Below are 144,179 nucleotides of genomic sequence, written 5' to 3'. Positions count from 1 at the left end.
CATGTCTTTCTGGTCACCTTACTGGCCATCAGGTCTTATTTCCAGCATAACTCTGTGGATCTAGGACTGCCATCCCTATTCTGAGGTTGATTATTTGGGGCTTTAAAAAGTTTCATGAAGAAGTATAAGTGACCCAAATAGAGTATACAATAAGAAATAAAATCCTAATTTCATTAATTTCTGTACTCATTCACTGAGCAAAAGGTTGTTAAATACTTAGCAATTTTACACTGCCAGGTGGTAGACATAGAATAAAGGGCAAAGGAGTTCATGTCTTATCCTCAAGGGGCTTGTATTTTGTAGGCAAACAGGGAAGGTTAATCTAATACATTGATGACTGTTCAATTGCAAATTTAGGGGACTTTCTAAAGGAAAGAAACATTCCTAGAAGAGCAGGTAACAAATGAAGATGATCTCTGCTGGACAGAGTGAAGACGGGATGGGTGGTCCTCAGGGGAGGCTTCACTGAATCTGAGAAGGGAGGGATGAACCTAAGCTAAGTGACATGTGTGTGTGCATTCGTGTGTGTGTATGTGTGTGGTGGTGAGGGGTGTTACAAAGGGTTAAAGGAAAGGATTGTCAAGATTATATAGAGAAATGGATATGAAAGATGGAACAGCTTTTCAGATCACAGGAAATTTGAAGTCAGCTATCAGGTAGTTCTAAAGAAAGAAATAATTATAACAATAATAATAATGTCTACAGAACATGTTTATGTGCCAGGCATCGCAGAGTATTTAATATTGAGTCTTAATTCTATTTTTAAGATTGGAAAGTGGAGCTAGGAGAGCAACTTACTCAAGTCCACACACTTAGAAGTAAAAACTACAGAACTTGGAGCTTAAACCAAGTCTCTGTGCTCGCATTTAACCCACTGATTTTCCCCATGTTTGGTAGATGAGCTGACAAGCCAGAGCACTATGGGACTCCTGCAAGGTTCCATGCAGCAGGGTGGAACTCTGAGCTCTATAATTTGTTGGCCCTAAATTTCAGACTGGTATGCAGAAATCATGATCGAGGCCAAGACTTTTCTCTGTTTCAGAATCCAGAGGCTTTTGTGAATTTTGCTAAAACTGACTTTATGTTTGAGATAAGGAAGAAAAAGATAGAGAGGCATCATTTGTATAGACATCTGTAAATTCTTTCAAGACTTTATTTTTTATGTTGGACTTCATAGTTTCTAGCTGGGCAAGATGAGATTATCACATATTAGACCTGGTCCACTTGCCCCCCACAACCCCTCCTCCTGCCTCTACTCTCTTACACACACACACACACACACACACACACACACTTTCATGACCCTATTTTTTCTGTTCTCTTTCAGTTCTAATCTTGAAGGTCAAGAAGTGCTATCATCAGCTTTTCAACCTGCTTCCCACACCTGTCATTTAGATTCAAGACCTCAGGTATAGGTTAGTTTAACCTAGTAAGTTTGGCACGGGATCTATGCAAGGTTATAAGAGGTCACTTACAGATCAAGCAAGTGAAATATAAATGCTGATTTTACTTTGGTATATTTTGGATTTATACATGGATCATTTAATCAGCTAATTTTATGATGGGAAATAGAAAGGTAAGAAAAACCCAATTTCTCCATTTCCTAGCAGAGCAAAGACCGTTCAGGTAAGCTATGATTACCTTCCTCACGTATGCAATCTGGCTATTTTATTACTGCTGTGGTTTTTTTTTGCCATGCTGACATGGTATGTTTTTCATGTATCCCTATTTTAAAAACTTTAAACATACAATGACCTCTTTTTAAACATTTCTACATGTTGTATTCATGTTAAATACCTCTTCAAGCGGGCCCTGATATATGTAGCTGAGAGAGTGCTAAAGGATATTGACAGGAATATCATAACCCTAGCGGGATTTTCAATTGAGGTCTAACTAGGGCTTAGTCCTAAAATTAACATTCTCATTTTACAAATTCTGTTGATATCCCCATTCCCGCCTGTCTGTCTCTAAAGAGAAAAATGAAAGTTCTTGCTTGCTGGAGTTTCAGTTATCACTGCTATGCTTGAAGGTCTGCAGGCACTGTATTTGCTCTACTGACTGGACATTTCTGAAATAGCACCACTATCAGGTAGATCAGATTGTTGGCAAAAACTCTGGCACCAAAGAGACTCAACAAATACATTTCATCACACTGACCCTGTACTAACAGCAACTTGCTGTGGATAACCTCATGGGAATGGAAATTGAGAAAGAACTATTTCAAGGCTGCCAGTGCCTTAATCTCTGTTCTGTTCAAAATGCAAACGTGCTGCTTTTTATGCTCACAGTAGTAAAACAAATTTGAGGGATGGCATAATCCTCAGCCTGGGAAGGTAGAGAGAAAAATGAGCAAGAGGAATCCCACAACAAAATGATCTACAGTCACAATCGAGAGGAGAAAATGAACAAACACCTTCTTTCAAAAAAGGGGGGAGAGGGGGAGGAATAGACATTGGAAATTCACCCAACCTCAACTATAGAAGGGCAAAAAATAACTTTCATTTGAAGCCCCAACACTCACTTCTTTGTTAAGGAAACTAGAACAACACCCTGCAGACTTGCAGGCTCCGAAGTTATCAGGGAACTATTTCCTGGGAATATGCTCACCAGTTCCATGCAGCTGGCTTAACAAAGTCAGAATGAGCAGTGCAAATAAATTCTGTAAAGCAGATGAGAGCTCCATGCTTTGTTCTGACAACTATAGTATTGATGGAATGGAAATTTCAGGATAGGTCTGATCAGCACTGCCCCAATAAAGTTGGCCGGCTTTGGTGATGGGATGGGGTGGGGATGGGGGACATTTACTAATCTTTCTCAAACAAAGGGATGTCTCAGTCTTCAAGGTCTCCCTGTGCTAACCCACCTGCTAGAATGATAGGCCCCTGGGGACACCCTCTCTCTACCCACCCCCCACTCAGACAGACAAAGAAGGATATCACGCTAAGATAGGGAGGTGGACTCGAGCCACAAGGACAGGGGGACTGAGCCTGGCTTATCTTGACACTGGTTCTCCCAAGCAGCAATGGGACGGATTCCATGGCCTTGGTCTCCTGCTATCTGCTGCAACTGTCTGTCTGTGACCCTGGGATCTTTCTGTCTCTTCTCATCCATCCTCACAACTGTTAGTGGGGGATCAGAAGAGAATGGGACTCCTGGTGATTTTCAGAACACTGGGAAAGAGGCCCTTAGTCCCCTTGCTCTGTTAGTCATTACCAAGTGGTTCTCAACAGGCGATTTAAGCAGCGTGGTAGCTTTGTTATGACTATACAGAGTGATGCCAAGCCTATTGAACAATTTTTTATTGTGATTTATTTGTGTTCCTTAATTGAAACAAAATGGTACAGCATTCTATAATAATGGTCCCAAGCCTTACAGCTCATAATCATGTGCAATGCTACTTTTTTTCTTTTATGAGGTCGGGCTATTTAAGTTCGTCCTAACTACTTGTAAGTCGGAGTGTGACATTCCAGATTGGATACAACCGAGAGAGCCCTGCAATGTTCATTTCTAAATCCAATCCTCACAGCCTTGTTATCTTTGTCAGAACAACCTAGTAACTGCTTCCTCAATGTTTTAATTTAGATTTCTGAGATACACGAGGAATTTAGATGTTATCCCCCCCACCCACCCCACCTTAAAAATGTGGCAGAGCCTCACTGTTTCTAGGACAAGCTAAAAAGAAACAGATCAAGCAGCAGTGAAGCCCTGAAATGTTATTCTAAGTCGTTTTCAGATTTCAGTCCTTCTGTACAGTAGTTGGTCCTGACTTAGGGATACACTGCTCTTGCAAACAGTCATGGCGTGGCCAAAGGAGTCTGATGATCCTGATCGAATGATAAACAGGAGGAAGTTCATTGTTCCAATTGTTTCAAGTTTCAGAAGGTTGTAAATGAAAAAGAAGCATGAGAACAAATTCTATGGCTTTTACTATAAATTTTGAATGCAAACATTTTTTTTTTCCAAGCCCCTTGCACAATACCTCTTTTTATAAGTCTCTTTTGTAGCGTCTATTGCTGTATGTATTGAGGTTAAAGGAGTCTTTGGGTAGGGCCGGAAGGGAAGACCAAGTCATCTTATGAGTGGAAGCCTGAAGTTTTCTGCATGAAAATTACTATCCTTGCTTGCCCAGATTTCTAAAGCAAAAAGTCATCTTAGCAAAAAGTCATCATACAACTGCTTGGAAGCTAAAATACCTTTGCATCTTTCCCCCCATTATGTCCTTGAGAAAATCAGGTGTCCATGTTTAGTGTATCTGGACACTAACCCAGATACCCAATCCAAATTCAGGAAAGACAAAGAACTATTGTGATAGGATAAATGCTTCCTTCTCAGGCAGCATGAGCAGTTTCACTCTCTTTGTTTCTCAGTTCACTGCTTTGGTGAGGCCTCTAGCAGCTGACAAACAGAGCCTAAAATTTAAGACAGTCTGCAAAGGTCAAGTCCGCTTTCCTTGCACTTTTTTGTGAAAGAAGGGCCTAGGCATCTTGCCTTGGAAAAGTTGCAAAACAGAACAAAAGGGGCTTAAGCATTTATCTAGTGGAATTCTTTTGCATTCTCGACAACATACTTCTATTGGTGCCTTTGTCACATTAGTGAGCTCCGCTGTCAATAGACTCTTCTACAGACTTTTGGATTCTGAGGCCCTGAGATATGATAAAGTAGTACATTTGAAATCTTCAAAAAGAAGAAGAGAAAAAAAAGTAGAAGTCCAAACAAGGGAGAGGCAAAGAGAATGGGTAACAAAAAGAAAAACATGATACTTGCTTACTAAGCCAACTTCTAACTGTAGGGCACTCCAAGTTAATTTCAAAAGCTGATTGCAAGGGTAACCATTGTGATCTTTGTAGGAAAATCCAATAAAGCTGTCAAAGGGCTTCAGTATTAAATGCTTTGTGGTTGAGGAGCTATCAGTTTATTTGCTTTTTTGTTGGTTTATACCTTCAGTTTTTGAGGTGTCTTTTTTTTTGCTGTGAGAATTTAGCTTTTAACATAAATATAGCTATTTTTCTATTATTTAAGCAGAGGAAATAGTTATAGTTTCTACACATTTCAACAGATAAGATCAGCTGGGAAGAAAATACCCATTATCTTCCTTTAATTCTCTCCTCAGTCTGTAACTGTATCCTTCTAATTTCCTCCCAAAAGTATTTCAGGTTGGGAACACAGCAATCAGTCTTTGTGTGTGTGTGTGTGTGTGTGTGTGTGTGTGTGTGTGTGTGTGTATAGCAATGGATACTTCTTAAAATAAACTATCTCCCCTTGGGCCAACTTAAGTCCCACCATACAGGTAGAATGTGTTTGCCTATGAGCTGTGGCTGGCACAGCAAAATGGGGCAAGATGCCAGCTCAGAATAGCAGGGATCAAATCCCATGACACCAACAACTAGGGTAAGGAGAGATCTCCAAATCAAAAGTCCTTATTTGGGGACAAGGTTGAAAGTTATAAAGAAAGAAGGGAGTCCTTCAGGTAAAGAACTTCTCTTTTTTCCTGCTTATAAGGACAGGAGTTATGCCAGATTCTTCTACTTAGATGGTCCAGGTGCCTGCATACACAGGCTTCTCAGAAAGGACGACACACCTTGCCCACTGACATTCTTATTCCACGTCAGCACTATATTTGTCTTTCCCTGAAATCCTTCAATAACTTTAAAGAGGAAAAAAAAATGGAATTCTGTTTTTCTATATTGTTTATATCCATTTCTGTCTGGACTACACTTTTAAGTCTTTGGCTTTACTTTTGTGGCATGGACACACCCTCCAAAACTGCTTCTAGTTATTATCATTATATACGCCCTGTACAGTCATTATATACTATACAAGTCATGTATGGTCAGATGTGGGAGAGTAAATAATTCCTTTAGTATATGAACTGGATTAGTATGAATTTGGATATTTACACACTTTGTGTGAGACTTAGATTTTACTAGAAGATGGAAATCAAAGCCATTGGTTTAGCCTAGCGAACACAATGTTACAAGTAACCAGGCATTAATGCTAATGCTAATACTGGTGAATGAGTGCCCAGGGCACGTAAAATAATTTTCATTTAAATTTAAACTCTTAGAAATGAAATGCCAATACCTAAAGAAAAAGCAATATTCAAGTACATTTCAAAAAGAAACTCTTCTCTTTTCATCATTCAGTGGTTTCTTGGTTTGCTACTCAAGTGGAAATCTCTTGTCTGCTTGCCCAGCATCCATTATCCTTCTTTCCATAAGACTTTACATCTCCTTAGGGGACTCTTGACCCCCACAATCCCTGCCCAATTGCTCTCCCCACAGCTCCTTCCAGACCTTGCCACTGTGTGGTTTGAGGGAAACTGTCTCTGGCTCTGCCTGCCAAGAAGGGTTTGTGACCCAGCATTGAGTGAAAAAGAGTGTTTATCTCACTTGGCCATAACCACTGGTTCATGGATGAACATGAAACCCAGTCCAAGCAAATCAAACCCAGCATGGGGCTTCTGTGGGAAAGACTAAGAGATGCTCAGAGCATGGACCATATTATGGGCTTTGAGCTGTTGAGAAGTCATCTGGCCATCAAGAAGAAAGTAGAAGGACTCAAAAGAAATAGAATGCTTCAGGGTAGTTTTTGTAAGTAGAGCCAACAAAACTTGCTGAATTAACAGGATATTCTTATGACTTGGATGTAGGTAATGAGAGAAGGGCGGACTCTTGTATGTGTCCTAGATTTTCTTGCTGAAAAATTGGGTAAATGGTGCTGCCATTTACTGAGCTGAGGGAAGATTGAAGGAGACATAAGATTAAGGGTGGTGGGGGGTGGGACGTGGGGTGCTGGGGGGGAATCGAGTGTTCTGATCCTGTCAAGCTAAGTTAGAAATGTCTTCTAAATATTCCAGTGGAGATGATAATTTGGAAATCTGGGGATGAGGCAGGTTTGACTAGATGGATTTGGAGATCATCAGCACATGGTCAGCATGTCAAGCCTTTGAGTTGGATGAGATATGGAAGCTGAGCTCTCAGGCACACCCACTTTTGTGTCCAGAATGTAAAGGAGGACCCGACAGACATATCAAGATGTGGTTCCTGCTGAGATACTTTAATGGTTCCTCCTGACTCTCAGAATAAAATCCAGGCTTCTTTACATATTAAACAATTCACAATCTTTCCCTGGCATCTTTCCAATCTCTCTTCTCTTACTCCCTTCCTGGACTCTGCATTCCAGGCACCTGGACTTCCTGTAAGCCCTCACCAGGCTGACTGAGTTTTCCCCTAGAACACTGAATGACCTGTCTGGTCTGTAACAAGAGTCCTTCCATTTCATTCCAGAGCACCCTTGGTTTTTCTTCCCTTAATTTGGAAGTCCCTCCTTTTTCTGATTCCCTCCCCTAGTTTGGATTGGGTCCCACTTAGGTGTTCCTCTTTCCAATGTGTTGTTCTTGTGAGACTATTTGTCTGGATGTTAAACTCCTTGGGATCAAGGGCTTGGCCTTGTTCACTTTTGTATTCCTAGAAGCCATAAATGTAACTAGCTCTTAATAAGTGTTGAAGCCACGTGCTCCAATATGGTGCATATCTGATCATTGTTTTGTGTTGTTTTTCCCTGAAGCCATCAAATGTTTTGAAAGATTCTATGACTCTATGTGGAGGATCCTATGGTTCTCAAATGTTAACATGTATCAGAGTTACCTGGAAGACTTGTTAAAAGGCAGATAGCTTTACTTCACCCCTAGAATTTCTAATTCAGTGGGTGTAGGATGGGAACTAAAATTTGCATTTTCAACAACTTCTCAGGCAGTGCTGAGACTGCTGGTCCCAGAACTACCCCTTCTCATCATCCGTTCACCTCTTTTTTATACCTATTAAGTCAATCCTAAAACTTGGAGATGTTTCAGATTTGGACTAAATGGAGCTGTGTAAAGGTTGCTTGATCCTACAGTGTGACATCAGATACCTATAAGGTAAAGGTCTTCTCTTGCCTTATGTGACACAGAGATACACCTAAGTGAAAGTTATCTACTTTACACAAGTGCCCTCTAAGCCTACTCCATGTTAAATGACATCGAAACACTCCTTTGGCCAAGCCTGGATAAATACACACTTTCCCTACCCGTCAGGGGGTGCTAAGAGGTACCCAGTGCCAAACTATGCATTGTTTGATTAATTAAGGGGAGCTGGGGCCTTTCCTGGTGGTGCAGCTGTTAAGACTTCTTGATTCCACTACAAGGGCCATGGGTTCAATCCTTGGTTGGGGAACTAACATCCTGCATGCCACACCACAGCCAAAAAAAATTTTTTTAAAGATTAAAAAAGAAAAAAAGGCAGGGTGAGGGGAGCTGGGTCAGCCTAGGAATCGGGAACCTCCAAAGAACAGTACTCAATGAATAAATGACAGTGTACAGCTTTACATGGGAGTTAATCTGTGTCAGATACCTCATGGATATGCCTTTAACTCTCTCAGGTCCACTTCTTCTTTTTTTTTTTTCCATTTATTTTTATTCGTTGGAGGCTAATTACTTTACAACATTGCAGTGGTTTTTGTCATACATTGAAATGAATTAGCCATGGATTTACATGTGTTCCCCATCCCGGTCCCCCCTCCCACCTCCCTCTCCACCCGATCCCTCTGGGTCTTCCCAATGCACCAGGCCCGAGCACTTGTCTCATGCATCCAACCTGGGCTGGTGATCTGTTTCACTCTAGATAATATACATGTTTCAATGCTGTTCAGGTCCACTTCTTAATCCAGCCATTGCTGCAGTGACCAGTTTTGTGCAAGCTTCAACCAGCTTTGCTAGGTACAATCTGATGAGACCAGGCACCCCTTGCCCTGGACCTTTGCTGACCATAGCAAGGGGGACCTGCAGGATCTTATTCTGGACTCAGACCTTTACAGCTCTGAAGTTTAGACATCCAACAGACAAAAGCTCTCACTCTTTGTCCTTGGACACCCCTTTGTAAGGCTCCTTAGAAGGTCCCCAGAACCTGAGCACTAGTCTCTGGAATCTGACTTGATCCTGTATCCCAGAGTTGAATTTCTTTTCCTCCATTACACTCTCCCCTCCTGCTCCCTGGGTTCATGTTCTCAAATCAAATACCATCAAACAAACTACTTGTCTCAGCTTTCAAGGGAATCCAGGCTAAGGTGTATTAATAACTCACAGGAAAATGTATGAGAGATGAGAGTTTTACTTCTGAGGTCTGAAAGACCCATGTGCATTGCCAACCCAAACCATTAAGACGTGTAGATAGAGACAGACATGACTGTTTGTCCCTTAATGGCATGATTGGTATCTTCTGATTGAAGTGGTTTGAAAGCTTTGTAAGTGACCCTCTGTACAAGTTTAGAGCACTGTTTACGAAATCCACTGTTGGTTTCAGAGGGCATGTAACAGATTGACTGGTCAGAGAGAAAATAAAATCTTTTTTATTCTTCCAAACTTCTGGAAATTTGGGAGCAATAAAAATACCCACATCTAGCTAAACATGAGTATTATTAATGATAATAAAATATTAGTATTTGGACTGAAACTTGAAGGATTTTCTCATTGACATCGTGAGTCATAATTTTGATTCCTTTCAATCGCAGAACAGTTTGTACAACCTCAACATTTTCAAAGCACTTTGGAATTTCAGTTGACCTTCTCAGGCTGGCTGGGAGATAGATAATGAGGGTATTAGTTTCTTCATCTGTGAAATGAAGTACATAAGCTGAACTAGGTTACCTCCCCGACCCCTGAAAAGGTTGCTTGTAGCTTTTACAATTCTACGATTTTATTTTAAAAGTAAAAAAATGGACAAGGTAAGTAGTTGACTTAAACTTTCAGAGCCAGTTAGTGTGAACAGGAGTGAGAATCTGTTTTCTGTCTCCCAGGTTAAGGTTGTGTGTACATGCTCAGTCGTGGCTGACTCTTGCCATCCCATGGACTGTAGCCTGCCAGGCTCCTCTGTCCATGGAATTTCCCAGCAAGAACACTGGAGTGGGTTGCTATTTCCTATTCCAGGGGATCTCCGCCCAGGGTTTGAACCTGCATCTCCTGCATCAGCTAGCAGATTCTTCACTACTGAGCCACCTGGGAAGCCCATAGGTTAAGGTTACCAAGATTTAAAAACTACCACACTAGGCTATAGGTCAACCACACTCACATTGCCCCTGGGCCAAAGTCGCAGTGCTAATTCCTGGAGCCCACTGCTCTTTCTGGGGCTTCAAGGGAACATGTCTTCCCTCTCCAAAATATTGCCATAGTAACTATAAACCTGCACAGCTGATTATCCAGAATTGGTAGATGAAAAACTACTAGATTAAGTTAATCATAAGAAAACTAGCAAGAAACATCTAGGAAATTTAGGTTGATTGCTTGCCTGTTTTGAAAATTATTTTATAGAGACTGATTGTTTGCCTGCAATTATTTCCTAAGGCCAACATAGCCCATGAAGGAGATTTACCACCCTGGTCTATTCTCGTTGCCTTTTCTTTGCCATGGCAGCCAGATCTACCATGCAAAGGACAGGCCCTCCTCCTTACACTGGAGGGCATGCAGAATCCAGTTCCCACATGGGGTGACCAGATGTCCTGGATTAACCAGACTGACATAGGAGTTGGAGCTACTGTCTGCCTGGTTGTGTGCAGACATTCGGGAGGGAGTCTCCTTCAGAGCAGGGATCTTGGAACTCTTTGAAGGGGAAACACTCGTGCTTTTCACCATTTTAGTCCCAGGAGAATGAGGAATAATTCTCTGGACTAGCCCCGGAGAGTACTTGATTGCCTTTGTTTGGAAGGAAATGTTTTCAGTTCTCCAAAGAGCTTTCCTTTCTTTTTGAGGAGAAGATGATACAAGCTTACACTTTTTGTCAGACTCTTAAAGGGGGCATTCCTGAAAGTTTGCCACTTTGGATAAATTACTAAGAGAATCCAGGGAGAGGAGGAGACAGAGAGGCAGGGACAATAGGTGCTGTCCAGAGGGGACTTTGCCTTCTGCTCATCAACACAAGACAGAGTTTGCAGAAAGAGGGGGGTTTGGGGATTGAGGCAGAGATTCCAGAGAATGGCTAAAGTATCCTCTGTTTACTAGGCTTCTCCAGGACCCAGAAGGCACTCTCCAAATCTTCATTAATCACTGCTTCTCCCTCCGAAGCAGAAATGTGTTTTCCATAAGCCAGTTCTTATGAATAGGGCTGATTACAAAGCTGTAAAAGCCAGACATGAATTAGCGTACAGAGTTCCCCAAGTCCTGAATGCCACACCAAGGCAGGACTTTTAAGTGCAATTATAACTTCTGGAACCAGCATAACACGATGTTCTGCATTTGAAAATCTGGGAAAGTATCTGCATGAATTTCTTATTCCATTTGCTATTTGCATACTTGCAAAATGTAAAAACCTGCTTTGGCATATGTCAGAAAAACTATAAAATCCCTTTCAGGATAATGGAAGTTAAAAAAAAAAAAACAACATGTAAAATGCAGTGTAAATATTTGTGTCAAAGCCTTGATAAGGGCAGTGACACTCTCCACTCTCTGCTTTTTTTAGTAATAGTTTCCTGCTCCTCTTAGCCCAGTAGTTTCAGTGGCTAAACGGGAGAGAAAGTGACAATTACTCTAACTTGATAGGAAGACTCTACTCTAATTAAATGGTAGAGTTGAAACTTTGCCTTAGCCAATCAGATGTTAGCACTGCTTAAACTCCTACTGGGTTCTGATGAGTTGTGGGTTATTACTAGGCTGAAATGCTAATAGAAACACTGGGCCTGATACTGCCCATCCCCCCATCCCACCCCAGCTTCTTTCTCCAGCACACTCTGACTTGCAGTTGGTGATTTTTTCTAGGTTTCATTTCAGGAAGGATAAGCAGACTCACTTTCTTTTTTTAACTTCGAGGTTTCAGCGTTGTAGATTTGCTATTGAGTTTACTATCCATGGACTTCCCCAGTGGCTCAGAGAGTAAAGAATATGCCTCCAATACAAGAGAACTTGGTTCGATCCCTGGATTAGGAAGATCTCCTGGAGGAAGGCGTGGCAACCCATTCCAGTAGTCTTTTGCCAGGAGATCCCATGGACAGAGGTGCCTGGCGGATTACAGTTTGTTGGATTTTGATCTTTCATTTTCCTTTTTTTTTTTTTTTTCCATTTATTTTTATTAGTTGGAGGCTAATTACTTTACATCATTACAGTAGTTTTTGTCATACATTGAAATGAATTAGCCATGGATTTACATGTATTCCCCATCCCAGTCCCCCCTCCCACCTCCCTCTCCACCCGATCCCTCTGGGTCTTCCCAGTCCACCAGGCCCGAGCACTTGTCTTATGCACCCAACCCAGGCATATAGACAACAAACCCCTTAAGAACAAAGTCCAAGAGTCTTGCACAAGCAGGAATGGGCACTAAGGTATGGCATTTGAAGGAATAACCAAGAATGGATGAGTCAAAGGATTGGAAAGTCAGAGTCAAAGGAAAGCCCACCTTGAGAAATGCCTCCTGGGACCTTGCATTTGATTCTACTGAACATGTGGGTGTTACTGTACCTCCTATCCACCAAGCTCTATTCTGAGCACTGTGGGTATAAATACAGGATCTGTCTTTGATTCAGCTGATGCTTTGAGAAACTAGTTACCACTAGTGGGCAAAATATATGTCAGTGGCTCCAATGCTGGATGTCAGGGGCCATAAAGGAAGAGAGGGTCAGAGCACAGAGCAAGTCCTGAGGCCCCAGCTCAGCACTGAGCAGTCCAGCCACAAGGAGGTTGTCCTCTATCAACTCACTCCTGCTCTCAGGAACCACTGCCCTTTTCTAGGGACAGAGAACATGACTCGTGAGGCTTCCCTCAGAGCTTTCATAACAGACAAGGTCATGGTCTACTCACACTATTTTTAAAATAACCTTTTCCCTTAATTACAAATAGAATGACATACAGGTTCCTTGTAGGAAATATGAGGTCATCCAGCTCATACTGTGTGACCTTGCCACTCTTGGGAGCATGCTTTAAAAATTTTATCAATTATTTTTAAGAATGCTGATTGGACAATAATTGTGCCCCATCTCTGGACTAGGGAGTCCTGTGAAAGTGGCCTGGTGTCCAAGCTCCATCCAGCAGAGATGGTAATGATTAACTTGATAGGAACTTGACCTGTAGAGAAAGTTGACTGTTGACAGAAAGGGAGAAGCAGAGGACAGAGATTAGCTGGGTCAGTAGGATCCAGTCAAAAAGAAGAGAACATGAAAAAAGGATCAAAAGTGAGCATAATGATAGCTGAAATGTACTGTTTATTATTTGCCAGGTATGATGCTAATTGCACTTCATATCAATTAGCTCACTTAAATCTCACAATATCTCTAAGGGGTAGAATTTGTTTCTCTATTTTCCAAATGAGAAAATGGAAGACCATTTACATTAAACCCAAAGAGTCTGGCTCTAGAGTCCAAGCACCTGCCATTATACCCCACCCTCCTACAATGGAATATATACATATGTATGTATGTATATATTGTACATGCATCTATAATGTACATGCATCTATAATGTACATGCATCTATATTGCACATGCATCTATAATGTACATGCATATTTTGATACTGATGTATCATCAGTAGAAACTGGCCGGGGATTGAGTGACCAGATTATCAGTCAGTAGATCCAGAAAACTCTGCAGGTCCCCCAGTCAGTTCTCATAGTCCGAGTAGTAGCTGCTATACCTACCAAAGTCCTGAGTAGATGATCAACCATCCTACAAAATCCTGAGTAGATGATCAATCATCATAGTTGCCCAGGGTATTCCCAGTTTTACCACTGAAAACCCCATTTGGTGGATTTTGGTCTTCCTCATTTTTCTCTACTTCTCGCAGTAGTGCTAATTAGAAAAGCCTGACTGTCTCTCTTCTTTGAACCTTAGAAAGTCTGATTAACATCTGTGCTTCTGGTCACTGGATTCCCTTAGCAAATCCTCTCTCCTCAGAATCTTATTGTTCATCCTGTCCTTCTGTATTGACCAGGGGAAAATAAAAATTCACTCTCCACCTCCTCCATCTTTGCAGGATTCCCTCAGGCTTCCTCCCCCTACTAGGTAACAACAAGGATAGACTGCACACTGACAAAGTCCTTTCCTTAGAGATCACCTCACCCTTTTGAGGTGATCTAAGTTAGGCAGGTAGGCCAGGGAGGGAACTCACTTGGAGAATGAACCTCAGGATACAGTAATCACATCTTTCCACCCATTGCAGAAATTCTCTCCTCTCCTGCTCTTCTTTCCCAAACCCTCTATGCTGAATCCTTCTTTTCATTTTCCACAGCTTTAATTTTTAGAAAGTCCTCCCTTCTGATAATGTAAAAAATGACAAATCCCAGTTCTGCTTTCTGAGGACACCAAGAATAAAGTTCGCACCAGTAGAATACTGGTCCCCTCTAAGGAATCTACAGAGATCACACAGACTGGAAGGAAGGATGACTCTAGAGGCTACTGTGATGCTCCAGGTGTATCCATGGAAAGGAAGGGTGTGGTTTTCAGGAGCAGTGTGAGAGCCTCAGGGAAATTTATAAGCAGCAAGAGAACACATTAGAGGTTGGAATGCTCCTTTAGTAGATAAGCTGTCTGAAGCCCAAGGAAAGGACAAGAATTGCATCTATTTAATGACGGCCTAAAGTGATGGATGGGGCTCGCACAACCTGGAGCAAAGGTAATGAATAAAGTGAGTAGGATATTGGAGTCCATCTGACAATCACAGAGAATCATTGGAAGGAACTTATGACCAGAAGGCAGCAGTGAAATGTATTTGTTTTATGAAACCAAACTGGAAGTGAACCCCAATCGTCAGCACTAGTAAGAAGATGTCCAGGCAGTGGGAGGGCATGAGACACAATGTCCCATAAAGAAGAGAGCAAGAAAACTTTTTCAAATTAAAGGTATTCTGTCATCCCTTCGTATCTGCAGGGAATTGGTTCCAGGACCACCTGCAGATACCAGAATCCATGTATGCTCAAATCCTTATATAGAAAATAACATAGTATGTGCATATAATCTACACACATCCTCCTATGTAATTTAAATCACCTCTATATTACTCATAACACCTAATACAGTGAAAATATTTTGTAAACAGTCTTTTAAATGCAATGTAAATGGCTAAGTAAGTAGTTGCTGCAAGTTCTAGTTTTGCTTTTGGAAGTTTCTGGAATTTATTTTTTGAACTAGTTCTGATTTTGACTAGTTGATTTCATGGATATAGTACCTGTGGATAAGGAGGGGCCAACCGTATTCGTTCATTATTTTTGTGCTTAAAATACTTTGAAATATATTAAAACTTTGAAAGTAACTTTTTTCACCTGCGAATAGTACTCTAAACATTTAAAATTTTTCCAAGTTTATTTTATGCTATGCACAGAGATCCTACTGTGTATACAATTTTCTGCCCTAATTTTATACTTAACATTGTATGTTCTTCTTTACTCATGTCATTGAAAACTCTTCATAAGCATAATTTAAAACCACCATAACATTGCTTAATATGGATAATCTATAATTCACTTCATTATTTCTGCATTAGGCATTTGAGTTGTTTCTAGTCATTAATGTAATGACACTGTGATGAAAATAATCATACATTGGTCTTTGTTATTTGTGGATAATTTACTTAGCATTTTTCTAAAAGTAAAATTACTTGGTCAGAGAATATGTTTTAAGATTTTTAATAAAATTACAAAAAATATTTTTCCCAGAAAAATGGCAAAAGTTAATACTGACACAGCACTGCATACAGCCCTTCATAGACATCCTTTTCAAACAATCTTCTTCTATAAAAGGCATTATCATGTCAAAAATTTGCTAATTTTGTGGATGTGTGCTGTAGTTTTCAATTTCATTTATCATTAGTGAAGTTGAAAATCACAATATACATGAGAACACAGGTCCTGCAGAAAGAAGTAGAAAGTCTGAGACCAAGCCCGTAAATATAAGTTTTAAGTTCTCTTAACTATTCAATTTTCCCTTCTGCTCTCAAAAAGTGATACCTTCAAATAAACTAGGATTTAAGCAAGACGGCTGGGGGATTTAATAATGAGAATTTGATTAATTTAGTTAATCATATTAGTCAATTGAGAAAAATCATATGGTTATCTTAGTTGATACTGAGGAGGCATTTGGTTAAACTTAACATCATTTTTTTTTTTAAATTGTCAACTAGGAATATAAGAATACATTTATAGCATGATAAAGGTTAAAAAAGAATGATATTTTGCTATTGGAAGGAACATGAATGGACTTGAAGGGTATTATGCTAGGTGAAATAAGTCAGAAAGACAGAGAAAAACAAATACTGTATGGTATCATTTGTTCGTGGAGTCTAAAAAATACAACAGACTAGTGAATATAACAGAAAAGAAGGAGGCTCACAGAGGTGGAGAACAAACTAGTGGTTACCAGTGTGGAGTGGAAGGTACAAACTATTGGATGTAAAATAGGCTACAAGACAAGGATGTATTGTACAACATGGGGAATATAGCCACTATATTGTCATAGCTGTAAATAGAGCATAACCTATGAAAACTATAGAAAAAATGAAAAATTAAAAAAAAATATATATATATATATCACACCAATATCCAACTTAAAAAATTAGTGATGAAATATTCAAGATGCTACCATTAAAGTCAGGGGAGAAAAGATGTTCATTTATCACACTTTGATTTGACAACATACCCAAACAAAAAGAAAGATAAATGTATTATTACTCCCAGATGGTATGTTGCCTATACAGAAAATACAGTAGAATAATATGAAAAACAAACAAACAAACCATTATCATGCATAAGATAGGCAGACAAGAAGGCCAGTCACTTCACTTGGTAGGTTCTTTGAGAAAAGAGACAGCCTCAGTGTACTTCAGTTCAGTTCAGTTCAGTTGCTCAGTCGTGTCCGACTCTTTGAGACCCCATGGACTGAAGCATGCCAGGCCTCCCTGTCCATCACCAACTCCCAAGATTACTCAAATTCATATCCATTGAGTCAGCAGTGCCATCCAACCATCTCATCCTCTGTCAGCCCCTTCTCCTCCGCCATCAATCTTTCCCAGCATCAGGGTCTTTTCAAATGAATTAGTTCTTTAAATCACATGGCCAAAGTATTGGAGTTTCAGCTTCAACATCAGTCCTTCCAGTGAATTGAATATTCACGACTGATCTCCTTTAGGATGGACTGGTTGGATCTCCTTGCAGTCCAAGGTACTCTCAAGAGTCTTCTCCAACACCACAGTTCAAAAGTATCGATTCTTCAGTGCTCAGCTTTCTTTACAGTCCAACTTTCATATCTATACATGACTAGCAATGGAAAAACCATACCTTTGACTAGATGAACCTTGTTGGCAACGTAATGTCTCTGCTTTTTAATATACTTCTAGGTTGGTTATAACTTTTCTTAACCCTGGTGGCTCAGAGGTTAAAGCGTCTGCCTGCAATGCAGGAGATCTGGGTTCAATCCCTGGGTCGGGAGGATCCCCTGGAGAAGGAAATGGTAACCCACTCCAGTATTCTTGCCTGGAGAATCCCATGGACAGAGGAGCCTGGTGGGCTGCAGTCCATGGGGTTGCAAAGAGTTGGACACAAACGAGCAACTTCACTTTCACTTCACTTTCATGTTCTTAAAAGGAGCAAGTGTCTTTTAATTTCATGGCTGCAGTCACCATCTGCAGTGATTTTGGAGCCCAAAAAAATAAAGTCTGTCACTGTTTCCATTGCTTCCCCATCTATTTGCCATGAAGTGATGGGACCCAGACAGAGACAGGGACAGAGACATTACTTTGCTAACAAAAGTCCATCTAGTCAAAGCTGTGGTTTTTCCAGTAGTCATATATGGATGTGAGAGTTGGACTATAAAGAAAGCTGAGCACTGAAGAATTGATGCTTTTGAACTGTGGGGTTGGAGAAGACTCTTGAGAGTCCCTTGGACTGCAAGGAGATCCAACCAGTCCATCCTAAAGGAGATCAGTCCTGAATATTCACTGGAAGGACTGATGTTGAAGCTGGAACTCCAATACTTTGGCCACCTGATGTGAAGAGCTGACTCATTTGAAAAGACCCTGATTCAGGGAAAGATTGAAGGCAGGAGGAGAAGGGGATGAAAGAGGATGAGATGGTTGAATGGCATCACCGACTCAATGGGCATGAGTTTGAGTAGACTCTGGGAGTTGGTGATGGACAGGGAGGCCTGGCGTGCTGCAGTCCATGGGGTTGTAAAGAGTCGGACATGACTGAGCAACTGAACTGAACTGAACTGAACTGATGGGACCCATGCCATGATCTTAGTTTTCTGAATGTTGAGTTTTAAGCCAACATTTTCACTCTCCTCTTTCACTTTCATCAAGAGGCTCTTTAGTTCTTCTTCACTTTCTGCCATAAATGTGGTGTCATCTACATCTGAGGTCACTGATATTTCTCCCAGCAATTTTGATTCCAGCTTGTGCTTCCTCCAGCCCAGGATTTTGCATGAAGTACACTGCATATAAGCAAAATAAACAGGGTGACATAAAATACATAGCCTTGATGTACTTCTTTCCCAATTTGAAGCCAGTCTGTTTTTTCATGTCCGGTTCTAACTGTTGCTTTTTGACCTGCATACAAATTTCTCAGGAGGCAGGTAAGGTGGTCTGGTATTCCCATCTCTTGAAGAATTTTCCACAGTCTGTTGTGATCCACACAGTCAAAGGCTTTGGTGTAGCCAATAAAGCAGACATTTCTGAAACTCTCTTGCTTTCTTGATGATCCAATGGATGTTGGCAATTTGATCTCTGGTTCCTCTGCCTTTTCGAAAACCAGCTTGAACATCTGGAAGTTCACATTCACATATTTTTGAAGCCTGACTTGAAGAATTTTGAGCATTACTTTGCTAACATGTGAGATGAGGGCAGTGCGGTAGTTCGAACATTCTTTGGTATCGCCTTTCTTGGGAAGGAATGGAAAGTAACCTTCTCCAGTCCTCTGGCCACTGCTGAGTTTTCCAAATTTGCTGGCATATTGAGTGCAGCACTTTCACAGCATCATCTTTCAGGATTTGAAATAGCTCAACTGGAATTCTACCACCTCCACTAGCTTTGTTCATAGTGATGTTTCCTAAGGCCCACTTGACTTCACATTCCAGGATGGCTGGCTCTAGGTGAGTGATCACACCATCGTGATTATCTGGGGAATGAAGATCTTTTTTGTGTAGTTCTTCTGTATATTTTTGCCTCCACTTCTTAACATCTTCTGCTTCTGTTAGGTCCATAACATTTCTGTCTTTTATTGTGCCCATCTTTGCATGAAATTTTCCCTTAGTACCTTTAATTTTCTTGAAGAGATCTCTAGTCTTTCCCATTCTGTTGTTTTCCTCTATCTCTTTGCATTGATCTCTGAGGAAGGTTTTCTTATCTCCCCTTGCTTTTCTTTGGAACTCCTCATTCAAACGTGCTTCAGCTCTAGGGTTTTCGTGATGTTGTATTTGAAAAGTAGTCAGTCCTCACTCAGCGCAATGGCCATTTTGCTTAGGAGATACAGCAATAGTTTACTGGTTCAAAAGCCCCGGTAATGACTCGGTAGCTCTTCCACTGACTGCCTCCTCTTAGGTTGATGGCCACCATTCTGTAGATTTCTTTCCAGTTCCTTAACCAGTGAAGAATATACTGGGGAAGATATAGTTATTTGCAGTTGTTAATAAAGCGTACAAAACACCAATGCCTAAACTTAAGAATACGAAGGACTTATATCTTTTAAACTTTAGTAAATAAAAAGAGACTTGTTTTAGTATCTACAGGAAACTCTCTTATTTTGAGAAAGCAAATGTTAAGGAAATACAGACAATTTTCTGAAGACCACAATGTAAGTGTGTTCTCTAGAGCTGAAATCAGTTTCTTTTTGGTTTGAGATCTTGATGATGGAACGCACAATGGAATTTCCAGTTCTGAAAGTGATATTAAGCTCACCCATTGTTCCAAGTGAGCTAGGGCCACACCAGAAAGCTATGTGGGTGGTAGAGAGAGGGCTAGATATAGTTCAGTGTGGGCAAATGGAAGGAAAGAAATTTAGAGAGAAGTCATCTAAACTCAATTTATAAAATAATGAATGCCAAACTATCAGCTAGAAACCAGAGAAAGAATGTTAAGAAAAATGAACTTTTCCCCTAAAGTCCTGTTCTTGTGTGTTGAAGCCTCACACAAAAGTCAGCATGACTTTGGACCTTACCAGGAAAGGCACAAGAAAATAAATGGAAATCCACACTCCACATGACATTCAGCAAATATCTAGTGAATGTCTACAGTGCACAAGGTGGCCCTCAATAAGGGCAGGTCACTGGAATAACAGGTGTAATAAAAGAGGCAAAGAATTATCTTGGGATACAAAAGACTGAAAAAAGTAAGGATTACCTGGGGGAGGAAGTCAGTACATAAACCAAATCCAGTGGTTTTTCAGTGTGTGGCCCCTGCAGATACCAAAATTCAAGATGCTCAAATCTCTTACATGAAATGACAGAGTGTTTGCATATAACTTATACACATCCTTCCATATACTTTAAATTTTCTCTAGATACTTGTGTGTGTGTGTGTGTGTGCGCGTGTGTGTTAGTCTCTCAGTTGTGTCTGACTATTTGCCATCTCAAGGACTATAGCCTGCCAGGCTCCTCTGTCCATGGAATTCTCCAGGCAAGAATACTGGAGTGGATGCTCAGGTCTCCTGTACTGCAGACAGATTCTTTATCATCTGAGCCACCAGAGATCCCGTAGATAATCCACTTTAGATGCTAGAAAATAGTTGCCAGTGTGTGGCAAACTCAAGTTTTTCTTTCGGGAACTTTCTGGCTTTTTTTCCAAATATTTTTGATCATTCAGGGTTTGAATCTGCAGGTGTGGAATCCATGGATACAGAGAGCTGACTGTAGGTTGTAAGGTCTATGATAAGGTAGTAAGTGCTTAGCAGAAAAAATAAAGCAATGGAAGAGAAAGGAGTGAAAGAAAGGACAGGGTACAAAGAAGTCAGATTCTGGGAATCCTTTTAAAAGAAGATTCAAAGGGGCATGCTGAGGTTTCTGATGTAGAGTGTGAAAGAAGAGAAGCATGAGAGATGAGTAAACTTTTTGAACTAAGCTACTGGGGAATGGGATGGAGAAAACTCAGGAAAAAAAAGGTTTGTTTTGGAGCATGGTGAACTTAAAATATCATTAAATAAGAGCAAAAGGAGATATTAAGCAAGTGGTTGCATATATGAGTCCATAATTGAAGGAAGAAGTCTGGGTTGATGGCCTAAAGTTTAGAGTTCTCGCCACAAGGATGCAGTTAGACATAGAGAAGTTCAAAACTTTGAGAACTCAACATGAAGATGTCAGAAAGAGGGAGGATCCAACAGAAGAGAATGGGGAGAAGGGATTGGAGAGGGAGAAAGAAAATTAAGCCAATAGACCATTCTGGAAGCCAAGCAGAGACAGAGCTTTAAGGATGAGACAGTTATCAACTGTGTCAATTTCTGCTTATAGGTCACCTAAGATGAGGATGTTTGAGGACAAGTGATTGAATTTAACAAGGTGGAACTTACTGGTTACCCAGACAAGAGAAGTTTCAGAGGAGTACTTGAGGTCAGAGCATCAACTAACTGGATCAGGTTCAAAAGAAAATGGAAGAGAAATTGGGCATAGCAAGAGACAAGTATCTCAGGAGTTTCTCTGTGAAAGGAAAGAAAGAAATAGGGCAGCAGATGGAGTGTGAGGCAGAGTCGAGAGAGTGTTTTAAGATGTGAAGAAATAACAGCCCGCTTATATCAGAGGGAGAGACTGCTGGTGGAGGAGAGACAGGAGGAAAAGTTGGAGGAATGTTTTTGAGCAAGAGAGAGTAGTATCTAGTGCACAAGTGGGGAGGTTACACATGGATGTAGCATGGATGGTTCATCCCTGGAAACAGAAGGGAAGTGGGCATGGGGAACAAGACTACAAGTAGCGGAGGTAAGTAGATGCAGAGAAGCTTATGAAAGTCCTCTCCTCATTGCTTCTATTTTCCTAGTAAAGCAGAAAGCAAGGTTGTCAGTGGAGAGTGAGGATGGAGGAGGAGAGGGTGGAATTTTGGAGTGAGAGAAAATACAAAATAATAATCTAGTAAGTGGGAGGGAAAGCATATTGGGAATAGTACGCTTAATGGTCAAGGATGATGGTCAAGGAGAATCAAGTCTTTCCTTGAGGTTCATCGTCATAAATTATAAATAGGGCACCATGGCAGTGTGTATAGCTCAACACACTCCAATGAGTCTATTGTCTTTAGAAAACTCTGAACGACTCATAATGTGACTGACAAGGGTCATTAAAACCTTGCTGGGGCAATCTTCTTCAGCATGGATCTGTCAGTACTTTCCTGCTTACCTTTTTCTCAGTTGTTTCCTCGAGAGCTGCTGCTTTGGCACTTTAGTCACCCTCGCCCTCAATTACTTTTCTTTCACTATCTAGCTCCTAAATTGCCTTCTCTAAAAAACCACCTAGGTAGTAGGTGTCCCTTGTTCCCTTATGTAACTTAATGATTGTTTCATCTTAACATTCATCATTTCACAACTTTATAAGGTAGGTTTCATACATCATCACCACTACTATCATCATCTTTACTTTACAAAAAACAAAGAGGAGAAATAGACATATTAACTAATTTGATATGTTCCTGTGAGTAGGGAGTAAAGGTCAAAGTCAGGAACTGAATAGCAGTGGATCAAGTCTAAATTTCATGCTCTTAACCATCAGGTCATGCTGACTCTCTTCTTTTGGGTCAAATAAAGGTGATATCATTGCAACAGAGGAAGACTAAGTTGCCTGAATCTATAATTTTATATAATGCAGATTATAAGATACATTAAGTATTATGATTTGTATGAGATTAAATACAACTCCAGTGAATCTGGGATTCTTCTTTTGTGTTTCTTCTCAGATTGTGAGCGTTAACTATTGTGTCCGAGAGGCAATTGGAGCCGTGGGATTTAATGTGTTTTGATATCATTCTATTTGAAAGCAGGAATTGTGTTGTTAACATTTTATTGTAAGGTCACTGAATAAATGTATATTCTTCCATAGGGTTTTGATTAAGAAATAAACATTCCAATCTTGAATTCTGAATACTGCCCCATGAAAATTCTAAGGGATGGATGTTCAAAATCCTGGCAACAGCTATCTAATTTTCTAAGCTTATGTAGAAAGAAAAGTTTTTAAGGGCAAAATATATTCTCTCATAGTTAAAATCAAAACTGCATACAAAAGAGCCAGCAGACTTGACACTAGTACTTACAGGATTTACTTCTTGGAAAGGAATAAGCTTTCCTTAAAAGCTTTATCCAATGGCATGTCTGACAATAGTGAATATAAACAATTTGGCTTCCTGAGGCAACTTCTTGACATATTGTCTGATGGCATTCAGCGCTGTCTGCTGGCCCTGTTGTATTCAGTGCAGCAAAAGCAGTAAGGAGCCTTGAGTTGCTGCTCACAGCTGTGTCCTATTAGTGTGTTCACCTACAGAGCTGTCATGCCTCCCCACAAGCCACAGGCCTGCCAGTGAGTGTGTCAGTGGGATCCCTGAGGTTTGAAACCAGTGGAATCAAAGAGCAGGCCTTCAGTAAGGCACCAGAAAGAGAAGAGCAAGATGCTTGGGTCACCATGCTTTTTATGTGGCATAGAAGGGGTAGGCAAGGGCCAATGTGGACTGTTTGTTAGATACCACTTATTGTTTACCCCTTGTTTTCCATTGGGCACAGTGCTTTACATAATCATGTATTATTTCATTCAATCTTCACATCAACACCCAACCTCAGATATTTCATTTAAGAAATATATATTGAGAGGAAATATATCATAAGAAATGGACTATTCCCTGCCATATCAGTAAGCAAGGATGTCACATATGTGCATAGCAAGTTACTTCAGTAATGTTTGACTCTTTGCGACCATATGGACCATGACCCACTAGGCTCCTCTGTCCATGGGATTCTCCAGGCAAGAACACTGGAGTGGGTTGCTATGTCCTCCTCCAGGGGATCTTCCCAACCCAGGGATGGAACCTGCCTCTCTTATGTCTCCTGAATTGGCAGGCAAGTTCTTTACCACTAGCACCACCTGAGAAGCCCAACAAAGATGTCACAGTCATCAGCAATTGCATGAATGGTGAGCCAGTGAGCCCTGAAGAAACTAAGGATGTGAAAACAGGATACTGGCCCTAGTTATCTTAGGTGCAAACATTCTGACTTAGTTGTTACAGATGATGAGACAATTATAGAAATAAATTTTATGAGGATAAACGTGAAAGTCTCCTAGGAGAGGTACAAAATGAAGGGACTGTACAGAGGACAGCAAGAGAATATTAGCTCAGAGGGAAAATGAAGGTCTTACAGATGAGGTGTCTTCTGAAGTAGGTAAAACCTGATGGCTACACTTTTGAGTAGTAGAAACAAGGGAAGAAGTTTTTGTTATTCTAACAGTAGAAGCAAAGGCACACCAGTAGGCAAGGACAAGTTCAGTGTGAATATGAGGAAGAAGACAATAAAATTCAGGGTTGGGGTCAGGCAAAAGAGGGCTGAAAGCCAGGTCATTGGTTGTAGTCTTAATTCAGTGGGCTGCTCTTATAGGAATGAGCTACCCAAAGCTTATGAGAAAGGGAAAAAAACAGGATTGGAGCTGCCTTTGGAAAGACTAACCTGGGGAGTATCATCATTGGAAAAGAGATGGAGTAACGTACACCAGTGGCAGGCAATGCATTGTTTAGATGGGAAGATTGAATGTTTGAATTAGGTTAGTGACAGTGAGAATGAAAAGGAAGCAATAGAGATGAAGAAATCGCAATGGTTTTGGCACTTGGCTGCCTGGTGGGAAAAGAGTCAAAGTTTAGAAGTTGGTAGACAGCTCTAAGTCAGAAAACAAATATGGAAGTATAATGTGAGCTCTGGCAATAGCCTTGGCTGGGAATTCAAGGTCTAGCATCTGCCTAGAAGATTCAATCAGTGACAGCCCCTGTCCAGGTATAAATATGGTGATGACAAGATGAGTAGAATGCAAGGATTCAAATCATTTCATTTTCAGGAAACCCAAATCACTATTTTTGCATATGAATAAGTAAAATGAGAAGAACCAAGCATTATATGAAGATTACATCACTATTTCTCAAGTTCTACACTTGTGAAGATCACCCAAGACGCTGGTGGAAATTCCAGACACTCAAAAACAACTCCTAAAGATTCTCGTTCAATAAGTCCTGAGTGGGTCCCAAGAATCAATAATGTTCTGACCTATATCCAGTGGTTATGGATTAAGTGATTAGAAAAAGAGACTTTGAGAAACATTGGATTTTCCATCATAAATAGTACCCTACTCATACATAAACTTCAGGTAATCACAATGTGTATTGTGTATTCTGACGTGGTCACAAATCTTCCCAAGAGAAGTGAAAAATTTCCCACCACAGACGGCCAGAGGAGAATTCTCTGACTCATTCTAATCTTTTGTTCTCTTTTAAAACCATATTTAAACCATCTTCTCCTTGCATTCCATTCGTTTATTAACTTTGGGAACTTTTATTCCCTTGAATGCTCTCTTTATAAGAATGTTGGCGGTATGCAAAGTTCAATCCATTTTAAAATAGACAATATATACAACTGACTCTGCTTCTGCTACCACTGGTAGTATTGGAATAATAGGAAAGGAACCTAACCTCACTAGGTTTTTCTCATCTTTAAAACCAGATCTAATTAGACCAGTTTTATTATCCCCTCTTTGATTCTATGGTCTGATGCCTTATAATCTAGATGCAAACCTATTTTAGGGTTAGGAAGAATATTAAGTGGGATCTTGCCACTTCCAAATGGCTCCTTTTAGCATAGGGGCTGCGGTTTCCCTGTTGGTAGTCTGTTCCCAGCAAGGGCACAGAACTTGCTTATGTGTGGCTGGGATGTGTCTGTGTGAACCCTCCCATTTCAGAGATGGCCCACTTGAGACATTCTTCTTGATCTTCAGGGCTTTATGATTTCAGCAAACTTTCCCCCCTAATTTTAAATGAAAACTAATAATTTCTGGACAAGTTCTCAGAAAACTGGCCCTGAGAGAGCAATAGGTTTCTCTTCTGAGGGAACAGGTTTAAGTTTTTCAGTGATGGACCACATGGACAGAAAGAAAACAGTAACAAATGGACCATGTCAATGTTTTATTGACAAAAGTGTAGTAAAGACATTTTGTACTTAGGGTCTGAATCTTGAATGAGCCGAGTCATAGCTTCCATTTTACTTTGCAGTCTTAAATAATGGCCTGATCCTTTGAGATAATTTTACATAGCTACTTATTATAAGGTAATAGAGTTTGATGGGAAAACTTCAGAAAAATATAAATTACTGAAAAGAAAATTCACCTGAATTCTTCAAAACAGAAAGAAATGATTACTTGGGTATATAGTCTTCTAGTCATTTCTTTCTTTTTGTCTCTGTCTTTCTCTGTGTCTCATCCTTTCTTTCTTTCTCTTTGCATTTTTATCTTTCTCTGTCTCTCTGTCTATCTCTCTTTGTGCATATATTGTGTGATTTTACTTAAGATGGGCCAGTACCCTAAATGCCAACCTGATTTTTTTTCTCCAGTAACTATTTTTTACTTTTTATTTCTTTTTAACAGAAGTCTTCTTTCCCATCTTATAAACATGTTGCAGTGTATTCATTCTATCCTCTTGATTTCAATGGAATTGATCTTAAGTAGTGCTTATGACATAATGATAAATCTTTGCCTTCGATTTCAGCTGTTTGATCAAACCTACCAGCAAAGGTTCTCAGTCTACCTAAGAGCAGTTAGTTCTTATTGATCAACCCTGTAGAATCAAGTGGTTGATTTCTTCATGTGTTGCTGGATTATTTCAGTTGGGCAGCAGTGGGCCCACATGCCTCACACTGTACCACCTCAAATCATGTATGCCTTTTCCCTTGGGAGCTAAGCAAGAATCTTGCCAACAGAGCTTGAAAATATAAGCTGTATCTTTATCTGAAGCGCCACTGTCCAGAGAGAAGTGACCTCTGGATATGCAATCCCAGGATATATAGGCTAGAGCAATTCTTTGGGCTCCTAGCATTACAAAGGCTTTATCCAAACCAAGAGGCTTAAACCTTACTTTTAGTTGCTGTGAGCCTTACTAACACATTTTTCAAAGTGCAGGAAGAAACCTCTGCATGAACAGTTCCAGTTGGAGCAGGAGGAAGTTGAGTTTTTTCTTTTTTTTTAATTCCAATAAACTATTGGCAGACTCCCGTGCATGTACATTTGTGCCTCCTGCCTCATCCAACTGAGCCAGAGATTCTAGATACAACTGTCTCACACGTTGTGAACATCTCAGGACCTGTGCGAGGCAGGGTCTGTTCAGAGATTCTCTTTGCATTTAACCTTTCAAAAGGCATGCCTATAAACCTTCCCATTACAGCCAGGCTAGGCTCCCTGTGGAGTAAGTACCTGGCTGAAACCCACTTGCAATAACTTTCAGCTAAAGTGTAAAAATATATACCTTGGCCAAGCGCAAGTACTATACCATGTGACCCAAGACACAGGCCAAGCGGAGCCATCTTGGCACCAGACAGGACCCAGCATCCCATCCCCCAACATCAGCATAGTGACCCCTTCCGATGGGTTCTCCCTCTAAATCATCTCAGACTCATTCTCCTCTGCATGCCTCTACGGCTACAACTTAGCCCAAGTTATTGCCTTATCTCATCTATAATATTTCTAGAGCTTTCTCTATTGGTCGCTCTCTGTTTTCTTCTGTCACTGGCCTATTCATTCCCTGCACAACAGACAGGGCAGTCTTTTGAAAGTGAAAGTCTAGTTATGTCTTTCCCAGTAGATCTAAAAATGTGACGGTGATCCAGCAGGCCTTCTCTGATTTGGCTTCTGCCAAATCTCCAGCCTTACTAGGTGCTCTAGTCCCAGATGCAAACAAGGTCTGCCTTATTGTTTTCAGCTTTTTATTTAACAGATATACACACTACTATACTTAAAGTAGGCAGCCAATAAGGACCTACTGTATAGCACAGGGAACTATACTCAATATCTTATAAAATAACCTATAATGGAAAAGAATCTGGAAAAGCATATATATAAAAATCTGACTACATATACATACACATACACACACATATATATATATTAATATATAGGCTGGTAAAGAATCTGCCTGCAATGCAGGAGATGCAGTTTTGATCCCTGGGTCAGGAAGATCCTTGAGAGATGGAAATGTCAACCCACTCCAGTATTCTTGCCTTGGAAATCTCATGGATAAAGGAACTGAATCACTTTGCTGTATGCCTGAAACTAACACAACATTTCAAATCAATTACATTTCTTTTAAAAAATAGACAAATACTGTTTTTTCATATTAATTTAAAAATAAAAAAAAAAAAAAAAAAAAAAACACATACTGAGTGAGGTATTCCTGAGTGAGAATTTTCTAAAGTAGCCACACTCCGCACTCCCATCATGCACTCAGGTCCTGCCCTCCCTTCCTGCTCTGTTCTTCTCCCTAGTATGTTTCACCTTCTGAAATACTTTACATTTTATTTCTTTGTCTTGTTCATTTTTTCTCTCTCCCCTCCCTGAATGTAAGCTCCATGGCACGTAAGGACTTTTGCCTATTTTGGTGGTGGTTTCATTCCTAATATCTAGAATAATTCCTGGCAAGCAGGAGATATTCAAAATATTTGTTGAATGAGTGATATTTGTTTAGCAAACTCCCTGTTTTGAGATCTACACAGCAGCAATACACATTTGTGAATAATCTATAGCATTTCTGAAAAACTGGTGGATTCATCACAAGATGTTTTATAACTAATGATTTAGAAGGGGGAGGATAGAAATAAACATTTTTTTTGATGCTCCTCTGCCACATCTTTTAAATTAAATCACGTTGCTTAAAATTCTTGCACTATGCTGTACTGTTCTTTGGCAGCTTTTATCATATTTATAATTTTAAAATATTTTTGGTTATTTGGGGTTGTTATCTGTTTTCCTAACAGGTTAGAAACATCATGGAGTGGAGACCATGTTTGTTTCACTCAGAGACAGTGAATAAAGAAGTGAATGCTTCTTTTCCAGCAGCCGTATATAATGGGGCAGGGAAATTTACCCTTAAGGCCGAAAAAAATCAGTTATTAAGTAAAGTCTAAAAATGGTCTTCCTGCCTGAGAGGCATTAGATCCCTGGCTTCTGAGAGAAACAACAGAATTATCTGCCTCCAGTCTTTCCCCAAATTGCTGGGTTCCAACATGCTAGGTCTTGCTTAGATGAAAAAGGAGATAACCTTGCAAGACAGAACTGCATCCCTGGGCAGCTGTCCTTTTGGGGGTTAGAAAACAAAACAGTTAAAGAGTCTTTGCTTGCATTTTCACAAAGTCTTTGGACTTGACTGAACAACAGTTAAAAATCTGATTTAAGAACTAGTATCTGAAACTGATCTGAAACCAAAGCAGAGTACCCTTGGCATGAGAATTAGTTTAATCCTTTGGAGGATGTTCTGCTGATCTTGGGGTGGGGGAGGAAGTTTTTTTTCTCTAATTATTCAATTTCTGCTCTAAAAACAGTTTTCATCCTACTTTACTGAATGCCAGATGGTAGAAACTTATGAAGAAGAAAGTATTTGTGAATAATCATGCAGCCTTTTGATCGCCAGCTTTCATAGTTATCAAGTCAAACGTCTTGCTTTTCCCTCCCCACCTAGAACAACATGGCAGATTTCTCGAGTGAGAGGGGAGTCGCTGGTGAACTCAGCTTTGGAAATCTCCCTTCTAGGTGGAAAGGTGCCCAGTCCAGGAAGGGTTCCAAAGTTAAGTGCAGGATACTTTTCAGGTGGTTAAAAATGCAAAAGAGAGGAGCGGGGGTGCCTATGCAATTTTCTCAGCAAGGATTTGCCACAAACTCCTCAAGCACTTTTAGCTAGAGTGAATTATGCTGACATTTTCCTTTTTCACTGTTTTCATGAGTTTTGAATATTGAAACAGATTTTGCTGGGGATAATGGAAAGCAGACTTGGGAAACACTTTTTTTTTTTTTTTAAATCTAGATCAGATCTAGCTTTTGATGTAGGACTAACAATAGGAATATAATGAAGCAGGCAAGTGGGATTATACAAGTTGGTTTTGTTGATAGTATCTAAAAACATTTTCACTTCAAACCATTTCCTTAAATATAATATTTGCCTTTTAAAGTTCTGGACTCTGCCAAATGTTTCCCAGTGAAAAGTTTGCCTGTTATTTACATTATGGTTGCATTTTGATTTTCTGGTCATTGGAAGAAGGCTCCACGGACATCCATCATGTGGTGATCTTCATTATTTCGACTGCTTATTGGAACAAAATGAACAAGAATCACTGCAATGATGGCCAGATCACAATGAAGAAAGGTCTTCAGTGTGCTTAAACCCAAGGAGAGTCCAAATTCAGAAAGAAAAACTGTGATGGCCCTGGTATTACTCCAAGCACTCTGTATCTACTAGCCAATTTAATTGGAGCAACACCCTTCTACAGTGGGATTATTATTATTAATCCCATTTTACAGATGAGGTAACTGGGGTCCAAGGATTAAGTAACTAGCCTTGGATTATATGACCACCAGGAAGTAGAGCTGGGTTTGAATCTGGTACCTGCAGCTGGAGTTCATATCCCTAACCATTGCCCCATAGCATCTGCTTGATCATGTGACCAAAACTTCACACCAGAAGATCTGTTTTCTTAAAAGGAATCAGTTGACATGATGTACCTTCCTTTCTTATAGCCTTCCCTAGATTTCTTACCTTGGAAAATTGAAAACACTGGTAACTCTCTGTGGGAGCCTGAAAAAATTCTTTAAGTCTAAATTCCTCCTTGCCCTGATGAACCTATTTGCAGATTATGAATAGAGATGCAGACATAAAGAATGGACTTGTGGACATGAGCGGGGAAGGAGAGCATGGAAATGGAGAGAGTAGCATTGACATGTATCCCTGCCAGGTGTAAAATAGACAGCTAGCCTAGCAGGGAGCTGCTATATAACACAGTTTAGTGCTCTGTGATGACCTGGAGGGGTGGAATGAGGGTGGTGCTTGGGAGGGAAGCTCAAGAGCGAGGGGACATATGTATACATATAGCTGATTCACATAGTTGTACAGCAGAAACTAACACAACAATGTAAAGCGATTATACTTCAATTTTTTTAAAAAATCTTAATTCCTCCATCTTCTCATTTGTGAAGTCATTGTAATCATAATTCCAATGGAACCTTCCATTTCTGGGGTTTGGTTTCTTCACTATACAAGGGAACTACATGCGGTTGGGAGGTGTGCTGTGAAGGGCAGGTGTGCACGGGATTAAGGAGATGTATGAAAAAAATATAGTTTTTAAAGAAGGAAAATATAGAATTAAATAACTCATTTGCATGAGTGTGAAAGCACATTGATTTCTCTTGCCAGCAGTGGGGCTTTCATTACTGACTGACTAAAAGCTTCATCGCTTGGAAGTTTTATGCCCTGTATTAACTGGTAGGGATTAGATGTTACACCCCCTGACCATTCACTAATGGTTCAGATACATAAATGGTTTGTTTTCACCTCATCACACCTACACATGGTAGTAATTAGATGCTTCCAATTACAAGGAAATCCTGTTTGATATCATCACCTAATGTTTTTCCCAAGACAGTAAGCAGAGGCTAATTTGTTTTCTATGGGAAATAAATATCTTGAGAAATGCAGATACCCACTCTCTTTGGGGATATTTAGAAATTCTTTTCATGTGATTTATAGGATTAGTAAATCACAATAACAACGACTAGAACAATACCAGCGCTATTTGGTGGGTGCCTGGTGGACATGAAAATCGATATATTCATCTCAACAGTCAAATAGTGATAAAATTGTTATCATCAGTAGATTAGAAAAATGAGAAACACTATACTGGAAATGGCAGAGACAGGATTCAATCCCAGGACTATATGCCTTTAACTACATAACATGTTACACAGACTCATTCCAAGAACATGTAACAAACTGCTAATTTAGTAAAACAAACTGTTATCATTTTGGGGGGTAATACTGAGATTTACATTCTCTGATCTTCTCATCTTTTTTCCCCCCTTTCCACTGTCTCTGTTAATTCAAGAGCATTCCAAACTCCTGACAAGATTCTGCAACAAAGGTCTAACTTAAGCCACTCAATGTGTCCTTGGACCAGTAGCAATAGGCCTTATCTGGGGGTTTCCTAGAAATGCACTCTGTTCTCTAACAAGACTTTCAGGTAATTCTCAAGCAAATGATAATTCAAATTATAGCAATCCTCAAGATTAACATGATTCAGAATTGAGTCATCTAGTCTGATCTCTCAGTTTTTACTATTCCCCAGTGTCAACTCAACCAGACAGTGGATTAACCCAATGTTCATGGGTCAGACTGCTTTTGCCTAAGTGGCTTTCTTCATGCTGTTCAACCTTGCCTGATGCTGTTCCCTGTACCTCTTTGTTACCTAATCAAATCCTGCTCTTCAAGGACTCCTTGCTTCATGATTTAAAAGGAATCCCAGCTCTGTGTTTTTTCTGATTTTTTTTTTTTTCCTTAATGGCTAGTGGCCTCCCTTTTGCAAACTTTGCATCACAGATAAAATTGATCCCAAGGAGAGAACAATTAAAACCTAAATCACACTTTGAAAATCAGGGATGAGTTCATTTCCATTGGTCCTTCTACCATTTAAAATTGAGAATTAACTAGGATTCTACCTTTGAAATCCTCACTCTTAGAGTTTTACATTTGAAAACCAGAAACCCTAGTCTGTTTGTATTGATCACTATCAATAATTCCCGGTGCCTAGTGCGTTGCAGAAAACAATCAAACTAGATGTGTGTCTAGTGCAGTTGCTAATTTAACTGGGGGAAAATAAAACTCAATTAAAAACATTTTGATTTTTGTTTTCTGCAAATCTGTAGCACTATTTCAAATGAACCGGTCTTAACTGAGGGTCAACAAGCAAATACAGGCAAACCTTGTAAAATTAGAGCATCTGGAAAGGCAGTTTAAAGGCAAGGAGTAGAAGGTGGGAGAGATTCAACTATGTTACTTTTTATCATTTTTAGGAATTTAATATACTCTAGACATTTCAACTTATTTCACTAGTTACTTGTTTATGAATTATAGCAATCAGATTCAAGTTCAGGAAAGAGTAGAGATGTAGGTTCAAGTAATTTGGTACTTTTGGTTTTCTTTGTTACACTATTTCACAGTTTTTCTTTGTTAAAAAGAATTAAAATGGCAATTCAACACATGCAGTTGAGGAAAGTGTTAACACACACACAGTTTTCTATTGTTTATATTATATAAGAGTACTGTTTAATTCCCAAGAAATCTCACAAGGCTGTTATGAAAGGTAAAAACCCAAGTTTGCCACAGAGCAAACAATTTCATATCAAGTGGGTTCTCAAGTTTTTCCTACCAATCCAGAAATTCTAAAATCATAATTTAGATATTGTATTATGCAGTTGGAATGCATTTGGAAGTGATCAATAGAATATTCAATTCGTCATGACATATGATGAATTGAAACTACATTCTCTTAGAATCCAAAGGCAGAGAGAGCCCAGCATCTGCACCAGGTCACTGTTGAAGAGCAAAGACAATGTTACTAGAAGTCTGTCCAGTAAAACACACTAGTTACTAGTAAGAGGAAAGATACTGACATCATTGTTTAGCCTAATAAATACCAACTCCTCACTCCACCTCCACTCCTGCCCAGCCTGAGAAGGAGATCCCCGGAACAGATGGCTTCCCAGTATCAGAATAGAACTGAGAATCAGTGAGGAAGAAAGAATGTAGACTGTTGGGTCGGCAATCAGCATAGTCTGCCCCAGATATCACTGGAGAAAGGCAGCTTTATGGTTATGTGACAAACAATATTTACACAAAAATCTTTCAAGAGCTCTTACTGAAAAGCACGTTGAAGGTCTGGGATGATCTCTGCGAATGAACTGAGGAGCACAGGGATTAAATTTCCCCTAAAATATACATGGGTTTAGATTGTGGGACGGGTGTTCTTGGGAAAACATGTTCTGAGTTTTACCAAACCCAGCGTTTTGGGCGGGGGAGGAAATAGTCTCTGACAATTGACAACCAAAAAACAGAGTGAGAGTCATCTACTGGGAACTCAATCCTAAGTGTGGTTTGTTGAAAGTTTTGAAACCCTGTGGGACGGTCCCTGAGGAGCTGGTGCCTTTGACCACCTACGGCTTCCTGAGATGGAAGCAACCTGCAGCAAAGCTCAGACAGGGAAATGCCAAGCTAAGTGAGTGCAGTTGATTAATTAATTCTTCCTTGGATACATTCCTCCATACCACAAGGACTTTTTTTTTCCCTCTGCTAATAGGCAGTAAGCACTGTATTGTGTTCTAGGAAGTCCAAGACAAAAAGTTAAGACTCCTTGTCTTTGAGAAGTCTGTCTCATGGAGAAAAACAGTCAGTTCTGAGTGGTGGTTGGTAATGGTCATAATACAGTGTCTCCAGATGTAATGGAAGCTGCTTGTCCCTGTCTGCTGGTTTCAAGCCTACTCTTCCTTCCCAGTGAATTTAAAAGTACAGTTCAAATACGTAAGACTGGATAAAACTCCAAACATAGGTTTCCAAAGCATTTCCCCCTTTACTGTTTGAATCCACATGTATGTGGAAGGAAATTTAGTCCATATGTTTCTGAATCACTCATACTTAAATCATCATAATTCATTTTGTAAGAGCTGTTAAGGTCCAAGAAGCCTTTGGGGCTTTATTTTTTGTCAACAGGAAGTTGATGGAACCAAGAGAAAATGACCTCCGATAGCAAAGTCAGTGAAGGCCCGATACTATGAATCCATGAAATTCAAATGGCCTGTGAGCTTGGCAGACCCTGCCATAAACTCAAACACAACGACTCTGGTGCAATCACAGGCCTCTTTTCCAGGTTATGACCCTTCATCAAAAATCCTTCCGGGAGGTATTTGGATTATAGGTGCCCCAATTACATCTTCTTTGTGTGCTCATATGATGCAACATTCCAAAGGCCAAGGGAACCAAAATGCTAGTTCGATCCTGAGCCATCAATGAGGCTTTTCTGAAAATTGAAAAACTGGTCTTTTCCCTGTTGCAAAAGCTACCCTTAATGCCCCCAGACAACTGTTACAAAGTTTTCTTTGGGATTTAACTAAGATTCCCAGGGATTTAAGACACCCGCTGCCAGATTGTTAAAATGCATTAATGTTTATAGTGATTATGATTACGAGAACTAATAACAAATACTTGCATATATCTGGAGCAAAGCCCAAATCCTACTGTTTTCAAAGAAAGACTCAATGTAAAGCCATAGGTCTCTGGAACTCTGCACACAGCAAAGTCTGAGACCCACACACAGCACTGCAGCTAAGTGTCAGAAGCAGGCTTACTGAATTCTCTAGAGACTCCCTTCCAAAGCTTTAGTAAGTGAAAAATGGCTATCTTCATTGTAACTTTTGATTACTACCCATTCGGATAGATTGCCAGTGTAAAAAAGAATCATTTCTGATTGCGTCAAGCACCAAAGAAAGAGTTGCGGTTGAAGTCTCTCCTAAGTGCTATACAATTAGTTCCCACGTGCTGTTTTGATGTGAAAGGCCAGTGTCATCAGTCAGTCTATGGATGATCCATTTCAGTACTGAAAGCATCTTGCTGGTGAATGAGGCTCAAGTCAGAGATTTCCCTGCTTCACCACGGGCCCATTCGCTCTCTTGAACCACACAGGTCACGCCCAGGATGGGGTCTCGGGTCCCCAGAAGCCAAGTTCTTCCTGCTGCTCAGCTTGGAGAGCGTTCTAATCTCGAGCCTGCAGCACTACTGGTACATGTGAGGGACAACCTGATCTCTGCTCTGATTCCAAAGTCCCTGTGTCCCTCTTAAATTGCATAACACACATTAATCCACTAGAGAAGCAATGACACAGGCTGCTGACTGCTTTGTTCCCAGAAGAGAAAAAAAAAAGTTTTCACACCTTTTGATAGTCATCTTAATACTTAGGTATCATTCAGAGTATCATTTTTTCTTTCACCATCATAGAAAAGGTTTTCATTGTAAAATAAATCTCAACAGAGAAGATGATAAGGAGAGCAACAATCACATGAAAAGAAGAAAATGTACTTTTCCGAGTCAACCGGGTAAAATTCACCCCAAAGAAATGTTCGTTGTATTTAAAAAAAAGAAAAAAGAAAAACTGAGAAACTGATGAACTTTTTCTTCCTCTCATTCTTTTTTAAATTATGAAAGTATGATAATACATTTACAAGAGGCTTGAAAAATACAGAGCAAAGTTACATATAGTTATTATAGTTATGCTATATACTACAATTATTTTTAAGTAGATAAATGAAGATCTTTAGTTGGCGTTTCCATATCAAACTCTCAAAAATTAACAGAATGAACATACTGAAAAATAGAAGAATCTAGTACACCTGAAAAGCACCATGAATCAATTCAACATAATTAAGATACATATAATTTTGACAAAACAGTAGGCTACAAATTCTATTCCAGTGAAACTGATGAACTTTCAAAGCTAATCTCAGGGGGCATTGTGCATCCTTTTTATAGGATAAAGTAACCTGTACCCCACGCATAATACCAGGGACTATATAGTGTTTACAAACTGTGCTGGATTGTTTAATCCAAAATGTTTCCCTCCAGCCTTAGGATTGTGTGTCTACATGAAGTTTAAAGGGCTTTGAAAGATAAGGAAGGCCAGCAAGCACTGGGGAGCAAATGGGGAGGCTCTTTGCTCGTTAACCTGATATGGACTGATGTACTGATAGCCAATCCAGGGCTGGAAAAGTGATGAAAGAAACTCCAGCAGAGAGAAAGTGTTAATGCAATCCCCAGAAAAGAGCATGGGCTTAAGCCAAAGGGTGAGACACAAGGAACAGTAGGAGAAAAGAGCGTATTTTACAGCTTCATAATTTAGCCACCATTTCTAAACAATTTTTTAGAGTGATAATCAGTCCCCAGACTTGAAGTTAGAGGGTCTCGCTGAAGGTCTGAGGGACAAGACTTACTTTCTCTGATTGTCATTTATTTAAGAGTCATCAATGGCTCACTAAGTGGCAGGGACAGGCAGCTGCTTTTAGCTAAGATTTCCTCACACATCCTTCTATTGTATTCACATTCTAAACTGATAGAATATTTTTGCCTTATTTTTATTTTCAACAACTTTATGATGGAGTAATTGACATACAAAGACTCACATTTAAAGTATTACTATGGGAAGTGTCCGGGCTTCCCCAGCGGCTCAGCAGGTAAAGAATCCACCTGCAATGCAGAAAACGCTGTGGATGTGTGTTTGATCCCTGGGTCAGAAAGTGTCCCTGGAGAAGCAAACGGCAAACCCACTCCAGTATTCTTGCCTGGGAAATCCCAGGGACAGAGGAGTGCAAAGAGCTGGACACTACTGAGCAACTAAATAGGCACACATATGGGAAGTCTGCGCACTTGTATATACCCATGAAAACTTCACCACTAACAAGAAAATGGACATGTCAATCAAGCCCTCCTCTGCAGATGTCTCAGGCTTCTTTAGAATCTCTTCTTCCTGCCCTTTTCTCATCACCTCTTCCCCCAGGCTGCTGATCTGGTTTCCATCACTATGGATTAGTTTGCATTTTCTAGAACTGTATAGAATTGGAATTATATGGCATAGCCTATGTTTTTTTTAGTATGGCATCTTTCACTGGATATGATTATTCTCAGATTCCTTCTTGCTGTTGTGTGTAATTCATTGCTTTGTAGTGCCAAGTCTTCCCTCATATGGATAGATCACACTTTATTTTTCCATTCACTTGTTAATTACCATTTGGTTTTCCGAGTTTGTTCTGTTTCAAAGAAAGCTTCCATAAGCATTCAGGTACAAGAGCTTCATTTCGCTTGGGTAAATATCTAAGAATGGAATAGCTTGCTCATATGGTGGGTTTAGGTTTAACTTTTTTTTAAAGAAATTGCTGAACTGTTTGCCAATGTGGTTGTACCATTTTACATTACCTTCTGTAGAATATGAAAGTTCCAGTTGCTCCATATCTTCATACTTTAGTATAATCAATTTTAAAATAATAGTCTTTTATTTTATTTTCATTTCTCTAAGGATAAACTATTTTGAGGATTTTTATGTGTTTATTCGCACCTGCATATCTTCCTTGGTGAAATGTCTACTCAAAATTTTTGCTTATTTTTTGGAGGGGGATTATTTGTTTCCTCAGCAGTGAGTTTTGAAAAATTTTTAAAATATATTCTGGATATAAGTCCTTTATCAGATAAATGATTTGTAAAAATATGTTCTCCTACACTGTGGCTTACCTTTTCACTTGCTTAATGGTGTCTTTAGCAGAGCAAAAATTTTTAATTTTGATGAAATCTAATTTGTCACTTTGTTCTTTCATGAATAGTGATTTGGCTACTGTATCTAAGGAATCTTTGTGTAACTCAAGGTCATAGAGATTTTTTCCTATGCTTTTGTCTATAAGTTTTATGGTTTGTGTTTTACATTTGTGTTTATAATCCAGTTTGAGTATATTATTTTATGCGATGAGGAAGTATACACTGAAGTTTTTTAAAATATGGAGATAAGCAGATAGAATTAACTAGATGAGTAAAGAGATATATAATAAGAAAAAAGAAAATTTTAGCCATATTCTGATAAGACTGAAGACAAAAGAAGAAGCAACTTATGTGATGTTCAGAATGGTAAAATCATAGTGTTTCTTTCTTCTGCTGAATCTACCAAATGTGTATGCTTTTGGAGTGGCTTTGGGATTTATAATTATTTTCATTAATTGGACATAATTTATAAAGGAAGTCAAGGACAAATAATAGCAATGATGAAAAATTCAGCAACTCAGAGAAATGTTTGCTCCCATTGAATCAGAGAGTGCACAACAAATGAAGCCATGGGAATTCTAGGAGGATAGGCTATTCCAACGGAGAAGGCAATGGCAACCCACTCCAGTACTCTTGCCTGGAAAATCCCATGGATGGAGGAGCCTGGTAGGCTGCAGTCCATGGGGTCGCGAAGAGCCAGACACAACTGAGCAACTTCATTTTCACCTTTCACTTTCATGCACTGGAGAAGGAAATGGCAACCCACTCTATTGTTCTTACTTGGAGAATCCCAGGGATGGGGGAACCTAGTGGGCTGCCATCTATGGGGTCGCACAGAGTTGGACACGACTGAAGTGACTTAGCAGCAACAGCAGCAGGCTATACCAAAGAAAGAAAGACGAAAGAAAAAGAAAGTGCTATGTTGGGGAGTGAAAGTGTCCAAATCCTGGGACAAGTCATCCCTTGATGACTGGACTAGTGTCTTTGGCTGCTGAGTTGTTATCAAAGGGACTGATCCAGGCTTGCAGAGAGTGAGATTTGAAAGAACAAGAGAGACTGTGGGAAACCAGTAAGATTCTTTACCAGGCAATACAATGCCTCCCATTCCTAGCATTTGAACACCACCTTGCGAATGGCTCTTGGAATCTGGCAGGAAGATAGAGCAATAACTTGGCTGAAACTAACCTAAAAGCACAACAAGTCAATATGGATTGATTAATATTAACCACTACAAGGCACTGTGTTAGGTGCTATTTGTGCTTTCCTGTCTGAAAACCTCCCAAAGTTCACCCCAATGCTGTCTGTTATATCATTTCTACAAGAGTAATGACAATTCTCTACTTTTAGCTCCAGAAAGAAAGGTGATTATTCATCTCTTGGATGGCATGTAGGAAAATATAAAAGAGCAGAGGAAAAAGGCCTCAGGTTGAACTATGCTGGTCTTCTCTCTCTTGTCCTTGCCCTGTTCCTGAGATGAGGGTTGTTTTAGTAGCTACTTGAAGACCTAGGGGAAAACCCTGTTCATTCTAAAGGTGAGGGGTGTGTGTGTGTGTGTGTGTGTGTCTGAGTATAGAAGTGCATGAGAGTAGCTAATATGTGATAAATTGATTATAGCTAAAAACTTTTCTGATAAATCTTGCCTTTTTTTTTGCAAGCTAATTACATAAGTCATTTCTACCAGTAATGGAAAGTCACCAACATTTATTGAGTACCTAAATACCCTGCATTTTCCTGGGTCTTTTATTTATGTCATCCCAATTATTCTTCATAATAGCCTGAGAGTCAGGTAGTATTAACATTGTCATTTTACAGTGAAAACCACAGAAAGTGAAAATTGAAAGTGTTAGTCACTCAGTTGTGTCTGACTCTTTGCAACACCCCCATGGACTGTAGCCCACCAGGCTTCTTTGTCAGTGGAACTCTCCAGACAAGAATACTGGAGTGGGTAACCATTCCCTTCTCCAAGGCATCTTCCCTGACCCAGGGATCAGCTTGGGTCTCCTGCATTGTAGGCAGATTCTTTACCATCTGAGCCATCTGGGAAGCCAGAAAACCACAGAAACTCCAAGCCATTAGATAACGCAATTGAGATCACATATTAAAAACTACAAGAGAGGCTTGAACCCAAGGTGACCTGACTCCAGAGCCTTGGCTTTCAAATATAAGCACTACTTTCCACAATCCAATGCAGGTAATATTCTGCAAAAACTCACATTGCAGGAAATTTAAATTACTTCAGTGTAATAGAATTCAATTTCTTTCAAAAATTATTCAAACTTTTTGACAACCGGAAGCATATTCATTATGAAAATTTTACCACTATTATTTCATTTTGTAAGGGTTAAATTTTGTTCTTAAAAAAATAAAAGTCAAAGGGAAAAAAAATACAAAAGATTATTTCTGACATCAACCTTTTACTGATGAAAAAATAAAATAAAATCATAGTTGGACCAAAGTAGCTTTATCTGAACCTGAAAATTCAATTGACCAATTGTGGATAAATGAATTAAAATTGAAATTAAAAAAATTTTTGTGTGTCTAGGTTATTGGAAAGAATACTGCAGTAGGAACCAAGAGAACAAGGTTCCATTTCTGCCCCTGCCCTGAACACTGTACAACTTCTTATAGGTTACTCCTCATCCTGGAATCCTGTTTCCCATCTCCATGAGCTTTAGGATTCCTTCCAGCTTGGGCATTCAGAGACAAGGGACAAACTCTTGTTGGTTTATTGTTTTATTTATTTGCAGGAGAGAGGGCAGATTTTTCACATCCTTCCCCAAATCTACCACTTCCAACAACTAAGATAAAATTTAGACTCTTTAAAGAAAGTAGAAATCTGTACCCAAAGTGCTCATTTATCCCCCATCAAGTGTCTAGGTTCCCAGGCTTCTCAGCTGACACTTCCAGGATGTATGACTTTGCCTCTTCACAGCAACACCGTTTTGCACACATGGAGCAGTGGGGAGAAGATGGATTGGCTGCTGAGACACATGTCTGGGCTATGGTCAGGAGACAGTGGTCCATACTTAGCTGGTTTCTGGCCAAACTGAATTTAAGAAATGGATAACTCGCCGGAGGCACAGTTCATCTTTCATTGTTCCTTTGACATCTTTGTTTAGCAATGGCATGTTCATTTCTCTGGGTACATTTTATTGAAAGAGTGTTGCGATTTTGTTTTTATTTCTTTTTCTGCCATTTGAGTGGTGATTTGATTATAAAGGCAATTCTGAGCAGACCTTCATAAGGAAAGTACAGAAAGCATGCCGAACTCTGCAGCATGCTTCAGGGCTGATGGCGCCACTTGCCTTTCTCACTCCCTAAGCACACGGGAGGTAAATAGATACTAACCCTCATCTCTCCTTCCACACTGGTTGTATGCTTTCCTTGGGAGCGAGATTTGGACACTTAGTTGTGTATGTCTATGTCTAACAAAGGGTTGGAGAGAAAACAGATATATTGGGAATTAAGCAATATGACATTTACATAACAACCATTTATGACTTTGGGGGATCTAAAACAATGGCTAAAACTCAGTGCAAGGCTGAGGTTTTCAGTGTGGGATTCCCAGGACCATTAATGAGAAGCGTGTGTCTGAGTCCTGTCACATCTGCTGAGGACTAAGTCCGAAGTGTTCTCATTACGCTAACCTGGGGGACTTCACAAACAGTGGCTTGAGCCTGGCAAGCTCTTCTCCGGATGCCAAATGCTTGCCCATTTCCTTTTTGTCCATTTTGTTGCAGCCCACAGCTTTCTTTCTATCTTGTTTGATTTTCTGTTGATTATTTCTGAGTCACAACTGGGAAGGGCAAAGGGCAGACAAATAAAACAAGTTCACGCTGAGTATCAGCTTCATCAGACCACTGCCCTGTGTACAATGTTGTCTAGAATGGGAAGACCCATTTAAATGGGGTCTTTATTATATTAAATGGGGTTTTTATTGTATTAAAGATATAAATTGCTATCATTTTCAACATCTAACCTAGATTTATCATGAGAACATAGCCCCCTGTTGGGGAGCTCCTTATAAGCAGGTATTAACATTAAGAGGAGTTCAAGGATGTGGCTTCACACACTGGATAAACCACAATGTCTACACTCCAGGAATGGAGCACTGAATCACTCTCCTCGCCCTCCTCTGCCAGGCTAGAGAGGCCCAAAGGATGGTGCGATGAGATGGCTTATCTAGGAACCATGTGCTTTGGAAACAAAGAGCACTATTTAGCAATTTCTCCTGCCCTTGAAGTCTGTATCTCTCATCGTTCTGATGCCTCAAGTTGCACTTTTCACGTGGGTACCCCTAGCCCAGCAACAATGGGAATGGCCCGTTCAATAGCACAGCAGGTTTCAGAGAATTTAATCGCATCACAAATGCTGGAACCTGGCTCAAAAACAAGGAGAAAATACCTTCTCAGGATCTGAAGAGCTTTTCTTTTCTCCATCGAGTTCACCTCAGTTTCAGAAGTTATAGCCAAGGTTTTTCTTTGGCTTGGTTTTGTTTGGAGTATAAGTGAGGCAATCATCAGACAACTCATTATTCAAATGCAAACCTGCTCAGTGATAGGGACCTTATTTGATTTGTTTCAAAACATCCTTTCAGATAGGAAGCATGAAATTCGGTTGAATGGTAAAAAGTCCACTTGCTCCTTTCTTTTTCCTTTAAAAAATGTCTTGATTTCATAATCTATCTCAAAGTGAAAAAAAACACAACACGTGGGAAAGATGCAACGTTCAGAAAAGGAACCAATGATAAGCCAAAACCTAAAAGAAAACCTTTTCAACTGCCCAGGAAACACAGAGATACTTTATGACCCATCCATGAATTGAATCTCTAAAGTGTCAGATCCAAGAACTGCATCTCTAACTTTCTGGGGGAATACAGTGTGGCTCTAAATATCCAAATGCTATTTCACAGTATGAAAACATAAAATATTCCCAATAAGTGGATCTACTAAACTTTTGGCAGCAAAGGTCCTTTCATTTTCAAGAACTTACAAGAAGCTATTTTCAAATATAGCTTCTTTGTGTTAGATTGCAATGGGAAAGAAGTGAATGTTGAAAATGGATATTCACCTTTAACACAAAAATATATGGGTATTCTCATTGTTCAATTTGATGACCTATAATAAAGAGTTTAGATTACCTGCCAGCATTACCATGTTCTTTAAAAATCAATACCACATCTGGTTGGTATGTACTGATCCCTGGGAGACTTAAGTCTGATTTACCTCGGTCTCCTAGCTGCTCAGCTGCCTACTGTCTCTTCCTCCTGTTTCATCCTTCGTGTTGTGTCTTTTTCTACTTTTTATTACATTTTTTTATTATTTTTTATTACTTTTTATTCTACTTTTTCTACTTTTACTATTTTATTCTAGAAAAGTCGTCACTTTTCTAGAATAAAAATCCTAATGATATCACTTTTCTGAATAGCGATCTCCACTCTTTCTTCTCCTAGTGTAGCAGACACTCATGTTTATGGTCAGGTCTGCCTTCAGAGCTCTCCTGTGGCCTTCTGCTCTAAAGAGGTGGATTCTTCCATGTTCCATGGAAACACCTACCTCATACACTTTTACCTACGCTCTTCCCTTGGACCAAAACCTTCATCTTTAATATGGCACCAGGAAATATGCCTTCTCACCTTCAAACTCAGCTCGGAGATCATTTCCTTCATGAACTGTTCTTGATTCTTCAAGCAGGATCAGCTGCTCTGTCCTCTAGCTTGTAGGGTGATTTTTTTCTTTTTTCCATATAAAATTTTACTATCTATTTGCTTTTCTAACATTTTCCTTCTGGAATATAAGCTTTTCAGTTCAGGGGACTGTGACCACATCTGGAATCTCTGGCCTAGCACACAGTAGGTGGAGTTCAATAAATTTTGTTGAAATGGGGAGTGAGTAAATGACCATCAGTCATTGGAATGTCATACGGAACCCTGAATATTGAGGGCAGAATTAGTTCTTTAAAAAAAAAAAAGTTTTTAAAGAATATTTATTTTTTCTCATTGCTGCACAGCATGTGGGATCTTAGTGCCTGACCAGAGATTGAACCTGTGCCCCATGCAGTGGAAGCATGGAGTCTTAACCACAGGGCCACTAGAGAAGTCTCCAGAATTAACCATCATGCTTTCATTTCTGTATCTCTGCTTTAATATACTCTTGTACATCATGGTTTTTAAAGGCTTTTTATAGGCGTGTTGCTACTCTGTCTTCCTTTTCACTTCAGTGGATCAGAGCCATTTTCTGAACGGAATGGAAGGTGACATTTAACCGATATCGTTATTGACTCTGGACCTAGCAACTGCTATCACCTTATTAATGATTAGTGGAATGGACTCTGGTACAAGAATATGCAAAAAGGGTTTGTCTCTGCCTGGTTTTGGAAAAACAAGACCATTGGAATGTGAGCCTTTCTGATGGTTTGATATACAAGAACTAAACTTTTTTTTTTCCCCCACTGATAAATGAACAGAGAAACATTGAGTAATAATTTGCAGAATTCTTAATAAATTTGTACTAAGGTATCTTTTAAAGACAGAAGCTACCTACCAGGCCTCAGCAAGGAGTGCAAGTTTGGAGACTCCAACGTGTTTGGTGTGGGAGGCGATGGAGGCCACCTCGCAGTGTGCAGCCGCCATCACTCCATGCTTCCTGCATGTCGCAGCCAGGGCTGCGCTGCTCGTCTTTTTGTTTCTCCTTCAGCAAAATGATGAGAACAACTTGGAGCATATGGAAGCATTTCCACACTGCAAGTTACTCTGAGGGGGAAAAATGTGATTTGCAAATCCTGTCAAATGAAAGAGGCATTTCTAAATGCTACTACGATGTTCAAACGCATCCTTGTGTGTCAGAAGTGTCCTGCAGATGTTTTGCTTTGTTTGCTTTTTTTGTTCAAATCCTCGTGGCTGCCACCGAGCAGGATGAAGTACGAGACGCTCATCCCGCTAGTCATGGCTCCAGGCAGACAGGAAGACCCTCTTCAGCTGCTGTTTCTGTAAGCTCAGCCTCCTCACTGAGGGTTTTTTCATTAGCCTCAAGCAACCACGTGGTGCAAGCGGCTGGATACCAGAAAAAAAGGCTGCAAGAACACCGTTGTAGACAAGATGATACCTGAGGATCGCGACAGAACAAACAACTTCTTGCAAGCATCTCCGTGCCCCTCAAGGCTGGCAGGGGATGTTTCCATCCTGAGGCGAGGAGGCAGGATTTCCCATGGTGGGTTTGGAGTGAGTCTCTTTGAGCATTTGAACATGAATGGGTGGTGATGGGGGTAAAGGGAACAATAAAGACTGCATGACTGTGAATGCCAGGTTGATGGTGAGACAGAGGAACAGAGTTATTAGTTTCCTGAATGGATTCTTAACTCATTTCTTAACAGAACAAAAAATAGAATAGGGAAAATCCATTACCAGGAATGTCAGTCCATCAACATAAGATGGAGAGCAGAAAAAAAAAAAAATCTATGTTTGTTTACTGATGGTAGAATAGAATTAGTCACCTACCAGTGGACAGAGAGCCTCACTTTATCATAAGGCAATAGAATCTTCTCCAAGATATTAAAAGGGCTTGTTTCCCAACAGATCTACAGAAGAATTAAAAAAAAATTGTCCAAAATAGATGAAATTTTACTCTTGTAACAGCTGTTTCCTTTCTAAAGCAAGCAAGAATATAGCACAAAGTAAAAAATGAATAAAATTGCATCTATCACCCTGTAGGAGACATTCTTTACAAATAGCCTTAATAAAACAAACTGACCATTTGGCCTGTGCATTTGGTTGTTTTACACTTAAACAATATTTTAATTTATGAGGGAAGAAGATGCTGAAACAGAAGATTATATTAATAACTGGCAAGAAATTTGCTATGAGCTATCTGATGCTGCTAAATAGATTCAAAAGCAGATAAAGGAAGCTAACATTTTTATTTTTGAAAAAAAGCCAATCACATTAAGAATTACAGTTAAAACTTGCATAAGAGAAATTATTTCTATGTTACTAAAAGGAGAGCATCTCTATGAGTGCACTGTAATTGGTCTGGAGTTTTCCTGAGTTTAGGATTGCAGGTGCTGGTCGAGGCATTTATATAGATTATCTGGATATTAATTCTCACAACAACCTTATAAAATAGGCCTGAGGACTTATTCCTATTTGATAGTTGAAGAAAATGTAGCTTAGGGAGATTAAATCACAGGACCAAAAGGTACATGGGGGCGGAATTCTCTCCCAAGCTGCCAGAGTCCAGACTTCACACTCTTGATTAGCCAATGATGCCCATCACAGGACACTCTCGCTTCTTCTCAGTTCAGGGTTATTTCTCACAGCAGATTAAAGAGCCTGGTCTCCACCTGCAAATATTTACACCTAATATAAAAATAAGCTAACGGATTGTATTGGTTCTGGTACCAATTCCAACATGGGTGATGGTTTCCCCACAACTATCACCAAGCAGTTCTCAGACAGCAGTTGGGTGTCCAAGAATTCAAGTCGATTCTGACATTGTTTGCCCAGAGACAGCATCAGATTTTACAGGTTAAGGGTTTGGTCCTACAAGACTGTCCCACCACATCCACTTCAGACACCAGCTGCAAATCCAGGTTATCACCTCTGCCTCTGGCCAACCAGCCACGGATTGGAGGTTCCCACAGCCCCCTCCTCAGGTTGACTTAATTTGCTAGAATGATTCACAAAGCTCAGAGAAACATTTTATTCACTAGATTACTGGTTTATTACAAAAAAATGTAATTCAAGAACAGGTAGATTAAAGAGATACATCAGGACAAAGCATAGAGAAAGGGCACTGAGCTTCCATGCTTCCCCAGTAGTACACTCTTCCCGTTAAATCCCAAACCTATAATTGCATTTTTTGGCTCCACAGGCAACCAGTCCACATCCTTAAGTGGGGTCCAAAAGTCACCTCATTAACATTTCCAGAGACACCTATACCCCTTTCATCACTTAGGAAATCCCAAGGGTTTTAGGAACTTTGAGCCAGAAACAGGAAGATCAAATATATATTTCTTATTATAACTCACAATATCACACATATCAAAGAGAATCAATATCTAAATTAGCTCTGGCTTATGGGAGTTCACAATGTTCTACAAATAAAATGATAATAATGATTGTTTAGCAAGTAAGACTAAAAGTTCCACCCATCCTAAGCTTCACCAAGGTTAATTATTTATTTCCTTTCCCCCATATTCTTTCTGCAGTCCACTGCTTTGGGTATCTACTTGACACAGTAAAGAACACAGAAACCAAAAAACAAAATAACTTTCCTTGTGTTACTAATAATATGGATGGTTTCATGGCTTTCAGTGTATGTCTGTTCCCCATAAATTGATTTAGGAGAAATGAATTTAACCACAAACATGTCCATTTGTAAAACAATTAAAAACATATAGAGGCAAACTCAATGAGTACATTTTAAAATAACTTCTGAATTTAAAAAAAAAAGCTTTCAGATTTTACATAACAAATGACCATTTATGAATGAAGTCATGTCAGATACACTTTTTTTTCCCTAAAATAAAGGCTTGAGTTCAAATTTACAAAATTCCTTATTTCACTTTTTAACATTTCCTTTGTGTAATTTGAAAATTTCTATAAAATTTTAAATGTTTCATTAAGGTCTGATGATTCCATGTCTAGCATATCATGTTAGATACCTTTAAAAAAATCTTTATTTTATATTGGAGTGTAGACAATTAACAATGTTGTGCTACTTTCATGTGTATAGCAAAGTGATTCTCCATTTAATTCTCCTTCTCCAGTCTAGAGTTTATCATGACAGTTAAGGATTTTCTTTCAATTCTCTGGAATATAAATCCTGACATTCCTTTGTTGAGTTTTCTATATCAATAAATTCAAGTCTCAATAAATCTGCATCTGAATCAGAAATCCCAAACTCCCTTTCCAAAATTATTTCAATAATTGCTAAATTAATTATTAAGCTTAATTGCTTAATTCATTCAATAATTGCTTTCTAATAGCAATTTTAAACTTACAACTTTAAACTTGCGCTGGCTGTGCACTGAGTCCATGCCTATGCATGCTTTTTGGAGTGTTTTTCAATGTTACTCTAAGTTGCTCAGTTGTGCCTGACTGTTTGCAATCCCATGGACTGTAGCCTGCCAGGCTCCTCTGTCCGTGGGATTTCCCAGGCAAGAATATCAGAGAGGGTTGCCATTTCCTTCTCTTTCAGTGTTGTAGCTCCTTACCTAAGATATATGTTTTCTCCCCTTCTTTCTGCAATTTACACTGATTCTGCAATGCCCAGGCAAAGTCTCCCTTTTACTGGAAAATGAACATTAAAACGCCTCTGATTCATTTTCATCTCTCTCCTTGAATACCTACAGGACTTCAGTGGTTGATTGGTATAACAGAAGACTAATTTTTACTGACTCAAATTAATTGACAGCTCCTTCTCTCACCCTTATGGCAGTTAATGGGGGTTACACTCTTTCCACCTTTTTTGTCTTCACTTCACACTAGGATTTTGTGGCCAGGAGTTTAGTTATTTTATTGACCTTTTGTGAAATATATGTGGGCTCAAAACAGACTTCCCCAAGATATGCCACTTAGGCATGTGGATTATTTTGAGCTAAAGGCAATGGAGATCTTGTGGATTCAAGAGGAACCACTACCCCTCTCTTAACTACCTATAAGAATTTAAATTGGGGATTTTTCCTGGAAAAAGAGCGATTACTAGAGATAAATTTATCTAAGTGGTCCCATCTATATGGCAGGGTAAGCATCTAATTACCAACCATCTGCTCTTCTTATCATCCTGTGAATGACCCTCCTATCTTTGAAGCCCCAGGCCCCTTTCCCATTCCTTAGCTCAGTATGGCATAGAGACCTCATTTTACCTTTCTGTCTTTGAATCTCTCATGTAGGTGGGGTTCTCACATATATGAAATCAAATTTGATTTTCTCCTATTCATCTGTCTCAGGTCAATTTAATTCTCATACCAAACAGAAGAACCTAGAAGTGTAGAGAAATGTTTTCTTTCCCATTTCACTGTGGGAAATATGTTAATATCACATATTTTAGTAGTAACAATATACCCATTTCTAGCAACTTCATATTGGTTCATGAGTGATAAATATATACCATCTCAGTGGTACTTGAAGCCTGAGACTTCCTTGATGTCCCCCAAGAAGGATGTGCTGATTGAGTGAGAGCACGTGGTGGAAGGCATTACTACAAAATAACTGAAGGTTTGATCTATCAATAGTCATTAACCTTTATTGGTGATAGATATAAAAACTGTAAAGTGAGTTCATGGGTTTATTAAGTTAAATAAATGCACTTATTGATTCTATAATTTGAGAATCATGATGGCTCATGACAGTTAAATTGTTTTCATTTATTCTTCCTCAGTTCTTCATCAAAATGTCCATGGATTCTATGCAAAGGTATAAAGTTGCCCAAGCAGAGACCCCTAGAGAACTTATTTATAATTTCCCCTCATCTGAATGCAATACAAAGTGTTACTTGAGTGATGGATGGGATTAAAAAGTTTCTGAAGCTGCCACATGTTTCTTTTGAAAGAGACAACATAGAGGATATAATGTGGAGCAAATAGGAAAGCACTCACACCTGCATGGCTGCATCTCACAGACATGAGACATTGCTGGACCAAGGAGCCCTGCAGTAGCACTTGTGAAACTGTGAGAGAGCCACTCTCTGAGGCAGCCAGGAACAACTCCCCATCCCCAGTTCCATATCCACCTGTAGATTCCTCCATTATTCATTTGGAGAGTAAAACCCCCATGAATGCCAAATGGTAGAATGAGGAAGAACATAGGCAATGACACATTGCTTCAGCAAATAAAAAGATCATTGAGATGCAGGTGGACACAGGAAGAACGAGAGAGGAGCATGGGTTGGGAGATTGTAGTTGCATCTACCTTAATGGGAAATACTCATTCACTGCCTCCTGGTATGAAGGAATAAATCCTTTAATCAAAGTGAGGAGGCCCAGCTATGGATCAGAGGACTATTGTTACTGTAGCAGAGCCACGTGGACCATGACTCCGCAACTTTTAAATTGGAGTGAGATTGGTAGAAAATGGACTGTTTAATAAGGAATAAACATCAGGTTTGCCTTGGATGGCCCACAGTGCTTACTGTCAGTAGTTGGAGGAAAGTTCTACAGAATTGTGAGTGGGAATAGAAGACAAAATGTTTATCCTTTTTAATTATAATAAAGTTGATAAGCTTAACAAAATTAACAAAAAACAAAATGAAAATAAAGGCTTTGCAAATCAGAACTTACAGGAATGTGCCAACACACTTTTCAGAGTCAAATTAATGCCCTTAATAATGTCATTAATATAAAAAGAATAAAATAAATGAACTGAATATTAAATTCAAGTTATTTAAAAATATACAGCAAAATAAGCCTAAAGCAAATGGATCTAGGAAAGAATAAATTTAAAAAGCTGATGAAGTAGATAACAGAGAACTAGTCAACTGGTAAATCTAGGAACTAGTTCTTCAAAAGAGAAAACTGCACAAACAAAAAGACACATTTTGAATAAGTTTGAAAATGAAAGTGAGAGTGTTAGTAGCTCAGTTGTGTGTGATGGACTGTAGTCCCCCAGGCTCTTCTGTGCATAGCATTCTCCAGGCAAGAATATTGGAATGGGTAGCTGTTTCCTTCTCCAAGGGATCTTTGGACCAAGGGATCAAGGAAAAAAGAGAGAAGATATTCAAATAGCTATAATGGGATTAAAAAAGAATATTCTATGAATAAAAGTAAAATTTTAAAAATAAAAGAATACAATGTGAAGTTTATTATAATACATTTGAAAATTTTATTGAAAAGATATTTTCTGTGAATGTGTAAGTCACCAAACAAAACATGAATAAACAGAACACCAACGGGGTTAATAAAGATGAGACAAAAGAAAAGAAAAAAAAAAAGAGCTTGCCAAGAAATTATTTCCAAAAACAACTCCAGGTTCAGATCATTTTACTACAGTATTCTTTCAGACTTATAAGAAAGAAGTAATTTCCACACTTTTTGACTGTTCCATGAAAAAAGAAATATGACAAAACTTTCTAATTCCCGGTGAATACAATTTATACTGAAAATTGAGAACACACACTTCCAAACAATTAACATAACAATACCAACATGGATATAGATACATGTTGGTTTGCAGCCGCTCAGTTGTGTCCGACTCTTTGTGACCCCATGGACTGCAGCACGCCAGGCTTCCCTGTCCTTCATCATCTCCTGGAGCTTGCTCAAACTCATGTTTATTGAGTTCTTGATGCCACCCAATCATCTTGTCCTCTGTCATCCCCTTCTCCTTCTGCTTTCAATCTTTCCCAGTATCAGGGTCTTTTCTAAGGAGTTGGCTCTTTGCATCAGGTGGTCAAAGTACTGGAGCTTCAGCTTCAGCATTGGTCCTTCCAATGAATATTCAGGACTGATTTTCTTTGGGATGGACTGGTTAGATCTCCTTGCAGTCCAAGGGACTCTCAAGAGTCTTCTCCAACACCATAGCTCAAAAGCATCAATTCTTTGGTGCTCAGCCTCCTTTATGGTCCAGTTCTCACATCCATACGTGACTCCTGGAAAAACCATAGCTTTAACTAGATGGACCTTTGTTGACAAAATAATGTCTCTGCTTTTTAATATGCTGTCTAGCTTGGTCATAGCTTTTCTTTCCAAGGAGCAAGAACCTTAAGTTCATGGCTGCAGTCACCATCTGCAGTGCCATCTATTGCTATGAAGTGATGGGACTGGATGCCATGATTTTTTTCTGGATGTTGAGTTTTAAGCCAGCTTTTTCACTCTCCTCTTTCACCTTCATCAGGAGGCTCTTTAGTTCTTCTTCACTTTCTGCCATAAGGGTGATGTCATCTGTATATCTAAAGTTATTGATATTTCTCCCTGCAATCCTGATTCCAGCTTGTGCTTTATCCAGCCTGGCATTTTGCTTGATGTACTCTGCATATAAGTTAAATAAGCAGAGTGGCAATATACAGCTTTGATATACTCCTTTCCCAATTTTGAACCAGTCCGCTGTTCCATGTCCTGTTCTGACTGTTGCTTCTTGACCTACATACAGATTTTTAATTTAAATCCAGGTTGGTTAACATATCTATTGAAAAAAAAAACTTGTAATTAATTATGTGAGGTGATTGATATGTTAACTGAACATTTTTCTTTTTCAGGATTTTTAAAAATTGCATATTTCTCCTCCCCATTTAGTTACTCATTGAATTATTTGCTAATTCCTAAAACAAAGAAGGGCATCCCAAGCGGCTCTAGTGATAAAGAATCTGTCTGCCAATGTAGGAGACATAAGGACGCGGGTTTGATCCCTGGGTCAGGAAGATCGCCTGGAGGAGGGCATGGCAACCCACTCCAGTATTCTTGCCTAGAGAATCATATTGACAAAGGAGCCTGACAGACTATAGTCCATGGCGTCTCAAAGAATCAGACACAACTGAATTGACTTAGCATGCGTGCATGCATATATATATACTACACACAAGATGGATGTAATATTACGTTAGTAGTACTTAAAAGTGACAAACAGAAATGCATTCAGAATTTATGTATTAGAGAAATAAGTTTAAACCAAAGCCACTAATAACAGATGTGGTTAACCCTCTAAGGAAGTAAAGAAAAGGGGGGCGGGAATTATATCTGCAAGTATGTACGTAAAGGTTTCAATGACATCCCTCACCCACAATTAGCACAATGGAGGATTTTGTGTTTTCTAGAGGGCATAGGTACCACCCAGGACACCTCTCCATCCTTCTGAAAAAATCTGAACATATGGCCCAGCCAGGATGAAGACTCTGTCTCTCAGAGAAAAGTAAACAAGAGTTGGTACAAACATTCACAAAATATACTTTTTAAACATTTTTTTATATTTGAAAAAGTCACAGCTTTTTTGAGATTATTAGCAAGCACACATTCTGAAAAAAATTCAGTATAAAGCATTATTTTGCTTACTCATTTCAGCTGTCTGAGTGTGTGTGTGTGTGTGTGTGTGTGTGTGTGTGCATTCACATCTCTTAGTCTTACTCTCTTGCACATACAGACACAGAAAATTCTCAAATAGTTTGTGGATCACTAGACTCTCTGTGAGTACAATTGTGATAATATTAAGAACTGATGAGTGGTTGCCAGGGGCCATGGGTGGAAGGTGGGATTAACTGAGGGAATTTTGAGGGGTGATGAAAACACTCTAAAACTAGAATGTGGTAATAACTGCATATATATTCAAATTTACTAAAACCTATTTAAGTGTAGATATAAAATGGGTGAATTTTGTGTTATGCAACTTATACTTCAAAAAAGCTTTTTAAAAAAATAGAATCGATGAAATATATAGCAATACTCCAATGGTGGTGTATAATAGGATATGTTTTACAATTTATTAAGATATAAATTAACATCACTGTGTAAGTTTAAGTTGCGTAATGCAATGATTTGATACACATATACACTGTGAAATGATTACCACAATAAGGTTGGTTAACATATTCATCACCTCACACAATTACAAGTGTTTTGTTTTAATGGTGAAAATATTTAAGATCTATTCTCATAGTAGCTTTCAAGTGTATAATATAGTATTGTCAATTATCCTCACCATGCTGAATATTAGATCCCCAGAAATTATTCATCTTGTAAATGGAAGTTTGTACCCTTTGACCAACATTTCCCAAGATTTTATGCATCCTCCTCCCCAGTCCTTGGAAAATGCCATTCTAATTTTGCTTCTATGAGTTTGCTTCTTTTTAGATTCCACTTATAAGTAAGATCATGCGACATTTTCTTTCTGACTTACTTCACTTAGCAAAGTGCCCTAAAGATCTGTCCACATTGCTGAAAATGTCAGAATTTCATTCTTTTATGGATGAATAATATTTTATTGTGTCTATAAAATATACGTATATACATCATGTTTTCTTTAACCATTCATCTGTTGATGGACACCTAGTTTGTTTCCATATCTTGACTTTTATAAAAATGCTGTAATGAATGTGGGGATGCATGTATCTTTTTGAGTGAATGTTTTCATTTTCTTTGGATAAACACCAGGATGTGGAATTTCTGGATCTTATGGTAAAGTTCTATTTTTAATTTTTTGGGAAACTCCATGTCACCCACAGTGACTGCACCAATTTACATTCCCAACAATACCATTTAAGGGTTCCCTTTTCTACACATCCTCACCAACACTCATTGTGCTGGCTTATCTTTTTGATAATAGCCATTCTAACAGGTGTGAGGTGATAGTTCATTGTGGTTTTGACTTGCTTTTTCCTGGTAATTAGTGACGTTGAGCATCTTTTCATATACCTGTTGGCCACTTGCATGTCTTTGGAAAAACATCTATTTAGGTCCTTGGCCCATTTTTCAATTGGATTATTTGGAGTATTTTTGCCATTGAGTTGTTGGAATTCCTTATATATTTTGGATAATAACCCTTTATTAAATATGTGGTTTGCAAAGATTTTCTCTGATTCCATAGGCTTGTCTCTTCCTTCTGTTGATTGTTTCTTTTACTGTGCAGAAGCTTTTAGTTTGATGCAGTCCGCCTTGTTGACTTTTATTTTTGTTGCTTGTGCTTCCTATTCAAAGTCCTCAATAGCTTTTTCTTGCTTAAATACATAATATAAATCGTTTTACTCTGGCTTTCATTCACTTTTTAACATTTTCTTTCACTGTTCCACATCATATATTTTATGCCCTAAATAAGTTATTTACAATTTCCTTTGTATGCCCTAAACACTTGAGCTTGATCTTGGAAAACAGCGTGGAATCTTCAAGCTGGAAATGATAATGAAGGTCAATTCCTCTGGCTACTGGAAGACAGGCCTCATATTTTTGGTTACATGGAACCCACCACTTCTCAGAGAATCCATGGGCCTACCCTGGTAATTATCAATATTGCAGGCAGACCAAAGCAAATAAAATACTGATGTCTCTCTATCGTATGAAGGAACTGATTTCTCTACTGGCCAAATGAAACATTTGCCAAATGAAAGTCAAGATTTTAAAAACTCTAAAAAATTTCATAGTCAGCAAAGTGGCAAGGGGTGAAACACTGTGTAGAAAGTAAATTCTACTTTCCTGATAACTTAAGACTATCAGTTAACTTCAAGTAATCTTTCTGAAGCTTAATACATGTATGAATCGAAGGATAACAGATTCTTTTATTATTCCAATCCAAAACTACTTATATGCTCCTTTCTTAGTCTCAGTTGGGATCAAGTATCTCTTTTGAAGAGTAATAAGGAGGCAGTTAAACAGTGAGGTGAAGACTGTGTAAAATAAGGAACAGTGGCAGATATAAATTAAATTCTACTTTACTCTGGATCTTGACCTGGTTACGTAACTTAAATTTCCCCATCTGGAAAGTGGGAGAAATACTATCTTCCTAGAGCAACGAGTGCTCAGTGATGGTAGAAACCTACCATGATGGTTCCTTGACGTTCAATATTGATGCTCATTACTGCAGATAATCCATTCTCTGTGCTCACAATTTCAGTGCCATTTTCCTGTTTGAGAGAGTTGGCCTTCTGTAATCTGGAAATTCCTGATGAATGCAGTATGATTTTTAGACATCTTTCCCCATTGAATCCTAGGTTCCTGTGGCTAAGGCTTATTGCTGCAAGATGGTCCTCTTCCCTTCATCCATGTGCTGCACCATAGAGCACCAAAGTCCACTGGGATGTCTTCCTGCCAGACTCTCAGTGTTTGAAACCCATCCTGTCTTTCAAGGCCCACTTGAGGCGAATTCCCCTGTGTAGTCATCTATACACTCCTAGACAAACAGGACCCAAGAATCTCAAGAGGCACCAAGCTGAAGTTAAAATGGAGATGGGAGCCATTATTCCTTCAGTTCATTCATTCATTCATTCCACACATTTTTGAGGAATCTTACATCTTGCCAGGCACTATTCTAGGTTCTGAGATACAGCAGTAAATTAAACCAGCAAAAGACCCCTGCTGTTAAGGAGTTACTTTCTTTACCTACCATTCTACCATGAGAATAATAACAAAAGAATATGATGAGAAAAAAAGTGAAATATATATTTTATTAAATGATTACGGTCCATAAAGAGAGAAATAAAAGTAGTAAAGGGTGCAAGGAACAGAAAGGGTGGCATTGCGATTTTAGATGGGCAGCCAGGAAAGATGTGCAGAAGGCGTTGACTGAGTGAAGATTCAGTGAGGGGAAGGAAGAAGTCAGAGGTTCATGGAGATAAAGCACTCCCTGAGGCAGAGCCTGGAAATTCTGGAGAGGGCAAAGAGTCCTAGGGAGCTGGAACAGAGCGGGAGAATTAAGTGGAAAAATGCAAGGTCAGACATCTATGGAGGGTAGGAGGGGTGCCTCTGGATGCCATTGGCAAGATTTTGGCTTCTACTCTGTGTGACACATGAGGCCTTTGGAGAACTCTGAGCAAAAAGGGGGTGGTTTGACACATTTGCAATAAGACCTTTCTCTTGCTGTACCTAGAACAGACTGCAGGGGCTGTGGCCCCACACGAACCATGCCTTCAGTGTCCATAGCCTTTCACAGTCCCCTCCCACACTGAAGGTGGGCCAGGCTTATGACTGACTTTCACCAAAGTATTCATGTGCTTGTGAAGACCTAGTAACTCCTATGTTGGCAACTTTAGGAGCCCCAAGACTTCACATCATGAGTTGGGCTACCCTGCTGGAAATCCCATATGAGAGGACCACAAGGAAAAACAGAAACCAAGACGTCCTAGCTAAGTACAGTGGAACTCAGACAAGTTGAGCTAAAGGCATGGGCAATTTTTTGCCCTCCACTTCCATCCATCCTTCACGCAATAGAGCCACAGAACAGACCCAAGGAGACCAACATGAAAACCACCCAGCTGAGCCCCAGGAAACCCTTTAGAATCATCAGCAATAATAGAAGTGGTGTTGTTTTAACCCACAAAGTTTGGGGAAGGCTTGATATGGGGCCATGGATCCCTGGAATGGGCAGCATTAGGAAAACCAGTTCAGGAATGGCAGTAGCTTTGGCCACAGGAGAAGCAGTAGAGAGGGGAGAAATGATTGGATCTCCCTGGTCTCTTGGAGGCAGAGGATTTTCTGAGGCTTGGCTATGAACTGTGAGAAAGTGAAGTCGCTCAGTCGTGTCTGACTCTCTGCAATCCCATGGACTGTAGCCCATCAGGCTCCTCAGTCCATGGGATTTTCCAGGCAAGAGTACTGGAGTGGGCTGTGAGAAGAAGCAGAATTAAGGATGACAGGGAGGGAACACTTGGCACTGAGCTGAGGACAGACCGTCCCGATAGGGGGCCTCAGGGCGTGACACAGAAGCCTGGCAACCTTCAAGTGGTCCCACACAGAGGGCGGAGCGGGGAGGTAGAATCCTGGCCCCAAGACTCAGGGAGATAACAAAGTCAGAAACCAAAGCAAAAGATGGTGACCAGACCTCCCAGGAATTCGCTGAGCCAAGCAGTCTGGTTCCTGAGTTTTATAAGGTGCCAGTGGCTTCAGACACAGGCCTTGAAGCAGCCCTCAAAGCTATTGATCTGGCCTGGACACGCTCAACTTCCCCATCACCACAGAGCTTCACCCAAAGCATTGGTTCTGCCTTTCCTGGAAGCCTAATCTCTTTAAGCTAGGCAGGAGGCCTGTTTCTTCTTCAAGTTCCCACTACACCCACAGGAGCACTCACACATGAAAGAGCTGAAATGAGACTTCTCCAAATTAGACAGTGACTTCCTTCTGCCACAAAAGCCCTGCAGATCCTGGGCCATTTCCCTTTCCTAGAGCCATGGGTTGCTCAGAGATAAAAGATAGTATTTTTATGTGTGAAAACCCGCCTTACTAACTGTCCCACTTCCTCGGGAAGCAATGCATTATTTTCTCCATCTGGCATATGCTAAATGGTTGTGAAAATACAGGAAGTTCCTGTGAATTTCCTCAAGAAAATCTTGACAGGCTCTGCACTATTTTGGACTATTCTGATTTTTATTATGACATTCAAACTGTAAGAAAAAAAAAGGTAGCATAATATAAAATAATAAAATAAAGTAAAACCTAATCAGGCAGCATGAAGCTCTCCTCACCTCTTGTGATAACAAGTAAGAACATTGGTATAAACAGAAAAATAAGAGTGAAAACAGAAACAAGGGAAAATCGTGGTTTTGAAATGCATAGAGTTGAAATTAACACCATCAATGTAAGTTGTTTTATCAACATTTTAGGAACATTTGCTAAAATATTTAGTTTGTTTATATCACGGAATCATGGTGTATCTGAACTCCATCAGAGCTTAGCATTATTGTAGTCCAGACTCTTCTCTTTACAGATGAAGTATCACAAGTCCAGAGAGGTTATGGTTTTTCCAAAGGTCACACAGCTGTTTCAAGGCAGAAGAAGTGCCAGAATCCAATTTTTGTAATTCTTAACTTAGTTTTATTTTTTTCCCCAGAGAACTCCTGAAATGTTTCTGATTGTGGTATAAATATCATTTGTAATGTTGATGTAAATATAAATATTGGTACTGAAATGGCCACATCCAAGCCAGGGAGGAAGGAGGAAAAACTGAGGAGGTGGGGTAAAAAGTCATTTAAAGGAGAGTGGGGAGAAGATGAGAGCAACTGCTTATCTCTCTTACTTTCTTCTCTCATTTTTATAGGAAGCCACAAAGGTGTGACATGAGAAGTTGAAAAGTCCTGTTATATAAGGATGACTCCTCCTTAGCCTTGCTAACCCCACCTCCTTTCACACAGACCTGGAGCTTCACTGGGAAAAAGCCACAGGGTGTTGGTTAAACACACAGACTACAATGATTTCTTTCCTAACTCCATCAATCAGAGCTGTGTGACCTTGGGCAAGTTTCCTTACCTCTCTGGTCTTCAATCTCCTCAGCTGGAAAATGGGAATAAAAATAATAACACCTAACCCACAGGGTTGTTGTGATGATTAAGATTGATATTCTTAAGGGTTTAGAACAGTGCCCAGCATGTATTAAGTATTATATAAGCATCTAATTGGTAGTACAAAAGAATTAAACTTATTTCATAGTACCATGTCCATCTTTGAAAATTTCCTATCATTCTAGGGCTTTTCCTAAGACAATTCCTGTCCTGTGACCTTCTTTTTGTTGGCCAGCCCCACCTTCTTATTACCCTGTTCTTAACGGGAAGGTCAGAACAAACGTGGGAGAAGGCAACGCCACCCCACTCCAGTGCTCCTGCCTGGAAAATCTCATGGACGGAGGAGCCTGGTGGGCTGCAGTCCATTGGGTCACTAAGAGTCGGACACGACTGAGCGACTTTGCTTTCACTTTTCACTTTCATGCATTGGAGAAGGAAATGGCAACCCACTCCAGTGTTCTTGCCTGGAGAATCCCAGGGATGGGGGATTCTGGTGGGCTGCCACCTATGGGATTGCACAGTGTTGGACACGACTGCAGCGACTTAGCAGCAGCAGCAGAACAAACATATAGGATATTAAAAAGTGTATGTGAATAGTGGTCTTGAAGCTGTCACTGCCATCACTATCACTGAAGTATTAGACTCATGGAAGATTCGTCACGCAACCCAGGAACCTGGCTTCTTACACAGCATAGAACTCCATCGCTTCCAGGTCTGAGGACACCAACAAGGACAGCACCTGCAGAACTCAGGGCCCAACGAGGGAGGGGAAATTCCCAGCTGCACACACTGGCACTGATTGCCCAGTTCTTCAGCCCCTGCCCTTGTGTTCCTGATCAATGAAAAGATCCTTAGTTCTCTTCTATTACACTTTTTGTTTTTGTTTTCACTCAGGATCCTTCCTGCACTATAGTTATATGTCTTCTTTCTGCTGGATTTCTAGGTAGCATCAGAAATTGTATGCCTATTTGATTACATGCTCTGCTGGCCCTTGCTAGCCATATAAAATGAAGATATCTTATTTTCTGATGATTTGTATGTATATCCCCAAAGAAGAAAAGTTTGGACATCCATTTGTGAATTCAGTCATCAACTAACATGCATTAAACACTTAATATGTGCCAAACACTGTGCTCTCTTTCTTAGCCTACATCTGTTAGGTGAATTAACAGGGTCTCAGAGCAGAGATTGAGGCCAGACTTAGAAATGGAATGGCTTCATGAACCAGAAGTCATATGTGTTAGTCGTTCAGTTGTGTCTGACTCTTCATGACCCCATGGACTGTAGCCTGCCAGGCTCCTCTGTCCATGGGATTCTGCAGCCAAGAACACTAGAATGAATTGTCATATCCTTTTCCAGGAGATCCTCCTGACCCAGGGATTGAACCTGGGTCTCTGGCATCACAGGTGGATTCTTTACTATTTGATCCACCAGGGACTCCATGCCAGGTAACAAAAAGGTATAAACAATAAGGAATCATGGGACCTGCAGCAAATTGGTGAGGCATACACCAACTTATTAAAATATAATTAAAAGACATTCAAATGTATACATTTAATCCAAAAGTCATCATCTGTGCCTAAGAAAATTTGTAGGGATGGTACAACTCAACAGGGAGCCAGTTAGAGTTCTCTAGGTTCTGACTGTCTGTATTAAGACCTGTCCAGGTATACCTGGAAGACTGGGTTATGCCTGGAGCTACTCTGAAGTATTGATCTATAATTCATCCTCGTGGGAAAGGCTCATGTGCTCCTCCCTAAAACCTACTCTAAGAAGATGTGGGGAAGTTACTACCTCCTAATCTCGCCAACAGCATTCCTAAAAGGGAAGCCTCTTACACTGAAGAGAGGTTTAACAACTGACGGCTGGAGAGAAGGGACAATTGAATGTCACAGGACACATGAAACTGATGACTTCTAGCTCTGCCCTGTTTAAAAAAAAAAAAAAATCAAGTATCTGCAAGGAATGAAGATGGGAGGGGGCAAAAGGCTCCACTTCTTGGTGCTAGTACTAGAGCATGTGTGAGGAAGGAAGGTGAGTCCTGAGTTTAAAACTGTAATATTTGTAACAGCACTGTGCCGACAACACACAAGAAATAAAATTCATTCCTGAAGTACCCTGAGACCTCAGAAGGATAGGAGTGGTGGACTTCATTGGGAGACAAACTGTCTGGAGTGTAATGAAGAAAATAGTGGATACCAAGGGGTAAAGGAAATAGATCAAACTATTCTGAACATCTCTTGAGGTGTGTGGGAAATCCTTTGGGCTAAAGAGATTTTGCTGTAGGAGGCTGAACCCATTAACTAGATCATTACTGTTGCACTCCAGGGCCCGGGAAAACCCAGGAGGAGACTAAGGGGCAGCCCATTTGTCCCCCTGTCCGAAATGTCACAAAGTGAGAAGTGGCAGAGTTGAATATCAGAGCTAAAATAGTCAAGTCTGTAACAGAAAGTTGAAAATGCCTAGAAGAGTGTTTAAATGGCATCATCCCATGGCTGTGACTCCACAGCCTGAGAAATCATGCAAAAGCCAATGGCAGCACAAAGAATGTTAAGGGGAGCCTCTGGATGTAGAAGCTCTGCATACTTCATAGTTTCAATATGACATCTGTATAAATGTAAATAGGCATGAAATTAGATATTTTTCACCATGAAATTGGATGATTTAGGATTTCCATAGGGTCCCCTCTTCAGACAAGAACATTAGAATGTGGCCTGAAGGCTCTTCTGCCTGCCCTCGTCAGGAACCAGATAATTGGTTAGTTTTCTCAGCGAGGCACAACTGATTTCAATTTAACTGAAGGTTGGGAATGGGTTCTGCCAGTTGGCTGATGATTGGCTCTTCTCTGGCATTGTTCTTCTCTACTAATGGGTGCCTGTCTGTCTCTCTCTCTGTTGCTATCCCCTCTGCAAACCTTCAGGCATACCTGTTTGTTGTGTACCATATGTCTCTCAAGGATCCCCCCTGATGATAGCCACCACTGCATCTTATGGAACATCCCAAATCATTCTGTGTTTTAAAAGGAAAGCCTTCCCTTGACTCTTTCAAAGGAGGAAGGTTGACATGGTTTCACAGGAAGCATTGCCCTCAAATATAATGTTTTTACTCTCACTCAACTATCTTTACATGGAAAAACAAAAATAAGAAACTCTAAGAAAATAGGATACATCAATTTTTTTTTGAAAATGAGAAAAACATACAGATACCCTCAACACTTCAACCTGCCATTCTAAATAATTCCCCAAATGGATACTAGAATAATTTGCATCATGCTGAAAACCTGAGCATTCCATATCTGTGCATGGAATGGGTCACCCTCAAGATCCTTTAACTTTTTAGAATGACTTTTAATTGTCATGATCCCTTTGGGGCTGTATTCTTTAATAGACAAAATGGAGAACAAGATTTAAATTTTCAGCTCTTCTGTTTTATGGGCAATTAAATCCCCATCAAAAAGGCAAGAGAAATGAAGAAAGCTAAAACAAAAAACAAAAAATCTACATTTTGCCTGCAGTCCATGGCTCCCATTCTGTATTTCTTCCTGTCACTTTTTCCAAAAACTATGTCCTCTTTTACTTCTGGTAGAATAGTAATTGATTGATGAATGAACAAAGGAACAAGTGAGTGAGAAAATTTATGGATTTCTTTGGAAATATATAGAATATGTTTATAAATTTGTTCTATCTCACAAATCTGAAGATAATTCCATGTTTGTACACTTTTAAGGATGAGAAGTCATTCTCTTCTAGGACCATTTAGGGTAGGTAAATATTTTGCACTAATTAGAATTGAAAAAGGAGGTTAAGGGTGGCCCTGCATAATAAGAAATATTCATCCAGATGAAGAAAATGTCTTATATTGAAGGGTGTCTCAACAGCAGGCATAACTCAGAAATAGGAGATCCAGGAATGAGATTCTACAAAGCCTGGATCAACATGCACTAACTTTGAAGTTCCCTTGCAGTATTCTTTATGGATCTGGCCAACAGTGGATGAAAGTCCAGGTTAGAATTCCACTTGGAAAGATGGACCAGCTTCAAATAAAGAAAAAAATATGTATCACTGTGAGACTGATATTATAGGTGACACCTATGGCAGAAGGCAATAAACAGTGTAGTTCATGTGCAGATACAAAATTGGCACAGAGAACAGGTTGAGTACGGATGGAAAACCTCTCCCTCAGGACACCTGGAAATGTTAATCTTGCAAAAGCAGAGCTTCTGGCATGTCTTACTAACTTTCTTAGCTCTCGTTTGTACCTGCTAACTCCTCCCCAGGACTCCGGTGACATTGCTAGGTGGAAGAGATCAGAACTGAGAAAATGCATCCATGTGACTTAAATTTTTAATAGCTAGGGAAAAAGATTTTGGATCTACTGGGAGATGTATTTTAAGTTATGCAAAAGGCAGATTAAACAGTGAAAGAAGGAAGCCCCTGGCAGTCCAGTGGTTAGGAGTCCACTCTCTCACTGCCAAACGCCTGGGTTCAATTCCTGGTTGGGAAACTAAGATCCCACAAGCCAAAAAACCAAAAGACAAAACAGAACAAAACAAAGAAGTGAAAGAGAAAAATAAATATTCCCTAGTATGTGGCAGAAAATGATGGCAACTCAATTGTCAGAGGTGACATTTATTGGAGACTAATTTCATGCCAGGCATTGTGCTAAATCCTCTACTAGGATTACTTTATTTAACAGTCATAACAATCCTGTGATGTAGCTACTATTGCTTTATGACATTCTATGCTAATGTTGATACTTAGATTAAGCAACTTGCTCAAGATCACCCAGGTGGTAAGTGGCAGGGTTGGAATTTAAATCCAAGCAGCCTGACTGCAGAGTCTGTGCTCCTAACAACTTCAGCAGATTGCCTTCCGTCCTTGTTAGGAAGCTCTCAAAAACATAGTTCTGACTGATTGCAAATGATCTCAATGAAGAAGAAATATGAGAAGTGCTGTGGTAGAGCAGGGATCTCAGCTCTGGTATCAGATTGGAACAGATTCATGGGTTTTCTGATTTGGATACTGGAAAAGATATTGTCTAATAGGTTATAATATCTAAATTCAATCCTGTAGTGCTGTGTGATTCAACCAACATCTTCATAAAATATGGATGCTATGTGAAAAAATTTAGGTTTTTTTCTCCCCCATGGAATTCCTTTAAATGTTTTTAAAGAAAAATGTGCAACACACATGCTCCCATTTTTCTGCAGAATAGTGCTAGTCCAATGGAATCAGTAGTAAATTAATTTCCACAGAAAAGCTCATAAATAGGTCATCATGCTTGAAAAATAACTTTTTTATGAACACTGAGCACATGACCTTTTATTTCATAAGCAAAATAGTTTATATGTTTTATTGACAACTAATTTTGCTTTGGGGCTTCCCCGGTGGCTCAGATGGCAAAGAGTCTGCCTGCAGTGTGGGAGAGCCAGGTTCGATCCCTGGGTTGGGAAGATCTCCTGGAGAATTAAATGGCAATCCACTCTGGTATCCTTGCCTGAAAAACTCTATGGCCTGAAGAGCCTGGCAAGCTACAGCCCATGGGATCACGAAGAGTCAGACATGACTGAGCAACTTAACTAGAACTAGAGTTTTGCTTTGTATTATGGAATTACATATCTCATGGTGCCCTGTAAAGAACAATGTAACTTCTCAGATTCCCTCTTCCCTAAGTATGTGGAGAACCATTGATGTATAGTAGATGTTCGTAACAAAATTCTTTGATCATGTTTATTGCTATTATTACTCCCAAGAAATCAATTGTGCTGACTATGTATTAGCATTTCTGTGACTTCAGATATTAGAAAGTTTTGTTTTAAGTGGGGCTCAAGATAAAAAATAAGATTTTCTGGATTTCTGAAAATTATATTAGAAAGTTTCAAGTATACAGTAAACTTGGGCTTCCAAAAATCACTGAAAAAGTAGCCCCCATATGAGGGCTACTCTGATGAGGTTTTTATTAAGATGAAGCTCAAATTGTCTGTCTTCCTTAGGAGGGCCATGTGGGTCACATAGATGGAAAGAGCAAGAAGAAAACTTGAAGAATAGATTATTGATTTATTTTTTATAATATTTGAAGGATAACAGTGATGGGAAAAGTATGAAAAGACTGGAGATCAGAAAATGTATTTAATTTTGAGAAAAGTATATGTGAAATATATACTAGTTTTGTAAGGTAAAATAGATAACTAGATGGGTGAATGGAAACAACTTTAAAAGAGATGTGTATTGAAAACTGGCTCTGTAGTCAACAACACTTTTCCCAATAACTTTACTATCAATTTCTCAGTTATATATTATTCATTTTATCACATTATCAACAATATTATATTGATAATAATGTTATCAAGTTGTTGTTTGTAATACAATGTACAGTCAACAATATTATAAATTACTTCGTTAAAGGAAACAGACATGAATTTTCAGAAAACATCAGATGGGGAAGGTTATGAAATATATACAACAAAATTAGATTTTTTAAATTATCTCATTGAATTACAGAGAGTGACAAAATGGAACAACATGAAATTTAAGAGACTGAATAAAATGTCTATACTTGAACCAAAACTCCTCTAGGTTTCATGGGAAAGTACTGCAGAAAAGCTTTGGAAATCATTTAATTCAATGTTAGTTTCCTTTTCTTAAACATTTCAGAATGAGTTGTTCTGTCCCTATTTAAACATTTCTACTTGTGAAAAGTTTATTTAATAGAGCAGCTAATTTTGTTTTTGAAGTGCTGATTTTTTCAAGTTTCATTACCCCTTCCTAAAGTCTATCTACATGGAACATCCAGACTATTGTTTAATACTAAAGCCAGAATCTTTGAATTGACCAAGTTGGCCCATGTTTTGTTGTTGTAGCTTCAGCCACCATTTTTGTGCCCACTCTCTGACATCCAGACCATGAAGGCTACATCCTGGCTGCACAGAACAACCTCATCCTTCACCTGTTTCACCCAAACCATAATCCAAGCTCCCAAGATTTTCTCACCTAATTCTTTATTGGAATTTATCTGTGCCAATTGCTGCTTTATGATTTTCTTTATCAATTAAGCAACAAGTCACAAATTTAAGCTAATATGATCAAATATGCTAGCAGATTATCTCTTTCAGGAGTCTTTGCATGATGCCATAATTCTCACATAACAATGGAATATTCAAATCCTTCCTTGGCCCTCAAATCACATCAAATGCCTATTTCAGGCAAGAGCAAGTTCATTCCATCAGCTCCACTTCAAGCTCTGCCATACAGTTGGCCCCATTTTTGGTCCATTACACATTTCTATTTGGTGGATGTGACCTTTGCAAACCCAAAGCAGTCTGACCATATCAGAACAGCACTCATGGCTCCTGTGAGAGCTGGCTTCTATCTATAGACTCAGTAAGGACTCTTTCTTTTCTTTTCTCATGGAAAATCATCAGATGCTTTATTTACTAATCTATTAAATTCCCAAAATAATTCCATTTTGTAGACTCAATAGATGAGTGAATGAGAGATGGGATTGGGGCTATAAGCGAATAATTCCACATAAAGTCTCGTATGACAGAAACTATAAGTGTTACGAAGCAATAGTTAGGAGGAAAGCACACAGCTAAAGCTCTGGATACACAGTAGCTGCTTCAACAGACACCTGTTGAAAGAACAGGGACTACAAGCCCACCCTTCAGGCTCCCAGAGATTGATCCTGAGGGCTCTCCTGGTTCATGCTGCAACCCTGATTGGACAAAAATGTCATAGTTTGCCCTACAGGAAAGAACAATGTCAGCAGTCTCTCTGAGAGGTACGATTCCACTTCTCTATGGTGAAAGGTAGAATTAGGAGAGGACTTTAGAAGTGATTTCTTCTGCTGCTACAGGGTAGTTGTTAGTATCCTGAGCCTAAGGATGCTTGACTAAATCTCTGTGCTAGTCCCCTAACTAGGACTCCAGGCTTCACTGGGATGTTGGTACACCATGACTTTTTCTTCATCCCATTTCATCCTTGGGTACACTTACAACAACCCTGCTGACCCTAAAGCCTCAGGACTTCATCTGCCATCTCTCCCATTGACGTGATCCTTCCCTGCTTCAAAGACCTATTTTCAGCATTGAGTCTGATATATACTGATAAGCCAATGTCAATGATGTTGACATGCATTGACCTGATATGGATAATCATTTGCTCCAGGATAGAACAGGTGAGGTACAGGTGGAATCTGGTGTCAGAATAGAGATCTTCTGCTGTGGTAGAGGACTGCCCCCTGAGGCGATCCACCAGATTCTGACTGGGGAGGGGGGGCAGGCAGTGATGTGTGTTCTTTTCAGGGTGTGCTGGGACTATGGAGTTTCAGAAAGGATATTCAGCATTATCATGGCCAACCACAGAATTTAATTAATGCAAAAATTTTATAGAACATAAAAGAGAAACATTAGATATGTATGTTATAAAAAGAGAATATAGTTCAATAAACAGTTGAACTGTAAATAAACAGTTAAATAAACTTTGTTCTGAATTCACTCACATCAGAAGCATCCCTGTGAGGGAAATGACCCACCTACTCTTGGTGGAGTGAGCCCAGTCCCTAGTGATTGGGGCAATTGCAAGCAGCAGGATGGAGCCTGGCCTGTAGTAAGTAGGCACTTAGTTAAGTATACGCTTAATATGTTATAGACATCTCAGGAACAGCCAGCCACACCACCTGCCCTAATACGCAGCTGGGTTCTGACTCAGGTTTTCTTATTATATTATAATCATAAGAGCCACATTGGACAAGAGATAAACATACAAGTTCCAGAGCCCTACCACAGGCATTCAGAATCAGTCTCCAAGGATGGCCCTGGGAATATGAAGGTTTCACTAAAACCTCAGCTGTATGTCCCATAAGAAGAATTTACATTATAGTTGTTAACATAATCACCTAAATCTACAGCTGGACTTTTAAAAAACTTAATCAACAGACTCTAGTTTCCTTAATTCTGCAGGGTAAGCTTTTATTTCTTTATTTAATACATACATTCATTGGTCTCCCGTATATGCAGATTTCTAGATGGTGAGATTACAAAAAGGAGCAAAGCACAACATCTGCTATTGAAAACTTGCAGTATAGGAAAGAGGGGGCTTCCTGGGTAGCCCAGCTGGTAAAGAATCTGCCTGTGATGCAGGAGACCCAGGTTCGATTCCTAGGTTGGGAAGATCCCCAGAGGAAGACATGGCATCCCACACCAGTATTATTGCCTGGGGAATCCCCACGGACAGAGGAGCCTGTCAGTTTCTAGTCCATGTGGTTGCAAAAAAGTTGGACACACTTAGTGACTAAGCACACACAGGGAAGTTCCCAACAACTAAGGGAAAGTATGGCCTGCTTTTGTCAGAGGAGAGTTTTGGTCACTGATGCTGAGGTCAGGCAGAAGTCAGCAAAGCCACTCTGCCTGGATGATCAAGACATCAGTGAAGAGGAAGAATAAGGCACTGCAGGAAAGGAGAAGGTACAGAGCCCTCTGCCCAAGGAGGCTTGATGAGTCTTAGCTGAGCAAGGATGCGGTTCACAGTGTTGTGGCAGTTGGTAATGGAAGTAGCAATACCCACACTTTGACCACAGGACAGCTGGAGAGAGCTTTGGGGTCCTCATTTCTTAAAGTCCTGAAACTCAGTCTACTTTTCTAAAAAGTGATAATGTGCTGTGCTTAATCGCTCAGTATGTCCAACTCTTGTGACCCCGTGGTCTGTAGCCTGCCAGGCTCTTCTGTCCATGGGGATTCTCCAGGCAAGAATACTGGAGTGGGTTGCCATGCCCTCCTCCAGCAGATCTTTCCAACCCAGGGATTGAACCCAGTCTGCCACATAGATTCTTTACTATCTGAGCCATCAGGGGAGCTCAGAAAGTGACAACAGTTTTAGTTGAAACAACTGGTATAGGCATAAAGGAATCCTGGGTTCTTAAACCCTCTTACAAATCCCTAACTTCGTCCATCGAGGGGAGAACCCATGTCTTAACACACAATTTTATTTTTTTTCCCCAGAAAAATGACACAGCTCACATTTTTAATTTTTAAACCATATTTGAAAACAAAGCCTCCATAGTTTGTAATCTCCTCTCTCACAAGTTTATTTCTCACCCTCTGTTCATAGAAAGAGAGACAAAGTGTGGCATTACTCTGACATGCCCTTTTTATTATATAAGCAAAAACCTTTGAAAAGATTAAAATGGAGATTTTCATCTACCTGTGTGAGCTAAAAGCTCCACCCAATTCTTCTTCCATCCCAGTGCCCATGGTCTCCCTCAGTCAGCGGGCCCCATGGGAACACACGACATCTCAGCGTGGATACGTTTCCTGAGTTTGCTCTCATCGCTGCTCACATGTTTGCAAGCCATCTCCCTCTCTCTCCCCAACTCCTGAGCATTTGTATATGGGGCTTGCCCGGCCTCAGCAGACTCTGTGAGGAGTAACTGACCTTCTGTGTGCGTGTTAACAAAAGATCGCTGTTCCCAAACAAGAAGGCCCCTCAAGCCCCCTGAGAAGGCGTTTGGAGAGTGTCCCGGCTGACACCTGACCCCGCTCCTCCGAGGTGAAAGGCAGCACGCCCCACTCACCCTTTGCCTTTGCACTTAGCCCTCATCCTGATAAAGGCGTTTGTCTGGAGGAATCCCAAGGGCATTGTGCCTGTGCTTGCCCTCCAAGTTCTCACAGACTAAACAGCCAGGTCGCAGGAGAGCGGGACTACTGTCACTGACCATTTTGACCCGTTCAGAGGCTCTGCTGACAGCAGTGACCTCTGCTGATCCTGGCACCATGCTCCCTGGACACCTGCTCCTTGGAAGGGAAGGTCCCCCAGGCGTGATCTGCATCGCCGAAGCGCAGACTCAACACTGCTGCCAGTGATAACCTTCACCAGCTGAGTTCCAAGAGCTTCTATCAAAACAGGGGGTACCAGCAAATGCCCAAAGGAATAGAACTGTAGTTGCACAGAAATTATGTATCAAAAGTCTTTACAAATACATACACACACACAAAACATGACCTAAAGAATTTGGTTTTTAGCCTCAAATGGAGCAACTGAGTTACATGGTCTTAAATTCACAGTACTGTTTGAAAAGCTGATAATATCCATTTTTGTTGGCAAGGATGAGGAGAGCTGGGTACTATTTCTTATACACTGATGGTGGGAATGCAAACTAGAGAACCCTATTTAGAGAGAAGTTTGACAATACTTTCCAAAATATGAAATAAATGTATATTTTGACCCAATAATTTCACTTTCAAAAATCTACCCTGTGGAATCTTTGTATTTACACGTACACCAAGATATGGATTTAAGTACATATTTTGCAACTTTTTAATGAAGTGACCAAATATTAGAAACAGTTACATAACCATTAATAAGGGGCTTCTAAAATAAAAAATGAGAAATTATTTAACATTTTGTACTAAGTACTGACAAAAAGTTGTCATGTTACCCTGTGAAGTAAAAAAAAAAAAGGTTACAAAACAATATATATATATATTATTCTATCATATAACAAGCAAAAAATGACATGTTTATGAAATCTCAGACACACACACACACACACGCACACACACACCCTTTTGCACTAACCAGAAGAATGGGTCAAGCCTGTTTTGAGAGATTACCTGTGGGAAGTGGTGTTAAATTAGGAGATGCAAAAGAAAGCATTAAACTTCAATATATTTCTGTATCGTTTGAGTTTTTATAATTAGCTGTATTTGTGGACTTATTTCACTCTTTAAAAAATAGAAGCATCTGTCCCTTTGCTGTTTAGTTGCTAAGTTATGTCTGACTCTTTGTGACTCCATGTACTGTAGCCCATCAGGCTGTTCTGTCCATGGGATTCTTCAGGCAAGAATACTGGAGTGGATTGCCATTTCCTTCTCCAAGGGATCTTCCCGACCCAGGGATCAAACCTGCATCTCCTGTATTGCAGGCAGATTCTTTACCACTGAGCCAGAGAGATAGGGTTTCCCTTATCTCACTGGACTTTAAGATTAGTGGGACAAAATGTGCAAAGTAACAGGAACAGGATAAAGAGATTATTGCACAGCTAACATCCATAGTAAGGCAGTAAGTCTCCACAGTAAGGCAGGAGTCTGAAGCGCTTTACTCTAAACCACATACTCTAAGTATGTTTCTTACATCACTCATTTCTTTTTTGGGATTTATACATATATTGTAAATATTTTAAGAATGGAAAACCTTACTTCTCTTTGATCCCCAGAATACTGAGAGTCCGGCAAGAATTCAAGTTGATAGAGGTTCATTAGTTGGGGAGAAATTCACACTCCAGGCAGACAGCCTGGGACGTGTGTTAGGTGCCATATGAATGGTGGTCACTGAACATGCTCCTTGCATAGGTAGGTGGAAAGGGAAGTCCAGCACAAAGTCACAGCACTAAGGGGAAAAACCAGAATCTGCATGTGAGTCCATCCCAGAGCTTGAACTCCTTACCCTGAAACACATTCAGATGGCAGTGGCATCCCTGATGGTGGAAATAAAAAAGTACCTGAAATCAATGATAAATGAAGATGAAAAAAAATTGATTTGGGAGAGAATGTAAGAGGTTCTCTCTCCTAACTCCTGTGGATTAGAGTTGACATATATACATATATACACTACCATGTGATAAAATAGATAGCTAGTGGGGATCCTGCTGGATATCACAGGGAGCACAGCTCGGGGCTCTGTGGTGACCATAGGGGTGGGTTGGGGGTGGGGGCGGTGGGTGGGAGGGAGACTCGAGAAGGAGGGGATATATGTTTACATATAGTTGATTTATTTTGTTGTACACCGGAAACTAACACACCACTGTAAACCAATTATACTCCAATTAAAAGAAAGAGGCTCTCCTGTGATTCCAACTCTCAGGAGGGGATGTTTTTCTGTCTCATAGGGAGGAACACTGAGTGTTTTCACTTGCAAGTGAAAAGAGCAAATCTGATTTGTATTTAAGGCTCCCAATTTGTCTTACTATTCCTAAAACACCCTATATCTAGGCCCTAGGCAGAGGCTGCTGGCATAAGCTGGGCTTCTGAGCTAAAGACACTCCCGGTGTCTTCCTTGTGTTCTTAGATATAATTTTAAGTTATTTACATAGAGTACTCTTACATAACACAGTTTTTCATAACTTGTGGTCGATGACTTTCTACACTTTGAATGCTTTTTACGCTTTAAAGTTTTTAAGCTCAGTTTTCTTTAGATCCCAATTTCTTGCTCATCACCAATTTTATCAAGCTTGTCTTCCATCCTCGACTCCTCTAAAATCCCCCCTCTTCTTAAGCAGGTTGAATTGTTAAATTATCTAATAAGGACATTTATTTCAGCACAAAACTTCAGAATTCTTGGTAGAAATGCTTATATATACACACGCATTATCATTTTCTAGGCAAAATATGTGGGTAACAGCAATTGTGTGCTAGAAAATATTTAAGAATTGACTCTCCAGGAAAAAAAAGAAGGATAGAAAATTCCTGAAGTCTAGCATTTGTGATTTCTGTGGTGTAAACACTTCCACCATGGCCAATTTTAAGTCACCAACTTGATGTCAAGGAAGGCAGAGTTGGAAAGAAAAACACACAGTCAGTTCTCCTAAGCCAATTCCAAGCACCACTGGAAGACCTCTGTCAGCAGTTTGGACTACACTAATAGTTTATGCAGGAAAGCTCCAATCACTTCCATTTTATCCACGTATTAATTCCTGGGATATTTATTGAGTGATGAATTGTTGTACTAAGCGCTTAATATGTATCAGACACTGCTCTAGGCAGTGGCTAAGAATTTAGTAGCAAAACAGACAAAGTTCTTGCCCTTATGTAAATTATGCATGTTCTAGTTGGGGGAGATAGATGGATGGATGGATAGATAGATAGATAGATAGATAGATAGATAGATAGATAGATAACTTGTCATTTGGTGATAACTGCCAAGAAGAAATGCACAGAGTATTAAGAAGGACAGAGAATCCGATGAGAGAAGAGGATGGGAGAAATTTCTGTTTGTTAAAAGAGAGTTAGGTAAGAGCCACATGATGAAGAGGCTGAGAAAAATAAGAAAGCCAGATAGACATTTAGGCAAGAGCTTGCCAGGCCACAGAAATAGCGTGTGCAAAGGTTCTGTGGCAGGAATATTCTTGGCCCATTAGAGGAATGGCAAGCAGAGCTCCAGCAAAGTGATGTCTAAACCTCCCAGTTTGGAAATCCATCGACATTTCCTCTACAAATTTGTTCCTCATTTCCCTTTTTGTTCCCAACGACATCAAAAATGTTTCTATTTAAAAGAACAGTTGACATTATTACTTTTCACTTTCCTTCAAAAGGAAATGAAGTATATAGAAATAAAACCAAAGCCCTAATTACAGATCCAAAATAATGATTGGTCTCTGTTTTATGTACACTGTAACAAAACCCGTGCCAGGCAAGTTCCTGCCTGACCTTTCACTGGGTCCAATAACCACATGTTGGCCGCTTCATGTGTTTGTCTCAACATCTGCATTTCTCCAGAAAAGAAAATGTTCTCCTGCAGCCATCAGCAGACTGTCTTTAAATTGTGTGATGTGGTTTCCATTAAAAAGTCATTTCTTCTGTAGTGAACTTATAATACCATTTGTTTACTTTTTAATTCATCCAACAAATATTTATTGGACAAACACTATGCTCTAAAAAATGTGCAGGGAACTAAAGATATAGCAATGGACCAAACATATTTTGCTTCCCACTCTAAAGATGGTGAACGTTTAGTGGAACAAGCAAACATTCAACAAATTTTTAGGTCTTAATTCTATAAGTCTTATAGTGATGATAAGCATTATAATAATATTACGTATTAGAACAGAAATGTTATTGATACATGACACATGAGAAATTAAGATGTTTCAGACAAAAGAGGATTTTTAATTTAAAAAATGCCTTGGAGACAAAGATATAATGAATTGAGTTAGAAGCCTGGGGTGGTGTGCTAGGGCCGAACCCGGGTGTTCTTTGCTTCCATAATGAGAAGAGTTGCCGCAATGTGGCAGGAAAGGTGGGGACAAGAATTCAGCTAGAGAAAATGAGCACCTCAGAATACGAATGAGAGAGGAATCTAGAGCAGTAATCTGGGTAGAAGAGGAATGGCTAGACGTGTGTTTCAAAGAGCACCTGTCATGTGATGGAGAATGTGTCAAGGGCTCACATCAAAGAACGGTGGGTACCCTGGCACGCAAGAGCAGTCCCCAGGCTCCTGCCCCATCAGAACAGCCAGGGAGAGCTTTTCTCTCATGGATGGGTGTGGGGCACCTGGCGGGGGGCTCCCTTCTAGAGGGGAGGGGGTGGGCGGCGTACTGGACTTCTTGAAATGAGTCACCCCTCTCAGGAGGGGAGTCTGGCAGTCTTCCCAGTTAAACCCCCGTCACCCTTCTGAAAGTCCTGCCTTTGCAAAATGCCTCTGGATGAGAAGTTAAAATCTCTGTCATGGCTTGGAGCTCAGGCCAAGGTGGGTGTAGACCTCCCATGGTTGCCCATATTATTAACCTTCGATTTGATTTGATTTTTCCACTGAAGGACTGCTGAGACAGAGTATTGCTGTCTCATCAGTGTCAAGTCCTAATCATAGGACCTCATTCTGACTGTTAGTACTTGGCCTGCCAGGGTACCACACCCACAAGTCCCTGCCTCTCCTGTCAGAGGATTTGGAATGCACAGGTCAGGAGATGCAAGATGCCAGGGTTCCTGAGCTGCCTTTTGCCCAAACAGCAAGTCCTTGGTGTCCAGCACGGCCTGAGCTGAGGAAGGGGAGAGTTTGCAATGCTGGGCAGGAGCCGCAGCCCACCTCCACTGTGGCAGAAGGAGGGGGTGGTGAGCAATGGATCTCAGACCTGTTGTTAATAGGGAGCAGGGGAAGGGTGAGGCATAGGGACTCAGGATTGGCAAACTTGGAATGATGGAGAGTTCCATCTCCAACCATGTAGAGGATATCCTGTGAAGGCAGGTGATAACTGGATTGGAAATATTAGACGCATTTAGGTCTATCTTTCAAAATCATTAGGAGATCAAAGAGCTTTTTTTCAACAGCTAACTCTGGAGCTAACCCAAGGTATATTTTTACTGCTTTCCATCACAATAATGATTTCTCATGAAACTTAAAAAAGAAAGAAGGGGAGAAAGAGAGAGAGAGAAAAAAAAAAGGGAGCAGGAAGGCTATATGTATCCAGTCTGAGTCTCATGTAATCGGAAGTGTGGGATGTAAAAAGGCTTCCTTGCCAAAAAAGAAACACTGCTGAAATGATACAGAGAGAATAAACCACAAGCCCCCAATTAACAGCAGTGTGGAACACTGTCAGGCCACACACACAGAAGGCGGGCTCTCTGGGCAATGTTAAAGAAAGTTGAGAATTGGAAATTCTCAGAAAAAAGATAGAGAGACAAGAATGAGTGGTGGCGTGTGTGCGGGGGGGCGGGGGGATGGTGAGCTTTGAGAAAGGACATTTCAAATAATCTTAACTAGTCTGAACCAGATGCAACTGTCTTACTTCCCTAACATAGCAACTTGAGACAAAGCACATGTCTGTACCACAACCAACATTTTGATGGGGAGTAAAACCAGGGCACATGTCCTGGGAAGTGGCATTGAGATCATCTCTGACCTTGTATTCAGCATACTGGACGCTCTCCCACCCGCCATGCTCCACGCTGGGGGACCGTTTCTGTGAGGCTATCCCCGAAAGCTCTCGGCATTTTTTAAATTAATTTTTATTGGAGTACAGTTGCTTTACAATGTTATGCTAGTTTCTGCTCTACAGAAAACTGAGTCAGCTATACATATACATATATCCCCTCTTTTTTGGATTTCCTTCCCATTTAGATCACCACAGAACACTGAATACAGTTCCCACGCTATACAGGACCTCCTGCAGAGCATGGGGAACTCTATTCAGTGCTTATCTGTTATATATATAGTATCAATAGTGTATGTATCTCAGTTCCAATCTCCCAATTCATCCAACTCCCGCCTCCATTCTCTTCTCGATGTCTGCATGTTTCTTCTCTACATCTGTGTCTCTATTTCTGTTATGCAAGTAAGATCTGTATATTTTTCTAGATTCCACATACCTATATTGGTATATGACATTTGTTTTTCTCTTTCTGACTTACTTCACTCTGTATGACAGAATCTAGGTCCATCCATGTCTCTACAAATGACCCAATTCCATTCCTTTTTTGTGGTTGAGTAATATTCCATTATATACCTATATACCTATACCACATCTTCTTCATTCATTCCTCTGTTGACGGACATTTATTTAGGTTGCTTCCATGACAAAATTATTGTAAATCATGCTACAGTGAACATTGGGGTGCCTGTGTCTTTTTGAATTATTCTTTTAAGTAAGGGTGACCAAGCAATCCCAGGTGGGGATGGTGGGGAGTTCTTGTGAAATAGGACTTTCAGTGCTAAAACCAGGAAAATTGGGTGATCTGGTGATCCTAATTCAGACTCTGGTTTTGATCAGTTTTTTGCAATTTTCATGCTTCTTTGACCAAGGTCTCAGCCTCACAGATGGTATCTCTTCCCCAAATTAGTGCCTTAGACTTAGCACCATAAGCCCCATGGAGAGATGATGCAGACAGGCTGAAGGAGACTGTTATATCAAGGGCTGGAGGTGAGCAATTAAGAGCCAAAGTGTTGCAGCAAGGCTCGAAGAAAGGGGAGCACAAACATTTCCTTTCTCTCTGGCCTTTAGTAGCGTGCAGCTCTGTGAGCCTGGGGCCAGCATCAAGGACCACATTCTCATCCACAAAACTTCTGAGGGCTGGCCTCAAGTGACTTTGTGGGCACTGGGCATTGCCTTTAGGACCACACAGAGAAGTCTCTGTGAGTATGTATAAGATGCCCCCAAAACCTAGGGACAGAACTTCTTTGGCAGTGCAGGGGTTAAGACTTCAAGCTTCCAATGCAGAGGGTTCAGGTCTGATTCCTGGTCAAGGAACCAAGATCCCACATAACATGTGGCATGGCCAAAAATAAATGAATAAATAAATGTTAAAAAAAAACCACCACCAACAGAACCTAGAGGTAACTAGGAGTCTAGGAGGAGGAGAAAATAAATGGGGGAAGGGGTACTAGATAAGGAGCAAAAGAGATGGAGTCAGGATCCAGTGAGACTTCATTATTATGGTTAATGGTACCTCCATCAGTGATTTTAAACTGCAGAAGCCTAAATAAATCTGGACTGCATATGGGTCTGGTAGAGCTGAACACTTTGGTATAACAAGCAAGAAGAATATAGTGATTATCTTTTTGTGGATTACTCTGCGTCAGATATTGTGCTAAGATTTTATGTGAGTATGATTTTATTTGAACCTCAAAGAACTGTAATGAAATAAGTACTATTACTATCCATTTCTGTTTTAAAATAAGGCACAGAGAGGGTGGGTGACTTGCCCAAGGTCACACAGTCTGCAACTTCTCAGTGGTGACACAGGGCCGTGTTGCAAAGAGGTGAAGCTGTGAGGTCTGGATTTCTTAAAGAGGAACCTTGGGTTCACTCCCTTACCAGTTGCTTGTTATGATAGTTTAACACAGTAAGTCTGAAACAGGGCTTGGTATACAATAAATGATAAATACATGTTGGCTATTGACTAATTGATTGGTTTGATCTCCTTGCTGTCCAAGGGACTCTCTACAGGAGTCTTCTACAGCACCTAAATCAAAGGCATCAATTCTTTGGTGCTCTGCCTTTACAGTCCAGAGATCAAATCAGTCAGTCTTAAGGGAAATCAACCCTGAATACTCATTGGAAGAACTGATGTTGAATGAAACTCCAGTATTTTGGTCATCTGATGCAAACAGCTGACTCATTGGAAAAGTCCCTGATGCTAGAAAAGATTGAGGGCAGAAGGAGAGAGGATGAGATGGTCGGATGGCAACACCGATGCAATGGACATGAACTTGGGCAAACTAGTCCATGGGGTCACAAAGAGTTAGACATGACTGATAGACTGAACAGCAACAACAACATTGACTAGTTGCTGATTTATTATATACATCATTTTTATGTATATACATATGTATACGTATATACTTTTATATATATATACATACATCATGAAAAACCTCACTGGGAAAGTCTGAGCTTTTAACTTTTGCTCTTAGATGAGCCCTAGTTTGGAGAGCCAGAATCTAGGCTGTCTCAACCACCAGCTGCTCTAGCACAAGGATCTCCACTGGACCAGTTATTTTGTCAAAAGTTAGTACATTTGCTCCTCATCTTTTTCTCTAGGAACTGTCTCTTTTTGCTGTTTAGTCGCTAAGTCATGTCTGACTCTTTTGTGACCCCACGAACTGTGCCCACTAGGCTTCTCTGTCCGTGGGATTTTCCAGGCAAGAATACTGGAGTTGGTTGCCGTTTCCTTCTCCAGGGCATCTTCCCAACCCTGGGTAGAATGTACATCTCCTACATTGGCAGGCAGATTTTCTACCGCTGAGACATGTGGGAAGTCCAGGCACTGTCTCCACATCCAGTTTTAAATGGTTTCACAGTAACTGCAGGAATATACATGGCTGAATGGTTCTGCTGTTGGTTTTCTACAATGTGGGGCAGTTCTCAGGTCTTGAAGCTTCCTCCCACATTTTACAGAACTGCTTGGCATAGAAGTATTTCACAGTGTATTCCCTTGAGTATCATTGTGTTAAAAGTGATCCTAGGAAATAGCCCTCATTGAACTTCTCCATATAGAAATCTTCAACTAGTCTCTTCAGATCTCAATCATTTCCTAACATTTGACATGTAATCTACTTAAATATAAAGAGGCGGCTTTTTTTTTTTTTTGGCATTCTGATTTATCTGTAAGAATGGAATCTTCAGTTCTTTAGCATTTGACACAACACCATATGCCTTTTCCAGAATTTCCTAGCATTCAGCTGCTGTTCAGTTGCTGTCTTTCCCACAAGCTAAGTGTTAAGCTTGAAATAATGGATTTGCTAACAATTCTGCTTCTCTTATCTCTTACAGAAACAGTGTCATTTTGCAATACTTTTCCTGTGCTTGTGGATATCTGAGATGAAAATGCTAGAATATGATTTTTATTTTCTGGGTAAAGCTGAATCTAGTAACATCCAGTTGCTGGCCACTTCCTGCCCTTTCTCAATAAAAAAAAAAAAAAAGCCAATTCCAAAAGTGTCTATTTTTTTTAGTGGCTTTGACCTTCAGGAATTCAAAAACCTTTCTGAAATATTTAGTGTTTATAATAAATTAATGTTTTTACAAACTTCATTTATCAATTACTCATCAACTTATGGTTATCACTAACTTTTAAAATCTTTTTTAATGAATATATATTTTAGACATGTGTAATTAACAAATTCATCTTTTATTTTCTTCATTTTGGACACCTTCTTAGATTATACAATTTCTAGACATGGCCAAGTCTGAAAACATATGTTTAAATTCCCTTAAAATCATTTTACTTTTCTTGCATACAATCTTTTAATACTTTCAATATTATTCAATATTCAATAATGTCAGTATTTTTCTTAAAGTTCTAAGGATGTAGTAAAAAAGGATGGAAACTGTGAACTGACATGTTCAGTTAAAAGTTGAAGATTTATCATAACCCTAAATACTTTGCAACTTCAGTGATAAGGCAAATAGAATTTATTTAAGTAAGGCGTTAGCTGCTTAGGACAAATTACCTAAAATTGAGTGATTGTTGAGTGCCATTTTGTAAGAAGCACTTCTAGCTGGAAATAGTCCCTATCCAAGCACATTCCTTGGAGAAAGAAATGGCAACCCACTCCAGTGTTTTTGCCTGGAGAACCCATGGACAGAGGAACTTGGTGGACTGCAATCTATGGGGTCGCACAGTGTCAGACACGATTGAGAGACTGAGCAGCCCAGCAAGCACCTTCCTATAGGGATGAGATCTGAAAGATTTCACTGATGTTTCCACTGAGGTATCAGAATGGTAAAATGCATTTTGGTTAGTTTCATATACATCTTGCCCACTCTTGAGCAAGGGTTAGTAACCTGAATTTAGCAGAAAGTAGCTGAAAAACACTGTGGACAATGGATAGAAGAAAAACCCTGCCCACTGACGCAGCGATATAATGCAAGAAGAAGCCTTATCTTTGTCTAAACTTTGCCAAGTGTTCTTGTGGGGTGTATTGTGGCCTTCTAAAAGATATGTTGAAGTTCCAACCTTTGGCACTTGGGAATGTGACCTTATTTGGAAATAGTGTCCTTGCAGATGGAATCAATAAAGATGAAATCTTAATGAATTAGGGTGGACCCTAAGCCCAGTGGTTGGTGTCCTTTTATAAAGAGGAGAGGACACAGGTGCAACGACAGAGGGAGATTGGGCTGACACAGCTGCAAGACAAGGAGTGGCCAAGGATGGAAGGCATCCATCAGAAGCCATGAAAGGGCGAGGATGGATTCCTCCCCAGAGCATTCAAAGGGAGTGCAACCCTGCTGGGACCTTGACTTCAGACTTCCTGGTTTCCAGAATGGCAACAGAATACATTTCTATTCTTTTAAGTGACTCGACTAACTCATTTGTTATGGCAGCCCTAGGAAACTAATATAGTGTAAAGTTCAAATTGTAATTTTCTATGTAACTTAGAAGAATTGATGTAAAAACTCATTCCAGATGAGGGTTACTTTTGGAATGCCTTGATGTAACAAATACAAAAGTTCTCCAACCCCACTTCCATTCCATCCTATATCAGACACACACACACACACACACACACACACACACACGCATGCATGCATGCACACAGAAGATAAATTCATTAAAAAACTATCACAAACTACCCAAAGAAGCAATCTTCCTTAAGAAGGAAATGAAAAACAAGCCTATAAGAAGATTAAATTCCCGTGAATTTAAGATAAGTGGGAAACTACAGAAGAAGTATGTTTTGGAATGATTTAAGAAATACGAAGAAAAAAATAAGACACTATAAAAGAAGAACAGAGAGTTTTAGAAAAAAGTAGAACTTCTAGATTTTAAAATATGAAGTAAAATAAAATGAAAAGTCCAGTGACTGCAATGAAAAACTTAATGGACAGATAAGTAGCAATGAAGTGTAGCTAAAGAGAGATATTGATCTAAGTAAATTATAATAGAAACTAATCATGGAGTTTAAAAATATTTATTTCTGCATATCTTTGTAAATATCTTAAATATGTTCTTTATTCCCTACAGTAGTGTATAATAGTAAGAAAGTGAGCGTCACCTCTGTTCACATTGCTTCTACTTTATTTTTAAGTAGAAGGAATTCCTAGACCAAGTTTCAAAGAATTTTGCTACTGTGGTTGAAGCTATTGATTACAGATGATAAGCTCCTTTCTTAGATGCCAACTTGCCATTTCTCCTCCATAGTTGTCTATGTAACAGCATACATGAATTTAAAGACAACACAAAAGACCCATAGCCAAAATTATCTTTTCTCCTAGCACTAACATGAAGCTGACATTTACTGAAAAATAAGAGCTCAAAATTCAGTAACAACTGATTCAACAAGTTATTGATCAAACATCTAACACAATGCAAAAAGTGCTATAATACAGACTTCTGGCAAATTCTAGCTTCGATGATCTAATCTGAAAGGCACCTGGAGTCAGAGATGGCTGCATTACAAGTTTGCCCTGGGCTCGACCATAGCTGGTCAACAGCGAAAAGTTGTTCTAAAGAAGTGTCAGGAATTTTAAGTAAAGAGACTCAGTTTGCCACCAGTGGGAAGAGCAGCTTAGGAAGAACGGTCTGTGCCCTGACCCAAATTCGTTCTCTTCTCCTCTCTTCTTCCTGTCTTAGCTCATTTATTTACATGGATCATTGAAATATTAAATATGTAACAATACAGTTTGGATATAGATATGGTAACAATAAAGACATTTAATGACTGAAATTTGAATTTTAAGGCTATGTGGCAAAATAAACAAATAGAATATCATTGCATTTCCAGTAAAATATTGAACACTCCATTTGTAACTATATACATTCTTTTTGTAAGTGTTCACAGTAATTGAATATAAAGTTAAACTTGAATAATAATGAGGCAGAAATCACTTCTGCTAGCTTTTAAAGAATAACGTGGTGAGATATTCCTAGGAAGTATTATAACCAATTAAAATAGCAGATATGCATATTTAATGACCTTAGTATAAATTTCAGAAAGGATAAGCAATCAATAGAAAGAGATGAACAATTTAATAACCATGTGGGTAAAATTGGTATTTTTTAGAAGAAACAGAAGCAAGACGATTCTATTACACCTTAAGCTGAAATATGCTCCAAATCAAGGTTTACTCTAATAACCACAACAACAAACCCTAGAAGAACATATAGATTAATATACAAGTCTCATATTTGATCATTAACAAAAGCCTTTGAATACAGTTTCTGTGGGGAGCAGGAATTGAGAAGATGAGGGACATAGGAATCAAGAAAAGAATGCCATTCTATGGGACAAAGGGTGAATAAAGCAATAAAGAATCTAGATATGCTAAAAAAAAATCTAAAAAAAATGATACAAATGAACTTATTTACAGAACAGAAACAGACTCACAGATTTAGAGAATGAATTTAAGATTAACAGGAGGGAAAGGATGGGGGGAGGATATATTGGGAGTTTGAAACTGACACATATGCACACTGCTATATTTAAAAAAGATAACCAATAAAGACTTACTGTATAGCAGAGGGAACACTATTCAATATTCTGTAATAACCTAAACAGGGAAAGAATTTGTCCCATTTGATTCCAAAATTAGACTAAAGTGGTTTACAAAGTTATATATACTATAGCAAAACAAAATAATTGAAAAGTCAATAAAAAAGGTAAAGGATAAATAATTCTAATTGTATCATATTAAATAATAATAAATTATGTATTTTAAACTACAGTTCATGTTGTGAATTTTGATACACTTTTTAAAAATATCACTGTGGCTATAAGTTTCTCAGAAGTAGGAAGCCTGAACATGGTCATCCATGGAATTTCCATAAAAATATCATTATCTTCATGTCTATAATTTTCATATAGACTAGATATGACTAATTAGAAGATATGATGACTGTTTTAGTGGTAACCACAATTGTAATAGTAACAAAAATGATCAAGTAATTTTTCCTAAAGAACTGTCATTTTAAAATACCGTGCAATGAATACTTCCAACAAATGGATATCAAGTCATCAAGTGGTACACGTATATTCCAGAACATCTTTTGGCAGCATGTAAGAACTTTAAATAAGTTCACATGCTGCCCCAGAACTCAAAATCCAAGAAACTATCAAAGGTAATAATTGTAGAAGCAAAGATTTATGTTCCAGGTAAATTATAGTACTATTTATACTAGTATGAAAATTGGAGACAGATTACAAGTTCAACAAAGGAAGAACTGTTACGTTACACTCCTTCAATAGACTGTTTTGCAGGCATAAAAATAATGGTAAAACTTTTGAATGGTATAATGTTATACTTAAAAGCCATTGAACACAGTTCGATTTCAACAAAAATAAATGACACAGACAAAATAAAAAGTATTTGGGTATGAGTTTAGAGATTGTTTTTTCCTCTTTAAATTTTCTCCATTTTATTTTCTGTAGATATATAGGTCTTTCCAAAAAGCAGGAATATTTTCTTCTGTTTGGAAGACCTTTTCTACACATGGGAGAGGAGGCATGGATGGGTTTTACTTGTTTGGGGTGCACATGTGTTTTAGATAGGGAGACTGAGGTTTGTTCTTAGAGAGCCAAACATTCTAAACAAAGAATGGGATTAATCAGAAAATAAATCCAGGAATCCTAACAAATGGAAGGGGATGGAATTAGGCTCAATGCTACAAGGATTAACATTGAAGAAGGAAATTCAGTAAGGGCCCACACTAGCATGGAAACATTTAAGGAACAAAATGGTCAGAGTGCACATGCCTAATACCTCAGAAACCCTCAGAGAAGCAGAAGCAGGCATCAGAGGTACCTGGGGTGATGGGGAAAATGAACAGAAAGACTCGAGTGGAGGTTATTTTGAAAAAGGCAGTGTCTAGAATGGCAGATGGATCTGGTCAGAGAGGTGTAAAGGTCCAGATGAACAGGCTGAGTTGGAGATCCTAAATTTGTCACAGACTGCTATAGGGTACACGTTCAGAGTGATAGCAGTGAATGGTTTGCTGGAGACAACATGCCCAGGTAGTCAGGTTCATGGTGCTGGCCACGTCAAGACCATGTAGGGTCACATCTTACAGGTTGGAACCAGATGGAAAGGACATGGAATCATGATAGAAATGATGGGAGGGGATAAGGGGAAAACTGGAAGAGTGGGTACCCCCAGGAATTCCTGTTAACATGAAGATCACTGGATCCCCATCCTCAGGTTAATCTGTTGGTGATTTCCAGCTAACTGTGCTGTTAGGAATGAGTCTGGGGTGATTATTAATGAGATCATAGGTGTCTATGGTCCAGGCTTTGAGAAATCTGGGAGTAGATGCTACAAGGCCCAGAAGACTTGTATGATGTATAACACTTGTAAGACTTAAAAGGCAAGGGTATCCAGAAAAAAAGAGGTGAGAAATGTGAGTCTCTGCTCAGAAATTTAGGAATTGACTTTATTTTTTGGTGAGAAGTTCAGAAGCAGGAGGCCCTTGATAACAGCAAGATCCAGACAGTACGTGGAATGCCTTGCAGAGGCGGGAGAAGCATGTGGGGATGTGGCAGATCAGGAAGCTAAGGAACTCTGCATTTTGGTTTTGGGGAGTCTTCCACGTAGTTGGTCAGCAAAAACTTTCTTTGTACTAAAACAGTGTTTCTCCAACTCGTGTTCCACGGAAGAAGATATGCAGTTGTAAGCAATACTAAGGAACAGCAATGACAAGAAAGTGTTTCATGGTCAAGCCATTTATGCAAATACTAGTTTATAGAAAAGACAAGAAGATTTGTTTATTGTGTATTTCTCATAGGCTTTCCTATGTTACTGTGTTTTATGAATGACTAATGAGACTTCAGCATGGTACTCAGATGCATTTAACCAGAGGAAACTTTTTTCATAAAAATGTATTTTAACAGCTCTTGGAACTGAAGTTCTGTAAAAAAGGGAAGGGAGACATGGAAAAGGAAGAGACAAGAAGAGAAATGCAGGATCTAGGTGCCTGAACTCACATCAGACAAGGTAATGCTGCCAGGATCTGTCCCCCCCTGGTTTCTCTCTCCTCCTGTCCCCCACAGACATTATCCATTTCTGCACAGTAGACAGCAGACCTCTCAGACACTCTGCACATCTTCTCAACATCTGGAAATTCCTATCAACCAAGCTTTTCTAAGAAGTGTGTTCATCATAAACTGTTCTCAAACAATTTAATGGAATAATCCAAAGTTCTCTATTTGCTAGTGGTTTTAGTAGATCCCTTTTTGAAAGTTGTTTTTTTCTTTATTTGTTTGTTTTCTTTTTTAAACATATCTTGAACTTCAGTTAATGCTTTTGGGCATTTACTAAAGTAACAATTTTCCCTTTTGTCTGTGAATGACAATAATAGATTTCTACAATTGGACCTTCTTTGCATTCCTCAGTAAACTCCAGCTGGTAATGATGTATTATTCATTATTTTTAAAAATATACCAAAGGTGAGACTTTCCTGATGGTCCAGTGGTTAAGACTCTACACTGCCAATGCAGTGGTTGCAGGTCTGATCCCTGGCTGGGGAACTAAGATCCCACATGCTCTGCAGTGTGGCCAAAAGATAACACACACACAGATCTATATCAATGGGTAGATGGGTAGGTGTGACTAATTTTTCACTGAAAAGTTTTTCATCTGTGTTCATAAGACTCAACTATAGATTTACTTTCTCATTTTGTTTTTGTCCAATTTGTTGTTAGAGCCAATCCTAGTCATATGAAGTCAAACAGAGTGGCTTCCTGTCACTGTCTGTGCTCTGGAATTTTAAAAAATGCATCATATGGGACTTATGAGGCCCGGATGAATGGTGTAACTTGTGCAAAACCATCTGAGCCTGGTGGGTTTGGATAATACTTTACCTTATTCTAGGTTGGTATATTTAGACCTTCTACCTCATCTTCAGACAAATTTGTAAATTTGATTTTCCCAGAAAACTATGTGTTTCCAGTATATTTCCAAATTATTGAAATGAACCTAGACAAAATTTTAAAATTCAAAAATCTGTCAAGTATAATATGCACTTGGTAAAATCGAATTATTATAAAAGAGGGTGTATGGTAAATAATTAGCCTTCCTCCTACCCCTAATTATAGTCCCCACTTTTCTCTGCCACTTATACACTCACAGGCTGTGAGTTCCCAGCTTTCTTATTTAATCCCCAGGCAGAGGTATTTCGTTCATACTTGTGTGTGTGTATGTGTTCATGTACAGACACACTTGCAGACATATTCCTTTTAAAAATACAAACAGTATATTATATACACTGCTTGGCACCCTAATTTTTTTCACTTACTGTTATTTTTTGAAGAGAGTTACATATCACTACTTGTAGAAGGGGCTTCTTAAAGGAAACAAAATATAGCTACTGATGTACCATGATTTACTCAATCTGTCCTCTTATTTCCAGTCTTTGGTTCTATAATCAATAGTTGTTTCTTATTCTCCACTTGTAATAACTAATGGGTTTTGTAACAAAATAAGAACCAATAAAAGTAATAAGTTATTATAAGGTTGCAAGAGTCAGACAGGACAGTGACAAAACTAACACCATCACATTTTATATGCTAATGAGGAAACACAGGCCTCCAAAGATGTAACCCAGGACAGTGGAGTCACACGGGCATGAGCAGAAATTGACAATGGAAGCTCCCTGGTACATTCTGCCGAGAGGAGCAACTCAGCCACTATACTTGTAGAGTGGATGGACCAGCCACCGAGACAATCTGCTGATGTGGAATTAGTCGGACAGAGAGAATTTCGTAAATTATAAGGCACCACCTTCTGACCTATATTCAAGGAAATCACCAGTCTTGTCGCTTTCCGGGTTCATCCAGTTTATACTCCCTGAGTGCCAGGCAGGCAGTGGGTTCTGTGGATGTCATAGAAAAGAACAAATATTCTACTCCCACTTATTTTGGGTTTCACAGTCCTATTGTTACTTTGCATCAGTCTATATTTCCTATAGTAGGTCTGAGGAATAAGGGAGAAGGAAAAATAAAGAAAGGATGTTGAGAGTAAAGGTATCTGAGATGCAGTTTTATAATATTAAGGGTTAGGGGCCTGTGGAGACAGATATTGTTCTCTCTGATTTGACTCTTCAGTGACTGAATGCTTTAATTAAAATGGAGTTCATATAACTGTCATTCAACATCATTTATAGTGTTATTGGAGGAGTAATGTAAATTTTGATTTTTCAGGGGGTGCACACACGTGTACTGGAATCCCACATGTGAAGCGGATTGCAACCGAGGAAACCTTCCTAGGTATGCTAGTAAAGACAGAGGTGGAGGCAAGTCTCTCAGCCACTACCGAGGTCCTTGATGGTATGGAATCACACCAAAGATGATGGTTATGTTCACGAGGTCTCACCTTGTCAGTAAAAATACTACTTTTACTCTATTTACTATTTTTACTTGTATCTTGATCACCAAACTTGATACTTTGGAGAAGAGTTCACATTCTGAATCATCCCATGAATTATCTAATGTTACATAGCCTGAATTACACCAACTTTAGAATTTTTGAACATTATAAATTATTAGGCATGTTGACCAGTTAAATAGCATACGTGTTTCTTAAACAATTTCTACTCTCATTTAAAAATCCACTAATTCTCATATGTTTCTGACTCATCTTCACATCAGTCATCAAAATAGAATCATTTAATAGCCATTTGATCTGAGGTTCCTTTTTTAAGTTTCAAGCCTTTCCTTTTAGAAGCAGTAAGCAGCATTTTGTGAGTGGCAGGGAATTGAAAACACCAAAGACTTGACTCTGAAACTTGAAATGCAACTAAAATTAATCCAACAAGTTCTTCCATCCTTCCTTGCAGCATACTTACTGCTCTTCTAAGTGAGGCTTTCCATTATTTTTAATAGGCCATTGCCCTGGTACTGTTTCCAAGCCCACAAAGGGTAAACAAAGAGAATGAGAGTGCTCCACCCTTTCAGAGACTGGTTTTGCCTCATACCATGAATGCTGTAAGCCTGAAGACCTCAGAACAGCATCTGTTTAGGAACCCCAGGTTGCTAACAAATAAATAGTTAGGAGTCAATTACTTTGGTATCTGCACGGAAACAGTAATATGGGCAGCTCTCTCCCTCCACTGGACTTCAGTCTAGACTGCCAAGAAAATCTCATTGCCCTAGAGATGAAAGGAACACAGAAATGGCAATAACAATGTCGCTAAATATATAACATTCCATTCCAAGCACAATAGGCAACTGGAACATTTCTTGTATTCTGAAATAATTCGATGGCCCCAAAACACAAAGGAAACTTTCAGTCTCTAAAAACCATCATTTTGCATTACCTCTAAGTACAAGTGGAGACTCTGAAGAGAAAAGTAGAGACGGAGAAGAAGACTGAGACAAAGACAAGAAAGAGATTAAGAATGAAAAATATGGAATTACATGGGCTTCCCAGGTGGGCAGAGTGGTAAAGAATCTGCCTGAAAATGCAAGAGATGCAGGTTTGATCCCTGGGCTGGGAAGATCCCCTAGAGTAGGCAATGGCAACCCACTTCAGGATTCGTGCCTGAAAGATACAGCCTGGCGGGCTACAGTTCATGAGGTCACAAAGAGTCAGACAAGACTGAGCAACTGAACACACATCCACACACGGAATTACTAAATTGCACTTCCCATTAAGAATCCAGATGATGTGACTATAACATAACATCAAATTATGTTTTTTATCCAGAAACCAGTGTCACCGAGACTCTTTGATTATAGTTCCCGGAATCAGTGGTAAAGAATCCTCCTGCCCATGCAGGAGACATCAATCCCTGATCCAGGAGGATTCCCATATGCCTTGGAGCAACTAAGCCTGTGTGTTCACAACTGCTGAGCCTGTGCTCTAGAGCCTTGGAGTTACAACTACTGAGCCCATATGGCGCAACTAGTGAAGGCCTCGTGCCCTAGAACCCGTGCTCTGCAAGAAGATAAGCCACTACAGTAAGAAGTCACTGCATAGCAGCTAGAGAGTGGCTCCTGCTCTCCACAACTAGAGAAAAGCCTGTGCAGAAACAAAGATCTAGCACAGCCAAAAATAAATAAACTTGATAAAATTAAAAAAAAATTCCTGGAATCCAATACAAAGTGCTCACTTGAATTAAAACAAACATCAACTGGCCTCCTCTGAAGGAGGCCAATTATAGCAAGTCCCCTGGAAGCAAAAGAGGATTGGGTTCTCCTGTGCTATACCAAGCATCTTTGATGTTACCGAGTCCCCACTTTATCTTTAAGAAGCGTAAGAGGTGGCTGTTAGCAGAGAAATATTTCCCAAGTTCTCACAATAGATGAGGCTCTCCAGAGATGCTTGACAGCTACTGTTCTCTGTGAGCATATCTGTTCTCCAATTTAATTTGGAAGTAATATGCATGCATGCATTTAATTAATTCTATGAATAACCTTCAAAGACAGAGGTAGTTATTGAAGAGCACGGAAGAGGCAAGGTGAACCTTTCTATAAGGATTTTCCTTAAATCAGTCAATCGTACGAGCAATCAGTTGTCTCACTCAATTCTCCTTCTTGCTCTCTCTAAACAATTTCTCTCCTTGGTTCATGGTTCTGTGATTTAAGAATGCTTTTAGCGCATAAAGTAGACTTATTTCTTGGCCCATGGATACTGGTTTCCACTTAGATGCAAGTTGGACTCGCCAACTCTGTTCTTTAAGGTAAGGAAGGGCTGGAATTTTCCAAGACATCTAGGAAAATCTCTGGGTCCATCAGACCATATTTTAAAGGCACAAGAGAGCTCCATGGTATGTCCATGATCCTATTTGATTTATTTCCCATGCAAACAATCACCAGTCTTATAAACAGTTTCTATACTCCTCCAAATTTTGGTAGTGCCAATCCACAATTTTAGGATAAGATTGCAAACAGCTCTTTAACATCACCAAATAAAAAGTGCATTTGTATTAACAATATGTACGCTATTTTCAGTCTTGGACCCTATTATTAATTTTATTTGTGCTATTTTTCATTGTTTTAATTATTATGAGTTAAGGGTTTATATTTTCCATTCTCTCCTATGCCTTTCCCTACCCTCAACCTTTCTGGCTACCTTTAAAACATGATTGATTTATGGTACCTTTTTAAAAAAGACTGCTTGTGTAGTTTGGTTGAGGTGTAGATAGTTGTCCTCTTTTATTGGTTTATTTAATTGGTTGTTTCCATGGTAACATTTTTAGTATGTATTTTCAGAAGGTTGAAGGATGCTTTGGGGCTTTTGTGTGGTGGTCTGTTGATCTTCAACAGACCCTAACAGGATTCCTTTGTGCATTTTTGTCCCCTGTTTTTGAGTGATTTGACTTCTTTAACCCTTCAGAGGCTAAGAAAGAACCATTGCTTCTAAGCATCGAATATTTAGACAATGGTGGTCTGATGGGAGTTGAGGGTGGAGGCCAGTCTGTAACCATGGAATCCTTTTCATGAGAGATTCAAAACAGACTGTAAAGAGGCATCTAAGGTTTTTATACTATAATTATGAAGTTTATATAATATAATGTGGCTGTTTATTTTATATTTGGTTGTCAGTGAAAGGAAGTGCAGCTTTTTTTTTTGGTAAGTTTTTTGTTGGTTTTTTTTTTTTTGGACCTTAATTGTTGCTGAGTTGCTGTTCTTGGTGACTTGCTTTTTGAGAGACTTAGTTGTGTAGTTGAGAGACTCAGTTGTGTCCTGGAGAAGGAAATGGCAACCCACTCCAGTGTCCTTGCCTGGAGAATCCCAGGGACAGAGGAGGCTGGTGGGCTGCAGTCTATGGGGTCACACAGAGTCGGACACGACTGAAGCGACTTAGCAGCATCAGCAGCAGCAGCAGTTGTGCCCTCTGCTTAAAGGAGGGCTTCCCAGGTGGTGCTAGTGGTAAAGAACCTGGTTGCCAGTGCAGGAGAAATAAGAGACACAGGTTTGATCAGGAAGATCCCCTGGAGGAGGGGGTAGAAACCCAATACAGTATTCTTCCTGGAGAATTCCATGGACAGAAGAGCCTGGTGGGCTATATAGTCCATAGGGTCCCAGAGAGTCAGACATGACTGAAATGACTTTGTATGTGAGCATGCAAGCTTAAAGGATGCTGTAAGAAGGAAGATAATTCATGATATATAGTAACTTTCCTATGTACAAAACTTCAAGTTGTGAACTTTCAAAGATGTGAATAGGCATTCCATCAATGTCAGGTATAAGTAGAGTTGCAGCTTAGACTTACAAACTTACTGTTAGATTTACAAATTGGACTTAATGAATGCTCTCTCAGAATGAAATGCTTTGGTATGTAGGGGACTTACTGTATTTGGATATTTGTTCACTTCAACATATCCACTCAGCAAAGGACAACTCTGAAATCTGGAAATAAGTATAATGATTTTTGAAAATGCAAGTTTCATGGGGCAGCCACTTTGGAAGATAGTTTGGTGATTTCGTACAAAACTAAACATACTCTTACCACATGATCCAGCAATTGTGCACCTAGGTATTTACCTAAAGGAGCTGTACATGGATTTTCATAACAGCTATATTCATAAGTTCCATAACTTAGACGCAAGCAAGATGTCTATCAGTAGGTGAATGGATAAATAAACTGTGGCACTTCCAGACAATGAAATAGTATTCAATGCTGAAAAGGAAATGAGCTATCAAGTCACAAAAAGATACAGAGAAAACTTAAGTGCATATTATGAAGTTAAAGGAGCCAATATGAAAAGGCTGCAAACTGTATGATTCCAACTATACTGCATTCTGGAAAAGGCAAACCTACAGAGACAGTAAAAAGATCAGTGGTTGACAGGGGCTTGTATTGGGGAAGAGATGAAAAGGCAGATAACAGAGGGAATTTACAGCAGTGAAAATATTCTGTATGATATTATAATGATGATGAAGATGGATATATTATGATATATTTGTCCAAACCCATAGAATGTACAACAATAAGAGTGAATCTTATACTACAGATTTGGGGTGATTATTATGTGTCAGTAAGGTTCATCCTTGGTAAAAAATGTACAACTCTGGTGAGTGATGATGATATTGGGAGAACTATGAATGTATGGGGACAGTAGGTGTGTAAGAAATCTCTTACCTCCTTCTCAGTTATGTTATAAGCCTAAAACTTCTCTGAAAAATCAAGTCTTTTAAAAATGCAATCTTCAGACCTTAATACAATTCAGATATGAAAGTTGCACTCACATGTACTTAAATATTAATTGTTGAAATAACAGCATAGAAGAGTTATTTTTGTTATTTTTAATGATAGTCATAACCTAAAATATTTATCACACCCATCTTAGGTGCTAAAAGAAATTTTCATGGATTCTTTATTAATCCTGATGCATTTAGAAGAGATCACATATGATTTGAGATTCAAATGGTACAATCATGCAATGTACTCTAGCTCTCTACATTTTTCCTCCTTGATTCATTACATTTTAGTGAGGAAATGGGCTGTAAAATACTCACACAACAGGGAGGGTGCTTATACTATTGTTTATATTTAATGTTGATAAAAGCTCTCCTGTCATGAAATTGAAAATATGTAAAACAATTATAAAATTGAGTTTTTGTTAGTTATTACGAAATGATCTAAATACATAAGCTGGGATACCTTTGTCAGTTTCAGTAGTGGGACAGGTTATTCAGGTAGTCTTCCTTCCAATTGGCCAAAGTCCATTATAATGGACATTATAATGGATTATAGGATCTCCAAATGGTTTTATACCAATTAAATTTTATCACAGTAATTATATTGCCAGAATCATATATCAAATTTACAGGATGTGGGAATGAAATGGAGCTGATACCCTAAATTGTATAATTTAAGTTAATAAAGATACTCTGAAAACTGAGAAGATTCTTCCCGTCTCCTTCTTTATGTTCCCTAGCATGTATTCTATCTGGGTGAGTACCAGGGCCTGGGCTCAGCATTTTGCATGCATTGTTGCTTTCAAGGTAGTGAGGAGGCCAGCCTGTTGGCTAAGTACATGGATGTTGAACTCAGGTTGAATCCTGCCTCTGCTGATTACTTTCTGTGCCCCATTTGGGCAAATTATCTAATATCTATGGATTTCAGTTTCCCCATTTGTAAAATGGGGACAATAGTTGTGTCTACCTCATAGGGTTCTTCTGAGGATTCACTGAGATAAGTAAGACTAGAGGAGATTAGTTGTGTTCTACCTTCTTTTGGTGGAAGTGATTAGTATTTCTGAGGCTCTTGGTGGCAAAGAAAAATAAAAAGAGGTGGTAATTTGATGGCAAGACAAAATGACAATGCCAGTGGTATACAACAAGGTGTTTTCTCTAAAAAAATTGCTTTTATGAACTAGGATTAGAAAAATGATTTATTATTAAGGTTATAGAATTATATAACTATCATAAAATTTAGGGAGAAAATCACTAGGACCAAGAACACAAATCTACCACAGAGAATGCTACTTAATTAAGCATGTGCTATATGGAATTGCTCTTGGTCCCTAACTCACTGATAATACTATGACTCATATGGTATAGAGGTCCTAGTGTTTACTCAAACTGCCAGAGATTAAATCCCATATCATTATAAGGAAGATTACTAACTCTAAGTTACTTCCAATTGGTGCCAATACCTATTGTTTTTGAGGATCAGAGAAAGATGAAATTATTAGCACATAGTTTATCCTCAATAGAAGATAGGAAAGGTGAAAGGTCAGCATTTGGTATAGAGATTTGGATGAGATTACAAAATCAGAAAGTGTTTGTACATTAAACTGTCAGGAAAAAAGCATACAGGTCCTAAATTAAGCATTGAATGGCAGAAATCTCTTTTGCCATTTGCTTTTTAAGGAGACACTGGAAATATATTTAAATATAAAATTTTAACATATTATGAAAGTATATTGTAGGTACATTGTGGGACATTTTTAAGATATATACAGCAAAAGATGAAAACTAAAATTATCTCTAGTGTCCTAATCTTAGCTCTCGTTATTTTCACCTTTACTTAGGCTCAACATAGAATTACATGAGAATCCTCTTAAAAAATTGACATTTTAAATTCAGTATACTACAAACAAACTTCCTGTATCATAATATGTTCTCCTAGAACCATATTTTAAATATAATAGCTGCATTTTATTACTCTTTATAACACACTTTGCTTCATTGATTCATCCCCTAAATTATTTACATTAAGTGTAGTTATTTTGTTGCTAAGTCATGCTATCTCTTTTGTGATCCCATGATCTGTAGCCCATATTCTATTTTATTTAAAATATTTCACCACTAGAAACAAACTATTGTAGCTAAATCTTTATACTAATTTATCACTACTCACTTTTCATAGATTTCTGCAGTTAAATTGGTAAATTAAAGGGAATGTAGATTTCTTTGATGCTATACAGTGTTATACATGCTACTCAGTTCAGTTCAGTTTAGTTGCTCAGTCATGTCCGACTCTTTGTGACCCCATGGACCACAGCACCAGGCTTGGTGGACCACAGGACCAAGCCAGGCTTCCCTGTCCGTCACCAGCTCCCGGAGCTTACTCAAACTCATGTCCATCGAGTCAGTGATACCATCAAACCATCTCATCCTCTATCGTCCCCTTCTCCTCTTGCCTTCAATCTTTCCCAGCATCAGGGTCTTTTCCAATGAGTCAGTTCTTCACATCAGGTGGCCCAAGTATTGGAGTTTCAGCTTCAGCATCAGTCCTTCCAATGAATATCCAGGACTGATTTCCTTTAGGACGGACTGGTTGGATCTCCTTACAGTCAAAGGGACTCTCTTTAATTATAAATAGTTCACAATTTGAGAATTAATTTTCCCTTTAGTACTGCAATTAATGTTGTGCGTATAAGTTTTGGCTGATATAAAATATTCATAGGGGAAAAAACTGTTCACTAACTTTTCAGCACCATAGTGTAGTGTATTCTGAAAGATAAAAGGGCTCAATATGTGATGCCCAAAATTACTGTGGGAAGATACAGGGGAAAACCCAGAGTGAAAGGCTCACATGATATCAGTTTACAACACTGAATGTCTGGGTGCTTATACATAAAAGCATGGGTTGAAACAAATAACACTCTCCACATAATTAATTCCTTCCCAAAGTATACTTTTCTCAGTAGTTAAGGAAATAATTCTGAGACCTCCCCCTAAAAGTCTGCATATTCTTTTCTCCACTTCGTGTCTCATAGGCACAACTTTACTATCTAAATAAACTGAGTTAGGTCAAGTTCAGAACCCATATTCAGGAATTGACTATCCAAGAATACTTGGAAGCATGCATATGACAGTATGCCCTTGGGGGGCTTAGGGAATAGGAGAGAACAGGACGGCCACATGATATGTGTTGTGTGCATCATGTATTGAGAGGAATGAGAGTATTGTAAATAGACTTTGAAGAGCATCATTTATTTTGGCAGAAAGATTGTTAAAAGAAAAGGTCATAATTTCAAGAACTTATATGACCATGGGAAGGCATTACATTTAACTACCTGGTGCCTGAGTTTTTGAGCACAAGTATGAACATACCCTAGTTTAGAAATAAATTGATATGTGTGGGCTGAGGGTTTAACAGATTCCATCCCTTGGGGTTAAAAATCATCTGCTCTCGCAAAATTCAACTTTCTGTTTTTTTCCTTTTGCAAGTGAGGGACAGAGCAGGAGGAAAAGGGAAGGGAGACCAGCTTTAAATGACTTATAAAAAGGACTCAGAAAAAAAAAACTTTCTGGACATCAAAAGCTCTTACAAAACAGGCTTTTAATGATTTAAGTGTAAATGAATCAAAAACATATGGATAACATTTTCTTTTAAAATACCCTTGGGCTTAAAAAATTAAGGGGAAAAGTAAATGGAAGAGAATGTTTTAGATTTGGTGGAGCAGAAAAACATTTCAGAAAATAGCTTGAGGAGTTGGAGACACCCAGTAGCATTTGGGTTTGTTTGAGCTCACTGGTGGAAGGATGTGATGAAGACTTTAGACCCTACATTCAGGAGCCCTGCTAAGCAGCTACCTGTACCTAAGAGGCATGACAAATAGAACCAAAGGTATGAGATGATATGTTATTCTGGCTTTGGTTTGCATTTCTCTGGTGATTAGTGATGTTGAGCACCTTTTCATGTACCTATTGACAATTTATGCATCTTTGGAAAAAATGTCTATTCAGGTCCTTTGCTCCCCACCCCCCTGCTTTTTTTTTTTTTAATCTGGTTATTTGAGTTGTTTTGCTATTGAGTGGTAAGAGTTCCTTATATATTTGATATATGGTTTGCAAATATTTTCTCTCATTCTATAGATCACTTTTTCATTTCGTTGTTTTGCTATAGAGAAAGCTTTTAGTTTAATGTTATATCAATTGTTTATTTTTGATTTGTTGGTTTTGCTTTTAGTGTCAAATCCAAAATGTTTTAAGACCAACTTAAAGGACCTCTTCCCCTTGTTTTCTTTTAATGTTTTATACTTTCAGGCCTTACATTTATGTCTTCAGTACATTTTGAGGGGACTTCCCTGGCAGTCCAATGGTTAAGATTTCACCTGGCAATGTAGAAGTGCAGGTTTGAACCCTGGTCAGGGAGCTACAATCCCATATGCCTCAAGGCCAAAAAGGCAAAAGATAAAAGAAGTACAATATTATAAGAAATTCAATAAAGATTTAAAAATGTTCCACATTAAAAAAAAACAATAACATTAAAAATACATTTTGAGTTAATTATTGTGTATGGTATAAGGGTCCCAATTTCTTTTTTTTTCATAAGAGGATATCCAACTTTTCCAGCACCACTTATTGAAGAGACTATCATTTCCCCATTGTGTATTATTTGCAACTTGTTGAAATTAGTTGATCATACATGTATGAGTTTCTGTGCTCTCTATTAATTTCCACTGATATGTGTGTTTGTTTTATGCAAATACTGTACTTTTTGGATTACTACTGTTTTGTAATATAGCTTGATATCAAAAAGTGTGACACCTCCAGCATTTATCCTCTTGGCCAAGATAGCTTCATCTTTTGGGGTGTCTTTTATGGTTCCACCCAAGTTTTAGGATCATTTGTTCTATTTCTGTGAAAAATGCCATTGGAATTTTGGTAGAGACCACATTGACTCTGTTGATTACTTTGGGCACTATGAATCACAATATTAATTCTTCCAATCCATGAAGATGGATTTTTTCATCAACTTTTTATAGTTTTCAGTGTACTGATACCTCACCTCCTTGAACAAATTTATTTCTAAATATTTTGTTCTTTTTGATTACTTCCTTAATTTCTTTTTCAGATATTTCATTATTAGTGTGGTACACAAGTGATTTATATGTTGATTTTGTATCCTACAACTTTACTGAATTAATTTTATCAGTTCTAACGGTTTTCTCCCCTCCCCCCGCCCCCCCCCCCCATGGAGTCCTTAGGGTTTTCTACATATTATAATATCACCTTCAAACAGAAACAATTTTACCTCTTTTCCGACTTGGATGACTTGTATTTCTTTCCTCGCTTAATTGCTCTGGCTAGGACTTCCAGTACAAGTGATGAGAGTGGATACTTTTGTCTTATTCTTGATCTTAGAGGAAAAGTTGAAAGCTTTGCACCACTAAGTATGATATAAGTTGGGTGTGTTATATATTCCAACTATACCTAATATTCCTTATATTCCATCTACACCTAATTTCTTGAGAGCTTTAAACATAAAAATGTTCATTTTTGTCAAGTGGTTTTTCTGCATTTATTATATGGTTTTTACCCTTTATTTTGTTAATGTGGTACATCATATTTATTGATTTGCAGATGTTGAAACATCCTTGCTGCTCTGGGATAAATCTCACTTGATCATGGTGTATATTGCTCTTACTGTGCAGTTGTATTCCATTTGCTCATATTCTGTTGAGAGTTTTTGCATGCATGTCCATTAAATATTGGTTAATAATTTTCTTTTCTTTTTGTGTCTTTGTCTGGCTTCGGTATCAGGGTAATATTCACCTCATAAAATGAATTTGGAAGTGTTCCCTCCTCTTAAAATTTTTGGAAGACTTTGAAAATAATTGATATTAATTTTTCAATACATGTTTGGAAGAATTCATTGTTTGGTCCTGGACTTTTCTTTGTTGGGATGCTTTTGCTTGCTGATTAAATTTCCTTACTCATTACTGGTCTGTTCAGATTTTCTGTTTCTTCATAAGTCAGTCTTGATAGGTTGTATGATTTTAAGAATTTATTTATTTCTTCAATAAATTATCCAATTTGTTGGTGTATAATTTTTCACAGCAGTCTTATAATCCTTTGTACTTCTGCAGTATCAGTTGTGATGTCTCCTTTATTTCTGATTTTATTTCTTTGAATCTTATCTCTTTTTTCTTTAGTCTTTCTAAATGTTCATCAATTTTGTTTATCTTTTGATAATATTATCTGTTTTATGGACCTTTTCTAATGTCTCTATGTCATTTATTTTTGCTGGATCTTTGTATTTCCTTCTGCTGACTTTGAGCTTATTGTTTAGTCGCTCAGTGGTGTCTGACCCCCCCCCGTGGGTGTCTGTGACCCCATGGACTGCAGCATGCCAGGCTTCCCTATCCATAACTATCTCCTAGAGTTTGTTCAGACTCATGTCCATTGAATTGGTGATGCCATCCAACCATCTTATCCTCTGTCCTCCCCTTCTCTTCCTGCCTTCAATCTTTCCCAGCATCAGGGTCTCTTCCAGTGAGATGGCTCTTTGCATCAAGTGTTGAAAATATTGGAGCTTCAGCTTCAGCATCAGTCCATCAGTCTATTCCAATGAATAGTCAGGGTTGATTTCTTTCAGATTGACTGGTTTGATCTCCTTGCTGTCTGAGGGACTCTCAAGAGTCTTCTCCAGCACCACAGTTCAAAGGCATCAATTTTTCGGAGCTCAGCCTTCTTTATGGTCCATCTCTCACATCCATACATGACTTGGAAAAACCATAGCTTTGACTATATGGACCTTTGTTGGCAAAGTAATGTCTCTGCTTTTTACTACACTGTCTAGGTTGGTCATAGCTTTTCTTCCAGGGACCAGTTCAGTTCAGTTCAGTTGCTCAGTCATGTCCGTCTCTTTGCAACCCCATGAACCACAGCATGCCAGGCCTCCCTGTCCATCACCAACTCCCAGAGTCTACCCAAACCCATGTCCATTGAGTTGATGATGCCATCCGTCCATCTCATCCTCTGTCCTCCCCTTCTCCTCCTGCCTTCAGTCTTTCCCAGCATTAGGGTCTTTTCAATTGAGTCAGCTCCTTGCATCAGGTGGCCAACGTACTGGAATTTCAGCTTCAACATCAGTCCTTCCAATGAACACCCAGGACTGATCTCCTTTAGGATGGACTGGTTGGATCTCCTTGCAGACCAAGGGACTCTCAAGAGTCTTCTCCAACACCACAGTTCAAAAGCATTAATTCTTCAGTGCTCAGCTTTCTTTGTAGTCCAACTCTCACATCCATACATGACCACTGGAAAAACCATAGCCTTGACAAGACAGACCTTTGTTGACCAAGTAATGTCTCTGCGTTTTAATACGCTGTCTAGGTTGGTCATAACTTTCCTTCCAAGGAGTAAGCGTCTTTTAATTTCATGGCTGCAGTCACCATCTGCAGTGATTTTGGAGCCCCCCAAAATAAATCCTGACACTGTTTCCACTGTTTCCCCATCTTTTTACCATGAAGTGATGGGACCAGATGCCGTGATCTTAGTTTTCTGAATGTTGAGCTTTAAGCCAACTTTTTCACTCCTCTTTCACTTTCATCAAGAAGCTCTTTAGTCTCTCTTCACTTTCTGCCATTAGGGTGGTGTCATTTGCATATCTTATTGATATTTCTCCAGGCAATCTTGATTCCAGCTTGAGCTTCATCCAGTCCGGCATCTCTCATGATGTACTCTGCATATAAATTAAATACTCAGGGTGACAATATACAGCCTTGATGTACTCCTTTCTTAATTTTGAACCAGGCCACATCTCTTGAACATTTTCCAAACCCTGATTGCTATTCTCCCTGCTCCTTTCGACACCTCAGTCATGTGGCTCACCTTGGTACACTGAATGGGGCAATAAAGAGGTGGAACTCTTTGGCAGAATCCTGAGCTGGGGAATCCAGGCACTCATTCACACACTCTTATTTTCCCCATGGGAGAAACAGCAGGCCAAGATGGTCTCTTGGCCCTGAGTTGTGCCACCTTTGGGGAGGGATAATGGTAGAGTTAAACTATTCCTCATACACTTTTCAATATGTCTAATCATGATTTTTGTACTCTGTGTGCTGAAACCTCTCTGCAGGACTCTTGTCCTTCCACAGAGTTATTCTTGTCAAAATCAGTGTTCCTTGGGAAAAAGATGTAACAAAAAACAAAAACAAAAACAAAACTTTTTCTATCATCTTGCTCAGTGATTTCTTGTTTACTTTACTTCCAAAATGCATAAAACATCAATAGAGTTAAATGTGTCCTCCAAAGTTTGAAAATTAACAACTCTTAAACATACAGTGATGTTTCTCTACTATCTTCACAAAAAATTAAAATCCCAAAGCCTAGAAAGTTGTGAAAGAAATCCAAAGGGGTTATCATGTAATGTAAACTATCATCCCTACATTGCCTTTTCTATTGCTGCACAAAGAATTTGAGCCAGTGACAGGAAGGCATCCACTTCAAGGGATCAGGAACTCCTGACTCTTCAAAAAATCATTCATTCAAATGTGTGGTCCTTATTGATTAGTGAAGATTTTTATACACAGGCTTTGATCACCTATAAAAATGAAATCTCCTCCCAAAATTTTAGTTTAGTAAAACCATCTTTTCTTACCAGAGGGAGACATATAAATGTTTGGAGTAGTCTGTAGACTTACTGGTCATGTATTTTCATGATCAGGAGGACAACAGAATAAACAAATCCACTTTAGAATCAGTTGTTTGCATACATAATTTGTTACCTAAAAATTCTGTACTACCATCAACATTAGATAATGGCAGTTATCTAAATAATCAGCACAAACATTTATTGATTCAGGAAACATCTTCAGTCCTTGGTGGGTTCAACTCAGTTCATTTAGTTTTAGCAATATTTATGGAAACACATGAAATATTAGGACTAGTATGCCTGTTTTCATTCCCAGGCACATCATAAATATTTGACGTTCTTTTCCTGCCACTATACTGTTCTCTGTCTCATAGAGAACCTCAGTGTATCTTTCTTTTCTCATTGACTGTCCAGCCTTCCAGTATGACTTCTTCCCTGATCTATCCCAGATGAAATGGTGACATCCGAACTAGTATTTTACTAACATGTTTAACCCTCCCCTTCTCCCACCCCATGCTCCCTCAATCCCCACCCACTTCCCTGTTGTACCTTCCAGGAAAAATCCCCATGTCTCATCCACATTTAATCTCGTCTTTTTTATTCCTAAATTTCTGCATTCTGCTGAAGAGATTCACTCAATAGGGCAGATTATCATCTCACTACACTTGTGACCTTCACCTCAGATGGGCCACTCTCAACTGTGTTCACCAATCTTTGAATTTGGTCTGAGCAGGCTCCCATTCCTGTTGTCCCAGCTTTTCATTTGACCCATAGCCTGTCTCTGATACACGATTTTATCTTCTAATCTTATATGTCATCAGGTGTGAACTCCCTCAACCTCCTGTCCTACCTTGCCTCATAGAAATTCATCTCCATCTATTCCTTCCCTGCCTCTTTGTCTCCATGGTCAGAGAATAAATGCCCTGTCTCTTGTCCAATGCCAGCATCTTCAGTGCTGCCCTTGATCCCATCTGTTTTCCTTCAAGACCATGATCAATCAAATACAATATTTACTGTTTTATCATCAACCAACCCTTCTGTCTTGGCTTCCTTCCCTTGGGCTAAATAAATGTTTAAATCTTTGCACACTTAAAAAACAAAACAAGCACAGCAGAAGAAAATCTCCCTGGGCTCATATGTCCTCTGTGAGTAGTCCCTCTCTTATCCTTCTCTGTGTGGTGAAACTTCTTAAAAAAGTCAGGGCAAGACTTTCCACTCACTGACTTCATCTTTTTCACTCTGCTGCTGCTGCTAAGTCACTTCAGTCGTGCCCGACTCTGTGCAACCCCATAGACAGCAGCCCACCAGGCTCCCCATCCCTAGGATTCTCCAGGCAAGAACACTGGAGTGGGTTGCCATTTCCTTCTCTTTTTCACTCTGCATCCTCTCAAATGGTTTCAGCCTCTAACCTTTACTACCTCTGAAAATGTCACCAAAGACCTTCTTTCTAAATGCAGTGATGCTGCGCTGGTGCTTTTCGTGCAGGGTGTCTTGGCTGCCTTTGTTACAGTGGAACATTCATTCCTCATGGAATCTCTTGCCCATGCTGATGGGCCTCACTGGTCTTCAGAGACTATTTCCTCTCTATCCTATTCTTGTGACTCTCCTGCTTCACCAGGTAGCTGTTTGCTCACTATTTTCTCCAGATTTCCTATTTTCCACTAGATTTTCTCTAGTTCTCATTGTACCAGAATCCATTTGAACTTTACTATCATCTGTTTGCCAGCAGCATCCAGTTTCATTTGTGCTGATCCATCCCACCTTCGTAATCACGTATCCGTACTGTTGTCTACTTTCCTATCTCTTCTCATGCTATTCTCCTTTCTCTTGTTTAACTCTTAATCATTGTTCAGATTGGGATCATGCATCTTCACTTACAGGAAGCTTTCCCTGAAACACCAGGTTGCCAGGGGCCCTCTTTCATGCTCCTTGGCTCCAGAGGTGTACTTGACTCATAGCTGTCCCCACATCAGAGGGAAATTATCTGGTCTTGTGTTTCCTAGTCTCACTGCTCTGCAATACCAAGCATATTCTGTGCTTGGTACCTAGTAGCTATTTAATGACTTTTTGAGAAAATATCAGCTTATTTCCTTAATTCAAAAGATGTATGTCACATATAATTTTTATTGTCACAGATCAAAATGTGAAAGTAATAAATAGCTTAAAACTTGACTTTTTAACTGTATTATCTGTCTAAACTATATACACATGATCAGTTCAGTTCAGTCGCTCAGTCGTGTCCGACTCTTTGTGACCCCATGAATTGCAGCACACCAGGCCTCCCTGTCCATCACCAACTCCCCCAGTTTACTCAAACTCATGTCCATTGAGTCGGTGATGCCATCCAGCCAGCTCATCCTCTGTCGTCCCCTTCTCCTCCTGCCCCCAATCCCTCCCAGCATCAGGGTCTTTTCCAATGAGTCAACTCTTCATATGAGGTGGCCAAAGTATTGGAGTTTCAGCTTCAACATCAGTCCTTCCAATGAACACCCAGGACTGATCTCCTTTAGGATAGAGTAGTTGGATCTCCTTGCTGTCCAAGGGACTCTCAAGAGTCCTCTCCAACACCACAGTTCAAAAGCATCAATTCTTCAGCGCTCAGCTTTCTTTGTACTCCAACTCTCACATCCATACATGACTACTGGAAAAACCATAGCCTTGACTAGATGGCCCTTTGTTGGCAAAGTAATGTCTCTGCTTTTTAATACGCTATCTAGGTTGGTCATAACTTTCCTTCCAAGGAGTAAGCGTCTTTTAATTTCATGGCTGCAATCACCATCTGCAGTGATTTTGAAGCCCAAAAAATAAAGCCTGACACTGTTTCCACTGTTTCCCCATCTATTTGCTATGAAGTGATGGGACCAGGTGTCATGATCTTAGTTTTCTGAATGTTGAGCTTTAAGCCAAATTTTTCACTCTCCTCTTTCACTTTCATCGAGAGGCTCTTTAGTTCCTCTTCACTTTCTGCCACAAGGGTGGTGTCATCTGCATATCTGAGAATATTGATATTTCTCCCAGAAATCTTGATTCCAGTTTGTGTATGTACATTATAATTTATGTTATATATTAATTACACTCATATACACACACAACAAGCACTCTTTTATAAGAACTTCTCAATCTCAGAAAATGTGTTCTAATTTGGGTAACTATTTCCTTTTCTTGATGTTTCTCCTCTTTCCTCTTTCAAAATGCTATTTCCTCGGAGAATCCTTCCCTGACCTCACCCGGTCCCAGCACATTCATTCTCTAACCTTTATCCTAACCTTACTTTTAAATTTACACATTTAATGTTACACATTTATATAACTTTCCCTCTTATATAGATGTCTACATAGTTTTGTAAACATTTGAACTTGTAATTTTTCTAAGTGACTGGTTTCGAGTTCTACTCTTCTTTACCTCATGAAGAAGGTAAGTACTTATCTCTTATCTATCTTTTTCTTCACCCTATCAATATGCCTGGCACATAAAAGGACTTAATAAGTAGGTACTGACTTAACCAAATGAGTGAATGGGTGAAGGGAGGATAAGCTAAATGAAGCGTATTGGAAGAAGGTCATAAAGTCACTAGGCTTGAAAATTAACCTTACTGTAAAAAAGTAAAACAAAACACTTCCACACAGATGTGCTTCTGGGTCAGCAAAGAGCTTAAGTAGGCTTTGAGTTGTTTATGAGAAACGGAGCCAAAGTGAATCCAACCTTTTTTGCAGTTTTCAAACTTTCTCTTTCTTATTTGGAAAAAATGTTCCCATTGCTCATGCTTGCCCCTAAATGGTGTCTGAAACAACAAGACTCAAAGCCCTCTACATACAAATGGCACGGAAACTCAAGAGGGCTGTTGGTCATGGTGCATCTCCCAAAGATTTGGCCTCTTCCTCATTTTGCCAACTATATATCCTGCACTTTGCTGTATGTTGTGAAATAGCTGAATCTTAATAGATCAATATGGGCAGAGCAAAAGTTTCATGGGGCAGTCATACAAGAGAAGCAACAGACCAAAGCCACTTTTGAGGAAGGTTTCAAAGCCAGGCTAAGATTTATAGATTTTATCTTTTGGGAGATATTTATTTTTTAATGTTACAATTATACTTAAATCTGTATTTTAGGAAATAATGTTGGGATTCTAAATGTAAATTGAAGGTTTCTCCAGAGATTAAGGATAAATAAACCTGTTAGGACACTGTAGCTCTAATCCTGGCTTTATGTAATAAAAATTTGAATTACTCCATTTATCTCTATCATGTTACAATGAATTATAAAATATAGAAAATAAATATTTTAATGGAAAAAGAAAACTAATCAGAATCAGAGAACAGTGATAGAAAAGCACATGGGTAACAAAAGATATAGTAATTAGGTATAAACATAATTTCTAAAAGGTAATTATAATTCAGCCATAAATTTGCCTTGGAACTTCCTGGAAGCCAAAGCAAAATATGAAACATAATTACTTACATAATTTAGATTGTATGTATAATAATAAAAGCTAATATTTGTGTTCTAACTTTGTGCCAGACCCTTTATAAGTATTCTTGACATATAACTATTTCTACATATATTTGAAGAGCTCACATTCTTGAGAGAGAACCCTATTAACTAAATAAGCTGATAAAAAGATCTTCCACAATGAGGAAGTGAAAATTTATGCTGAAAAGCATCTCCCTTTTTTTTCTTTAGAGAATAATCAACCAAAATTAAACTTTTAAATTCTTGATTTAAGGCAGCCAGCCTGTTTTAGCAAAGTTGCCAAATATTCTTAACCGAAAGGAAGCATTGCAAGATATGACAAACAGGAAAGCTAAACAAAAGTCAACAGTGTTGCAAATCATACATTTATGGGAGGAAACGGTCCAGCCTCGCCGCCAAGCCTGGAACTTAAATCTACAAGGCGGACCATGCTAACATCAACAGGGTGCTGGGCTGTGCAGAGCTGTGAAAGAGCACCCTCAGAATGGGTGTGCAAGCATCCAATGAGCAAGGGAGCCTGTGGTGCAGGCCTTTAGGAAGCCAGTGAGAACACCAGCCTCCAGCTGTTGTCAGAGACTAACAACACTTAGAGAAGACTGGACATGCGTTTGACATTAAACTCAAGTTACACCCTGTTCTGTTCCTAATCGGACTCCTGGAAATTATCTATAAGGTAACCACATCCTCAACATCTTTGGAACAAATCAGTGGGGATTTTTCATAGCTTTTTGTTATAGCACATCTCCGTGTATATGTTAATGACCCTTGTTCCAGTAGTAAAACTGAAGTCAACCAAGGTCACCAATTCAGATGTCTAAGGGGAAAAAAAAAAAAAATTGAAAAAAAAAAAATTTGAAGTCCAGACTTTTAAATGAAATCTCCCAATTTTTAATCATTAGTAATTCATTCAAATATGTTTAAGACCTTAAAGAGTCAGGTCAATGCAATTCGCTATGAACTGAAACCTTCAATTTAACACTCTTCATAGGAAGATGAACCTCCATGAATTAAATTCTCTTAATAGAGTTTTTAATAAAAGTTGGGCAGCAAACCAAGGAGAGTAAGATTGCCTGGTAAAGACTTCAGGTTTTGTTCCTGATTCATGACAGACACATGATCACTTGTGCTGACAACAAATGTGACATCCTTTTGTGAAAACTGAGGTGGCACCTGGGCTTATCTATACCTAGATAAGCCATCTTCATATGGGGCAGAGCTGAGACAGTATCTGTAAATCAGGCCAGTGTTTTCTTGCTGCTAATGCTAGGTTTCCCACTGGATGAGCAAATGGATGTATCGTTAGGATTCCATAAAGGAAGAAGAACCATGTTAAGTGTCGTGTGATAAGGGATTTTTGGTAGGAAGTAGACCTTAAATAACTGGGGCAGGCATTGGGGAAAGAAGATACAGATAGGCTTTTGGGACATGACTGAACACTCTGGCCTGGGGAGAGAGTATGAAATTTGCAGGGAAATCTGAGACATGAAGGACATTCTTTACAAAAGGTTTAGGAAGCTCTGATCTCTGTGTAACTTCTAAGTCAGCAGGCAAGCATCAAACAGGGCCTGGGCCTCTGTTGGTCATTCTGGAGTCTGGAGGAAACTCGGTCCGCGATGGGGAGGAATGCAAAGTTAAGCAGAGAGGCCCAACGTCAAGCAGGACCACTGGCCCCTCTGAATATCTCCTCACCACATCTAGCCACGGAAACTCCTCAGAGTGTAATGGCCCCTGCTTCACCTCGGCCTCCCAAATTTCACACCAGCTTCTCTTTTGGACACAGCAGCCCAGAATAATAAAGAGTAGGTGATGTGGGTCAGCATAATGCCCAGCTCAACCAGATTGACAGTAGGACGAACCAGCATAGTAAGAGTGGAGACCTTCATTTCCATGAAATAGGCCATGATCATTTTAGCTGGAACATTTCCAAATCTATTTGACTCTATATTATAAGGAAAAAGAAATAGGGGGTGGCAAGGCAGTTAGAGAGCCTTGGATTTCAGTCTTGATCATCTGCTTGCTTTACAGCCTTAGGAAAGATATTCAATCTCTTTGAGATGTAGTTTCTCTATCAAGAAAGTGGGGCTCATAATACCAATATTAACGTTTTTTCTTAAGGATTAAACAGAGTTTGTGACAGTACAAAGTGTGATCCATGAGGACAAAGACTACATTTAGATTATCCATCATTGTAGCTTCTAGGATCAAACAAGTGTCTGCTACCATGTAAGCAAGCAATATGTTTAAATCCCTGATATTACTGCTTTTAATAAGAGGGTCTCTAGAACACACATGAAAATTTAAGACAATGAATAGATTGCAGTCAGTGAAGTTTTTCTTGATCTTTTTGGAGGTTGATGAAAATGAATTCAAAGGTTTGTTGTGTGCTAGGAAATATTTGGAATGAGTTGGTTTTTATTCTCATAGTTAAAAAGACTGGGGAAGTGGACAGTAGCACAGATTCTATATGTAAGCATTCTTTCATTCTTCTTTCAAAAAAACCTCATATAATCTCCCTCAAGTTGCATCCTCATCTCCATTAGCATTTAGCATAGCATTTCTGAGCAGAATCCAGCTTACATCCAGTAAGCAGGAGACGAGCACGCTGACCACACACACTGCATCTTTCTCCTCGAACACATATACACACTGGCCTTTGGTGAGAGGCAGGGCATGAATAGGAAAAAACAGAGATGCATTCCAACAAGACATTAGCTAAACAAAAGTCAAGTCCACCAGACAAAGTCATCAGGAAATTGGTTAACATATTTTCCCCCCATTCAACAAAAGATAGCAGGCACTTGTCTCAATATCTCCTTTCATCCCTGAAAGCTTTAAAATTGATTCATGGTTTCATAACTACAACAAAGTAACCTTGGATAGATTAAAATCAAGGCTTTTTTAAATTTGGATATCAACAGCAAGAATCCCACCCAGGTCTTGCTAAAAACGACTTTGGCTGACGTTATGAAATGCTTCCTCAAGCTCTTCCTCAGCCAAATAAGAAGTCGTCTGGAAAGGATTCATCCTTTTAGTGTACACAGAAGATCTTCTTCTTGGATCTATAAACTAAGTCTTTAAATTCCACTGTAATTACTCCAAAGACATAAATAGAGCCGATACTATTTCTGGCATCCCAGCTGGCCCTTTAGACAAGGTACACAGCATTTTCAAATAAAGCTTCCTCAAAGTGTGTAGGTATTCTAGCAACAGACAGATGCCTGAAAATTCTAAAACGTAGTGTCTAAAGGAATGGCTTCCAAAAATGCTAGTGTGTAAGACAGGTCCCTTTCTTCATTTTAATTCTTGTACCAGTTGTTAGGATTGAGTTTCTTAGTAAGAGTTGAAGCCTATTCTGTTTTCAACCACTAACTTGGCTCTCTTTGAAGGTTCTGTATACTGAAACAATTCATTAAAATACTCATACATAAAGTTTTATTAAGGGGGTATGTTATTGCTCTCAGCTGTACTCTGTAGTTATTAACTGGTGCAATTTAAAAGCTTTGTTTCAAAAGCCAGCGTGTTACAAAACCATCTTAGTGTTAGTGTTGATGAATGCCAACATCGTATGCATGTTCAATGTGAACACCATCCATATCTGGAGGCCTTCTTGGACCTGGACAGGAACATTTTACTCTTGTTCTTTGTGAACATTCTAGGCTTGCTTTTATGAGCAAACTTTTCAACTCCAAGGCATCCCATGCCTTTTCATGTTTCCGATCACAATTTTTTGCTCAGACTCTCACTAAAGTCTGAATTAAAATTACTTACTCTGCTGTTAACAACAACAACAACAAAAAAAAAAAAACACAACAAATCAATTGTATTAATTTCCATAACTTATGGTTACTTTACATTTTTAAAAATTTAATAACAAAAAAGATGAGAATTAGCACTTTGTTCCTATTTTATTATTTACCTGTGCCTTTTTTTCTTTATCTACAGAATAATGGGTCAGGGTAGCTGTTGTTTAAATCTCTAACTTGGAAGGCAGAGACTCTGGATGGAAACACTGTTAGTCCTTTGTGCCTCTAGGCCCAAGATAGCTTTGTACCTTCTGGCCCACTTGTAGGGTTGTGTCAAGTGACTAGTTTTGACTAATTTGTCATGAGCATAAATGACATGTGTCCCTCTCTCCTAACAGCTTATTGACAGGAGAGATCTTCTGGAGCCTTCTTTCCCTCTGCAGAGTGGCAAATGGTGTTTCAGAAAGTAGCTGATGGTCCACCAGTTTGGAGGAGCTTGGAGACTGTCAAGGCTGAGGAGAGAGCCCTCAAGAAGAACCAGTGTAAGCAAGATTTGAGCCCTTGGCTGCAAGCCATGAGACATCTGGAGCTTGATATGGTAGTTTGGCCTAGTCTATCCTGACTGATACAATTCATTAGCCACCCAGATCTTACCAAGTGAAGCCAAATTCTTTTTTCCTCAAAAGAAGGAGAGCTGTATGAATCCTGTTATATCCCACACCAGCATATTTCTGTCTGGAGATAGAAAACTTGAAGAAAGGTTCGGTTATCAGCTACTGTCTTCAATTAACAAGGATGAGGCTCTTCATCCTTTAAGGGCATGGCATAAAAATTCATTTTGAGGGATGACTACAAACATTCATTACCTTTCCACATCTTTTCCTTAGGTCCTTGTGAGTAAGGGCTTTTGTGTGTGACATTCGAGTACAAGGCAAAGCCAAAATTTCAGGACCTTGTGATATGAGCTTGTCCACAGAGGGGTTCAGTTCATTCTTAGTTAGGGTCATACCCGGCCACGCTGATTAAAAGAAGAGCTCTGAAGTTACCCAGACCTGGTTCAAACCTGAGCTCTTAGTGACTATAGTGTCTTCCATAAGTCGCTTAACCTTTATGCATCCCAACAACCTCTTTTATAAAAAGGAAATACCACATTTCAGTGTCTGGCACACAGGGTGGGTTGTTCTTTTCGACTTTGCTACAGTCATTGGCTGTACTTGCTCATAAAGGAAGATCCTGTTCACCAGGAAAACCAAGCACAGCCCACGCAGACGTGTCGGCACACTGTGGCCAGCACATCCCGTTGTCTCCACCTCTTGGTGTGTGTGTGTGTGTGTGTGCTCAGTTGCTAAGTTGCGTGAGACTCTTTGCAACCCCATGGACTGTAGCCCGTCAGCCTTGGTGTTTAACTTTGTTTAATTCCCTCCTCTGGCTGGAGGTAGAACCTGCAACTGGCTTCTATCCAATAAAATAAAGCCAAGGCGATGGGCTATCACTGCCACGGTTAGGTTACGTTCTATAAGAATCTGTCTGAACAGACTGGAGCCAGAGACTTTTCTGTGGGGTTGGTGAAGGGACAGGCTCGGTTGGAGACACTTTTGTACAACAGAGTGTGGGAGGCCACGGTAAACTACAGTGGCTACTAGGAGTTGAGGGCAGCTTTTAGCCAGCAACCCAAAGAAAGCCAGGGCCTTCGATCCTCCAACCAGGACGAAATCAGAGACAGAATGGGAATGGTGCCCAGCAGAACTTCTAGAAGAGAGTGCAGCGTCGCCCATGTCCTTGTTGCAGACTCGTGAGCCCCGAGCAGCGCACCCAGCCGAGCCTTGGCTGCAGCACTGACCCGCGCTCGCTCCGAGACAATAAACACTTTGTTTTACATTCTCAAGCATGTCGTAATTTGTTACTGCCTTGTAATAAATGCCCGTGCCAGACTGGAAGATTTGGCTATTTTATCATGTAAAGAAGGAGATTTTACTCATCATTTAAGTGATCAGATACGGAACTCTCTTTCTTTCTGAATGAAATGAACTATTTGAGATCTCGGAATTTTTACCGACAGTCATGGTCATACCAGAAGATGGAGTTTTAAACTTAATTTGGATGTTATTTATTAGGTTTCTCTTTACCAGTTTATTGATACTTGATCAAGTCAAATTTGCTCTTTTGAAAATACTTCTGCAATGAAATTTTATAATAAAAATCCTTTGTTATGAAAAAAACTCAAGAACATTTTCTGCTAAGAAGGGAACAGTCATTTATTCACTGGCCCAGTCCCATTCATCATTAAAAATCCAGCTTAATGTCATTTACTTTTTTCCCCCATATGTCCATGGGCTCGCAAAGAGTCAGACACAACAGGGCAACTAAGCACAGCACAGCACATAATTGCTTTATAATGGTGTGTTAGTTTCTACTGTACAACAAAGGGAATCAACTATATGGATACATCTATCCGATGATCCAACAGATGTTGGCAACTTGATCTCTGGTTCCTCTGCCTTTTCTAAATCCAGCTTGAACATCTGGAAGTTCATGGTTCACATACTATTGAAGCCTGGCTTGGAGAATTTTGAGCATTACTTTGTTACCATGTGAGATGACTGCAATTGTGCAGTAGTTTGAACATTCTTTGGCATTGGGGAAATTGGCATTGTGACAAATTCTTGAGATGGGAACACCAGACCACCTGACCTGCCTCCTGAGAAATCTTACGCAGGTCAAGAAGCAAGTTAGAACTGGATATGGAACAACAGACTGGTTCCAAATTGGGAAAGGAGTACATCAAGGTTGTATATTGTCACACTACTAAACTTATATGCAGAGTACATCATGAGAAATGCTGGGCTGGATGAAGCACAAGCAAGATTGTGCTTCAAGATTGCCAGGAGAAATATCAATAACCTCAGATATGCAGATAACACCACCCTCATGGCAGAAAGCAAAGAAGAACTAAAGCGCCTCTTGATGAAAGTGAAAGAGGAGAGTGAAAAAGTTGGCTTAAAACTCAATATTCAGAAACCTAAGATCATGGCACCTGGTCCCATCATTTCATGGAAAATGGATGGGGAAACAATGGAAACAGTGACAAACTTTATCTTTTTGTGCTCCAAAATCACTGCAGATGGTAACTGCAGCCATGAAATTAAAAGATACTTGCTCCTTGGAAGAAAAGTTATGACCAACATAGACAGCATATTAAAAAGCAGAGACATTGCTTTACCAACAAAGGTCCATCTAGTCAAAGCTATGGTTTTTCCAGTAGTCATGTATGGATGTGAGAGTTGGACCATAAAGAAAGCTGAGCACTCAAGAATTGATGCTTTTAAACTGTGGTGTTGGAGAAGACTGTTGAGAGTCCCTTGGACTGCAAGGAGATCCAACCAGTCCATTTGATTTCCATTAGGAAATCAGTCCTAAATTTTCATTGGAAGGACTGATGCTGAAGCTGAAACTCCAATACGTTGGCCACCTGACGCAAGGAGCTGACTCAATTGAAAAGACCCTAATGCTGGGAAAGATTGAAGGCAGGAGGAGAAGGGGACAACAGAGGATGAAATGGTTGGATGGCATCACTGACTTGATGGACATGAGTTTGAGCCAGCTCCAGGAGTTGGTGATGGACAGGGAAGCTTGGTGTGCTACAGGCCATGGGGTTGCAAAGAGTCGGACACGACTGAGCGACTGAACTGAACTGAACGGATACATACATCCCCTCCCTCTTGAGCCTCCTCCCGTCTACCCTCCCCCTCCACCCCTCTTGGTCATCACAAAGCACTGAGCTGAACTCCCTGTGCTGTACCGCAGCTTCCCACTAGCTATCTGTTTTACACATGGTAGAATGTATGTGTCAGTCATAATCTCCCAATTCATCCCACCCTCTCCTTCCCCCGTTATGTCCACCAATGTCATTTACTTTCGAATGCACTTTCCATGTTTCTCCCAGAATGAGCTGACTCTTTCCTTTGGGTTGACAGAACAGCTTACTTATAAAATATCTTAGCCTGTGTTATAACTGCCATTCCTATAAACCTTATCTATTACTGGTCCAGGAGCTGGCAAGCTATGGCTCATGGGCCAAATCCTTCCCGCTGCCTGTTTCTGTAAATAAAGTTTTATTGGAACAAGCCATGCCTATTTGCTTGTGTATTATGCTATGCTTATTTTCGCATTACAGCTCAGAGTTGAGTAATTGCAACAGAGAGCTTATGGCTCACAAGTCTAAGCTATTTACTATATGGTTCATTACAGAAATAGTTTGCTGACCTCCACATTAGATCATGAACTTCATGAGGTGATAGACTGATTTTGTCCATTTCTGTAGCCTCAGAACCTAGCTCACTGCAGACCCTAAATTTGTAACTGAGTATATACAAAGATGCATCAAACACCGGAATTCAAGCCAAAATTAGCATTTATCTTCCCTCTAAATTAGACCTTCCCTAGAAAGACCTTAGATTTTTGTTAAGACTGACTGTCTTGAAGAAACAGTCTGCCCTCATATTTTGTATTCCCCTTAAAGCTGAAAACAGAATTAACAGAGCTGGCTATTAGAGGACATTACTACCCTTCATTAGAAGGCTGCATTTAGACCAAATTGCCATTTATTAAACAATTTTCACATTAGTTACCAAGCCCATGTGCCTTTCAGGGGGCAGTTATTCTGTTTTCAGATTCACTTAGGACCAATTTCCAAAATACTGCTAGTGTATTTGCTGTCCAAGAAACCTTTTAATTTTCGTTCGTAAACCTTTTTTGATGTCGCTCCCTTGTCAAAAACAGGAAGCCATTATTTTCCAGCAGTAAACAAGTTCAAAATCAAGTGAGCCACTCCACTCCCCAAATCAAGACTGTGCTTTGTGAACATGAAAAAATCAACTTTCTAATCTTCATAGACTGTATCAAAACTCTCAAGGGAAAGCCAAGAGCATTAAATTTTTGTGGGAATCAAAGAATGTGAAGATCCTTCCGTCACCCCCCTGGATTTGGTTCTTCTCCAACCTAGGGAAACCTTTCAAATCTCTTGTGATTCACTCCCTCACTATTTCTGTCCCAGAAGATTAGTCTGAATGCTTTTTTCTTTATTCACCCACCCACAATCTTTCTAACTCCCATATGGGATGTATACAGTAACACTAACCACCGAGAACAAAGCAGAACAAGATGTTTGCCATGGATATCAAGTCTCAAAAGAGACAATTAAATTGATGCAAATCATCATTGCTTCCTGAATCACTGTGGACTGCTGTATTTCAGAATGCCAAGGAAATTACTATAAAGCGTTACCTAAAGGTTTTGTAAATAAATGTATTAAACTCATAAGAGAAGCTTAAAATGAGTAGGAAAGTGTTTCCTGGTTTCATTATGATGTTTAGAAAACTCCAACGCACCTGATGAATGCCTCCAGGAGAAAAAGACTCAGCTCTCCCACTGAGGTCAGATAGCAAAGACTGACCCTTCCCTGGCCCTCGACTCTGTCTTGGGATCTGCTTCCCACCTTCATCACTACCATCACCTTCTAGTCACTATGCATCCTCAGCTGGAAAGATCTTCCCCTCTATGGCAACCAACAGGAATAAAGAAAAAAAGAATCAGTACGTAAGGAGCTTTGCCTATATTTACTTACATACCTACGTGTTTTTTTATTATGTTTTCCTACTTAATGTTAAAATGTTAAAATATCTTTATTTAATCAGATATGAATTCCACAGAGTATAATTTTTAATAGATAAAGTCAATCTATCAGTACCCCCGTTTTTAAACTGATCCATGAAGCCATAAAAGACCTGAAAACTTAGAACACTGGAGAGTCACTCAAACTGAGGAAGGGAAGGAGATGGTGGAGAGTATTTCTGGCTCATGGAGGTCAATGACTTGTTCAAGTTCACTCAGCTGGTTAGAGGCAGTGAATTATAACATGAATCACTAGCTCCTGGGCCACTGAATCTCTTAATAATCCAGACTGCTCTCTGTGAAACTACTGTGGCAGCCCACCTTAAGAGTGCAGTCAGATCTTATATGTCATTAAACCTTTTGGATTAGTTCTATCCCTTGTTCATTATCTCTTTATTTTATATCCTTAACCAATGTGCATATGTAGGCATCTCTGCAGCTCTTGAAAATTACTTTGAAATGAATCGTATCTTGCTCCATGATTGTGTAGGCACAAGAAACTACTTCTGGGAGCAACTGTCATGCAAACATAAGCCATAGGAGCTGTGGAAGAAGAAGGTATAGGATGCTCAGAGAAGTTCACATAGGAGCCTGGCAGGGATCAGGGTGGGGATGAGGGGGTTGAAGGGAAAGAAGGTAGCAGTGGTCTGATAAACTAGAAGATGAAGGATGGGCATCCTTATCCAAAAGTGGAGGAAGGGTAGAGAAAACAGGACCTCCTAAGAGGCCTAAACATGTTCTGGCATCACAAAATGTTGGGCAACGAGTTAAGGTGAGGGGAAAAAAAGTGGCTTTTCAGGAAGAGCTTAGGAAGTTTCATGAGATACAATATGTCCCAAATGTAATACCTTTGAATAAAAAGGACCAAAGACCCATGAAACATCCTGAAAAAAAAAGAGAAGGGGAGTGCAGGAGGGACTGGAGAACAAGAAAGTCTGAAACAGTTTGTATTTACAATAGATAATTCAGGTTCCCAGAAGGAAAGCAGCTTAGTGCCTCCTGGGGCACTTTCTAGGTCCATAGCTGTTCTAATGTTAACATTCATATCAGGTTCTTAAGAACATACAAAGATGGCCTTCTGAAGCCTAAATAATTGACATAACAACTAGATATTTGTAAACAACACTGGTGTTTTAAAACAGTACATCAGCTCAGTTCAGTTCAGTTCAGTCACTCAGTCATCTCTAACTCTTCACGACCCCATGGACCACAGCACGCCAGGCCTCCCTGTCCATCACCAACTCCCGGAGTTTACTCAAACTCATCTCCATTGAGTCAGTGATGCCATCCAACCATCTCATCCTCTGTCATCCCCTTCTCCTCCTGCCTTCAATCTTTCCCAGCATCAGGATCTTTTCCAATGAGTCAGCTCTTCGCATCAGGTGGCCAAAGTATTGGAAGTTTTAGCTTCAACATCAGTTCTTCCAATGAACACTCAGGAAATAGTACATATCCATGTATATATATTATTTTTCTCATAAATGACCAAAATACTGAAGGACTATGGAGGGTCAGAATGTACTTGGGCTGGCCCTACTTGCAAGATTAGAATTAGATCTTGGGGGTTGTGTTCTAAGCTTTGGAATTTTTCAAACTTCCCAGACGTTTCCTGGATCCAGATCCATAGATCTGGGGCCTGTAATCTATTGAACAGTGGCCAGAAGTGGGCACTTACCAAGAACTGGCCAGCACCCTTTGTAGCCATGAGGCTCTCTCCTCATTGGGTTTCACTGCATCTGCCTGGAAACCAGATCCTAAACACACAGGTGACTCTCCCACCATGAGACTGTGTGACCGGCACAGAAGGAGCATCGGCTCTTGTATACTGTGGAGTCTGCCTCTTCCCTCCATCCTCGGTGGGTCTCATTCTGGGCATCACCACATGGCACTTGGTATCCTGTGATGCCATTCTCTCCACCTAAGAGCCCCCCTCCCTCTTCACATACCCACCTTTCCCTTTTGTTTCCACACCCCAGGGCAGGTACCTCTGCTGCCCTCACAGAGTTGAATTTATCACACTCTTCCCTCTGAGGCTCGCCAGCATCACAGTCTGTGCAAAAGCCTTCTTTATTTTATGACTTTTCCTTTTTATTCCTCAACCACATCCATTCCCCAACTCATAGCTCCTGCTCAGACACCCTCTCTGGTGTATTACGTCCTTAAGCATGTGTGTGTGTGTGTGTGTGTGTGTGTGTGTTCTTTCTCACAAATGAATTATTAATGTGCATATGTGGTCTTGTGTGTTAATGTAAATCGATTTTGTACCTTATCACTGATGACTGGGTTTCCCCACTTGTTCTGTGGTGCTGTGTCCATTCTTTCCTGCTGTTGAACCGTGTACATCACTGTTCCTGTGTCCACGCTGTGACAGAGAACCGTCCACACTCACACACAGAACTGTGGATCTCTTGTGAACATTTCTTGGAATCATGCGAATTCTCAGGCCTAGATCTGTCAGAGCTGAGCTAGATGGAAAAGGAAGAACTGCTAATTAGAAAAGAAATAGACTTCTTTTTAAATTCTGCATACCAGTGATATTATATGATATTTGTCTTTCTCTGTACAATGTATTTAACTTAATATGATAATCTCTAAAAAAAAAATGATACAAATGAACTTATTTCCAAACAGGAACATTTACACACTCAGAGAACGAACTTACAGTTACCAGGGGAAAGGGTTTTGGGGGGATATATTGGAAACTTGGGATGGACATGTACACACTACTAGGTAACTCAGCTCAATATTCTGTAATAACCTAAATGGAAAAGAATTTGAAAAAGAATAGTTACTCATATGGGTGTAACTGAATCACTTTGCTATATACCTGAAACTAACGCAACATTGTTAATCAACTGTACTCCAATATAAAATAAAAATTAAGAAAAAGAAATAAACATTTTAATACAGATGCACTATAATAGATATGACTTCTCAGTATCAGGACGATGACTGAAAATAACCAGAAAGAGGGGATCTGTTTGTGGTATCATCAAGAGGCCAGGATGGGAGACTACAAGAGAATATATTTGTTTGAAGGCAGAAGTGGGAGAGAAATACAGCTGTTCCCTGATGGCATTCTACCAAGTACAGCTTGTTTGGTAACCTAATTATAGACCCAGTGGTCTATATGTGTGCACCAAGGCCAATGTCACATCTTTTATTTACTGCTCTGACAGTACAGTGTATCTTAATATCTGGTGGGAGGTTACACAGACCTTATTCTTTCATAAAAAATTTTAAATGAGCTTGTCAAACCCTCTCTCTATATCCCCAACATCCTGCTAGAATTGTGCTTGGAATGTCACTGAATTTATGGATTAATTTGGTGGTTTCCAATTGAATCTTTCTAATGTTAAAGTCTCCTATTCATAAATATTTATCTGGGGTTTCTTTTAGATCTGCTGATAGACTTATGGAAATTTCTCCATAGAGGAATTTAGTAAATCTTGGTAGGTTAATTCCTAGACATTCTATAGATATTGATCTCATTTTAAATGAAACATTTTTTCCTGTGATATATTCTATATAGCTGTGCTTCTATCTCTATTTCTTTTTCCCCTAGACTGGGTAAGGTTATGCATTTGTGCTCATATTTCATCTTTACAAAACTCCAATGTAGCAGTGATCATTGTTAAGATATCTACTTACCCAACTGGATTGTGAATGCTTTGAGGGCAGGAATAGTCTCTTACTCACTTTTGTATCCTTGGCAACATGCAAAGATATACTTGTTTTCCAGACCTTTTTAAAATGTACCTGAAAATACTTGAAATCACTTTGCTGTACATCTGAAATGAAAACGTAAACCAACTATACTTCAATTAAAAAAAAAGAGAGAATGAAGACACATAATTCATATATTTAATGAAAAAATCTTTAATACATATTTATCCATATTTTATGTTGAATGTATCTTAATCTGCATATAGAAATTCCTTTAATTGTATCCACTACTGGTTTGGAATTCTGGGAAAACTTGAGACAATAGAAATAAATTTACAACAGTATGCAAAAAAAAAATACATGAAACTATTATGTTATAAGGTTCTGTCAGCAGTTTTCTCTGTTGCCTGGGTCGCTTCCTAGTAGAATTGGGGAAAAAATGAATCAATCATTCTTTCTCTCTCTCTTTCTCATGTTCCATCCTCACACTCTTGATAAATGACACGGTGTTCTGGTTGCTGAGATAAGGATCCAACAAGGATCCAAGCTTCTTTATGATGGACAAATTAAAGGTATCTTCTGATAGAAATGGCCAAAGGTCTCTTCTAGTTCTAGTATAAGTATCTTTACCTTTTCTAAGTATCTAAATATCTATATCTTTTGCTTCTGTGATTTCCCTCTAATTGAGTCTCTTCGTTGTCTAAATCTAAGTAGAACTACTTTCCTACCATCAAATCCAAATAGAGAAATCAGGGTTTTAGGAAGCCCTTGGGTAAAAGACCCATTTTGCAGATTTTAACTGATAGTGCTAATGGTAGCATCAATTGATCATCTGTTTCTCATCACATCCTAGCTTTGTGCATCCTGACTTCAAATTTGATGACAGTTCAGGATTCTGCACATAATTAACTGGGAACTTACGGAGTGAGGTGTCAGGAGACAAGTGAGCAAAGGGAGACAGGAAAGGGCACAGTGATAGTTGAGAAGGCCAAGCCTCTGATTTCATAAGCTCTGGCTTCAAGTGTCAGTTCTCCTAGGAATACTCCCAGCTGTCATAACTCTTAGGTCACCATCACCCTTTAGGATGAACCGAACTGAGACCTTCAGTAAAAAAACAAAATGAAATAAAAAGAGACAAACAACAATAAACACACAGTTTCTTGGGGACAACCAGCAGCAGCAAGAATAGCAGGGAATTGTCCCTGTCTATGTGTCCCTTTCCACCAGAAGGAGCCTTCCATCAGAAGCCTCTGATCCTTCCACCCATGGTAAGGAAACATGCAAATAGACAAGAATTCTGACATCTGGAAATGTTTTAGTTATCACAAGTTTTAGTAACTTTTCAAAGAGAAACATAAAGTTGAGTGAAAAGTCAAACAAAGATTTTGGTTCACTAGAGGGGTAAGAACCTTCCTTCCATGACCCTGTTCATCTCTCATTTGATGGGATTACCCAGGAAATGTCTTGCTATTTTGATTTTAAATTGCTCCCAAATATGTGATTGCATAAATGCAATCCAGAATGAACCTCGGCAGAAAAAAATGTTGGGAAGGATGATAATTTTTTTACGTTTATTCCATTCTCTTTCTGTTCCTTGTGTATGTCATGAAAATCCATCAATCTGTATTATCATTTGGGGAAAACATCCCAGAAAATGCTATGTGAAATATCCAGCAAGCCTAGGGTAATCTGGCTGTCAGATGTTGGCTCAATGATTTAAGATTCATAAAAACAAACCAAGTTCTAATGTCATCCACCAGTCTAATTTTTGCTGAAATTACTAACAGAGATAAAGGAGTATTTGTACTGTGTTCTCTCTCTTTTTTGTAACTTAATATGCAACTTGATACAATTTTCTAGGTTTTAAGTTTATCCGTATAGCCCCTAAAATGCTACCACATTGCCTTGCCCACAGAAGCTACCATGAAGACAGATTTCTGGGTCCAGCTCTACCCCTAACTAGTTAGCCGACCCTGAGCCCATTTTCGTTTCTCCTAAAATTGAGGTAATAAAGGAAACCATGATGATGTAATTCCTAGGTTTATTGTGATGAGTAAATGAGACAAAACATAAAGAGTAATTAACTGAGGGCCCAGCATCTGCCATGACAGTAGTTGCTAGAACTGAAAGATTTTCAAGAGCATCTAGTCCAAAGACTACAGTATGAATTTTTAGGGAGAGGACCCATTAATGTTTCTCAAAAGAGTTTGTGACTCATCCATCAGTCTTTTTATGGGCTTATCTGCAAACTCAGTGAATTTGCTAAGTTGGAAATCTGAGCCTGGAGAGGGAAAGTGACTGTGCAAGTCCTCAGTGGTAGAGTAAAACTGAGGCCAAGTCTTCCTGCACTGCGTTCAATACTCTATTCTATTATTCTAACCGTTCAAATGTAAAAGTATGCAGATATCAGTGAGAGAGAATGAAGCGAATGAAGAGCGATTAGTGAGTGCCCATGGTGAACAGCACAAAGTAAATGACCTTAGCCCCATCTCAAGGATCATTTTAATTAAATTCAATAACAGTAATAGAGGAAAACATTAAAAAATATACCAAATATAGTAAAAGTCAACATCCCATCTTGAGATATCTGCCATCAATCCCAAGGAATCCATCACTGACCCATAAGAAAGAGGTGAAGCAAAGACCCTGCCCCAGGGAATCTCCTGTCCAGGCAGCATGACTTCAAGTCAGAAGGCAGGAGAACTGTGCTCACAAAAGCACAAAGCGGGAACGGAAAGTAGAAAGGGACACATTCATTCCCATTGCATAAGTGGGCTCTTTTCACAGGGCTGCCTGGGAGGGAGAGAGAAACATCCTTCAATGTATCATCTTGGTCCCCAGGTTATTTAGCTGTTCCTCAAACACCATAAAAAGTGTCCACATAAGGGTAAGGAAAGAACAGCTCAGACTATAAGGTCCTTATCATTTGGTCAATGCCCCCCAGAGCTCTTCCCCATTAGCACAGAAAACCATTTCTCCTTCAATTCCTATTGGCCTTGGGTTTACTCTTCAAAGAAACCAGCATAGTATTTATTGTGTCTCTTCTTCTGGTCCTAAATTTTTTTCACATAATGGACCCCTGAGAAATGGTCCAGAGCAAGTCACGTTATAAGGTGATGTAATAGGGCTGCAATTATAATCAATAAATTTGGCCGTGAAAACACATAACAATAAAAGGTCTCTAAGGTTACATTTACGTCAGGGTAAATGTAAGAAAATGCTAAGGAAAGAAACACCATAAGCCAGGGACACACACAGCAGTCATGAGCTTACACTAACTTTGGTAAATGTGGGCTAACAGGACCTGTATTTCTCCTCCCAGCAGAACAGACCTGGCTGCGTGTTCAAACAACCTGGGGTGTAAATAAATTCCAAGGCAAGGAGGGAGATCTAAACAGAGATAGCTGTTAATTACTTTCCATCAAACTTAAAAACTGCATTGTAAGATGATAATCTGAGCACTTTGATAACTTTTCTGATAAGAAGAACGATTAAATGATTTCCTGGCAGAGTCTTTACAGATAGTTTTTCCATCTCAGGACAATAAATTGAAGAGCTGGAGAACTCTGCAGAGATTTCTTAACAGATCTCATGGCTGTTTCCATGATATAGAGAAGCAGTCTCTCATTGAACTCTTAAGAACTCTTGTAAATCTTCCTGGTTTGTGGGACAGAGAGCTGGATGAGAGCTGGAATTTGGGGTCCTGGTGCCATGCTGCCACCACATGACACCCAGTGGGCTTCCTCTGCTGGATTCAGTCTTGCTCAACACTAAAATACTATGATTTATTAGATGATGCTCTAATAATTAAGATATCACCTCCCCCTCTCTAAGTTCCATTGAGTCGTCTCCAGAGAACTCTATTGGTATGTGAAAACCAGGTGTGGTATGCAGAACAATGCTATCCCCCTTCCCCAAGATGTTCACATCTTAATCCCTGCAACCTGTGAATATGTTACCTTATCTGGCAAAAGAGATTTTGCAGCTGTGATTAAGTTAAGGGTCTTCCATGAGATTTGCCTGGATTACCCAGGTGGGCCCAATGTAATCACAGGGAAAGAGGGAGGCAGGAGTGTCTTTCACAGAAGGAAATGTGATGACAGAAGCAGAGGTCAGTGATGTGATTGCTGGCTGAGGGCCATGAGTCAAGGTATGTAGCAGCTTCTAGGAGCTGGAAAACTAGGGAACTCACTTCCATATTTTTCTATGTGTGTTTTTATTTGATATTTAAAATATTTTATTAATATTTTTGGGTAGTTTTGGGTAAAAACAGCATCCTAAGGAAAGAAAATATGCCTGAGATGCACTACCCAAAATCTTGTGTGTGTGTGTACATATGCATCTGTGCATGTGGGGGGTGTGTGTGCCTGTGTGTGGTGTGTGTGTATGTATGTGCATGATGATAACTTTAGGAAGTCAGTTTTCTTACCTGTGAAATGAGACTACTACTTTAGGTTTAGGTCAGTACTGGACAAACTAACGTGGATGAAGAAAATGATAGAGGAGGTGAGAAAACCGGTCACAAGATCACAGGAAACTGAGAAGCCCCCTCACGCTTCACTCTCAGTGTTCCACCTTGAGGAAAAAGCAGAACCTTCTCTCAAAGAGAATCCAAGTGTGACAGTGCACCAGGCTCTACCATCCATCCACCAGGACCTGTGAATTCTCTCAGAGGAGGAAAAGGCCATGTTCTAGTATTTTCCCTTGGCTCCCATTAAACAAATATTGTATATTAACATATATATGTGGACTCTAGAAATGGTATAGATGATCTTATTTGCAAAGCAGATATAGAGACACAGATGTAGACACCGGCGCGGGGAAAGGAGGGATGGGAGGAATGGGGAGATGGGGATTGACAGATATATTTATGTTATGCACTACTATGTATAACATAGGTAAATAATGAGAATGAGCTATCTATTTTAATAGAGTAGTCACGTGCTACTCTACAGCACAGTGAGCTCTGCCAGTGCTCCATAGTGACCTAAAAGGGAAGGAAATCCAAAAACAGGGATACGTGTATATAAATAGGTAATTTACTTTGCTGTGGAGCAGACACTAACACAGCAATGCAAAGCAACTACACTTCAATAAGAATTAATTAAAAATAAAGATAATATCCTCAAAGTGATGCCATGTCCTATATCTTTACCTCTGTGATGAAAGACCTAGGTCTGGAATGCCGTTAAAGAAAGAAAGAAGGCTTCCCTGTTCACTCAACGGTAAAGAATCCACCTGCCAATGCAGGAAACACGGTTTGATCCTTGATCTGGGAAGATCTCACATGCCATGGAGCAACAAAGCCTGTGGGCCACGAGTATCGAGCCTGTGCTCTAGAGCCTGAAAGCTGCAACTACAGAAGCCCTTGTGCCCTGAAGCCTGTGCTCCACAACAAGAGACGCCACCGCAATGAGAAGTCTGCACACCACAACTTGAGAGTAGCCCGCACTCACAGGGCAGCTAGACAAAAGCCTGCACAGCAACGATGACCCAGCACAGCCAAAATAATAATAAAAGTAATAAATAAATAAAATTTTTAAAAAAGAAAGAAAAGAATCTTAGGCTTTTGAATAATGACATTACAAGGGCCCCTCTTCAGCCCCCTATCATGCAGGCAAGACCAGAGTCATTGTTAAAACATTTTATAATGAAAACAAGTCCCTTGTTAAAAGTACTAGGAGTCATCTAAGTCATTTCATCTGCCCTAACACTTGGTAAAAAGTGAATGGCTTTGCTGACACTAAAGACAGTATTGTGGTTTCTCTCTCCATTTCAAAAGGGTGTAAAGGACCTACCCACTGTAACTAGCACTGTGCCAGCCATCAGTGGGTTTGCAAAGAATAGAACTATGCCTGACAACTGTCTTCCGGTATGGCTGGTGCTCACATGACTATTTCCAGCATGTCCATCCAGCAAGGCAGTGATGGTTTTCATGTTGGTTTGTTTTTCCTTACAAGTGTTGTTGCAAAAAGCATGCTATAAACCAAGAACAGTTATAAAATAAGAATAAGTAATAAAAACAATTGTAAAACACATTGCAAACATGAAGTGCCATGAAAATGCTTTAAGTAATAAGTCTTCCCCTCTTACCCTGACTAGTCTACAGCATAGTTTGTAAATCTATTGGTAAGACACAGCTGCCACGCAAAATTACAGAATGCCAGTGACAGACCTGGGTTCAAATTCTGGCCATTCCTGACTCTGATGAGCCATTGAACTTTGAACATGTTGCTTACCCTTTTTGAGCTTCTGTTTTCCTTTGTGCAAAATGGAGCTAGCAATATCTGTCTATGGGCTTACTATGAATCTCAAATTAACTAGTTCCCTACTAGGTAACTTGTTCAGTTCAGTTCAGTCACTCAGTCGTATCTGACTCTTTGCGACCCCATGAACCGCAGCACGCCAGGCCTCCCAGTCCATCACCAACTCCCAGAGTCCACCCAAACCCATGTCCATTGAGTCAGTGATGCCATCCAACCATTTCATCCTCGGTTGTCCCCTTCTCCTCCTGCCCTCAATCTTTCCCAGAATCAGGGTCCTTCCCAACGAGTCAGTTCTTTGAATCAGGGGGCCAAATTATTGGAGTTTCAGCTCAGCATCAGTCCTTCCAATGAATATTCAGGACTGATTTCCTTTAGGAGGGACTGGTTGGATCTCCTTGCAGTCCAAGGGACTCCAACACCACAAGAGTCTTGTCCAACACCACAGTTTAAAAGCATCAGTTTTTTGGTGCTCAGCTTTCTTTATAGTCCAATTCTCACATCCATACATGACTACTGGGAAAACCATAGCCTTGACTAGACAGACCTTTGTTGGCAAAGTAATGTCTCTAATTTTCAATATGCTGTCTAGGTTGGTCATAACTTTCCTTCCAAGGAGTAAGCATCTTTTAATTTCATGGCTGCAATCACCATCTGCAGTGATTTTGGAGCCCAGAAAAATAAAGTCAGCCACTGTTTCCACTGTTTCCCCATCTATTTGCCATGAAGTGATGGGACCGGATGCCATGATCTTAGTTTTCTGAATGTTGAGCTTTAAGCCAACATTTTCACTCTCCTCTTTCACTTTCATCAAGAGGCTTTTAGTTCTTCTTCACTCTCTGCCATGAGAGTGGTGTCATCTGCATATCTGAGGTTATTGATATTTCTCCCGGCAATCTTGATTCCAGCTTGTGCTTCTTCCAGCCCAGCGTTTCTCATGATGTACTCTATATATAAGTTAAATAAGCAGGGTGACAATACACAGCCTTGACGTATTCCTTTTCCTATTTGGAACCAGTCTGTTGTTCCATGTCCAATTCTAACTGTTGCTTCCTGACCTGCATACAGGTTTCTCAAGAGGCAGGTCAGGTGGTCTGGTATTCCTATCTCTTTCAGAATTTTCCACAGTTTATTGTGATCCACACAGTCAAAATCTTTGACATAGTCAATAAAGCAGAAATAGATGTTTTTCTGGAACTCTCTTGCTTTTTCAATGATCCAGTGAATGTTAGCAATTTGATCTCTGGTTCCTCTGCCTTTTCTAAAACCAGCTTGAACATCTGGAAGTTCATGGCTCACGTATTGAATGCAGAGTTCCAAAGAATAGCAAGGAGAAATAAGAAAGCCTTCCTCAGTGATCAATGCAAAGAAATAGAGGAAAACAATAGAATGGGAAAGACTAGAGATCTCTTCAAGAAAATTAGTGATCCCAAGGGAACATTTCATGCAAAGATGGGCTCAATAAAGGGCAGAAATGGTAGGGACCTAACAGAAGCAGAAGATATTAAGAAGAGCTGGCAAAAATACACAGAAGAACTGTACAAAAAAGATCTTCACGATCCAGATAACCATGATGGTGTTATCACTCACCTAGAGCCAGACATCCTGGAATGTGAAGTCAAATGGGCCTTAGGAAGTATCACTAGTAACAAAGCTCGTAGAGGTGATGGAATTCCAGTTGAGCTATTTCAAATCCTGAAAGATGATGCTATGAAAGTGCTGCACTCAATATGCCAGCAAATTTGGAAAACTGAGCAGTGGCCACAGGACTGGAAAAGGTCAGTTTTCATTGCAATCCCAAAGAAAGGCAATGCCAAAGAATGCACAAACTACCACACAATTGCACTCATCTCACATGCTAGTAAAGTAATGCTTAAAATTCTCCAAGCCAGGCTTCAGCAATATGCAAACCGTGAGGTAACTTGTAACTAGTTATAATTAATAACTAATTATAACAACTATAGTTATAACAACTATACTAATTGTAATAGTTAGTAAGTAGTTCTCTACTTAACATAGAGACTAGTGAGTTGAAGGTGGCCCTAAGTGCATGCATGCATGCTAAGTTGCTGCAGTCATGCCCAACTCTTCATGACCCTATGAACTGTAGCCAGCCAGGCTCCTCTGTCCATGGAATTCTCCAGGCAAGAGTACTGGAGTGGGTTGCAGTGCCCTCCTCCAGGGGATCTTCCTGACCCAAGGATCTAACCCACGTCTCAAGTCTCCTGCTTTGGCGGGCGGGTTCTTTACCACTGTTGCCACCTGGGAAGCCGGACAGTGGCCCTAAAACTTACATTTCAGGGCAGAGGTTTTCTTTCCTAGGCTAGATGACAAAACTACTCTCTAAGAACTCTTAAGAAGGAAATTTGAGGACAAAATAGTCAAAGAGAAAGTAGAAAGAATGGGGAAAATAAATAAGAAATTGCTATAAAGATCTTGATCTTTATACTTTGACATTGAGGGGTGAGATGGTTAACCTTGACTTCACCCTAAGGCACATGTAAGCGGAACAAACTGCTAGATGTAACTTTCATTTCTTATGAATGTGTTCTAATATGTACTTTCTGGCCACTACCCCAAATGCATTTTCTTTCCTTTTGCTTTAAAATTTTTATTAAAAACTAATAAAATCCTTTGAAGTACTCCTATCCCTACCCAAACCATTTCCCTTCCCATCTCAGAGAAAGAAACCATGAGGAAATTGGCATATACTTCTTCCTCATGGTCTTACAACTTTTTCCCACAGTTGTAATATGTGCATAATATATATAACACAATGAAATTTTTTTTAAAACTTCATACAGACAATATACTGTGAGTCACCTAGCACAACTCTTTGTTCATTTATCCTACTTTCAAGGTTGATTCAGGTAGATAAATGTAGATTTTGTTGTTCCTTTTAAAACTTATAGATTAGCTTTTTAAATTCATCTTGATTTGTTTTTCTCATGCCTCTATGGGTAAATATTTAGTAGTTTCTGATTTTTCCTGTTATATATGTTTTCTAAGATTGTCCTAGGATGTGCCCTTTTTGCATGTGTGCTGGAATTCTGAAAGTGGAATTGCTGAGTGATATGATTTACTCATTTGTAACTTTATCAGATAATGCCAAGTGGCCATCTGAAGAGGTGAAAGCAATTCAGACTTCCACTAGTAACATAATAAGTGAATTTGATTGCCTATGTCCTCATCCACACTTGGTAATACCAGACTCTTAGATGCTTCCCAGTCTGAGGGGTGAAAACTGATCTACCACTACTGTTTAACAGATTACTTGTGTTTGTGTTATTCATTTTAACTTTGCTCACGGTGCCTTTTCTAATAATGGTTGTTTCCTAATTTTTAAATGAAATTTATCAATATTTCTGCTAGAGTTTGTGTGTGCTGTTTCTTGTGTGAGAAATAATTAGCAACCAGAAATAATAAATTATTCTGCATTTTTTGCTAAAAATTTAAAGTATTGCCCTTCTTGATTGAGTCTATAAGCCATTGGAATTAATTCTCATATATGATCTGAGATAAGGGTCTAATTTACTTTTTCCATATGGATTGCTAATTTTCCCAGGATCATTTTGATGAATCCTGTATTCTTCCTATGGTGATTTGTAATGGTGCCACTCTCAAAAAAAAAAAAAAAAACACACACAAATTTCTTTGTAGAAGGAGGTTTATTTCTTGGCTTTCTAGTCTTTCTGTTAGTTATCAATTACTACATCAGCTTTCTAAAAATCTTGATTTCTGCATGGTAAGCCCTCTATATTTATTATCACTGTTACTATAGTAAGTCCCCTACATACAGATGAGTTCCATTCTGAGAGTGTGTTTGTAAGTCTGATTTATTTGTAAGTCCAATCAAATTACCCTAGATATCCAACTAACACAATCAGCTGTAAAGTACTGTACTGTAATAGGTTTATAATACTTTTTACACAAATGATACATAAAAAACACACAAAAATAAAATATGCTTAGTTTTACAGTACAGTACCTTGAAAAGTACAGTAGTACAATACAACAGCCGGCATCCAGAGGCTGGCATCAAGTGAACAGGCAAGAAGAGTTGCTGACTGGAGGAGGGAGAGAAGATGGGAGATGGTAGAGTTCTTAGGATCTATAAAAATAGTATATTTATAGTTTTAATCTTTTTCTGATATTCCAAACAACTTTCTTAAGTGATTTACAGCACAAACACAGAATGTAGAAAAAGCCAGAGAACAGGAAAGGGCTTGGAGCACAATAGTTAAACAGACCTGGGTTCCAGCTCTGGTTGGTGTCACCTCCAAAATTAGCCATGTATCATTGAATGCATTGCTTAACCTCTTTGAGCCTCAATTTCCTTATGTGTACAATGGGGCTAAACTGTATCTATCCTGTAGGATTCCTGTGGATCTAAATTAGCTAGTAATAATAATTAATGTTAACATTAATAGCATCCAAGAGGCATAACCTGTCAAATCCTCTGCTAAATACTTAGCATAGAGGTTAGCATATTAAAAAGTGCCCTGATGTCTTCTTCTTTCTCTGCAGGTACATGCATACACACACACATGTACACTCACACACACATCCATCTGTGCTGGGGAAATATGCTAGAGGAAAACATACAAATATTAAATGTCATTTCCCAGGGTTTAGTAGAAGAATGGACTGCTGGGGAGGTTAATACTAGAAAATGATTCACATTCAGGATTTCTAATTCTACCTTAATTGTATCTGGCTCCAGTTATACTATGGGATCTTCATAAATCTCAGGAAACATTCACCAAATCGTTAACCCAGCCCCACCTCAGCTTACCAAGAGCAGTCTCTCGGGACGCTCTTTTATACCTGGAAGAGCTGTTTGGCCATCATGCCCAACGTGAGCACAGCTAAACTTCACCTCACTATGGAAACTGTGGATGGAGGGTGAGAACAATTCAGTGGAACTAAGAAGAGTCCCAGCACAGATCGAAGCAAGTTTCTGATTCAGCTACAGAGGAAACCCACACAAAGTTACAAAGGCAGATAGAGGAGACGTGGAAAGAGGAGAACACTTCTGAAATTCAAAAATGATGTAAAATATCTGACAGTATGAAAGGATGAATAGCTAACAAAATGACAATAATGTATTTATAGCATATTTACAGTAATAGTGACCTTGCAGACAGTAAAACTGAACAACTGACTTCCACCGGCGTGGATGTTTCAGTAGTGTCGTGAATATTTGTTGTTTTCTTCCCAGCATCAGTCCTGTGGAAGACAATAGCTATGGTCTTGGTTTGGACATTCCTTCTTTCTTTAAAAAAAAAAAAACTCTGTCCACGTTTACCTGAGAAAGCCTTTATTTAATATTGGTCAAGAGATGAAACTCATAACTGGGATTACGCTGGCACACAGGTTGTCAGAGTGGGCACAGGACTGGTTTGACTCTTTAGGACAAGTGTCTGAACTTTTGTGGAAACACCCAGAACACTCTCTTTCTTAGCTCAGAGTTGTGAGGATGTGAGATTGCAGTAGCTATGACTCTAAGCTGCTGTGCTATTTTTCTGTGGCTGCTATAATAAATTACCACAAACTTCATGACTTAAAACAACAGAAATCTATTCTCTCACAGTTCTGGGGGCCAGAAATCTAAATTGAGGTGTCAGTAGGGCCATGTTCCCTCCAAGGCTCTAAGGGAGAAACATTCCTTGCCTCTTCCACCTCCTTCTTGGGTTGTGACTGTATCATTCCAATCTCTGTCTCCATCTTCACAGGGTCTTCTCTTCTGTTTCTTATAAGAAAACCTGTCATCAGATGGAGGACACATCTGGCGAATCGAGGGTGATTTTATCTCAAGATCCTTCATTATATCTCCAAAGAACCCTTTTCCAAATAGGGTGCCATTCACAGATTCCAGGAATTTGTAGATGACATATCTCATTGGTTGCCACCATTCAATCCACAACTGTCACCCTGAAAGAAGTCTGTTCCAAGAACTCAGCCAACCCAGTGATGGAGAGAGAAATCTTAGAGCTCATCAAACCTTATCAAACTGTGTCTGAAATCAACCCTACTCCCACTGTGTGAGCCATGGGATTTTATTATAATTCCTTGGGCTGGAAATTGGATCCAACTGGGCTTTTTGTTATTCACATACCAAAGAGTTTTCACAAATTAAACAGAGAAAAAAAGATATCTTGTAACAAAACACCCATCCTTGCTCTTTTAAACAAAAAGAATATCTGCAGGATTCTATGTAATTGAGGAGGATTCAGACTCTATCCCTTTGGTGACAGGCTCTGAAGGCATCCCCCTGCAATTTCTTGCACTGCAGGCTGAGAGGATGCGCATGCTCCCAGAATGAACTGGGAGCATTCTCCTCCAGCTTTGGTGGGGCTGACCTAGAGCAGGATGCAGAGTTCCAATTGGCTATTGAAAAACTACATAGGCTTCCCTGATGGCTCAGTGGGTAAAGAATCTGCCTGCAATGCAGGAGACACAGGAAATGCGGGTTCAATCCCTGGGTTGGGAAGATCTCCTAGAGGAGGCAGTGGCAACCCACTCCAGTATTCTTGCCTGGAGAATCCCATGGACAGAGGAGCGTGGGCTGCAGTCCATGGGGTTGCAAAGAGTCAGACATGACTGAGTACAAGCACAGCAGTGTTGAAAAAAGGGAGATGTTCTCATCTCAAGCAGGCAGTGTGGGATCATGAGAAGCCAGTGGCTTGCAGATCAAAAACATCTGAACTGGCATTCAGCTCTGTGGTGAAGTACGTTGAGCCTCAGATTCCAAAAGTATAAATAAAGAACCTCCTGGAGAATGAGCTGAGGAATGCCAAGTGTAGGGGGAAGAGAGGATGTCCACATATTCTCCATGCCTCGTGGCTGCTGACCCAGTGTCCTAGTGGGGGAAGCAGTAGAGGTGAGGATGGAGGTACAGTTGGGACTAATGTTTCCTTAGTATCTCTGAGGTGACAGACTGTGTGGTTTTCTCTCCTTTAATAGTCTAAAGTATAAAGTAATCTGCATTGCACAGCCAAGAAATGTGAAGCTCCAAATGTTATATAACATCCCCAGTTCACACAGGTAGCAAGTGGCCAAGCTGGAATTTGAACTCAGGCTGGTCTGGCTTCAAAGACCACAGTGTTTACATTACTCCACCCTCTCTCATGACACCTAAGAAGGAGACAGTGAGGGCAGAGAAACCATCAACACCACCACGCAGAGAAACCAAATTCTTACAGAAGCTTACTATGAGCCCGGAACTCTGCTAAGCACTTTTTTAAGTTGCCTTTGAATATTCATGGGAAAAACAACAACAACAACATAGCTAATGTTTATTGAATGCATGCTATATGTTAGGCAGTATTGTAAGAGCTTTATATGCAGTATTGCACTTAAATCTTGTAAGAGCTTTTTGATAAAAAGGTATTTTTGTTATTGCTGTTATTATTGGTTCTGTGTTACAGGTCAAGAGAGTGGTCCAGAGAGGGTGAATAACTTGGACAAGCTAGTAAGGAGCAGGATTTGGACCCAGGCAGTCAGCTCTAGAGCTGCAGCCTGTAGGTGTAGGAAAATGCATCAGAGGGTGGTTGGACCCCACACATCACAGATGCATCCTTCCTATGAGACAAGCAGCTGGCACAGACTGGGCTTGGGAAGGTCCTACTGCTCTCCCTCTGCCACACCTGACACCTTCCCAGTGCCCTGTGAGGATCTCCATCTCCACACCCTATATTGGGGTGGGGGTGGGGTTATTGAGCAGAAGAAGGTGGGGAGCAGGCTTTCTCTGTCCTTGGGCTTCCCAAGTGGGACTGGAAGTCTCTCCCCACAAAGATTTAAGAATGGAAGGAAGGAGGTAAAAGAGCCTCATCTGCTAAGGGTCGGGGAGTTTATTACTATTAGTACTATTATTGTCATTCTAATGCTGGAACATACAAAACGTTCAGCCATTTAGTCCATTTCAGAACACCAGGGTCCTTTGTGATTTTTAGAAGAAAGTTTGTTAAGAGCTTTGAAGTTCATGATTCCAGACCTGAACCAGACTGTATTTCTTTTGAATATTACTTAGAGAAAATTATTAGGGAAAGCCCTGGTACAATAAATTAGGCATGCTGTTACTACTAGTTTCAATATGAACGTCTACATTGTGATCATAGGACAAATCATGCACCAGATAAAAATGTCCCAGCATGAGGGCTAATCATGTTTATCTTTCTGGCTAAGGCCTGGCCTTTTTTGTACCTGCCTCATGTAACACACTGGGCATCATGCAAACTGAGCACTGGAAGTCTGGGTGAAACTTCTGGCTGAGGTCCAACCTGGCGAGCCCTAACACCCATATGTCACATGGTTTGCTGGTGGGGTGGGGTCTGCACACAAGCTATGGCTTCTGACATGCAGCTCTCTTTTGTCTGCTTGAAGCTCTGTCTTTGAAGTTACTGGATTTTTTTAAAAAAGCACAAGATTATAGGGATTATTTTTGGAGAGCTCTAAAAATACTCTCAAAACATTATTTCACTTATTTTGCATTAAGTAAAAAAATGCAAGATAATATATATTTTGCCATTATAACAAAATAGGTGTGAGCAATGCCTGTAGGTATTGCCTTGTATGCCTACAGTGTCTTGTAGGATCAGAATGTGATTTAAAGTGATGTGAAGATTTGGGATTCAAGAATTTATGTACCATTTTCTATCTTGTTTAAATAAAATATAATTTTCTAAAATAATAACAGTAATAGTAAGAATTTTTAATTACCATCAAACACCATTTTTTCAGCTTATAAACAAATGTCATTTTTAAAAATGTTTTATTGGAGTATAGTTGATTTACAATGCTGTGTTAGTTTCAGGTTTAAAGTAAAGTGAATCAGTTTTACATATACATATATCTACTCTTTTTAGATTCTTTCCCCATATAGATCATTACAGAGTACTGAGTTCCTTGTGCTATACAGTAGGTCCTTATTAGTTACTTAAGCTCCATTATTTTAAATGTGTGAATGAAGATGACAGTTTTCAGAAGCCATGTGTAACTATTTTGGTCAACAAGGACTATGTGTGGCAAATAATTAGTTAATAAACAAATAATTTGGTTAATGTGTGTTGATCAACACAAATATTAGAGATAATTTGTATGAAACTAGTGGTTTCAGTTCTTCAAGTGATTAGGAGCTGGGAATGATGACTCAAAGTCTGTCCAGGTTGGAAGTCTGTTGGAAGTTGGTCCAAGAGAAGCCTCCTATAGAACTGGCAGGAGCCAGTAAGTGTTGTGAATTCATGATGTGGCCCCAGACAGGTCACTTTACATCTATAACCTCAGGAAGCCCAGATTGGGCATCACCCAAGGGGACCCCTGGTATCAATTTTGAGGATCTAAATAGATTTTCCATTTGTATATGTGATTTCTCAGAATGCCTTGGCTCTGACTATAACCTACAAGCAGGTAGGAAAGAAAGTGCTTTCTCTATTTCTGGTCCCATCCTGTCCCTGTGGACTTCCTTTCATTCAGAACAGCTATTTTATGAATTTAATCTGTGAGTCCCCTTTTGTGGCGAGAGGGGCTCATTATCTCTCTTTCTTGTAAAGTCCCCATAGGACAGTGTTTTGCCCAATAAGTGTTAAGAGATTGATGATGGTTATCACAAAGTGATAACCCAAATCTGCAAAAATGGCTCCATCTCCTCACACAGGTGCTCACACCCTGAGGTGCCCCTTCAAGCCCCAGCATATTACATTGGTGCCTCTTAAAAGCCCTCTCCAACAGACCATCATTTCTCATTTAAAATTATTTCCTTTGAATTTCCAATTTAGTCTTGTCTTTTGTTTCTTTCCAATTATTTTTAGGGAGAGTCAGAGCTCCATTATGGGTCCCTGAGAACTTCTTCTGGGCCTTTCTAGAGCAAAACAGTTCTGGAATGGAAAGGGAGAAACAAGGTGGAGGAATTCTTGGCCATCAGTATAGTTTATTTAAAAAGACCAGTTTGGAAAACACAGACTAAGGTGACAGATAGAACTTGTCACCGAGAGGTCAAGAAACACAGATGGTGTCCGGAAGTGTGGCGGTGGAAATACTTGCAGAGGATTGATCAAGGTGATATTATTCATGTGCTCCCAAACAGGGGGACAACAGAGCAAAGCCATACAGCAACAGTTTGGGGACAGCGTGGTATTATTTTCAATTAAATTAGCTTGCTTTTGTTAAAAAGGTGAATGTTTTTGTGAGGCACATATTCTTTCATCAGCCAAACATCACACTATTCATTATCATATCTATGTAATTTGAGCAAACTCCCGGAGACAGTGAAGGACAGGGGAGCCTGGCATGCTACAGTCCATAGGGTCATAAAGAGCTGGACATGACTTAGTGACTGAACAACCATCTGTCTAAGACACACATTTAAATTTCCCACCTGGTAATGTAAGATGTGAATGAGAAGATCCTTTGATTGATTGATTCCTGAAATTAGATGAGAAAATGACCTTATAAAGTGACTTCACTTATTCTCTTATTTTCATCCATGGACTGTCCATCAGATAAAAGGCAAGAGGAGCGGCTCAGTGAAGAAAGTGCTTTATGAGTTGTGGCAGGACTTGCAGGACTGTCCCTCTAGCCTGTGGCCCAGAATTCATCGAATGCTCTGGAAATGCTACAAAGCTGAACTGTGTGGCTTGGTAGTTCTATGGTCCTGAAGGTGGAGAGCTTGTCCGAAGTCTTCAGTGATCTGGTTCATCTCAGAGAGAAGTGATCAGAGAGGAGCAAGGCTGTTTGACAGTGTTCTCTCCCTAGAAGAAGCGTGGTGGAGGCTGAGGGGTGACACTGATCCTCCCCCAAGTTCCTCCAGTAATTCGAGGGGTGGGGGAGAGCATTGTCTGATACAGCAATAGGGTGCCATGTCATCATAACAGGCTGGCCTTACCAAGCCCTTACAGGCTCTACATCGAAATTCTGCCTGTACCTATGGCCTGACTGCCTGGGCTCATGCTATCCTGGATTTTGCCCCTATTTGTGAAACATTATTTGTAAGTTCAGGTCATTTTACAACATCACAGGCTAGAAGCACATTCTGGGATTAACCTTGGAAGTCATTCGAGGTCACCCCAGCAGACAGGAATTTTGCCCAGCCACCTTAACTTGACCTTTTGACTCTCTCAGATACTCTAATCCATGGCAGTTGGCCTCTCTATATCAGAATGCACATTGCAAGGTCAATGCAAAATGCTGGGTCCAAGGTGCCGAGGGTAAGTGTGAAGCCCATGCTTCATGCAATGTAAGTACTCCCTGATCTGGCACTGCCCACCTTCACACCTTCTTCTCTCATCACTCTCTGCTTTACATTTTAGGTTCCAATCCATCACAATGTGGAAGGTCTTCCCTACAGAAGCCATGTTACTCCTTGACCCCTGACCCTTGCGCCTATCTCCTCTTTAGCTCTTAATAATTCTGTGGAACTATGCAGTTTCCATCTCTTTCAGGAAGGCTTCCTGATCTCCCCCATCCACAGCTGAGTTACACCTTCCTTATCTCTGCCCATAGAAACCGGTGTCAATTTCTATCACTTCTCTTTACCATATTACATTATAATGACCAGTTGATGTCTATCTTGCTCAAAATGAGGACCTCACAACTTTGTTCTCCAGTGCCTTGCACAGGGTATATAGTGTTGGATCAGTGATTAGGGAGGGAATGAGTGAAGAGGGGATTTGAAAACCAACATGGAGCACTCATCTGCTGTGTGCACGATACTGTGTCAGATGTGTTATTTAATCTTCACAAAAATATGCAAAGTGGGCATAATTATTCAATCTCATCAAATGAGGAAAGCTCATAGAGCACAAATACCTTTCTTTAGGTCCTATAATTAGTAACTGACAGCAACATCTTTTGAATCAAAGCCCCCGAGGATGAAATGTCTGTGCTGTCTTCATGATAGCATCAACCCCTCCCTGACAGCCTTGATCTCAAGCACCCAGGCTGAAAGTATCCTGGTCATACAGAAAGGGCTAGTGTGTAAGGTGACCCAGTATTCAACAAGCCTCTTTCCAGATAGGGTCTTTTGCTCTTGACTGTCCATATCTGACCAGTGCACAAATACAGTCGTGAGATGGCCAATCTCCTTGGAAGAACTGCCCAGGAATCAGGTTTCCCTCTTCACCCCTGTATGACCTAGGGTTATTGCCTCAAATTTTTTTATAACTTCACTTCCTACAGATAGCATTTAGCTTTTATAAAACCCACCCAATTCGTTATCTGCTCACATTTCTCCAGATGTTTTAACTCCCACTCCTGTCTTTCTTAATGACTCTAGGGGTTGATTACCAGCAGGGTTAAAGCTGTCAAATTATTCTTGGCTCTATTCCACTTCTTCTTTTTTTTTAAATCCATCTTCAAAGTTCAATTCAAAATCTTCATCCATGGATCAATAATCTTTTTTTTTTCCTCCTAATTTTAGCCAATTCACAGTACTGGAACTATACAATGGAGAATAGTTTCATTTTCCTATAATTCTACTCATTCTGAAGATTCTGCTATTGGCTTTACCTCAGGGCTTACATCTCTCCTCCCTCCTGCTCACAAAGAACAGAGAACTGAAAAGACAAGAGGAGGATGAACTCTTTGGAAAGGGTCTTCATAGGACAGTCCAGGCTTCCTTGGTCTTAGTTTCTTTCTCAGGAGATGAAAAAGGGTATCACTGGGATCCCAGAGAAATAAACAAATTTATACTTGTTGATCTTTAGAGAGTGGAGATTGAAGACAGATATCTTATTCATGCAATACATTTAATGCGGCCAGTAGACGCTCTTCATTCTAGATGCCATCATCTATCCACAGTGAGTGAAAGTTGCTCAGTCATGAATGATTCTTTGCGACACCATGGATTGTAGCCCACCAGGCTCCTCTGCCCGCGGAATTTTCCAGGCAAGAATATTGGAGGGGTTTGCCATTCTCTTCCCCAGGAGACCTTCCCAACCCAGGGATTGAACCCAGGTCTCCTGCATTGCAGGTGGGTTTTTAACTATCTGAGTCACCAGGGAAGCCCAGAAATATGACAAATGGAATGAAACTTGAGACTCACAGAATCATAGCAAGAACTTCACCCTATCCTACTAACCCCCAGGTGGGGGCTACCCACATCTCTTCCAGCAGCTGGGAGAAAACTAAATTAGACAGTTCAGAGATGAGATTGGAATTCAAGACCCATGTCTACTAACACAAAATCGACGATGGGAAGCATCGTTTTTCTTTGAACTTGTATTTCTTTTTTAACTGAAGTATGGTTGATGTACAACAGGACATGTTATAGGTATACAATGCACTGATTCACAATGTTTAAAGGTTATACTCCATTTACAGATATTATAAAATATTGGCTATTTTCCCTGTGTTTGCCATTATATCCTTGTAGCTTACTTTATAACTGTTTGTATCTCTTAGCCCCCTATGCCTATCTCACCACTCCCCACTTCCCTGATAACTACTTGCTCTAAGCTCTAAGTTGAATCCTTTTGCCTCCAGGGGTTTGGATCTGTTTTAGAGAGGGTGGTTTTAAAGGGGCACCAAAGGAAAACCTGATTCTGAGGCCTCAGGGAAGCACTCCAATTGTTCTCTTGTTGAATACTGATGGGAACTAGTGACTCCCTCCTCCATTTAGGGACACAGAGCCTTGGAATAACTTCTGTGATACTCAAAGCATAGCATTATTTAAAATATTTAAAAATATCAATAATTAAATATTCATATTGCATTTACTTTACAAAGCACATTTTCATTTAATATTTCTTTTGTGCAATTGAGAAAGCTCTGCACTGACTCAGAGTGAGGGCTGCAACATATGATGAAGCTGGATATCATGTTTCCTTTGAAATGTCTTTATACATTTTCATAGATATAAAGTTAGAGACCATCATATGGACTGGGTAATCACAGAAGAAAAAGTTTTTAGAAATATAAGTCAACTTTTTTTTAAGACCTTGCAACTTCATCTCAAGTGGTTCTTGCCATCCACATACTCTTCTCTAAGGCTCAAATTATCCTTTATTTGATACTTTATTTTTAAAATACAGTAAAAAAATTTTTTTGATGTTTTTCATCCATGGTAGCTACTTATATCTGCCCCCAAATACACACACTGCACTAGCATGCTTCGTGTCATTAGTTTTCTAAGAATAAAATTTTCCTATCTTTTTGACAAAGGAGTTGGAGTGAATACACACACACATTAGATAAGATTTTAAAATAAAATTTTGTTTTCCAGCAAAGGATTGTAATGAAAACTTTCTCAGGACTAATTCACTGTATATAAGACAGCTTTAGGCTCATGTTTTAAAATATACCACACTGCTTTGGCAGGCCAGCCATGTTTGTCAAAAAGGTATTTTTTATGTCAACAGTGCTTCATAGGCTGATAGGTTTTTTATACATTAATTTTTTTAATCCAAATATTCAAATCCAAATATTGAATATACTTAATTGGATTTGACTATATCTGTTTATTTGGCCAGAATGTTATCAGAGTAGATGAAACCAGATAAAATGGTTAATCTCGGACCACAGCTTGTCATCTCTGATCACTCTTTTAGTCTGTATATAATAAGCTGGAACACAGAGACATTCCTCATTTGAGTAAGTCACATAAGTTCCTCAATACCTTTACTCATATGTTATCCTCATATTTCAATAGAAATATGAAAAGTCACCTATGTATTAGCGTGCTAGGGCTGCCATAACAAACCACCACAGCCTGGGTGATTTAAACAGCAGAAATTAATTTTCTCACTGTTCTAGAGCCTAGAAGGCCAAGATCAAGGTGTTGGCAGGTTGGTTTTTCCTGAGATCTCTTTCCTTGGCTTGCAGATGGCTATCTTCTATTTCTCCACAGTCTTCCCTCTGTACATGTAGGTCTCCAAATTTCTTCTTCTTATAAGGATAGAGTCATAGTGGATTAGGGCCCACCCTAATGACTGTTTTAACTGAATTACCTTTGAAGATCCTATCTCCAAATATAGTAATGCTTTGGCTCTGAGATACCAGGGGTTAGAACTTAGATGTTTGAATTTTAAGGGGGTACAATTCAGCTCATAATAATATATGTTCAGGTGCCCCTTTCCAAAGAGAAGAGTTTTTAATCAAAATGTCTGCACATTCTCCAAATAACCAGATTACTAGTTACTTTGACCCAAGGACCTCAACTAAGTAGGAGCTAAAAATCAAGTAGTCACACTGCTACTGCTGCTAAGTCACTTCAGTCGTGTCCAACTCTGTGTGACCCCATAGACGGCAGCCCACCAGGCTCCCCCGTCCCTGGGATTCTCCAAGCAAGAACACTGGAGTGGGTTTCCATTTCCTTCTCCAATGCATGAAAGTGAAAAGTGAAAGTGAAGTCGCTCAGTCGTGTCTGACTCTTCGCCTACCAGGCTCCTCCATCCATGGGATTTTCCAGGCAAGAGTACTGGAGTGGGGTGCCATTGCCTTTTCCAAGTAGTCACATTGGCTCTCACTAAACCCAAGTGTTCCCAATCAGTCTCTCAGGCCCTTTGGGAACATTTCATGGTGGTGAGATAGCAATTAAATTCTGTTCAAGAGAGGAAATGGTTAACCGAAATAAATAAAGCAGTCCCAACAAAAGGAGTTTTGGGTACCTCTAAATCAGTCTTTGAAATGTCACTGTTACAACGTCTCTGTTCAGACACTACTAATACTATCAAAATGAGTTTCCTCTCTGCCTTCCTTATTACATAGTTTCTGAAGAGTAATAACGTTTATCTTTTTTTTCCCTTCTATTGTCACCTGTGCCCCAGGTTCAGTAAATGTGGGTCCAATAATTAAATTCACTCTCTTTCATGTTGTTCTTTACATCTATGATCTGTGCCACACACTTAAAAGATTCTGCCTTCTTCTAACACTTATCTTTTTTGTATCCTCCTTACCTAGAATATAAATATTGAGAATATGGGCATTATCTTACATTTATTTAAGTCCCAGTGACTAATTCATTCCTTGTACACAATGGGCTCCAGTCTTGTCAATTATTCACTGACTCAGTTAATAAAATCATATTGCAAATTTCAAGATTTAAAAATCTTTCTTTTATGGTAGAATGGTGACAACTGAAGCTGTGATGAACACGAGGGCTTCTTTCAATTTTTGTGTATATTTGAAAATTTGCATAACACAAAGGTGAACAAATTAGAAGAATACAATAGTAAAATATCCTTTGAATATGTTATATTTTGTTTTATTTTTAAAAATATCCAGTTTATGCTGAAGATTTCTAATTCTCTACCACTCAATCTCAGATTTAATTATTAAATTTCTGGGTGAAACAACTCAAATAACTTATTTAACATCATCAGGCTTCATTCACTTTTTTGTAGAAGTTTTTGATAGACTAATAATGTTAGTAAAAGTGGAAGGGATACCTTTAAAGACCAAATGATTTTCCCTGATTTCAGAAGAGATGGTACGGAGAAAGGAACAGGGATGGTGTGAAAGGGACACATATCTGAGGCCATGCAAAGATGCCAGCAGTAGAAAACAAAGGCAGCCTGTAGTGAGCATGTGCCGCAATTCTCTACCCTTGCTCCATCCCCCAAGGACTGGAAGACAGACAGCCAGAAGGAATAAAATATCTAGAACTGCTCTTTAAGGGATGGGAGAACCCAGTGACGCTTTGAGTGGCCTGACAAAACATCTTGAATTGCTTCTTAAACCTTTAGGACTTGGCAAAATTCAAAACACGTTTTGCCAGGCGCTTTTTCCCTTAATTTTTAAGCCCCTGTGTATTTCAAGGGAAATTTAATCCGTATGTTTCTGATTCATTTACACTTAACTCATCAAAATGCTGTTTTTTGAGAGTTATTTGATGTCTGAGATGCCGTATGAGCATTTTGTATAAGTTTTTCTTTTTATTCAAACCATAAAGTTGCTTTTTGCCAGCAGTGCACAGAACCTCAACCACTGGAGACTTAATCTCGATTTTTAAAAAAGGACCCACTAAACTCAAGGGTCTTTTTATTTTCCCAAACATTTTCTCTTGCTGCTACATGAGAATGAATGACTTGTCAAGGAAGACTCTAACCAGTCACTGAAGAAACACACAAGAAACAAAACAGCCTTCCTGAAACAATGCTGTTTTCAACTAAAGGACATCTTTTCTGCACACTTTTGGGAAAGTTGCTTCCAATGAATCAGTATGACCTCTATATTTTGGTATCAGCCTCCATTGTAACACTGGTTCAACACTCAGTTGCCGTGATTTATATATGAATTTGTCTTCCTTTTTGGACTGGGTGTTTATTAGGATTTTTGGTGGCAAACAAGCCACCTCCTACACAGCAAAATGAAATAGGGAATTCACTGAGGGTATTTTAGGTAGGCTAGAATAGGTGGGAGGATATAGAATTGAACCTGGACAATCCTAGGCATTCAGTCATTTCCAAGGGAAAATGAGTGACTCTTCCATTCTTTTATCACTAACCTCAGGATTCAGAGAAGGTGGGGGTTCAGTTCTTTCAATTTGCTTTATGTGCATACTTCCCTAGCAGAAGGTGAACAAAACATCTATTTTTCTATCTTAGATAAAAGGCTCACGGTGGGAGAAGGTAGTTCCTCAGGAAGAATTAGAGAAGAGGAGCTGAGTACTGTGAGCATCTTCAGGACAGAGATTGTTCTTCATTTTCATATCCCAAGAGTCCAGAAGAGGGCTTGGCACATGGTCCATATTTTAAAGTCTGAATTAAGCTTTAAGGAACCATTTCTTTAAAAGCAGACAATGATAGAGCAGTTTATATGCCTGCATGACTGACAAATGCATTAAAATAGAACTGAGGGATTTCTGATCAAGTAAGATGAAGTAAATATATTCCATCCTCCTGTCTACTCCTTGGAAAGAATGCATAAAGCAGCTATTTGCGGACTCTCAAATGTAAATAGCACTAGGCAGACTGAGAAGAAGACCAAAGTTCAAAATACCATCAAATCAATGATGAGTTGAAGTTAAAATTTATATTCCCCCCCAGTATCCATTGGCTTGAATCCATTATACCAGAAGTGAGTACCAAGGTGCAGAGAGAGGTCCAGGAGAAACTCTCCAGATCTGGCTCAAGGAAAGGGAAAGGGAAATTCTAATACTCTATCATGTAGAAATCTACCCTTTGATCTCCCCTCTCTTTTGTTTTCCCATGCCACAGACACCAAGCAATCCTGTGTTGGCAGTAGCAGTCTGCAACAATGTGAATGTGTAGGATCTGAAACTCTCCTGGAAGGGGGCCTTCCTCTCCTTTCAGTGTAGCTGTGGTTCCAAGAGTGTAGAGCCAACTCCCATGGCTTTTATTCTCTGTCCTCCTGCCACTTGGCCCTAGATATGGGCAGAGTGGAGAAGCGCACAGTGGAGCAGGGTAACTAACACCCTACCTTTCTCATTGGAGGGCCAAAAAGAGGAGGCTCCAGAGAACCAAAAGTAGTAGGGATTTTGCAGAGGGAGGGAAACCAGAGAAAGCAAAATCATAAAGGTGTTTATGAACTCCAGGGCTCACCATCTGAGCCATACACACATGAATTTGATCTGATTCAGCAAATATTTTGAGAACTGAACTAACAGATAAAACCACAGACTGCATTGCAGACTGTCTGCTGGGAAGGCTCACACGTGAGACAGATCTGATACTGCAAAGGCTCAGACAATTGAACTACATTGGATTCACAACCAACAGCATGTATATTGGAACTTGCAACCTGACCCTACAATGTTTTTTATAAGATATAAACAAGTCCCAGAGTTTCAAAATATTCCAAGTGACTATGGCACAATTCAAAATTTCTCAGCAGACAAAGAACATAGAAAACTCTCAACTTACATGGGAAAAAACAGTCAACAGTTGCCAATGGCACAATGGCAAAATTAGTGGAAATATCTATTGAAGACTTTAAAGAAGCTCTTATGCAAATGGTCCAGAAAGCAACTGAAAACTCTAATTTTTCCATTCTCAAAATGAATTGAAAAATTAAAATTTCAGCAAATAAAGATACAAGAACAAACTGAAAAAAAAAATAGAACTGGGAAACAAAATGACTGGTGGGCTCAACTATAGAGAAGCAGAGTAAGAAGAAAAAATTGGTAAACTTGAATATAGGTGAATATAAATGACAAGTCTGTAAAACAGAGAGAAAAAGATTGAAATAAAATTGTACAGAGCCTTAGGGACCTGTGAGTCAGTAACTAAAGATTTAATATTTGTGTTACCCATAAGGGAAGGAAAATAATTCAGCTACCAAA

Source organism: Odocoileus virginianus, chromosome 1, assembly GCF_023699985.2.
Source record: "Odocoileus virginianus isolate 20LAN1187 ecotype Illinois chromosome 1, Ovbor_1.2, whole genome shotgun sequence".
Lineage (NCBI taxonomy): Eukaryota > Metazoa > Chordata > Mammalia > Artiodactyla > Cervidae > Odocoileus > Odocoileus virginianus.
This window is presented reverse-complemented; position numbering follows the sequence as displayed.